The 142143-nt window shown below is 39.0% G+C and overlaps 3 protein-coding genes and 1 pseudogene across 4 annotated transcripts; 2 read left to right on the top strand and 2 right to left on the bottom strand.

Annotated features, from left to right (window-relative positions):
• Positions 1 to 22665: 22665 nt before the first annotated feature.
• On the bottom strand, positions 22666 to 29710 carry LOC148881014 (protein NLP6-like). The gene is made up of 5 exons (XM_088963204.1): positions 28934 to 29710; positions 27395 to 27966; positions 25109 to 25156; positions 24076 to 25006; positions 22666 to 23966 (listed from the first exon to the last, which is right to left on the bottom strand). The coding sequence occupies exons 1-5, from the start codon at positions 29274 to 29276 to the stop codon at positions 22819 to 22821; spliced, it is 3042 nt and encodes a 1013-aa protein (XP_088819330.1). The 5' UTR covers positions 29277 to 29710; the 3' UTR covers positions 22666 to 22818.
• Positions 29711 to 36576: 6866 nt separating this feature from the next.
• On the bottom strand, positions 36577 to 50375 carry LOC148881013 (uncharacterized). Its single transcript, XM_088963207.1, has 5 exons — positions 50201 to 50375; positions 50060 to 50106; positions 49828 to 49934; positions 42317 to 42351; positions 36577 to 36860 (listed from the first exon to the last, which is right to left on the bottom strand). Exons 2-5 carry the CDS (start codon positions 50060 to 50062, stop codon positions 36793 to 36795), a joined length of 213 nt encoding a protein of 70 aa, XP_088819333.1. The 5' UTR covers positions 50063 to 50106; positions 50201 to 50375; the 3' UTR covers positions 36577 to 36792.
• A 124-nt stretch (positions 50376 to 50499) lies between these two features.
• On the top strand, positions 50500 to 136565 carry LOC148881011 (transducin family protein / WD-40 repeat family protein). Of its 2 annotated transcripts, XM_088963205.1 has the most exons (18): positions 50500 to 50979; positions 57911 to 60613; positions 61186 to 61648; positions 66365 to 66593; positions 69515 to 69679; positions 71897 to 72169; positions 72259 to 72504; positions 96827 to 97219; positions 97319 to 98722; positions 98870 to 98926; positions 102693 to 103121; positions 132823 to 133046; positions 133481 to 133614; positions 134266 to 134535; positions 134621 to 134799; positions 134969 to 135207; positions 135324 to 135431; positions 136150 to 136565. In XM_088963205.1, the coding sequence occupies exons 1-16, from the start codon at positions 50553 to 50555 to the stop codon at positions 135062 to 135064; spliced, it is 7692 nt and encodes a 2563-aa protein (XP_088819331.1). In that variant the 5' UTR covers positions 50500 to 50552; the 3' UTR covers positions 135065 to 135207; positions 135324 to 135431; positions 136150 to 136565. The 2 variants fall into 2 exon arrangements, with proteins under 2 accessions (XP_088819331.1, XP_088819332.1); XM_088963206.1 differs by lacking the exon at positions 135324 to 135431.
• LOC148881012 (NADH dehydrogenase [ubiquinone] flavoprotein 1, mitochondrial pseudogene) lies at positions 86668 to 88294 on the top strand (annotated as a pseudogene).
• Positions 136566 to 142143: the final 5578 nt, after the last annotated feature.

Below are 142143 nucleotides of genomic sequence, written 5' to 3'. Positions count from 1 at the left end.
CCATCCTCTCTTCCGTTTCCTCATGCTCGATAACGAATGCATGCATTAGTCACTACTTTAATTTGGGGTCTGTTTGGTTTGTGTGATATGGACAGGGCTTGGAATTGTTTACGTGAGCTGACACCACTTTAATTTGGGGTCTGTTTGGTTTGCAGTCGAAATTGGAATCGGGATGATTTACTCTCATAGTCTGTTTGGTTCAAATAGAAATGATAATAAAAATCAGAATCAGCAGAAATGAAATTTCACTCCTAAGGGAGAGGATAGAAAATGTCCCTCAAATGAGAGAATACCGTTCGAGAGAATACCGTTCTAGTAAAATTGAGAATGGGATTACAACTCCACCTAATCAAATAGTTGAAATCAAACTCCAGATCCCTATTTCTGCGAATTAAACGGGGCTTTGATTTGTTATCTGTAATGCCAACTCTAAAATTTATTCTTAGCTTCATTGATAGGCGGGCATCATGCATGTAAGTAAATAGGATAGCAACAAGAGAAGGCTTTGACATTTAATTTATCTTTGTGGAATGCAATTAAACATAAACTTTATAATTATATTTACAAATTACAATAGCAAGAGAGTTTGGAGCCATGGAGATGTACAGCTACAGAAGTCCATGAAAGCTCTCTCTCTCTCTCTTTCTAGAGATCTCTACAACATTATTTCACAGCAACATACACCTAGACTCATTTTTATGCATTTTCAATAATTGGGTTCACCATAACTAGAAGTTATTGTTCTCTTTAACCAAAACTATTACCACCATCCCCAGCTGATGAGTTTAAAGTTAATTAGGTTAGATTTAGATTTTAGATACAGGTCGTTATGTAGTGAGTAGTGAAGAGAGCTTTCTCCAATACTCATCCATCCTCTTGTAGCGGTCTCTAAGTAAATAGGATATGGTTGAGGAAATTGGAGATAATGGAGTCCAAGTAAGAGTTGTAGGTGAACGGCACACTGATATATTTCAAAGTCCATCAACGACAACGTGTCAAAGGAATAATAAAAGAAAACAAAATATCAACCTTCTTTCTTTTCATTTCTAGCTTGTAATATTAAGGGGACCACACCTACTCGGAACTGCGGATGAGCCCTGCCTAATGTGCTGCTTGCTATTACTCCTTTGAATTCTAATTTGGACTTTTAACGTTTGGCTTTCAAATTCACATGTTCAATTAATTTGCAACACCGACACCTTTGCCTTCAAGGTACGTGGGCTTTTTGATTCGGCTGTGTATACCCTAGACATCGTTATAGGCTCATAGCTTAATTAGAAGCTATTCGGGTCTAGCTGTTACATTTGCCCAAGTGATGAACTGAATTTCTTGTTACTGGTTTGTCTTTTAATGGAATAAAATAATTATATAATGTAAAACCATCATCCATGCCCTAAGCTAAAATGGTCACCCCGCCTGTTGAATTTCTGATCAGTCACATGAAGGATAAACTGATAAACAAATTATTCCACTCAATTCAACTGTTACCAAACGGCCCTCAAGAAATGTCCAAGAGGCAAATTATCTCTCTCCTTTACACAAAGTTAAAAATAAATTACCACAAAACAGACTCCTTTCTACATCTAAGAGCAAGCTTTTCTCCTAGCACAGATTCCATTTTCTTAATTTCTTTCTATCAGTAATGCATCATTTTCTTGATTTTTGATAAAATGATGATAATTGGAATTTTCTAATTCCTTTCTACATCTGTTGCTATCCCTGTTGCTATCCCTCTTGGATTGTAATTTTCTAATTACAAAGTCAGTTTCTATTCAACATTTGTCTTGTCAATGCATTTGCTATGACGTTGGAACTTGGAAGGCCCATTTGCCCATGCAACTAACCCCCAGTTCCTTGCACTTTTTTTTTTTCCTTTCCCTTATTGGTAGAGGTGTCAATTGGAGACCCAATCCAGTCCAAATCTAATACAAACCAAATCCAATCCAATCCATTAAAATATAAATGGACTGAATTGAATCCAGTCCAAACTGAATGAAATATCAAAAATTATATATATAAAACATAGAACATATAAAAATATCAAAAATATATTAAAATGAAGAAATCTAAAAATTACAAAAATATACCCTTTTGGCATTGAAAAAGCACTTTTGTAAAAGTACTTTCGTATAAATGCTTTTGTAAAAATGCTTTTATAAAAGTACTTTTGTATAAGTTCTTTTATAAAAGTACTTTCGTAAAAGTTCTTTCATAAAAGTGCTTTTATAAAAGTACTTTCATAAAAGTGTTTTTGAAAAAATGCTTTTACAAAAGTACTTCCATAAAAGTGATTTCATAAAAGTACTTTTCATAAAAGTGCTTTTATAGAAGTACTTTCATTAAAGTGCTTTCGTATAAAAGTACTTTTGTAAAAGTGCTTTCATAAAAGCACTTTTGTGAAAGTGCTTTTGTAAAGTACTTTTCATAAAATTACTTTTATCAAAGTGCTTTCATAAAAGTGATTTTATATCGGTTTTAATTTTGATAAATTTCAAATTGGACAAGGGTTTGGCCTTATGATCAGATTAGTGAAAATTTGGTTTAAATCCAATTCAGACCAATAAGAATATAGACCAATTTATTTTGGATTGGCCCAATCCAATAATTATATGGACCCGTCCAAATCCAATTTGAGAAGGTTTGGATCAGATTGGATCCAACCCAAAACCAGCCAATTGACACCCCTACTTATTGCATGTCTATGGATCCAAGGACTACAACAACTATTTTGCTTGAACCACATTTTTGTAATCTCCTTCTTCCACCTCAACATTGTTGTACATATTAGGGTTTCCCAGTCTTATGGTCTGTTCGGTTCATGAGAATAGGGGTCTGGAATTAGGGCTGCAAATGGATCATACTAGATCTGGGAAGGGCATATCCGATTCGTTAAGAAAATCTGACGGATCCGAATCTGGTAAGGATTCGTCGAATTTTCAAAAGTATAATTCGAATTCGAATTCAAATATATTATTGGATATCCGATTCAATTAGAATTATATTTATAATATAATATAATATAATATATTGTTTATATAATATAACAATATATTAAAATATAAAATATAAAATATAAAATATAGTATATATAATTATATAAATAATATATAGAATATACATATATAATATGTAAATAATATATAATATATAATAGGGTAAATTACGAAGACCCCTTTTGTTAATGTTCTATCAGTTAACTTTGAAAAAATTTTCATCCGATTGTTTAAAATTTTTTAAATGTCCAAAATACCCTTTTTATACTATTCATTGTCCTTTCCACTGAAGTTAGGTGAAATGGCTACAATAAAAACAATGGTTTTGAAACATTCAGTGGAGAACACTAACGGAATAAAGGGGACCCCTTTTATGACGAAGATGGGAAAAAGGATGAATTAGAAGACTTAACCAGAGACAACATCAAGGCCATAATCATGGTTTGTGAAGTGAAACTCAAAAAGAAGGAAAACAATTACTGACTCACCAAACCAGATTTATATATTTTACCGTTTCTTCTCCTCACATCGGTCGAGACTCTGCATTCTTCGAAACACCAGTCATTCAAGGGACATTAAGTCGTCAAACGTGCTCGTCGGCGGAAACTAGAATGCTAGGCTGGGGGATTTCGGGTTGGCCTTGAGGGGACACGTTGAGGATGTAAAGATCAGATGTACACCTCCCGCCAACACTTTGGGCTACCTCGACCTCGGCTACGTTTTGTCGGAGAATCTCAGTACCAAGAGCGACGTCTTCAATTTTGGGATTCTGTTGTTGGAGATTATCAGTGGCCAAAACGCCATTGATGGTGAACTACAACCTGCCCTTGGTGGTTGATTGGGTCTTGCCACTTATCAAGAAATTTGAATTTGCTCTGCTGTTCGATCCCTAGATCGGGCCACTCAAGGACCCGTTTGTGATGAGACAATTGGCGGTCCTGGCAGAACGACATGTCACGTCGACAGCCGAAAAGAGGCCGTCTATGGCGGAGGTGGTTGAGTGTCTACAAACTATTAGTAAGAAAGTACCTTCGGAAATTGGAAACAATCTCAGGAAGCGGGTAAAGAAGACATCTCTAGCAATTGACCAAGAGATGTTTGATGATGGGAAGGAAAGAAGAGGTTGTTGTCAAGACCTCCAAATTTGGGAGTAGAGCTTCGTTGTTGAGGAATACAAAAGTATCTAGTGTTCCGCCCGCTATGGATTCAATGAAAGAAGCAATGGGTTTTGATGAGGGGTAATTTGGCCCAACCTAACGATCGAGGTACACGTGGATGCGATCAACCAATAGGGCGACAACTCAGCAAGGGAGCCTCGCCAGTAGATCGGGAGCTCAGGAACTTGAGCACCTCGACACCTAATTCAGTTCGGGGCCAAAGGATCGAAGTGCCAGTTGGGAGCCAAAGAACCGAGGTTCCAATTCGGGACTAAAGAACCGAAGCACCATGTAAGCAACTCCAAAAGCTTTCCAACAGACTCTGAATCTCCTGGGATCACGACGTCTAGTAACAGGGCTCACACCCCATCTGAATCGGAGGAAAGTGATAAACCTTATCAACTGGTGCATGGCTCTCCTTCGGAAATGGAACGAATCTTATTTATGTAGTCCGGGGATCCCAGAGCCTTTTCGTAAGGTTCATGGCTACTCAACTATATAAGGGCATTGATCCTCAAGGCGAAGGTACATGTGATTACTCACATTCAAGCTCTCTAGCATTTATACTTAGCTCGCAAAAACATAGAAAACTGACTTAAGCATCGGAGCGACCTCACCAGGTCTTCCACACCGGTCCCTTTGAGCACCGTTTTGCAGATTGATCCAGCTCGCCATGTGAGTACGTCCAGCCAGCTCTCCAGCTAGGAGCTTCCAAATCGCGCTTCATCAGGTTGATTGGTGTTGTTGCTGAGGAATTTAGGCAAGAAGTAGTTAGTTTTGTTAGTATTGTAAGTGAGAATTTCGGGCGAGAAGCAATTAGCTCCGTCGGTGTTGTTCCTATTGGTGACGATGAGTATTAAGGGCAAGAAGTAGCAAGTACTTCAAGTGTTGCTGTTAGTGAGGATTTTGGGTGAGAAGCAAGTACTTGGGTTGATACTAGTGATAGTTGCATGCAACCTAAATCAATTGGTCCAATTGATACAAGGAAAATGGGCTCTTTAGGAAATCAGGTTGCAAGGGCACCGGAACTCACCCTTGTAAATCTTCTTTTACAAGGCCATGATGTTTTGATCATGGAAGGGAAGATAACTAGCAATTAAAACAAACAAAATCACTCTATAGGACCAGATATCCATTTCCTAGGTTAAATAGGTTTTAAGAGAAAAATGGCAAGAAAAAGAAAATAGAAAAAGTTTAGTGGGGCATTTTGGTAATTTAATGCTTTCTATCATCTGACGTAACGGCTAAGGGGGTCTTTTTCTAATGGATAAAGTTTAGGGGGTCTTTGTTGCAAAAAAAAGTACAGGGGGACTTTATCACTGACCCTATAGTACGAGGGGGGTCTTTGTAATTTAAATATATAGTATTTCATAATTAACGGATTGAATCAGGTCAAACTGGATCAGATTGGCGATCCAATTTGTTAGGATCAGGAGGGATATCCAAATCCGCCTCTCACTTATCAGTATCGGATTCAGATTGGATCTGGTCTGACTTATTTGCCGCCCTATCTAGAATCAAAATCGTAATGAACTATTCCAATTTTAGTCGTTTGATTGAGTAGAAGCAGAATCTAATTCTCATTCGTGCTATAGTGGCATTTCACCTTTTGAGGAATTTCCCTCCCCTACCTTGGGGATGAAAAACCCATTCCAGCTAATTCTGATTACTGTTGAACCAAAAAGGCTGAAAAAATAGACCATTCCGATTCCACTACAAACTAAAGGGACTGCTATTCTTTGAAATGTAGCCATCATTTTCACAATTCACAATCGATACAACAATTATGGTGCCAAAAAAATAAAACTAAAACATCATAAATTATTATCTCATATCACGAATAGGCCCGAGCCCAAGCCTGGCCCGACCAACGGGCCTATAACTTGGGCCCGAGCCCGGCCCTGGTAAAAAGCCCAAAACCTGAGCCCGAGCCCAAAGCCTGACCTAATTGAAAAAAAAAATAATTTTCCCTATTCAAATTAGAATTAAAAATTCAGATAGTATTTTTTTTTCTATTTAAATGAACAATGGGCCTACAAGATGGTATTTTTCCCTTTCTTTTATATTTTAAAACACAATTTTACATTCTTAAATCAAAAAATTTATTCAAATGGACATAATCACATAACTAATTTTAAGTTTAATATTAGGTCGGGCCGGGCCGAGCTCGGGCTGGGCTATTTTGTCAAAACCCGAGCCTGTCTCGAATTTATTGCGGCTCGGGCTTTTTGGCCCAAATTTAAGCCTACGAGCCTATAAGCATGTTCAAGCCCATCCGGGGGTCGGGTCGGGCCAAGCCGGCCCATCGGGCCACCGGCCCATGAACAGGTCTAATCATGAACTCCTGGAAACCCCCGATTGCTCAAGCTAGAGCCATAAAAATTTATAATTGGTGGAATCCAATTATTATTTTACCGTTCTTATCAAGGATGAGCTTGCTATTACTTTGCCAATTTTGAACGATATCATCTAAGCGAAAAGGATTAAACACTTACACACTTCAAAGTTAATCGAGAGACTTGTTTAAATTTAAGAAGGTAAAATGGAACAATATCATCTATTTAAATGAACAATGGGCCTACAAGATGGTATTTTTCCCTTTCTTTTATATTTTAAAACACAATTTTACATTCTTAAATCAAAAAATTTATTCAAATGGACATAATCACATAACTAATTTTAAGTTTAATATTAGGTCGGGTCGGGCCGAGCTCGAGCTGGGATATTTTGACAAAACCCAACCCCGACTCGAATTTATTGTGGCTCGGGCTTTTTGGCCCAAATTTAAGCCTGCGAGCCTATAAGCATGTTCAAGCCCGTCCGAGGGTCAGGCCGTGCCAAGCCGGCCCATCGGGCCACCGGCCCATGGGCCACCGGCCCATGAACAGGTCTAATCACGAACTCCTGGAAACCCCTGGTTGCTCAAGCTAGAGCCATAAAAATTTATAATTGCTGGAATCCAATTATTATTTTTGACCGTTCTTATCAAGGATGAGCTTGCTATTACTTTGCCAATTTTGAACGATATCATCTAAGCGAAAAGGATTAAACACTTACACACTCCAAAGTTAATCGAGAGACTTGTTTAAATTTAAGAAGGCAGAATGAAATGATATCATCTATTGTTGCAGATGTAGAATTGAGAGATTGAGAAAAATATGTCAGAACGGATTGAGTTGTGCCATTTGGTCATTCTCCTTAAAACTACATTTGTCCCTTACGGTGTAACCGGGTGAGTGTAAATTGGTTATCAAGATAAAATAGCCCACATATTACTAGTGTGCTTATACATGTACATGTGCACGTGCACCCATGCCCATGTCCACACCCCCGCCCAGCTCGGCTCGGTGTGTGCGCATGTGAAAAGTACCCCCAACCCCTCTGACATGCATGTAGAGATAAATATATATTGTTCTCCTCCTATGGATCCCTACCCATGGGGAGAGCAATCCTAGTAATAAACTCCAAGCCAACTCTTTTCCCAAGCAATGTGGTACGAGAGTCTTTTACCTACATGCAAGATGAGGGAAAGATAACAGAAAGACCAAAGCAAAAAGGGAAAGAGGAAAAATTCTTGAAATTTTGAATCTCCCTCCAACTAGGGATGGCAATTTTATGGAAATTTTCGAGTATTTGACCTGTCTCGACCTTAATAGGACCCGTTTATCAAAACCTTATAGGGTTTGGGATTTTATATTAAAATTCTATAGGGTTTAGGGCGGGTTTGGGTTTTGACTTCAAGGTATCCGATACCCGATACCTGGTTTTATTTGTACAGGCACCCGTTCCCGATACCCGATTATAAACCTGGCTAATATATAATATGTGGTATGGTATAATATATATTATAAAATAATTTATAATATATAATGTATTAAGAGATTTCTTTTTAAAGTCAACTTCCAATCCTTCAACCTTCATGTTTATTTGTTTGCCCATTTACCTTAAGGCTTAACAGTTAAGAATAAGAGCCTAAGACCTATTGACAGGTAACTTTTGGATTTAGGTTTTTTTTTTCAGATTTTTGTCCTTTCAAATTAAAAACATATTTGTTTACCCATTCTCTTATGTCACTTAGTTTTATTTATTTTTTGACATACTATATTATTTTGCTTTTTTATATGGAAGGGCTCTATGTAATGTTAGTTGATAATGAACTTTTAACAACATTTTTTATTTACTTAATAATGAACTTGTATACGAATACGAATCTCAAACAATAAAACAATTAAGGGTCCAAGACACATAACATTTGAAGCTATTATATTTATCCTAATTATTATATCAATTATTTTCTATTTTATTATTTTTACCTTTTAACATTAACTAAAGGCAAATCAAATATTGGATTCTCAAATATAGATTAAATTATCATTTAGAAATTTATAAAAACATATAATTTTTACTCAAAATATATCAAATCTGTTAAATTTTCTAAGATGTATATCATATGCAAATTCATAATTTTAAATTACTAAAATAATTATGTCATTATTAAAACTGGAATGATACACCTGGCCCCTAGTCTTGATTATGATACTATACTAGGTGTCGGATTGGGTTGTTTTTGATATGCCAATCAGTGATATCCTTAGAGGAGGTCAAAACCTATGTATGTTGAGACAGTCTGAGAATTCATCTGAGTGGATGATTATAGTGACAGGATCAACTCCTTTATCGGACAAAGGTAATGATCGGGGATGCACTCTTTCTAATGGAAACCAAAGTTGTCGGTAGCCGATTTCAATCGTTGAAATTTGTTTTTGCAAAATATATTTATAAAGTATATATATATATATATTGTGGTTTCAAAATGTTTGCAAAATGTTTTAATTCTCGGGATCCATGTGAATAGAGAGTGCAGCACTGTTCCTTGCAGCCGAGGGAGATGTCCTCTTTTGTCGGGCAGTGTTTGATCATTATGGGCTGAGAGATAAAGTGTAAGACCATTGAGGGTAATACCTGATGGGCTAAACTTGCATCTGCCCACAGTCCTTGGGTTTTTATAAGGTGGCTTGACCCAGGGACCACTTAGTGTAAGTGTTGGGCCCATTAAGAGCCCATGGTGATGGGCTCAGGGGTTCACTGCCCATAACAGTGATTTGGCCAGGCCTTGTAACAGAGGCTAGGTTGGACCCGTGTGGCTAATGTGTAGATCAATGTTTGGGTCCCACGCCATACAAGGAAACCCAATTGGGTAGCAGATTGCAAGGTAAGTGAGACATGGACTTAATGGGCCTACAACCAAATTTGAACTGGTCTAATTTGATTAGTTAAAAAGAGGGGTGATTCTAGGATTGAGACCAATAGATATGATAGGGAGTTATCCCTATCCACTCAGAGAGTCCAGATCCAAATACAGATTTGGATCTGGAAACTCCTAATAAGATTAGGAGGGCTGATCTAATCTGTAGATAAGATAAGGTTTTATCCTTATTTCTTGAAGAGAACCCATGATCCAAATACAGATTTGGATTAGGAAACTCCTAATGAGTTAGGAGCTCTCTTTAAGGTTATAAAAGGAGGAGGGGGTGAACCATTCTACACAAAAAACATCATATAAGATTTCAGATCATAGAAAGAGAGAAGACAACTACAGTAAGACTACGCCATCTTCTGCTCTTGCGCCCTCTTCCTACTGCCGCCATTGCTAGTTTGATCTCCACGGTAGGAGCGATCAAGAAGTGTTCTTGATATCAATCTTTGGAGAAATGCTGATATGAAGTCATGCTCACACTCCATCCATCGAATTCTTGCTGAATGATTTGGTTCTTGTGAAGAACCTGTTGATTCTGTTCCACCCTATGCTGTATCATCTTCAATGGGAGTAGTGTTTGGAGTTTTCCTTGGGTTTGAACACCTTCATTGGGAGATATTGTTTATTCATATTAGGTACCTCCCTTTCCTACCATTTGGTTTCAGATCTGGTTCGGTTCTTGGTTCAAGATTGATCATTGAAATTGTAGATTTTCTAAAACAGGGACTGTGATTCCCAGATGGGAGAGATAATTTTTTTGAAATTTTACCCTACCTACCTGCAGGGTTCGGCTATCCATATTATGGATCTCTCATCCCTTCAGTAGTATCAGAGCCATTGTTAAAATCTTGAACTGAAATAAATCAGATTTGAACCTGCGCAAATGGGCAGAAGGCATTCTACCCGATTTGCGCAGATTATGGTTTTTCTGGGAAATTGTTTCCTAGATCAAGGTTGAATGATCTGAAATTAATTCTTTATAAATCTGAATTTTATTTAGAATTGTTCTTTATAATTTTCTTGATTTATGGGTTGTTCTTACAAAGGAGATCGAATTCTTTACGGGCACAGGATATCTGTGATTTGCAGTTCTATTATTTTTTGTCTATAATTAATTTTTTTTTTAATTTATAGACTGAATGTATAGGAATTCAATATGATGTAATATTAAAAGAAAATTAGGGTTTTTCTATTTATTTTGTTTCAAGATCGAAGCTGCATGCGCAGGAGAAGGAGATTTCGTAAATAGAGAAATCGCTATCTGCGATTTGTAGTTTATGAAACTGCAAACTATGATCTAACATCTGTTTTGCAGGTTTGATATGTGCGAACAACCCTATTACTGATTTCTGATTGTTTTTTATCAGTAATTAATTTCAGATCGTTTTCTTGAATTAATTATTGAATTAAAAATCAAACCCTAGACCCATTCGAACTAGATTGGACCAAACTGGTTGGACCAAATCTGTAGTTCGATGGGGGTTGTTCTCAGCCCTAATTTCCCACTTTTGGGTCAAGGGATTGTTGTTTAATTGTGACACTTAACTTGGCCCACACCTGTAAGGCCTAGTTTTAAGGAGTTAAAATTGCTAAAGCCCACTAATTGTAGAAAAGCTATATGGGCCGAACTGTTAACTGCTATTCAGCCCATATACCTAGATAATATTAATCAGTAATATTATGGATTAAATTGGGCTTTAACAATGGACTTTACAGATATTAATTGATTGGATCAATTCTATCATTGCATGTGATGTATGGATGTGTGATGTGCAACGTACATGGGCCATAAGTACTTGGCTCATACAGATACGATAGTGGCTCTTGCGCACACCATGGCTAAATGCACATCATTGCCATGGTGTCCTAAAGATCATTAGATGATCTCCCTTCATGGTGGGCCCCACACCTCCCTAAAGAGGAACCGTGCGGAACCCTATCCATTCAGAGCCCACCTAAATCTGGCTTTATGAAAGTCAGTGGGAGCCACTTTGGTTTGACCTAAATTAAATTAGGGCATAACTTTTGTTCCCTCCTGAAATATGAGTGCATGTGATAGGGAGGTTCATATGATGAACTCTGTGATAGGGAGATTCATATGATGAACTCTCTAAAGGCCTTCCATCATTAGCATGAAGATGGATACTTCAGTAATGAGGAAATACACCATAAAATTGGGTTATCCATTTGCTGTTGGATTTGTCGGAATGTTTCATAAGATGATAGGGGCGTTACAGACCGATGTGGGAGGGGTCTATCCTAAAATGGAAGACTCTCTCACGGTACCTTGGCATTCACGAATATGATGGGTGAGCACTCATTGGACAGAAATGTTTAACCTAAAATGGCAATGAACCTTGTCTGATAGAAGCCAAAGGGAAAGCTTATATGATGAGTGGATATGATCCTTCACAGAAAGGTGGTGGGGTTATGCAGCTGAAACAGTTGGCTCCATGCACCCTATGTGATTTCTCACATTTTCGGAGACAGGAGACAAGTTGCTGAGATAGGAGGGAAATCTCAGAGATGAACAAATGGAAATGGAACATAGATTAAAAGCCATATCTATGTAGATAACATGAATCAAATTAGGTTGTTGACTAATGTTTGCTTTTTACCAGAAATGGCAAACGGACAATTTGCAAAGCTGTTGGATGACAACAAACTTAAAGGCCCAAACTATGATGACTGGTACCGTAACCTTATGTTGGTCATAACTTTTGAGAAGTTGGACAAGGTGGCTAAAAACCCTGTCCTGGAGCGTCTGGGAGATAGGGCTTCTAAGGCTCGTAGGAGGGAATATCTTGAGTGGGAAGAGAAAAATTCCCTGGCCCGGTGCTATATCATCGCCTCCATGGACAATCCAATACAGAGGCAGTTCGATCAGATCGATCTTGCCAATGACATATTGGACAGTCTAAAGACAATGTATGAAGAGCATAATCGTTCTACTCGGCAAAAGGTTCTGAAACAGTTCATGACCGCATAGATGTCCAAGGGCTAGCAGGTTCATGACCATTGTTTTTGGATGATGGGCCACACCAATGAACTTGAGGCTCTTGGATTCGGGCTTGACCATGTCACTAAGGTGGATGCCATCCTAAATTCTTTGCCTCATTCCTTCAATCCGTTCATCATGAATTACAATATGAATAAGCTGAATGTTAGCATTCAGGAACTCAACAATATGTTGCAGATGGCTAAAGAACTAATTAAGAAGGATGGGCCTCTTGCTATGCTTGTTGAAGCTAGCAAGTCGGGCAAGAAAAAGAGGAAGGCAAAGAAGAAGCCCCAAAACAAAGCCACCAAGTCCAAGAAGCAAAAGAATGACAGAGCATCGGATGCTTGTCACTTCTGCAAATAGACCAACCACTGGAAGAGGAACTGTCCTCAGTACCTGGAATCCAAGAAAGGTAATTTCGAATCCTGTGTCATAGAAACCAATTTGTTGGTTACTTCTGCCTCCTGGTGTATTGACTCCGGGGCATCGACTCATGTGTGTAACTTACTACAGGGGTTCAGGATAAGCAGAAGACTGAGTGACGGAGAAGTAACTCTTTATTTGGAGACTTCTGCAAGTGTTGCAGCTACGACTATAGGAACCATAGAGTTCTTTTTCAGAAAATGATCAATTATACTGAAAGATTGTCTTTATGTACAAAATTTGAGAAGAAATTTGATTTTTGTTTCAAAATTGTGTGCGGATGGATATTCTATTCTTTTTGGTAATATGGTTACCTGGTGGAAGTTATGACTTCTGAGGAGGATCTTGTGATTTATACGGAAGCTATGTTGGACATAGATTCCTTAAAGTGGGTAGATGCCATGAGAGCTAGGATGGACTCAATGGAGACCAATGGAGTCTGGACTCTAGTAGATTCGCCCCCTAGGGTAAAAGCAATTGGTTGCAAATGGATCTATAAGAGGAAGAAGGGCCCCAATGGTAAGGTTGGGACCTATAAAACTCGTCTTGTGGCGAAAGGGTATATTCAGAAAGATGGCATTCGATTATGAGAAAACCTTTTCGCCGGTGGCCATGCTTAAATCCATTAGGATCCTACTAGCTGTAGTAGCATACCATGACTACGAGATTTGGCAAATGGATGTCAAAACTGTGTTCCTTAATGGAGATCTTACTGAAGATATCTATATGTAGCAACCGCAATGTTTCATAGCTGCGGGTCAAGAACACATGGTATGCAAATTAAATAGATCCATATATGGAATTAAGCAAGCTTTTAGGAGTTTGAACATCCAGCTTGACTCTACAATCAAAAAGTTTGACTTTGAGCAGAATCCGGATGAACCCTATGTTTACAGGAAATCTAATGGGGATAAGGTTACGTTCTTGGTTCTATATGTAGATGACATTCTACTCATTGAGAATGATGTAGGAATGTTGACTACGGTGAAAGTATGGCTTTCACAGCAATTATCTATGAAAGATCTTGGAGAAGTCTCCTATGTACTGGGTTTTCGACTCTATAGAGATAAATCAAAGAGGATAATAGGATTATCCCAATCTGCTTACATTGACAAAATAGTCAAGAGATACAGAATAAGGAACTCCAAGAAAGGAAATGTTCATTTCAGGCATGGAGTCACTCTCTCCAAGGGCATGTCTCCCAAGACTCCCGAGGAGATTGAGGGCATGAAGAACGTTCCATATGCCTCAGCCATGGGGAGTATTATGTATTCCATGCTGTGCACTCATCCTGACATTGATCAGGTAGTGAGTGTGGTAAGAAGATTCCAGGCCAACCCAGGGTAGGAGCACTGGACTGTTGTGAAAAACATACTTAAGTACATTCGAAAGACAAAAGAATTTTGTCTGGCATTCGATGGTAACTCACTATAAATCCATAGGTATACTAATGCTGACTTTCAGTCAGATCCAGATGATAGAAAGTCTACATCTAGGTATGTTTTCACGATAGGATCGTGTGTTGTTTCCTAAAAGTTAGTAAATAGGGGTCATAAGTAGTGAAAATAACAGTCCAAAACCCAAGCCGAACACATTGCCGTAAGTGGCGCTACCTAATGAATGAAGGTGTTCATTCTTGAATTAGGAATTCAACACATCACCCATTCCACTTTTGTGTGACCACTGGACCTACGGGAGATAGTTGGAAGATGGGACGTCCTGATTCAAAAGGTAGCATCAGCGGAGAATGTAGCAGACCCATTGACTAAGCTACTACCACAGAAAGTGTTTGTGAAACACATGGAAAGTCTGAGAATCAGGCTTGTATCAGATTGGACCCAAGTGCAACTAGGAGCTGTTAGACAGTGTATGCCCGTAGCTCCAATCAGAATGATGTACCTTAAATGAATAAAGTACATATTTTATTCATGCTATTATGGTGTGTTTATGTGTAATACCATTAAATTGGACACATATGAGACTCGTGTTAGTTTAGAATCTTCACAGCCATTGGGTAAGTGTAGGGAGATTTATCCTGCTAAGGCTGACACTGATGTGCTGCCAAGTTGGTTGGAGTGGCTTGTCTAAGCTGCCAGGGTGAGAGCTGAGGTGCATGCAGTGTGGGTTTACTTGAAACCCTGAATCGGACAAGAATTCCAGTATTGCCCTGGACCTTGGTGATTAGTGGGCAAAACTGGAATGTTACACCTGACCCCTAGACTCGATTATGATACTGCACTAGGTGCCAGATTTGATTATCTTTGATATACCAATCAGTGAAATCTTTAGAGGGGGTCAAAACCTGGGTATGTTGGGACAATCTGAGAATTCATCTGAGTGGGTGATCATAGTGACAGAATCAACCCCTTTGTCGGACAAAGGTAATGATCGGGGATGCACTCTCTCTAATGAAAACCAAAGCTGCCGACAGTCGATTTTAATCGTTGAAATTTGTTTTTGCAAATATATATATATATATATATTGTGATTTCAAAATGTTTGCAAAATGTTTTAATTCCCAGGATCCATGTGAATAGAGAGTGCAACACTGTTCCTTGCAGCCGAGGGAGAGGTTTTCTCTTGTCAGACAGTGTTTGATCATTATGGGCTGAGAGGTAAAGTGTAAGACCATTGAGGATAATACCTGATGGGCTAAACTTGCATTTTCCCACAGTCCCTGGGTTTTTATAAAGTGGCTTGGCCCATGGACGATTTAGTGTAAGTGTTGGGCCCATTAAGAGTCCATGGTGATGGGCTCAGGGGTTCACTGCCCATAACAGTGAATTCGGTTAGGCTTTGTAACAAAGGCTAGGCTAAACCCATGTGGCTGATGTGTAGATCAACGTTTGGGTCCCACGCCATACAAGGAAATCCAACTGGGCAATAGATTGGAAGGTAAGTGAGCACATAGACTTAATGGGCCTAAAGCCCAATTCGAACTAGGGAATGTGATAATTGAAAATGTAAATTTTCTAAAACAGGGAATGTGATTCCAAGATAGGAGAGAGAAATTTTTTGAAATTTCTCCTTACCTACCTGCAGGGTTTGGCTATCCATATGATGGATCTCTCATCTATTCATTATCATTTAGAAATTTATAAAATTATATAATTTTTACTCAAAATATATCAAATTTGTTAAATTTTCTAGGATGTATATCATATGCAAATTCATAATTTTAAATTACTAAAATAATTATGTCATTATTAAAATTTGAACTTCTATAATTTTTTTGAAACTAAAACTCATTTTTTTCATATAAATGTATATTAGTGTATTTGATAGATTCAATTTAATTTTATATTCTTAAATATTTTGTAAACAATTTTTTTGTTTTTTTTTTTGTAAATGATAAATATAATGTTATTTAATATAAATTAAAATATTAACTAATAATTATAAAAATATATAAAAATTGTAAGATATATGTCATGCACAAATTTATAAAGTTTAAGTACTAAGATAATTATTTTCTTGGGATTAAAATCATCTTTTGATGTAAATTTGGATTTTATAGATTATTTATTCTATTTATTTATAAAATGGTAATTTTAAATATTATTTCTTTTAATTTTTAGTTGGAATTTCTAATCATAAATATGTATCGTTTGTTTGGATGAACAAAAAGTTAATAAAAATTATTTTATTTCATTAAATGTCAAAAAAAGGCGATATGGCTTAGTGGCCTAAAGGCGATGGGTTTGGGGTGAAGGGTACATAGGCGGATTCTGGAATGGATATGGCAATTTGCACAGTACCCTACCCATTGCCACTCATACCTCCAATTCCCTACAAGATTCAAAATTACAAGAAGATCGAACATCCTGAGTATCGTAATGAAAAAAACATTTATGGTGATGTCTTTTGGACTTCAATCAATACTTAGGTATGACAGATTATGTTACAGATTACGAGAGGAGTCGGACTCCTTTAACATTTTCGCTTTTCGTAACTAATTAATCTACCAACCAAACTCAATTCACCAATTCCTTAAAGGTTCTTTAGTTTTGAAACATTTCGACCTTGTTCCTCTCTTTGAATCATGAGTGTTTTAGAGAATCGCCCTTTAAAGCTCTCATAGAAACAACCACACTTCACACTCAATTAGGTAAGTTATTTATTGTGCACCGCACACACTATTGTTAACCGATTAAAAGTCTTATACTTACCTTCCTCACTTTGCAATGAGCACTATCTTACTTCAGTATTTGTATTGGGGCACAAACTCATAGTGTTTTTCCAAGTCATACAGTGACTTGTTCTTACTCATTCAACCTAATTCCAAGTATCTCCTTTCACATAGGTTGGGTGTCCATCACCAATAACTTATGTAACAAGCTTCAACCCTATTCCTACCAATGCCTCATAAACCACCTTAGAAATCTATGATTTGATTAATGAATCTGTAATGTTTTTTAAAGACCTTACAAAATCTAAAGCAATTGTACCTTAGGTATTATCTTACCAAGTTGTGTCTTAGTCGGATGTGCCTTTTCTTACCATTGTAAGTTTTATTCTTCTCTGCTTATCGTTACTTGACCAATTTCCACGATATTACTTCACCTCTTAGGATAAAGACATTCACTGGTGGAAGTGTTATCCTTTAAATCTGAAATCCAATTCGCATCAATAAAGTCCTCTAAAACAAGAAAAAAACCCAAGTAATGAAAATCATAGTTTATGATTCCCCTTAAATTTAGTGGAAGTGCTTCCTAATGTTCATTTCTAGGATTAAGAGTATGCCGACTTAATTTTCCAACAACTATTGTTATATTCGATCTTATGCAATTTATTAAGTAAGACACAAATCCAATTATGCTTGCATACTCCTTTTATAAAGCAAATTCTCCCACATATAAGTGAATACAACAGTCAAGCGATGTTTAACAAGTTTACAATCATAGTGTCCAAATTTTTTAAGTATACTCTCTACATAGTGTGATTGGAAAAGAATAAAATTTCCTTGTTGAGCCATATAAAAACTTGTTTAGTTTACACACTTTATTTTCCTGTCCTGATACTATGAAGCTTTCAAGTTGCTTAATATATATTTCTTCCTCTTATTCCCCATTTAAGAAAATTATTTTTACATCCATTTAGTGAATCACAAATTTGTAAATGGATGCTATAGCAAACAAGACTCTAATTGTAGTTAACCTAACAATCGAAGAATATGTGTTAAAAAAATCTATACATTTCTTTTGTCTAAAGCCTTTAGGCTTTTAGCAACTAATTTGGCCTTAAACTTGTCTATTGTGTCATCCGACTCTAATTTCTTCTTAAATATCCACATATAGTCTTCTACCTTAGTTCCAAGTGAGAGATCCACTTACTCCCAAGTGTGATTAGTAATCAAAGAGTTTATTTTATTTTTTATGCTTTTTTTTTCTAGAATACTGCATTAGGGGAGGTTATTACTTCTTGATATGTTATTAGGTCCTTATCCACTAGAAATGTGAACATTTTGCCACCCAAGTTTGTTTCTTTTCTTTGTTTTTTTATTTCTCCTTAAGTTTGGTTCTTGATTACTAAAATCAATGTTTTCTTAATTAACTGAAGTACTGGTTTCTTGAACATTTCACTATTGTTCTTGGTTTCTATTATAGACTTGCGATGATAACCTATCTATTGCTTCCTTTTTCAAAGGGAAGATATGTTCAAAGAATTTTGCATCTCAGGACTCAATAATTGTGTTGTATTCTATAACATTTTCTGTTGTTTTTATCACAAGAAATCTGTGTGCTACACTATTTTGTGCATATCCAATAGATATACAGTTACAAGTTTTAGGTCTTAGTTTCTTTCTTTTAGGTTCATGTATTCCAATCTTTGTAAAGCAATTCCAAACTTTTAAGTAGTTTAAATTGATTTCCTATTATGCCAAAGTTCAAATGATATTTGACAAACCATTAAGATTGTTTTCCCTTACAGGTTCAGTAGCATTCATCATTTCTTTTAATGTACTATTAATTTTTTCTACAACTCCATTAGATTCAGGTTAAGGAGTTATAGTTTCATGTATAATTCTATTATCTTCAAATAATTTTTTTTGATTGTTTTTCCATCATATTCAATCTCTCTATCAATTCTAAATCTTTTGATTTTATTTTCTAACCAATTTTCTACTTCAGTCTTATAAGTTATAAAATCTTGTTCGGCCTCATCTTTTGATGTAAGTAACACAACTTTGGCATATCTAGAGTAGCCATCTATACAAATTACATAATATCTTTTTACTCTTCTAGCTTTATGAAACTTAAGATCCCTTAAATCACTGTGTATAAGTTGCAATAATTTAGATTCTCTTTCTATACTTTTATAAGGCTTTTTAGTAAATTTTGCTTCTACACATGCTTGGTGGCATTTTTCACTTGTAAAATTTATAAAAACATTCAGAACTCCTAACTCGCAGACATTTTAAATAAGGAGCACTATGATGTCTTAATCTAGCATGTTAAATATCAAATGATTCAACAATATAAGTAGAAGGAGAAGAAGAATAAGCATTATTCATAATAATATTAGAAATATTAAGTACAAATAATCCACCAACATTATATCATTTTTCAATAAATACATTATTTTTAATTAACATGGTTTTGTTTGCTTCAAATGTGAGTTTTAGTCTTACTTTATTGAGAAGTACACCCGATACCAAGTTTCTCTTGATTTCTAACACATACAATACATCATTCGGCAATAGGATCTTTTCTAAAGTCAATTTCAAGAGCAACTTTCCTTTACTAATGACATTCGAAATTTATGAGTTTCCCATAAAGATTTGTTGTCTTTCGGTCTGAGTTGTATATTCATAGAATGAGCCATGGTCTCCACATATGTGTTTGGTAGCACTAGTATTCAATACCCACCCATTCGGTTTATCAACCAAGTTTGCCTTGGTAACCATTACTGCAATAACATATTCGGTTAAGTTGACCTTTGGTTTCCCAAAGTTTTTTGTTTCGGTAACGACAATCCTTCTTGTAATGCATATGTTTGCCAAATACATAACATTTTCCTTTCTTTTGTTTCTTCTTAAATTTCTTGTTATTTTTATATTCAAATTCTTTTTGAATTTTGTAGTCATTTCTTTCATCGAATTGGTTTTGGAAATCTAATTTTTCTCACATTCATCTTTCTTTCTATTGTTTTCTTCTATTTTGATTCGGACCACTAATTGGTCCAAAATAGTATCATTTCCCTTGTGTTTCATACTTGTTCTAAAATCATTCTATGCATGTGGCAATTTTTTTATGAGAAAATTGGTAATAAATTCATCTGCCAGTATCATACCTTCCTTTGCTAATTCCCCCACAAGTACCTGAAATTCATCTTTTTGGATGGACACATCCATGTCTTTTTTCATGATAAAATATAGAAAATTGACAATGACATACTTTTTATTTCTCATATTTTCCAAAGCATATTTGTTGTCCAAAGCAATTCATATTTCATAGGCAAAGTTGTAGGAGCAATAAACATTGTAAAGTTCATTAGACAAGCAATTCAATATATGATTCTTGCAAAGGTGGTCAGTAGTGATTTAGTGTTTTGTAATAACAAAACAGGCTGGTTCCTCCATGTTCAGTGGGTTTGTTTCTGTTAAAGAAAATGCTTCCCCTAACTATTCTAAGGAAAAAAGAATGCATTATCTCCAACACTTGTAATTAGTTTTATTGGAATGTTTAATTTTAGAGAAATCAGGAAATGTTGATAGTATCCAACTCCTTATGATGAGGCTAGTAAAGATAGGTTCCATAAATACAGTTTTAAAATTGTTGTAAAATTAATACAAGGTAGAATGAAACTTATCAATCAACCCACTTTCCAAACCCGAAGAGCATTGTTGTTGCAAATGCAAAACTGGGAGATTGAGAAAGATGTGTCAGAATGGGTTGAGTTATGCAACTTGGTCACTCTCCTTAAAACTACATTTGCCCCTATGAGTGCAAATTTGCCACCAAGATAAAACAGCCCATAGGCTGCTAGTAGGCGTGCACTCGCTACTCAAATCCCCACGAATCACCAAAGAGAGGAAAATAAGACAGACAAACAAAGGACTATGATTTTTTTTTGTTCTAAATCACTCAAATGGACATAGATGTACCCTTTTAGAGAAAAGTCTCTCTAGAACGACACCCACTCAAAGAGACAGAGAGCTACAAAACAAACAAGTAGAAGAAGAAACATTTAAAATAAACTTCAAAATACAAAGGTCAAATCGGTTTAAACCAATCAAAGGCAAAAAAAAAAAAAAACATTTCAGTGTGGTGCATGCATACATGTACACGTATATGTACACGTGCACCCGCAACCCTTACCCTCGCTCATGCCTTGACCCGACTCGGCTCAGCGTACGCACGTGTGTGAAAAGCACCCTCAACCCCCCCTCACATACATGTAAAGATATATATTGCTCTCCTCCTATGGGTCCTTATGCATAGGGAGAGCAATCCTAGTAATAAACTCCAAGCCAATTCTTTTCCCAAGCAATATGGAAGAAGAGTCTTCTACCTACATGCAAGAGGAGAGAAAGAGAGAAAAAGACAAAAAGCCAAAACAAAAAAAAGAGAGAGAGGAGATATTCTTAAAATTTTGAATCTCCCTCTAACAAAATTGAACACAAAGGACAAAAGATTAGTAAATAGCAAATACACAGCTTGCTCAAACCATATAAAGGGAGATGAGCAACACCAAAATGGCTCTCTTTGAAGAGCCTTACAAGTGTTTGTCTTCAACTGAATGATGGATTTTTAGGGTAAATTATAAATACGTACCCCAAAATTTGGAGGTAATGGAACTTAAGGGCCTGAACTTTTAAGTGTGACATTTTAGTGCCCTAAACTTTTAGAAATATATGCTTGATTCCAATTATGTTAAAACTAATGTTGTGGTTGGGATAAAATTACAAAAAAATGCCCATATTCAGTTTTTATTTTTTTCCCAGTTTGTCCTTCCACTTAAATGTTTTTATTCTTTATTGAAAAGAAGTATAGAGATGGATTCACATGGAAAAAAAGAGTAAAATAAAAGTTCAGTGAGCAAAAGAGAATCTAAACATGGGCATTTATTTGATTTTGCCCTCAATGTAATGTCAGCTTTAAGAAAATTGGACTCAAGTGTACACCTAAAAGTTCAAGGTACTAAAGTGTCCCACTTCAAGGTTTAGGCCCTTAAGTGTCACAACCCCCAAGTACAAGACACCTATTTGTAATTTACCCTTCTTTAATAAAAACTATGAATCCAAAGGAAATTCCCTAGGTTTCATAGCAAACAACAACCATCTTTCACTAGAAATTGTCTATAATCTTTATAGAAAATGTATAAACTTCATTTAAAACATAGAAAATCAACATATTCATGAAAAAAAAATGAAAGAAAGAAAATAAACTTCACAAAATAGAAGAGCTGAATCCCTATTTTTGTCATAGGAATCAATGTGTTGATTGTACAAAATTTGTGTTCTTCCTTGCTTATCAGTTCAGGTTTTGAATTCTTCGAGAGTTCAAGACAGCATACATGTTGGTTGAACCCTAATAAACAGGAAACTGGTATTTTAACTCATAAACTGAACACTTTGGTTAAAAAATGTATGTTTTATTAAAAAATAAAAATATAAAAGTATCAAGAGCACCATGTACAAAATACCATGGTAATTAAGTGAGGTTACCCTCCATGAACACCTTTTCACCTTGATAACAATGTCCAATAGGTGCAACTTATACGGCTATAACTGATTTAAGCCCAAACGAATTGGATTGCCCAGTGGATGGAGGAATCTAGCAAAAGGACAGTTATAACTTGCAAGAAAGAACGTAGTCAACGACTAAAAACTAGCACAAGGAGCATAGTTTTATTTCTCTAATCCAAATATGATAATATTTTACAACAATAAGGCAGGTTTCCAAAACAAATTTACCATTTGGCCTGCCTAGTACACTATAATTTACAAGAATTGTATGACAATTTTACCTACTTTGTGATTACTTACCCTCCTGAGCTTTCACAAGAGCTCCCAAAGTTGGCAGTTATATCCTGCACTGAAAGTCTGATCATGTGCCCACCTGACAATTTTGAGATGTCCATGCACTCATGCAAATCCGCATCACAAGCTAGTAAAACCCGCTCATGATCATCATCCAGATACTTGATCTCGAATGTACCCACTTCCAACTTCAGCCTCTTGGCCACTTCCTCCTTCAATTCAGCCACACCAGAAGTCAAAGAGAGCCTAAACCTTATTATATCTTCTTTATAAGCAGCTTTAATAGTCACATTCCTCACATCTTGGGTATGTGGCATTGTGTGACTCAGGGGAGGTGCAACCTGCTGAGGGGCTTGATTAGGACATAGAGGATTTGTCCGACTAGATTCTGGGATCCGCTCATCTAGACAAGTCTCAGGTGCTGTAGTACAGAGGTTTCTCAAATCTTTTGAACTTCCTGCATCCTCAATTAACATTCCACCAAAAGGTGTTTGTGGCAGTGTAGTTATATGAGCAGAAGGGATAGAATATGCAGCTGATAGATTTAGTTCTCCATTGGGTTGAGACACCAACACAAAGGAACCACATGTATTTATCCCTAGTTCCTGGTTAGATGTAGTGCATGGATCATTTAAAGGGGATGCTTCAGTTGCAGGGCTACTTTGGCATGATCCATGAGAAGTAGGGTTTCCAGTGCTCTCTTCCCCTGAACCACTTTTTGTTCTTGATCCATTAGGAACCTTAGGAAAGCCCAAATGAGGCATGCTTTGCTGGTTGACGAGTTCTTGATGAGCTAATAATCTGCCTCCTCCAGGTATTTGATCCTCTTTATCTCCATTCCCATCACCCTCTGCTGTCTTATTTACTGGTGATTCTCCATCCTTTGCCCGATGAAATATCAAGGGCTTAGAACTTGGTGAATGTGGTTGATTGGATCCTTTCAAGCTAACAGGCCAAGAACTAGAACCAACAGCAATAGGAAGTGGACTTGTTGCAAGAGAAGTTAGTGAAAATGTTCCATCAGCACCTTGGACAGACTCAATGACACGTTTCAACTTCGAAAGAGAACGATTAACCTTGTTGATCTTGCGAGATGGCCACCTAGAGATACCATGCTGCCTACAGATGCGTTTCATGGTAGTCGGACAAACTGCAAAATGAAGGACATCAACAAATCCATCTTTATGAAAGAGTTCAATACATTTGAAACACACAAAATTTGAGTAAAATTGCAGCAATTAGCAAGTGTATAGTCTTACTGCCCAGGCTCTTTGCAGCATCTTTCAGACTCCCAGCAAAATATTGTTGGAGAACCTCTAGACTAATTGATTTCTCTGTCTTACCATACCTTCTTTCCAATGGTTTCTTCATGCCTTTATCAGGTACAGAAAGTGTGGAGTGGGTTCCATCTGTTTTAAGAACATTCTCTCCATCCTTCTGACCATCAATTTCCACTATGCTCTGCTGTTCTTGTGAATCTTGATCCAATTTCTCCACCCCATTTGGCAAGTCATTGTTTCCCACAGGAGTTTCCATTGCAGAGGATATTTTAACACCTTCAAGTTCCAGATTATCATCTGCAGATATTTTAATAATTTCAACAGATCTTTCTTCTTCCAGTCCTTTCCCAGAGGCCACTTTCAGGCTTCGGAAATGCTGCTTCATACTTCCCAAAAGAGAATCCAGTAAGGCATCTTGTTCTCGACTGTCTGTGATGCTAGGGGGCAGGAAAAACTCGAGAATGTAATCATCACTCCCTGTGTGAGTACTCCGTAAGCAAACAGCAAAGCAGCTGGTTAACCCAAACATGCGTGCATAGTGTACCAGGGGGTATTCGGTTTTGCTGAATTTGATGATATCTCGAGAAAAACATGACCCATGAGATAAAAATGCTCTCCCAGCTACTCCTTGTCCCTTCTGCAAGTGGTGCTCTGTACATGCCTCATGAAATCCCCACATGTGTGCATCCACAACATAAAATGCTGCATCAGTTGTAGACATGCAAACTTGCCCCATGCAACTTCCATAAAAACTTGTGCAACTCTTCTTCATACCACCACCATAGGCTAGAATATTGTGATGCTTGCATGGAACCCAAGTTTGAGCCAGAGGCAATTTATGGGTCTCACACACTACAGTTAATATCTCTAGGATTTCAGCCAGGGCATTTTGGTGACCTTCATTACAAATCTGGTTAAGAAATGCAGCCAAGTACACAAGTGTGAGGAAAAAGAAGATAGAAAATAGAAAAAAAAAAAAAGTAAAAACATGCATTCATGAAGTTGCATGTACCTGTATATTTTGATGATCCAGTACTTCAGAACTCTTTAGATTTACTGCCTGCAAAAAAGCTGAAGTTGCATTACATACATGGAAATGAAAGACAAAGAAAAATACACATCCACCAAAAATGGGACAAAACCAGAAGGAAATATTAGGTATGATTCTTTAGTACTGAGTGTACGCCTTTTCCTTCATTTCTATAAATTAAAATAATTATTTTTTTGAAAGTATAAATTAAAATAATTATAGTTATACTTCAGCTCTTTCCCCCAGAATGAAGACTGTGCTGAAGAAACAGGAAAAACGGTAATGTATGCCAAGTGGCTCAGGCCCAAGATCATGTGAATCCCAAGGATACTAAAAGAAAATGGTGTAAATGGTAAACTACCATGAAAAGCAAGTAAATCCTAGGAAAAAAAATACTTACAAAAGAAAATGGCAAATGCCAGAAACTAGAAACAAGTAGCATTCAACTATCCTGGAGGTTAGAATGAAATGACCCACAATCACAGCTAAGCCTTTTTGACCTAGCAGGAAGTAGCATTCAAAGATCCTGGAGGAACACCTCAACTCAATTCAACTAAGCCTTGTTCCAACTATATGAGATCAGCTACACAAATTCTGTTCTGCCACTCCACACTGTTTAGTACCACATCCATTGTTAAATCATGGGCCTTCAAGTCATTTCTAATTACATCAACCCATGTCCTTTTAGGCCTTCCCCTAACTCTTCTGGACCCTTGAACTGCAACAGCACTTCTTTTCACCAGTGCCATGGATGGTCTTCTCTGCACATGACTAAACCATCTTAACCTACTTTCACTCATTTTATCACCTACTGAGGTTACTACTCCAATCCTATGCACATATTTCTGGTCTCATCTTTTCAGTTTTTCTACACATCCATTAATAAATCATAACCCTCAACCAAGAAATACAGATCTTTGAATTACGATCACTTGTTCACATAGAGGACTTACCAATTTTGTTAAAAAAATTACCTAGTTTTGTTGTATGATAGTACACAACTTTGAATTACAATCACTTCTACACCCAGGCAAGGCAAGCTAATACATTTTATGCTGCTCTAAACTTTATATTACATTCTCGCTCTTGGCTGACTGGAAACTGGGAACCAACCTATTTATAAACATCTCTTATTTCTCAATGAGTCCATTGTTCACCTTTTAAAAGTGTAGAGAGACTGGGCCAAGTGGGCCCTAGTATTTGTTTTATGTTTAAGTAGTGTTTTATTTATTTTATGTGTTAATGGGCCTTTTCTTTATGGGCCTGTAACTCCTTTTTAATTTCTTTTAAGTTATTGCTTAGTTGGCCGCCCACTTAAGGGCAGACATGTAATTAGCCTAATTAATTCAGATTAATAAAAGATTAGTGAAGGGAGGGAGGAATCCATTGAACTCTCTTCTCCTTTCTCTTCTTCTTCTATTCTGCTGTAATCTTCTTTTCTCTTTCTTTTCTGCTACAACCAGTATTTTTCTATCAGATTTGAAGGACAGGTTTACATCTAAAAGTTAACAGTCATCAAAATGAATTCTTGATTGCAAGGGGGTTACAATTATGCAGTCAACCAACCATATAGCATACAGGTGATTAATCTTCAATATCTGAAATCAAGAATCCCCAAAAATTACTGATTCTATAGACATACAAACTCAAATGGAAAGATTCAAATGGGGGCAAAGGTGTCCTGTTTAAAACTGAATTTTGATGGGAGAGTAGTTTAAGAAACCCAGGGCCTTTTGGGATTGGGGGTGTGTTCAGGAATTATTCTAGCTTTGTTTTCAAGCCCAATTGGAGAAGGTAACTCTCTCAGAGCTGAGATCTTTGCGGCTTTGGAAGGAATTCAAAAAGCTAGAGATTTGGACATCAGAAGATTGGTCCTTGAAGGTGATTTGGAGGTGGTGGTTGGACGGCTAAAGGAAGACAATAGTAGCATGTGGAGCTATAGCAATGAAAGGAAAAAATTTAAATGGCTTGCTAGGGACATTGAGGTGAACTACAGCTGGGTGAAAAGAAATGGCAAGTTGCCAACTCACTTGCAGATGGGTTAGCAAAGCAAGGGGTGAATAGGGTGTCTTTGTTTGGGGCTAATTTCTAATTCCTCTTTCTTTGTAATTTGATGGTGGAGAGTTAAGACATTTTACCATCCCCCTCTCTGGTAATTAATTCTTCTATCTTTAATAAAGCTTATTGCTATTGATAAAAAAAAAAAGAGGGAAAAAACGAAAGAGAAAACTACAGAACATCACATAAGGAAACTAAAGAGAGACCAACCTCAAGAGCTTTGCAGACTTTATCAACTTCAGGAGCGTAATTAATCTTTTGTGATGTCATTATAAGCTCAAGAACACCAACACAAGACTGCCTAGAAGGTTCAAATACTGGCAGAGCCAGGGTTCCCTGAACATTGTAATGAAGTGCATGACTAAGACGTGGGTACTCCTTGCTGCTATAATACTGAACATTTGGAGTCCATTCAGGCAACTTTTTCCTGAAAACACGGCCAGGAAGCCCCAAGTCTCCATCATTCTCTCCATCCACAGAAAACTTGTACATCAAAGAAACCGTTCTGTACTGAAGAAGTCCATTGCTATTTGGATCAAGAACAAAAGGTTGTCCAGAAGTCGTGAGCACATACTGGCCACCATTCTTTACAGGTGCCCAAACCTGAGCTAGAACATGTTGTTCCGTCAATTCTTTGAAGTACCGAAGTGCCTGCATCATCCTCTCTTTGATCACAGAATATCCATCTAGATTCTCTTGTAGTGGAATCAGAACAGGTGTAGGAACATGTCTTCTTTTATCATCATTCCCCGTGATATTTCCAGTTAAGGAATCAGGATTAACTGGAATTCATCAAAAAAAAACCAGGATTAACTGGATAATGTGAAATTCTCAAATGAGAAGCAAATAATTGAAGTAAAAGGTTGTAATTGAGTGAAAACATATATTGCATTTTGAAAATGTACAAAGTATAACAAGTAAAGTAAATAACAAATTGATGGAATGTTAAAACTTATCAATCAGAACGGAAAAAATGAATGATTTTTTATTTTGTGAGAGGGAAAAAATAAATTTCTGAACATTATTGGCAAGGAAAGTTACCAAATGGAAATGCATTTTACTCAGAACTGAATAAGAAAGAAAGAAAGGTGGAAAAGGAAAAGAAAAAAGTTCATAGAATGAAAAAGACTTCCGATGAAGTCCTTCGCAGTTGCAGTGCAGAAGTTATTTTCTGAAAAGACAATAAAGAAAATTCTCCATTTCTAACCCAACATAAAGAAAATTTGGGGTGAGGAATTAACAGAAAAAGGACATTTTCTCTTAAAAAACAACACTAGCCACGTGAGAGAGGCCAGAAACAAAACTGTATGAGCTTTCAAGAAATAATCAAATGGATATCTTCCAAAAAGACTTTTAGTGGTCGAAACTCATGAAAATTGTAAATTAAGCAAAATAAAGTGGCATTTCATTCACAGAGTCACGGTTACTATTGTAATATGAAAATTCCCATTTTTTTGGAAATAAAAGTTACAGCAAATAGATAAATTGAGTCCATTAAAACATCTTTGGCTAAGTTATTCTTCAACCCCTACCAAAGAAAAAAGAATTCTTAGCAAAACCAGATGACATACAAATATACAACCACAAGATATGTAACAAAAATTCTTAGCAAGGCATCCTGACTTACAAAAACCCAACAAAACCAGCCGTGAAATCTAACACCATGGAACAGATTTTTCACATAAACGTTGCAGAATTGGGACGAAATAACGAGTCACCTAAATGAACAGAAAATCTAGATAAACTTACATGATGAAATAGGTTTAGAGTGATCGACAAGCCGAGGACCTCCGGGAAGAGAGGAGTTGGGATGATTGACGCCGGATTTGTCGTCATCAGTATCCAACAAGGCCCACGAAGGAGAATAGAGCTGCTCAGAAGACGAGAACAGAAGTGGGTTATGAGACGGCGAAACCAAAGGGAGGAGAAACGGTGACCCCGGGTTGGAGGCAAAAGGATTCTGATCAAACGGCCAGGGGGAGTCGAGATCGAGATAGAGATCGAGGTCCATGATGGAATCCCGCTCGACCGTTGGAGGGAGCTCCGTCGACTTGGGAGGCAAGGATGGATTTTCTTCCTCTGATTCAGACATTACGTTTTCTGTCAGAACTCTGAAAATTTTCACTTTCTACTTCGAAATTCGACTCATCGAAAACCGAAGAGGGACGATAGGAGCAGCATTTGATTCTTGGAAACTGCCACTTTTAATAATTGATAGGGTTTGTAGCCTTGTTTATTTCCACTTGCAATAATTAATAAACAATGCAAGGAAAAAAAAACGAGCAACACTCCAATGCTGCGGAGAACAGAAATTGTAGTGATTTTGCACAAACGTCGAGCCTACCAACGAGCCTATTTACAACACACAACAACCATACACCAGGAATATCTGTTGTAATTGATAAGGAGATGTTCACGATGTACGGTTATAGTATAATTTTGTGAGATGTGCGTGCGCTTCAGGTTTCATGCTCTGTGGTCTTACTGGTGGTGGTAATAAACTGATAACTAATAGCTCAGCAGCAACTATTCCAGGGGAGGTTTAAATGTATCTCCCACAGATAGACCGATAGACATAGAATTAGCAGCTTACATAAACTTAATCTAATTTTATCAGCTTCACTAGCCAGCGCACGTTGAAACTGTTTGACAACTACCAAAGAATCTAGGAAATTATATGAAGGTAAAGAAAAAAGAAGCTTCACTATTTTTACAATTACTGTGGTATATATCCAATTTAAAAAGATCCCTAAACCTAAACAATTCATTCTAGCTCAATACAAGCTAACTTCCAATAGCTTAGGTAGGCTTTGGGATGGTAAATTTGGTCATTGACTTTCATCTATGTTTACGCCCACTGTTCATGTTCAATTCATCCAATTTATACCTTTAATTATGTAAAGGGATTTAAGAGGAGAGAATGAGGGATTAATGGGAGGAGGGGTTACAAACATTAACCATTGAAGAGAGAGAGAGAGAGAGAGGGGGGGGGGGGATGTTAAAGAAAATTAAGGGTTCATTTGTTTCATAGGATAAGAGGTCTGGAATCAGAATCAGCTGAACCGAATCAGAATCTGATGAGGACTTTATTATGATTATTTATATTTTTAATTTTAAAAATAAATAAACCCTATGTGTAAAAAAGGAAATGAAAAAGATGTTTGTAAGTGCAATGAGAAAACTCCTAACTTCCTCTTTCCACTATATCTATTCTACTAGTAAGGACATATGCCATGCAGAAGCTTTGTTAAGTAAAATTGATCCAGAAATAGATCTATGACATTTTCATTTGGGTAGTGCTACAATTTGGGATTGGCCCGAGTTAACATTTTACATTGTTTCAAGATCAAGCCAATTCAGGGTTCGTTTGATTCGTAGTCGGAATCGGAATCAAAATCTTTCAGAATCAGAATTGGAATGGTCCATTCCTATAGTCTGTTTGGTTCAGACAGGAATAGAAATGAGAATTAAAATCAGTAGGAATAGGATTTCATTCCCAAGGGAGGGGCAAGGAATGACCATTCCCTCAAATGGAAAAATGCCATTCTAGTAGGAATGGGAATGGGATTCCGATTCTGCCCACTCAAACAATTGGAATCGGAATAGCCCATTTTGACAAAAGTCCAACCTAGACTCACCTGTACCGATTATTAATTTAATTTCACCCACAATTAATAATCACTTTCCAATCAAAACATGGGCATCTTCTAACACTAGCTCGTCATATGGGCCTATATATTCTAGCATAATGTACATAAAGATAATGAGTTATAGGATGAGACAATGGCGGGATACACATACGAACATCCTCATTTGCGGATCTTCTCACATGTGTTTCAACTTGGTTTTGGTTTTATTAACTTATATTTAGAGACATTGACGTTTTAATTAAATTATGCAATTTTAAATTATCTAGCAAAATTGGGGGGAAAATCTGAACAAAGCTTACTTATAAAAGTATAGAACTCAAATGAGTCCTGATCAGGTAGACACATCTACCCTTAAAATATATTAAAGACCACTTTTAAATATTATCGGAATATTCATAAAGTAATCACCGAATGTACTTATATTGTGCCTACTGGATCGAGATTCGAGACTCTCAATTCAAATTCCTATTCCTACACAGACACCTGACCCACACATTCTGTTGTCTTTGAAAGTTTTGTCACTCAATGATGAACGGTGTGGCCTGTGTAGGGAATAATCGGCATCAACAGATTCGCATACATTCCATGGTACAAAAGGACTAGCATGTACATTAATGTGCGTTCAACTCAAGTGTGACAACAGTTGCCACAGATACAACTGGCAGGCCCAACAACGGCGAACTTTTCACTTTTGAGAACCAAAGAATTAAAAGTTAAAAACAGCATGCATATGAGAGAATTGGATGAATTAAATTGACGATTCCATTAGCTAGTTGCTTTGTTGCTTTTTGTGGCATATCATCATAATTCATTCATTAATATGCCTACAACTCTCTATTCGTAGTGTATTCACCATCTCAATATGCTTATCACAACTTTTTCAATTTGACTTTTTTTAGTAGATGTCGGCATGTCTATTGATGACGTCGACAACATTGATGTTTGGATCACAGCAACGCAAGATAATACTGGACAGGCTTTGACCCTGTAGAATTGTAGGTTTTAAAACAGAGAATTGATCACGATCAGGAGAAATTAAGGGTGGCAAATGGGTGGATTTGGTTGGATTGGGTATAAGTTGAGTATAATACATTCATATTCACCCTCCAACTCATTTGCCACCCATATATTGATTGACGTTAGTGGATCACAATCCACCCTGACCCTAATCCACCTCATATGACCCACTTATAGGACCCATTCACCCTGATCCAAATTGTGACATTTTAATTTTTTTTTTTCTATTTCAAATGCATTAAACATAGAAATATCAACTAAAAAAATATAAAAATGATAAGAAAAGTTAAAAAAATATTTTGAAAAATGCACAAAACACTGAAAATAATAAAAATATTTCATGTAAAACATAAAAATTTATAGAAAAATAAAAAAATTAAATTAAAGTTATCATTTCACATAAAAACACAAAATTGTAGAAAATGCAAAAAAAAATATAAAATGCAGAAATTTTAAAAATATAAAATACGAAAAATAAAAATTGTAGAAAAACCAAAAAATATAAAAAATTATAGAAAAAACACAAAAATTTGAAATAAACAACAAGAATATATAGGAAAATGTTTAAACCACAAAAAAAAAAAAACAACAGAAAATATGAAACATTTAGAAAAACTATAAAATGCAAAGAAAATACAAAAATTATGGGAAACACAGAAAATTGGGAAATATAAAAAATAGGAAAAACAAAAAATTATAATAAAGCAAAAAATGAAAATAAATAACAAAAATATAAGAAAACCAAACATAAAAATGTAGAAAATTACAAAAAATGATATATATATATATATATTAGAATTTTTGAATACAAGCAAATAAAACTTAAAAACGTATGGAACTTTCTTTTATAGAAGTTTCCATCATTTTTCTTAAATTAATAGAAAATTTCAAAAAATCTAGAAAAAATATAAGAAATTTTGAGAAAATATATTACATGTGGATTTGTTTTGCAAACCCAGATCTATTTAAGAGGAAGACAATGAACACAAATCTAGGTTTAAACCAGATCTAGTTTAACCTTTTCGATCTATGTCTACAAAACCATGTCGCTTCGATCTGTGTCTACGGACCCAGATCTCTTTGATCTATGTCTACAAACCCATGCCGCTTTGATCAGTGTCTACGGACCCAGATCTCTTCTATTTGTATTTGCGAGCCCATATCTCTTTGATCTGTATTTGCGAACCCATATCTCTTTGATCTGTGTCTACAAAACTATGCCTATTCAATCTGCCAGGATGAAAAGAATTAGAGAAATTTGCCATGTGAAACTAGATCTAGAAGAAGAAGAAGAAGAAGAAGAAGAGAGAAGCAGAGTGAAAATCATTGGTGATTTCAATCATCGGCTGAGAACAACGACCTCCTCCCCTCGACCTAGCAAGTGGCAGACTTAACCCACAACGACCTAACCCTTTACAACCCAATGGGTACCCTCGACCCAACCCACCCCAACCCTCTTTCCTTGACCCAAATGGATGACTTAACCCATAATGACCCACATCTTAAATGGGTGGGTTAGGTGGGTGAGATGGGTTGGGGTCAACATTGCCATCCCTAGGACAAAAAAAAAAAAAAAAAAAAAAGCAGCTACTCCTTCCAAATCACTTTGATAAGTTTTTGATTGGTGCCGATCTCAAAAAAAGACTAAAACTTATCTAGAAAAAGTTGGTTGCCACTTCCAATCCTCAGTCTAAAACCCTAATCTTAAATTTCTTTCTCTTTCTCCGATTCTTCCTGATCATCGAACTCTTTCCAAGGCTCTATAATCTCTTAAAAAGCCATTGCGCTCTACCAATAATCTCCAAGAACCAGATGATTGCCATATCAGTCCTACTCTAATGAGAATTCAATAAGAAAAATCAAAGAATATAAGAGGAAGAAGGGAGAGAGAGAGAGAGAGAGAGAGAGAGAGAGAGAGAGAGAGAGAAATTGATGAGAAAATCATTCAGAGAATGTATGGGTTGACTTTTACATTGCCGCCTCACTCAACTATTTATATTGAAGATTTAAAACATAGCAAATTTACAATATTGCCCCTACTAACATAACTTATCAACAACTAAAGAATAATAGAAATAACTTACTAACACTATTAACATGCTAACAACTACATAAATGGTATGCTAACAGCAACATAAATAAAGATAGATATTATTGCCTGAGCTACCCTAATTCAATTTGAAACTGAGTTGGAACTTCAGCACCCTCATCTCAGTCATTGGATACATCTACTACTCCCACTTCCACATTTGCTCATTCAGGTACAAGGGCTTCGGTATATCATGTTTCAACTCCAAGTAACAATGAACCTTATTGAGTTATAGATTCAGGTGCATTTGATCATATAACTACTTTATCTTCATTATTTAATACTTCCTTTTTATACTCTAGTAGAGACAAAGTGTCCATTGCTAATGGCTCCCTTGTTCCCATTTTTGGTAAGGGAGACATTAGATTGTCTAATGCCATCTCTTCGTCCTCAGTTTTGCATGTTCCTAAATTTAGTACTACCCTACTCTTAATTAGTAATATTACTAAAAATCAAAATTGTTTAGTGACTTTCTTTCCTGATCGATGCGTTTTTCAGGATCTAGAGACAAGGAAGGTGATAGCTTGGAGGGCATTCACATGGGGACGATAGAGAATGGGGGGGGGGGGTTATCAGTTTCTCAATCTGTAAGCCAAGTTATGCTTTGGCATAATTGGGTAGGTCATTTGTCTTTTAGGTATTTGAAGAGTTTGTTTCCTAGTTTGTTTAAGTTAGTTCAAATATCTAGTTTAAAATGTAAAAGTTGTGAACTTGCAAAGCACTGTAGAACAACCTATTATTTGAGTAATAAAAATAGTACTATTTCTTTTGAAATTGTGTATATTGATGTTTGAGACCATATCATATCACTACTATGGGGGGATATAGATATTTTTTGTTGTTTATTGATGATTACATTTGTTTCTCATGGGTTTATTTTATGCATTTTCGAAATGAGGTCCCTACCCTAATTCGGATTTTTCACCAGATGGTTTTGACCCAATTTGGGGTCAAAATCAAAGCTTTCAAATCCGATAATGCTTTGCAAAACCATTGGCTTCATATCTCATTCACTATGGGGTTATCCCATCAGAACACTTGTCCCCATACACCTCAACAAAATAGGGTTGTTGAGAGGAAAAATAGTCATATTGGAAGTGGCCAGAAGCATCATGCTGACTTCTAATTTTCCCATAAATTTCTAGGGAGATGCTATCCACGCTACCATGTACCTCATCAACCGAGTTCCTTCACGAGTCATTGACATGGGAACTCCATTTAACCTACTATATCCCGATAAGGACTTGTTTACCATTCCTCTTAAGACTTTTTGGATACATATACTTTGTTTAGATTCTTGGACCTCATCGATAGAGATAATAAATTATTAACTTCTTCTATTTTGTTTCCAATTTCAATATTCATATTTTCTTAATATGATTCAAGTAAAATTTCTAAACCATTTTTCTTAATCCTATGGTCTAATATTATAGCTAAGCAATTAAGGGGAGAAATTTAGTTTTGTCTTGAATCAACACACTTCAACCAACATAAATCCAAATCAACGTGGTCTAACCCGATCTAGCATATACCGATCCGGGCCGACCTAAATCTGAAATAGACCTCGGGTAGGATGGTTTGATACCACTTTCTCTGCCCGATTTGGGTCATCCAGTCCGACTAGTATTCACATAGCTCGACCCCAACCTGGTACAAGTTGATCTAGGTCGACCCGTATCCAAAATATACCTCAGGCGGGATGGTTTGGTACCGTTTTCTCTGTTCAATTTGAGTCGTCCGGTCCAAACAACATTCACATAGCCCGACCCGACCCAGTACAAGCCTATTCGGGTCAACTCAAGTCCGAAACTTTTCGTGCAGGATGGTTCAATGTCCGTGTGCTTTGCTCGATTTGGTTCGTCCGACCTAACCAATATCCAAACAGTCCGACCCGAATTTGGTCCAACACCTGATTTACTTACGTTGACTCACTTCGGATCAATCAGTTCGGTCCCAAACCCATGCACAAACCTGATATGGTCCGGTCCAAGTCAAACCACCATTGACTAGACCGATCTAGTCTGACTGGACTGATCCAGATCTAAACGGTTCGACCACCCTTGATTTGATTAACTCAAAAATAATCCAATTAGATAGTTCAAGTTGGTTTGACCGGTTTGAACCTAAGTGGTTTGGTCAAACCCAAAATCCGAACATAGTCAAATGGCTTCGCCGCTTGGGTAAAAATAACATGCATGTAATGTGATTTGAACCTTCACCACTTGTGTAAATAATAACTACAATTACCACCAAGCTATGACCAACTTATTTGTTAAGAGAGGTTTGTTTTTAAATCCATAAATATAAGATTAATGGGTTTGGGCAGATAGGATTAGGTTAAAGCGGGTTTGGGTTGAACCCAACCCATTTAATTTTATATAAGTGAGTCATTAATGGGTTGGCGGGTTAGATGGATTAGGTTGAAGCTCAATCTAAACCAAACCAAACCAACCCGCCCCGCCCAATTGCCACCGCTACCTTGTGGATCGATAGTTTTTGTATATGTCATCTGATGGTAGAAAAGAAGGTTGCTGCATCTCTAGCCGGGCAATTACCGAGGGAAACCCAGAAAACCACAGATCCACCCCTGAAAAATCAACGACCAACATCTTTGTGGAAATAGAGTCACCACCAACAACAAGCAAATTTCCCATCGCTTTTATTTTTTTTTTCCTTTTTAATTTGCAAAAGCACACAATATCACTCAACAGACACTGCCAAGAGCATTTCTAAATAGTACTTATCATTAGCTTCTTTATCAAAACAATCGGATAACATCAAAGGGTGTGGCATCTGCTGCTCCCGCGGGATTGATGAAGCTAGTCAAAAATAGAAATTAATAACCTCAATGCTCAGGAAAATATTATTGAGATACCCATCGTAAAGCAGCCCACAGCTACCCAAGGGCTCAAACGCTCACCTGTTCACAAACACCAAAAGTATCAATTGATTTATAATTCTCTCAAGCGCATGCAATTTAGAATTGTGTGTGTGTGTGTTAATGCTTTTGGTTTGTGTCCATGTAAGCATTGATGACTGCTTTGGGAGGTGGGATGGTGGTCATGGTGATATTCAGTGTTTAATCAGCATGCCTTTAACTTGATAGTAAAATAAAAAATTATTTCGTTGAAAAGCAAAAAAAAATACAAGACAGGTGATCAGAACTCACCCGAGAGAAGAAAGAGAAGCAGGAAGAAACAAATCTACACCCAACGACAACTCCAAACCAACAACTCAACCATATAAGAAAACAACCCAAACACCAAACTCTCCAACCAAAAGGACAACAAACTTTCACCCTAAACCAAATAAAACCAAAAAAACCAAACAAATCAACTTCCACCCATCAAAGCTCCAACAAATAGAAAACAAACCCATCCCCAAAGCTAGTGATACCATTTTCTGAACAGCTACCAAAAACCTGCAACTCGGGCTTTGAGCATTAACCTCACTACTACTTAAAGACTTCATCTGTTTTCTTCACTTTCTTGTTTGGCCTGAGCCTGAAATACTTCTGTAGTCATCACCTCTTCAATGGCTATCAATAATCACTTCTTCTTGTTGGTCTTCCCAAGATAAAAGGCTTTGTCCTTTCAAAAACTTTAACCACCCCTACCTAAACAATGCCAACTACATCTCCTTTCTCTCTCCCCTTATCCCCTTCAAAAACACCACCCTCACCATAATTCATCTGCCTGTTTTTGGTAGTAAATAAAAAAGAAAGAGGTACAACTGAGGGTGATGAGAAACCACCACAATCAAAAGACAAAAGAAAGTACAACCAAACCAGTAGAAAAAACAAAGCCAATAGAGAGAGCAAAGCTTCTAAACCAGCATAATACCCTTCCACGCACAGAAGAGTGATGTGGTCCCTAGATCGGGAATCATCATCAAATATTCTCCCATTTCTTTCTTTCCAAATTTCCTAGCATACAACAAAAGGAATGCAGCTCCAAGCAATCTTTGCCTTGATATTTCCCTAACACCTGGTCACCAAGAGAATAGCTCCTCTATTGAACAGGGGACCATCCAACTCGCTTGAAGAGTTCAAAGAAGAATCCCCATATGAACCTAGAGTAAGGGCAATCAATAAACAAATGGAAGACATTCTCCTCTGCATTATCACATAAACAACACCTTGTCTTGATATTTCCCCTAACACCTGGCCACCTAGAGAATAGCTCCTCTACTGAACAGGGGACCATCCAACTCGCCTTGATGAGTTCAAAGAAGAATCCCCATATGAACTTAGAGTAGGGGCAATCAATAAACAAATGTAAGACATCCTCTTCTGCATTATCACATAAATAAGACCTGCTAGCTAAGTGGAAACCTCTGCTTCTTGGCAGGATAGGGTTTCCCCAAATCCCTTTTAACTCTGAACTTTCTTCACCACTCCTTGATAGGGCTTTGTAGAAGGATTTAACCAAAAACAGCCCATTTCAGAATTCTTTCTATCACCTTGAATCCTTACTGTCTGCCTGTGTTTCAGTTGACTGTAGCCTTACAAGTAATTCTCCAAATTATTGGATTTCCCAGTCAAAAAGTGATCTTCTAAATCTTGGACACTACACTGCTCTACCTTGACTGATCTCAAAATTCTCCGCAACAGAACTATTCTTTTTACCCAACCTATACAATCGTGGGCAAAGGTCACACAACTTTCCAATGACTAACCAATCATCTTCTCAAAATTTGATTGTTGAGCCATCTCCAACTTTGAACAACATGCAGTTAAGGAAAGACGACTGGAAGCACATTTTACCCTTCCATACACTCACTCCATAAGATGTCTTCACTTCTCGAGTCCCATCCAAACCAATCACCCCATATTTGCAAGCCACCACACTCCTCCAAAGAGCCTTCCTCTCAGTACCAAATCTCCATAGCTATTTCCCCAGAAGAGCTTTATTGAAATGCTTCAATTTTCTAATTCCTAAACCTCCATCTTTCTTCTCCCTACAGATCCTATCCCACTTCTCTTGAGTCCCTTTGCATTTTTTCTATTGAACTTATCATAGAAGTGGGAGCTTTTAATAATGAGAGGTAATACATCGGTAGGTTAGACAGTATTCTCTTAATAAGAGTAATCCTACCACCAAGAGAAAGGTATATTCTCTTCCATCCTACCAATCTTTGGTCAGTTCTATCAAGAACCGGTTGCCAAGTTAATGAGACCAAAGCCTTTGCTCCAATTGGGAGGCACGAATAAGTAAAGGGAATTCCCCCACCAAGCAATGCCAGGCAGCTATACAAATTTTCCATCAGACTCTTGAACAATCTTCATTTGCCTTCAATCACCCTTGAACAAATTTCCCCATCAGACTGCAAGGCACCTGACTTGGACAGCCCCTGTTTATCCAAACCAATCTCAATGTCATCCTTAGTCCTACCTCTCCTTAAAGCTTCCTTAAATGAAGCCTGTAGGGATTCCCTGAATAAATACCATGTTTCTAAGTTAAGAATTGAAGCATCTTTTAAGCAGTAATTAAGCAGTTATATCCAATGTTCTAAGCCAAAGCATTCCCCAAAAGCTCATTAATATGTCTAGAAAAATGTGGCAATTAATATGACAGTACAAAAAGAAAGCACACATAATGATATGATAACTGAAGCATGCCTTTTCCTTCTCTTGGTTGAGACTGTTAAGAGAGCAAACCCAACTCATTTCTATGGTTGCTGGGGAAGATGAAGGAGAAGAAGTTTGTGGAAGCCAACCGATGGAGGAAGTATCTCAAGGTGGAGGCGAAGAACTTTCTACTGGAGGAACTAAAAATCAGAGGGCAGACTAACTTGAAAATCAGGGAAGCTAAGCTGGCTACGGTGTTGTTGGTAGGACTAAACATGGTAGAATGGTTCCTAAACTTTGTAGATGCAGCAAGTGCAAAGGGAAAGGAGAGAGGTTGAAAAGAATTCATAACAGAGATGGGACGGAGGTATGAGGTGGAATGCAGGAAAAATCATAAGGGTTGTTTCATAGCACTTACAAAGTATTTTGGTAGCAATAGGAAGCAAATGGTCTGTGTACCAGAAGGAAGAAAGAGCCAAGGGTGGACTGAAATCGTCAAAGTCTTGAGAGAACGAAAATGGAAAAGGAGAAAGGTTTGGATCAGGTGGAAAAAAAGGTTCACTCGAAAACAGTAGTGCATCCTGAACCCCCTAACTGAATGGTTCCTACCTCGGTGCAGGATGGAAATAGAGCGGCCATACTGGTATCGGAGGAAAAAGGAGATTGGGCGAACAAACTGATTGTTGAAGTTGACAGACAGGGGAGAAGCTGGGAGGAGATTGCTGATTTGGTGACAAAACAGCAGAAGATGAAGACTACATATGTATTAACCCTGTTTAATGAGCGCAAAGCGGTACTTGATTCTTTGGATAACAAGCCAAATCTTGAGGCTGTATGTCTGCAAGATAAACTGGGGTCTGTGAATACATTCAGATGGTCTCCCTCGTCAAACTCGAAGGAATCCATGATAATGGATGGAGTAACAGTGCGTGTGGTTGGGCTACCTTTCCATCTTTGGAAGGTTGAAGTTGCAGAAGCTATTGCAGTACTGTGCAGAGTAAGACTGTGGGAGCCTAGGGAGGAAAAGAAAGATCATCTAATCAATTGGGAAATAGTTTGTAGGAGTAAAGAGGAGAGTGGACTGGGAGTAGGAAGGTTAGCTCAAAGGAATAAAGCTCTCTTAGGGAAGTGGTTGTGGAGGTGGCCTAGTGAAAGGGAGAGATTGTGGCATGAAGTGATAGCTAGTATTCATGGCAGATGGGAAAATGGTTGGGATGCGGGTGTATCACGTCAACCTACGTTGGCATCTCCTTGGAAAGCAATTCAGAGTGTCCTCCCTCAGTTTCTCAACTTGGTCAGGTATGATGTCAACTCTGGTGACTCTGTTTTATTTTGGGAAGATACTTGGGTGGGTACCGTTGCCCTTAAGGACAAATTCCCGGCTCTCTATTCTCTTTCCCTTTACAAGGAAAAAACTGTTTCTCATTTTCTTCCTTCTATTACTTCTCCCTCTTCCTTAAGCTGGGACTTTGGTTTCAGGAGAGGTTTGAGGGATGTTGAACTTAGTAGTGTTTTAGAATTGTTGTCTCTTCTTGGCAGTGTCTTTCTGGACCCTCTTCGCTCGGATGTGAGACTTTGGTCCCCTCATCCAAAAGGTTTTTTCACTTGTGCTTCCTTTTTTAAGTCCCTTTGCCCTTCCATGGGACAGTTGGGTTTCCCTACCAAGGAGATTTGGTTCAGACCTGTTCCTCCTAAAATTATAATATTCTGCTAGGAGGTGTTTTATAGAAAGATCAATACTCTGGATTGCTTGCAGAAGAAAAGGCCTTTCATGTGCTTGTCCCCTAACTGGTGTGTACTTTGCAGGGCTAGTGGTGAGGATTGCTCCCACTTATTTGTATCTTGTTCCTTTTCTAGTGCTATTTGGAGTTGGATCTTTTCTTTGTTTGGATGCAGGTGGAATCTGTCCTCAGAATTAAGTCAGTTGTTCGATCCTTCTTGTTTTGTGTCGCCTACAAAAAAAAAAGGAAAAACGATGTGGAGATGTATTAGAGCAGCAGCCTTGTGGACAATTTGGGAAGAAAGGAATGCTAGGGTGTTCAAAGAAAAGGAAAGAAGCTTACAAACTGTTGAGTATTGTATATCGACCAGAGCCATTCATTGGCTAAGAACTTTGGACTTCTTTCATATGTTTTCCCTTGATGACATTTGGAGTAATTGGAAGGCGGTAGCCACTAGTCATACGAGGAGGGACAAGGCAGCTGCAGTGTGGAAGCCTCCGCCTGAAGGTTGGGCAAACCTGAATTTTGATGGTAGTAGCCAAGGAAACCCAGGCCCTTCGGGGATAGGAGGGGTTCTGAGAGATAGAGAGAGCAACATCCTAGCTTTGTTTTCAGGCCCCGAGGGAATAGGAGACTCAAATAGAGCAGAGATCTTAGCAGCTGTACAAGGCATCCAGGTTGCTAAACAGTTAGGAGTTCAACACTTGATAGTTGAAGGAGACTCTAAAATTGTTGTGGGATGGCTGACAAAGCCAGCTTTAGCTATGTGGCGATATAGAGATTTATTGAGGAAAGTCAATTGGCTCACAAGAAATATGACAGTTACCTCTCTTTGGGTAGAAAGATCAGCAAATTCCTTAGTGGATGGACTAGCTAAGCAAGGGGTTTCAAGGGACCATTTGTTTTGGGCTGCTATGTAGTTTTATTTCTGTTTATTTCTTCTTATCTAGTTCTTAATTTATGTAATACTTTGTTAGAAGAGGTAACAACTCATGCCTCTTCATGGGTTTCCTGTATTGCCTTATATTCTGATTTAATAAATTATTTTCATTCATCAAAAGAAAAAATAATAATATGATAACTTACCTATTCTTGCTGCTTTCCAGAAGAAACCTCGAAACCTGCCAAATTCACACTTTACCAAATTAGAACATAAAAATGAGAGGAGAAACACATTATTATTTTTTTTTTTGAAAAGGTAAGATAATTTATTAAATCAAACTAATAAAAGTACAAAGTAGAACCTGCCAACAACAAGGCAGACCTGAGAACCCCCCATTACAAGCACCAAATTGACTGATTTCTCAGTAATTGAGTTACATTTATGTGTCTGAATTCTGGGGCGACTGAAATTCAAGAGATCAGTTTACCAACAGCCATTTGAACTATTTCCTCGGCCTCTCTCACTCTTTGTTTAAAAATTCTGTTATTTCTCTTAGACCAAATAGCCCAAATCACTGCTGCTGGAATGGAAATCCAGACCAGTTTCCCTCTTTTCTTCAAATTACTGAGCTTCCAACTACAGAGCAACTCCTTAACCGATTTAGGCATGACCCAACATATCCCCGCAGCCTTCAAGAAGTGATACCACACATGAGCAGCAAACGGGCAATGAATGTAGAGATGATTTGTAGACTCCAGATGATCATCACAAAAGACACAAGACTTATCCGGGATCTGCAATCCTCTTCTTTCAAGATTGGTTCTGGATAGACATTTGTTTAAGGCCATTGTCCAGTCAAGGAAATTAACATTTGATGGGCAAACTGAACTCCAAACCTGCTCAACAGGGAAGTCCCCCATTGCCACTCTACTACAGAGTCTATTGGCCATAGATTTAACTAAGAAAATTCCCTCTTTGGATCAGACCCAATTCCATTGATCATCCTGATTGTAGTCAATGTTTTTAACCTGTAAATTTTCCAATAGCCTCGTAGCTTCTTGAACTTCCCAATCAAAAAGATCTCTTCTGAACTGGGGAACCCATGTCACCTCATTGCCCAAAATTGTGTATACTTCAGCCACCGAAGCATTCTGGTTGGAGGCACATTGGTAGATAAGAGGAAACTCTTTAGCCAAGGTATGGTTCAGACACCAATGATCTTTCCAGAATTTGATCCTATACCCTTTACCAGCTTTGAGACTGATTCCCCCTTCAAACAAGAGAAAAACCTTCATGATACTTTTCCATAAAGAATAGCCCTAGTTAGGAGGGGGGGGGGGGTTCTAGTTCTCCAGTTACCCCATTCAACCACAAATTTAGAAGCTATTAGGCTTCTCCACCAAGCTCCCCTTTCAGTGGCAAATCTCTAGATCCATTTACAAAGCAGTGCCGAATTAGTTACCTTAATCCTTCTCAAGCCTAAGCCCCCTTGCTCCTTAGGGAGATAGATTTGGTTCCAGTTCACAAGGTGGATTTTCTTTTCCTCATCCCAACCTCTCCACAAGAAGTTTTTTTTGGAGAGCCTCTATTTTCCTAGCCACTTTATCTGGGATAGGAAAAAGGGACAAAAAATAGGTAGGAAGGTTGGAGAGGGTACTTTTGAGAAGGGTCACTCTACCTCCAAAGGAAAGGTACTTTGCCTTCCATGAGGACAATTTCTTTTCCAATCTTTCAATTATTGGATCCCAAATGTCAGAAGATGAGCATTTAACCCCCAATGGAAGGCCCAGATACTTCATTGGAAGCTGATCCACCTGACTAGCCATAATAGTAGCACATTCTTCCAGGTTAAGGACCTCACCCACTGGGATAATTTGACTTTTATTAAGGTTGACTTTCAAACCAATTACTACTTCAAACCAATTGAAGATCCCAAGAAGATTTTCCAGTTGTTCATGAGAGGCATCAATAAAGCATATGGTATCATCTGCAAACTAAAGGATATTCACTTTTTTACCCCCTGGGGAGATTGCAAACCCATCCCACAACCCTGAGTCTACTGCCTTCTAACTAAAGAGAGTTACAATTTCAGCAATACAAATAAAAAGAAGGGGAGATAGGGGGTCTCCCTATCTTAACCCTCTTGAACTCTTAAAGAAACCAGCTAATTGGCCGTTGATCAGAATGAAGAATTTGGGGGAGGATACACAAACTTTCATCCAGTTTCTCCACTTTTGCCCAAAATTCATTTTTTTCCAGAACTCTATCTAAACAACTCTAATTGACATGATCGTAAGCTTTTTCTATATCCAGCTTATACACCAGACCTAGAATATCCCCTCTCTTTTCCTAGAGTCTAACAATTCATTTGCAATAAACATCGAATTAATCATTTGCCTACTCGGCGAAAAGGCACTTTGGTTTTTTGAGATCACACTATTCAACACCCCCTTCATCCTCTCAGCTAAGACTTTGGCCAAAATCTTATAAAACCTGTTCAGAAGGCTTATTGGTCTAAAGTCTTTTACATGCACAACCCCTTCAATCTTAGGAATGAGAGTGATAAATACATTATTCAGACTCTTTTGAAGAGAGGCATTTGAATGGAAGGTCTGAAAAGCATTAAGAATGTCTTGCTTCACAAAATCCCAACACTTAACATAAAACAAGTTGGATAACCCATCAGAACTAGGGGATTTCTCATTGTCCAAGTTGCTGATTGCCATCTTAATCTCATCCTTAGAAAAAGGTTTTTCAAGGAGACTTCTTTGATCTTCACTTAATTTTTTAAAAGGAAGGCTTATGGGGAAGGGTCTGCATTTCTAATTTTTCTTATAAAGATTTTTATAAAAAGAAGTTGCAAATACCTTGATTTCTGCAACCAATTTACCCAACTTATCATCCCAAATAAGCTTGCTAATTGTGGAAATTCTGTTTTTTGCATTTGCCAACTTATGGAAGTAGTGAGTGTCCCTATCCCCAGCTTTCAGCCATTCTGATTTTGCTCTCTGTCTCCATTTTTGTTCCTCCTTGACTGCCAATTTGTCAAAAACTGCCTTTGCTTGAATTATTTTCAACTTTAACTCTTTTGAAATTGGGCCTGCTTCCTCTGCTCTATCAATTTCAACAATAAGACTAAGACAAGCCCTCTTCTCTTTTCTGCGTTCAAATTATTTTCCATTTTCCAGATTTTCAACTTTTCTTTAACTACCCCCAACTTTTTAGCTAAAACAAAAGAGCTGGACCCTTCCACTTGCACTTCACACCAAAAAGATCTTAATAACAACAAGAAATCAGCCTCTTCACACCAAAAAGATCTTAATAACAACTTTTCAAGGAGACTTCTTTGATCTTCACTTAATTTTTTAAAAGGAAGGCTTATGGGGAAGGGTCTGCATTTCTAATTTTTCTTATAAAGATTTTTATAAAAAGAAGTTGCAAATACCTTGATTTCTGCAACCAATTTACCCAACTTATCATCCCAAATAAGCTTGCTAATTGTGGAAATTCTGTTTTTTGCATTTGCCAACTTATGGAAGTAGTGAGTGTCCCTATCCCCAGCTTTCAGCCATTCTGATTTTGCTCTCTGTCTCCATTTTTGTTCCTCCTTGACTGCCAATTTGTCAAAAACTGCCTTTGCTTGAATTATTTTCAACTTTAACTCTTTTGAAATTGGGCCTGCTTCCTCTGCTCTATCAATTTCATCAATAAGACTAAGACAAGCCCTCTTCTCTTTTCTGCGTTCAAATTATTTTCCATTTTCCAGATTTTCAACTTTTCTTTAACTACCCCCAACTTTTTAGCTAAAACAAAAGAGCTGGACCCTTCCACTTGCACTTCACACCAAAAAGATCTTAATAACAACAAGAAATCAGCCTCTTCAAACCATGCATTCTCAAGCTTGAAAGGAGTTTTGATTTTGTTCCTATTTCCACATATCAGCTGGATTGGAGCGTGGTTTGAGACAGGTCTTGACAGAATCACTTGCTTGAAATCAGGAAAGAGCTCATCCTAGTTTTCAGAAACCAAGAATCTATCAAGCCTGACAAGAGTTGGATACACATTATTATCATCTGGTGTTTCAACAGCACATTTGTTTGTGGTGCAAGTGTAAATCCTAGTGTCAAACATGTGTTTGCAAATCCAAACTGGATGCAAATTTTGCACTCATGAGTATCATGTCTAATAATGCTCCCTACAGTGTAATGTAAAGGTGTTAGTTTGAAAACATTGCGTACAGAGTTGCTCCTAAATTCTCCAAGTTTTCATATTTTTATTCTACTACCTTTTATCAGGAATGGAAAAATCTATGCTGCCAGAAAGATATTATACCTGAAGAGTTTTGATAAATACCACCTCATCGGTTACCACTTTATGATACTGGTTCATTGGTTACAAGTTTTTCCAGTATCATGTCTTTTTGGTATCATACTCTTAACTCATCAGGTTTAAAATTAATTTCATTATCACCATCATCTAAGCCTTGTCCCAACCATATGGAGTTGGCTATTTGAGTTCTGTTATGCCATCCATTCTGTTCAGTGCCACATCCATCGTTAAAATATGGGCACTTAAATAATTTTTTATTACTTCCACCAAGTCCTTTTCAGTCTGCCCTTGGCTCTTCTAGCCCCTTCAACTTGCAATCACTTTTTCTAACAAGTGCTGTAAATGATCTTCTATGCACATGGCCAAACCATCTCAATCTACTTTTTCTCATTTTATCACCTATTGGAGCTCCTACGTTACTTTGTATGACTTCATTTCTAGCCATGTCCTTTCTAGTTTTACCACTCATGACTCATCCATCCATGCATTCACAGTTATGCCACACTCATTTCATTTTTTGGACTTACTGGTTCTTTACTGCCCAACACTCTGCTCCATACAACATATCTGGCCTTACAACTGTTTATAGAAATTTCCTTTTATCCGAAGTGGTATTTGCCTATCACATAAGATTCCAGATGCACCCCTTGCTTTGCCCATCCCGCTCTAATTCTATGGATGACATCATCCTCAATCTCTCCTTTGTTATGAATTATTGAACCAAGATAATGGAAAAGGTCACATTGAGTTGTCTTTTGGTCTCCATTCCAAAAGTGTACTCTGGTTTGCACTCCTATTTTAAAATTAATTTGCAATACAAAACAAAAAATGGAAAAGATCTTTACCAATTGGATTCACAACAAAGTTCCTATCTGTATGAAGAGAAAAACACATTTTAGAATTATAAAAAAACATATTTTAGCTTCTGTGAGCCTTATAGAAGCTAATACAACTCCACACTAATATACTAAAGTTTATTAAACACGGGATGGCATTGCCAAACCTAAATCAGCAGAAAGAGAGGGAATACAAGCTATTGGCCTCAAAGTTCATCTCAGAAAAAGATTCCAAATATATATATATATATATATCTTTTGAAGGGCTACACAACGGGGGGTGGCCCATCCTCCAACACATAACCCCCCAATCCAGGTGCAGGTGGGATTCGATCCCAAGTCTCCGCTGCGACCAGCAGGAGACCTTACCAACCCGCTAGTTGGCACCTTTGCCAAAGATTCCAAATATTTTGTCCTCAAAGAAACTTCCAGACAATAGATTCCAAATATTTTGGTAGGCTAATGCCGATAACCTGCCACCATGTCACCTCCAACAAAATCTCTCCTCAAAGGCAACATAAGAGTTTTAAGTATTATTACCACTTTGATCTTATGTGAAGATCTTAAACATACCATCTTTGAGGCATCCACATAAAAATGTATTTGTAGAACTAAAAGAAAACTAGAATTGATTTTCTTTTTATCAATTGCAAAAATTTCATAAGGGAAAAGAAGGCTAATACTAAACAAAAAGGGCAAACCAGGGGGGCTGACATCCAACAAATTACCAAACTATTTGAGGTCATTAGCCATGATGTCCGGTTATGAAAAGGGGACAATATATCACAGTTATGAAAAATGACACTAGTATGCATACAAGTATCCTGTCTATTTCCTGGAATACAACTCTTAACCCTTCCTTTCTTGTAGTCTTTCCTACTAAACATTTTATTATCATGTTTCATTGCATGATTTTTTTTTTCAATTTATTCCGATCTCATTATACTATTTCATTATAACTGTATTTAAACTATTGTATTTTTTTCATTGCTATATGGAAGGTTGCAGAGAGATCAATAAGATAAAACTGCTTTTTTTCTATTTATAAATGATGAAAACTGAAAACATATCCTTGGCATGTCTTGACTTATCCTTATATCCATGAATACTATTACTCTGGTCATCTACAGGCATCTGGTTACCATAGGTTAACAAAATATCCAGCATATGTGACTCATCAGCCAATTGAGCAACCATGAGGAATAGATGCTGACAATAAACTACGGCCTCTGGTTTCTTCAATAACACTGAAAAATATCTACGAGGCTTTCATGTTTAGATACTCTATCGTAATTGTTATCCTAAGACACATCTATAACAACTTTGAATATGATTTATCCTCAAAAAATTTTTAAGCCTTGAATATGAGTTGCATTCTGAATCTGGATAAGAACAATTAAATAATTTATTATCAACAACAGTAATTAACGTTTAATCATAAAATAAAACCCCAACATTCTATGATGCTTGGAATGTAGGGAAGCAGTACATAAAGCAATAGGCAGACAAAGATATTCAATCAATGGTCCTAAAAATTAGCCACCTGTGCCTCAAATCCCCAGACATGCTCCTCTCTACTTACCCCTTGTCTAGCTAGAGAATCACCTTTATTATTTATCCCTCTTGGATTCCATCTGAATGAGCTGTTCAGATTAACCAACAATGTTAAAGCCTCTGTAATTGAAGAATCAGAGAGTTCAGGGAACTTATGAATGTATAGCAAGCCATCAAATTACTACTTGACAGTTCCCTTTTACTACCAGTGTATTCCAGCCCAATTTTCAATTGTTGAAGCAGAGCAATTAATTCAGCACATAGGCATATTCCTTCTTCATCTGGATCCAAACTGTACATGAACAATTTCAGAGAGTGCTGAATTGTCTAAGTAATATTTACCAAATTTTAGCTTCAGTTTGATCTCTGGACAGGACCCAATCTTCACCATTTGGCCCAAAATGCTTCTAAAACATGAACAATTTCCAGAGGGTGCTGGATTGCCAAAGGACCAATTGTTGAAGTTAAGCTTCGGTTTAACCTTGTAGGACCAAATCTTCACCATGAGGACATAAAAAGGTGAATGCCCACTTATCTCCTTCAGGGAACAAATGATAGTAATTCACTTGATACGGGAGCATAGTTATTAAAATATATAGTCCCACATTTTCAATTCACAGTGACCACTCCCCTGCACCTAGTGCATAAATGATTATGCCTCAATCTTTGATAACTACACTAAACTCTCAACTTGAATATCATGCTAAATATTAGCAGTTTAGCACAAAATCGTCTACATGCCGATGATCATTCACATTCCACGGTTGGTTATGTTTGGGCTATTAGCGATAACACTACTCAAACGTACATTATTTCAACAACATTACGCATATTTACTACAAAGGACTCGTTTATCTGTTGAACGCTCTGTTAACATCTTAGAATTCAAGAATTTATTCAGAAGGCCTTCTACTAGTACCGAACAATATATCAATCACCAACGGCAAGCTAAACCCTAGAAATTCTAACATGTTAAAGTAATAGAAGGATCGTACCCAGTTTTCTGCTCGAGGATGGTTGGGAACTGCATCTTCACGTAAGTGCATGTGCATATTACTAACAACACCACTGTCAGAAACGAATGGAAATTGAAGAGTGCCGACTGTAAAATCCAGCAAAAACAGAACTCCCATTTCAGATCTTATGTTTTTTACATATTTTATAAAGCCAAAAAGGTTCTTCCAAAAAAAAAAAAAAACAGTTTTCCTTTTATAAACTTTCCTATACCATATTTCAAATCCTTATTCAGGTGACTAGTCCTTCTTTCCTTGGATCTGCAGAGATATAGTACGAGCATTTCTCTTAGAATTACGAAAAAGAAATCAGAAAAAATATACTAAAACAAATAGGACAAAGGAAAATGCCTACCTTATTGGAAAGAAAGAGATGTTAAACTAGGGCTTCTGAGAGCTCTCTCTTTAGTGTTCTTTCTATAAATACCTTCTCAAATGAGTGCGAGAAGAGAAACAGGAAAGTGACCTTCCGAGTTCCAGCCTGAAAAACCAGGCACTTTTGTCGACGGCTCCATGCTAAATTGCACATCAGCACATACGTAAATTATAAGCATTATGAGGTGTATGTGGTTATCTATGTAATTTTAGTTAAAAAGCAAGGACAATTTAGTAATTCAATTTCATTATATTTCTCAATACGGTGCGGTATACATTTACAATGCTTCTGCTGCTGCTTCAATGGCTTGGTCTCTCTTTAACCAAAAACAATGCAAGGGAAAACTGGCAGTTGTAGTACTGAAAGTGTCACCGCAAATAAAACAAATGACGAGGAGCGAAACGATACTATAGAGATTTCGGATCTATTACCTCTCGAACTCATCAAATCTGAGACAATTCCTCCATCGCCAAATCGTTCGGTCTCTACTATCGATTGGTTGCCGGATTTCGCAGGTTACTCATGGATCGCATACGGAGCTTCGTCACTACTAGTTATCTCCCACTTTCCTTCTCCTCTCTCTCAGGAAGAAACCTCGATTGGTCCTTTTTTCCGGCAAGTTATCGAGCTTTCCAGCGACGAGTCTGCAGTTGTAAAGGCTGCTGCCTGGTCTCCCATGTTTCCTTCGAAAGGCGAACTTGCAGCGGTATTGGAGAACTGCATCTGTTTGTATTCGGCGAATTCTGGAGATAATAACGGTAAGCGGAAGTTCAATTGTTTGCGGTTTTTCTCTTGTCTTAGTTGAATTATCCCGTGTGTGAATTGCAGAACCGCTTGAAGGAAATGCACATTTTAACTCGGTACCTGAAGCTAATCTCTTATACCCGTTTAAACAAGATTCTATATAATTAAGGATCCGCGCAGGAAAGGGCTCAGCTAAACCTAATATTTTACATTTTAGTAGTAAAAAAAATAAATTTGCAAGGTAATTGCATATTTATTACATACCAATGAATATGGCATTAAAAACAACAGAATGGTGAAACATGATTCATGTAGCCGACCCCATATATTTGGGAAAATCTCATCCCTGTGTCCATAATTTCTACATGCTTCTTGTTCTAGTGGTAGTACATGTTGTTACTATTGAAGTATGCTGTGCTCTCTTCCGTTTACAAAATGTTGGGAAACATAGGTAAAGATGCCTTCCACTTTACCAAATAATAAAAGATGATTGTACAAAGGTGGTGGCAAAGGGGAAGGATTGTAGATTTGCATCTATGGCTCAGTTTGGAAGGAATACAAATATAAATATGTACTGTACAAATACATATAAAATAACACAAAATACAAGGTTTTGCACTCTACATATTTGTATTTGTACTCCTTCCAAATGGAATCTAAGGCTCAGTTTGGAAGGAGTACAAATACAAATATGTAGAGTACAAAACCTTGTATTTTTTTGAAGATAAATAAAAGAAATTTTATTGCTAAAAGGAAAAACATTATAACATAACTAGGTGACAAGATGTCACCCCCTCCGGATTACAGCAATGAAAGCCACAAAACAAAAAGAAACACCATTTCAGAAACAATACACATCTCAGTACACCAATCAAGAATTTAGAGTAGACCAAAATTTAGCTCGAAAGTCTTTATTCCACAGTCCTTGAAACTCTGGAAGCAGTAGCACCCAGCCAATAACTGTTGAACTAATAACAGCTTCCAACTCATCCATTCTTTTTCCTTTCCCCTCAAAGTTCCTTCTATTTCTTTCCTTCCATATTTCCCAGCAAACAGCAAAAGAAATACATGTCCATAGGATCTTGACTTTAATTCCACCTTGAATTCTTGGCCAGCTGCTGAAGATCTCAGTCAGATCAGCCAAAGGACTCCTGACCACCTTGAATAACTTGAAAAAGTAGGACCAAGTTGGGTATGAAAAGTTACAATGGACTGATAAAAAAATGAAAAGTTACAATGGAGCAAAATGAGACACATCTTCCTCAGCAGCACAACATAACACACATCTACTTGGAAACTGCAGCCCTCTGAGTTTCAAGTTATCCTGTGTTAGAATGCATCCTCTTACAATCAACCAAGAAAAAGCTTCAGCCCTTGGTGGTACAGGCTTCCCCCAAATACCTCTAACTGGATCAGCCACCACCTGATTTCTGACCAGTGCCATGTACAAGGACTTGACAGAAAACTTCCCATCCTTACACACTTTCCATAATCTAACATCTGTATTTTGTATTATGTTGTATGCATTTGTACCATAGTTGTCAAGGCGGGCACCTAGGCGACGCCCGCCTAGGCGACAAGGCACCCTTTGAGGCTTGCCTCACCTAATCGCCAAACAGTTTTGTACTATGTATTATAAAATACTTTTTATTCTTTATTATTTTCTTATTTGTTAGGGTTTAATCAATATAAACATTGCTAATGCTGTATTGAACCCCCAAAGACTTTAAAACCTGAACCAATAAGTAAGGAAGAACTTAAAATTTTGTCTAATTAACACATTTTCTACTACTACTACTACTACTACTACTATTACACATTTTCTAATCAACACATTTTCTTTTCTTCTTTTCCTATAACAGAAATAAGGGTTCAGCTCCTATATTTTTTGAATTTTCTTTTCCTTCTTCTTTTTCTTCTCATGAATATGTTGATTTTCTATACTTTAACATGAACTCTATACTTATGAAAATTATGAATAGTTCTTAAGAAAATATGCTTATGGTACCTAGGGAACTACCCTAGGATCTATGTTTTCTACATAAAAGAATCCATCGCCTAGGCGGCAAGGCGCCCCCCTGTCCCCTAGCCTCGCCTTGGCACCTTGAAAACTATGATTTGTACTGTACATATTTGTTTTTGTACTCTTTCCAAACCGAGAAGAGTACAAATGCAAATATGTATAGTGCAAAACCTTCTATTTTCTATTATTTTGTATTCTTAAACCTTGTATTTGCGTTGCATATATTTGTATATGTACTCTTCCCAAACTGAGCATAAGGAAAATGAGGATCTAAGTTTGAAATTGAAACTTAGTGGTCTCTATCCATGAAGAGCTGGGGAAACTTTGTAGCAATCCTGGTAATAGGTCATCTTTCCCTCTCCCTAAAATTCAAGAATGTGGATGATGGGTTCATTTGGGTGTTGAAAAATATCTATGGACCCAATAGGTATAGACTTTAATGTGGTCAGATTCACGGAGACAAATAATCCCAACCAATTAGTCACCACTAGTATGAGAAAGTTTAATGATTTCATAGAGGAGTGTGAACTAAAGGAACTTCCCACCCAACAAAGTTTATTCACTCGGTCCAATTTACAAATCCCCCCTAGTTGCTCAAAGCTGGACAAATTTATTTTCACTCTAGATTGGGAAGAACATTGGAATGGATTGGTGTCAAGAGCTTTACTGCGAGTCACTTCTAACCATTGCCCAAATAGCATTGGAACCAAAAACTTTTTGAGTGGCCCCAAACCCTTTAGGTTTGAGAATATGTGGCTTACACACCCTAACTTTATCCATAAGGTAGAGGAATGTTGGGGAGCAGAAGTGCAAGGAGTTTGGGGGAAAGGTGCACTTTTTCATAGGAAGCTAAAAAGGCTTAAATACGAAATCAAAGAGTGGAACAAAGACCATTTTGGAAGAGTAGAGGAGAGGAAATTATTGGTAACTTCTCAAATTGAGCTTTTGGATGCTAAAGAAAGCCAATGATCAATAAATGAGGAAGATAAGGTTGAGATGGTTGTTAAAAAAAGATTTGGAAGAAATTTTGTTGAGGGAAGAAATCAGTTGGAGGCAGAAATCTAGGCACATTTGGATCAAAGAGGGGGATGGGAATACCAAATTTTTCTATGCACTTGCTAATGGAAGAAGAAGAAAAAAAATTTGTGGGGAAATTAGAAGTAAACAGAGAAACTTTGGTTAATCAAGAAGAAATTGCTAACTTTTTTGTGGCTCATTTCAAATCCGTTTTTAAAAGACAAGAGGATGTGGGTGCTACTTTGGAAGGACTAGATTGGCCAAGATTGAGTCTGGACTTGGAAAGAGTGTTGGAAAGGGATTTTGACTTGGAGGAGATAAGGGGAGCTATATTTTCAATGGCCAGATCTAAAGCTCTAGGACCGGATGGTTTCACTATGGCCCTTTATCAAAAGTGTTGGGAGATAGTTAAAGTGGACCGTTTGGCTATCTTTGAGGAGTTTGTTGGGGAACACTTTATTAGTCCGGGAATAAATTCAACTTTCCAAGCCTTGATTCCTAAGAAGGGAGGAGCCAATCAGCCGAGAGATTTCAAACCAATCAGCCGGGTAACAAGCATCTATAAAATCTTGACCAAGGTGTTGTCTTTAAGATTAAAGCAAATCCTTCCTGGTTTGATAAGCCACTCCCAAAGCGCGTTCATTCAAGGTAGACAGATCACATATCAAGTTTTGATAGATAATGAATGCGTAGAGGATTTTAAGAAAAGGGAAAAAAAGGTTGTGTGTGTAAATTGGACTTGGAGAAAGCTTATAATATGGTTGATTGGTCCTTCCTCTTGGACACCTTGAAAAATTTTGGGTTTGGGGAGAGACAGTATGGTTGGATTGAGGGTTGCTTGAAGACATGTCATTATTCAGTCCTTGTTAATGGAGTAGTTAGAGACTTTTTCCTAGCAACAAGAGGTTTGAGGCAATGGGATCACCTTTCTCCTTTCCTATTTACCTTGGTAGCTTAGGTGTTTAATAGTCTTGTTGTAAGAGATGATTACTCGGGACTGGTTAAAGGTTGGAGGGTTGGGAGAGAGAGCACAATTGTTACACACTTGAAGTTTGCTGATGATACAATCATATTTTGTGAAAGTGTTGATCCTCAAAGGGCAAGTAATTTGAAGCAGGTGATCAAACTGTTTGAATTTGTCCCTAAGTTGAAGATTAACTTTGAAAAGAGTTGCATAGTGGGACTGAACTGGTAGAGGAGGAGATGACTGGTCTAGCAGAAGCCTTAGGTTGTCCTACCGCTAGGTGGCCTTTGAAATATCTAGCTATGCCCTAGGAGCCAACCCACGGGAAGGAAGCTTTCGGAGTCCAATTCTTGAAAGATGCACTAGGAAATTGTCAGCTTGGAAAAGGAATTATGTGTATCTAGGGGGTCGTATCACTCTGATTAAATCTACTTTAGCTAACCTTCCACTGTTCTTTCTCTCAGTATTCAAAATGCCACAAAGGGAGGTAATGAAAGTAGAGAAGATCATGAGGGACTTCTTATGGGAACCTGGTGAAGGAAGGAACGGTCACGTGGTGAGATGGGATCTAGTTTGTAGAAGGAGCAAGGGGGTTTAGGTTTAGGCAATATAGGGAAGCATGAAGCTTTATTGGGCAAATGGCTTTGGAGTAGGGGTGATCATTTCAGCCCAGCCTGGCCTGGAAATTCCGGGCTTGGGCCTGGGTTTTGTGTTCAGGCCTGGCCTGGACCCGGGCCCAACTCAGGCCCACAAATTTTAGGGCCGGTTTTGGGCTTAAAACTTCAAGCCCGCATATATTTAAACTTACACATTTTATGTATAATGTATACATATGTATACTAGTTATTTTACATTATATTATATATTTTATATATAAATATATACCATGACATGTATAATTTATATATAAATTATAGATATATAAATAAGTTTATATGCATGTTATGTCATTTAATATAAAATGTTATAGATATGTAATGTTTTGCATATGAAAGACATTGGCCCAGAATCAGGCTCGACTTGGCCCGGGCCCATGTAGACCAGGGCTAGGGCTTATGTTTCAGGCTTGGAACCCTGGGCCGGGCCGGGCCCGGGCCTAAGCTATAACCCTTATCATAAGTGCAGCCATTCGAGAGAGATAGGCTTTGGCATAAGGTGGTGGGAAGTATTCATGGTTATGCAGAAATGGTTGGGATGCTGGAGTGTCTCAGCAGGCTACTCTATACTTTCCGTGGAAGGCTATTCATAGTATTCTTCCCCAATTCCTCATCCTTATCAGGTATTATGTGTGTACTGGTGATAAGATTCTCTTTTGGGAAAACACCTGGATTGGTAATTCCACCCTTAAGGATCTCTATCCATGTTTGTTTTCCCTTTCCCTTTTTAAAAGTGAACCCATTCATAGATTTGTTTCTTTCTCCCAATCCTCTGGATTCAGCTGGAATTTGGGTTTCAGAAGAGATCTAAGAGATTCTGAAATTGATCAAGCTGCTTCTTTGATCAAGACCCTAACAATGTTTGCTTGGACCCTTCTAAACCTGATGTTAGAATCTGGACTCCCAACCCTCTGGGTCTTTTTTCTTGTGCCTCTTTTTTCTCTCAGTTGTGCTCAATCCCTAACCCTCAGCCTTTCTTTTGGAAAGAAGTTTGTCCTAAATCCATTTCCCCTAAAGTTGGAGCCCTCTGTTGGGAAGCCTCTCTTGGGAAATTAAACACACTGGATACCTTGCAAAAGAAAAGACCTAACTTCTGTGTCTCCCCAAGCTGGTGTTTCCTTTGCAAAGCAAATGGAGAGAGCTGTTACCATCTTTTAATTTCTTGCCCATTTGTTGTAAATCTTTGGGAAAAAAATTTTGATATTTTTGGTGGTAGGTGGGTGATGCCTCTACAAACTGGGGGGCTTTTTGACCCTACAACTTTTAGGTGGCCTAAGAGAAGAGGTAGAATTTTATGGAGATGTGTTAGGGCTGCTTTAGTATGGACAGTTTGGGAGGAAAGAAATAACAGAATTTTTAATGATAAAGAAAGGGATATGGATACTGTTTGGGCATGTCTGCTAATGAGGGCTATAAGCTGGGCCAAATCTTTAGATTTATTCTCACTTAACTCCTTTGATGTCATACGGATAAACTGGGTATCTGTTGCAAATTCTTCTTCGGTTAAGGATAAACCTGTTGTAGATTGGAAGCCGCCAGAAGAAGGTTTCATAAAGTTCAATTTTGATGGCAGCAGCATTGGCAATCCTGACCCTCTGGCATTGGGGGTGTCTTTAGGAATGAAGAGGGACAGGTTATGGCCTTATTCTTGGGCTCAATTGGTGTGGGGGATGCAGCTAGTGCAGAGGTGCAAGCTGCTCTACAGGGAGCACAGATTGCTAAAGAACTGAACTTTAGGAGGTTGATCTTTGAAGGTGATTCTAGAGTCGTAACTGGGTGGCTGAAAGAACCAGAGACAGTAGCATGGTCTTTTAGGGGAGAAATGAAAAGATTCAAATGGCTTACCACTAATCTCATGGTTAGATTTCAGTGGGAGAGGAGGTCGGCAAACGGGATGAATTTGTCTGGGATCATTTGTAATTTTACTTTGTTTTTGAGGCAGCAAGTTGCGCCTCCTGAGAGATATCAGCTTGGTATGGATTTGTCTGCTTACTTTTATTACTATTAATAAAATACTTAATTATCCATAAAAAAATCCTGGAAATGCTGCACCAGGAGACTTTTTTTTCCCTCTTAGGTTGTCGTTTCTTTTATTTTTAGAAGGATTATTATATATGATTTCTTCTTTGTATAACATATTGGTATCCCTAATTTTTTTGAATGATCTCAGCAACTTGACTTAATCTCCTTTAATGGTAAACTCTCTATCTCTTTACTTGTACTTTGGCATGCTTTATCTTCTTTCAAATGTTCTTAAATCTGAACATTGATATTTTTATCTTCAGGTTCTTCTCATTGGAGGAAAGATGCTGTCCTTGTACAATCTTATACAGTGGAGGCCATCAAATGGACAGGTTCTGGTGATGGGATTATTGCGGCTGGAATTGAGGTGGTAATGTGGAAAAGGAAGAACCAGACCTGGGAAATAGCTTGGAAGTTCAGAACAGAACAACCTCAAAATCTGGTTTCTGCAACCTGGACTGTTGAAGGACCTGCAGCAACTGCAGCATGTTTATGTGCATTGGATGTTGAAGGATCACCTTCTCTGTTTAAAGGGGTAAATAAATGTGTGTTAGTGTGTCAGAATGATGGGAAAACTGGATTTTGGAAAGCAGAGTTAAACCATCCTCTGCCAGTTTCAATGATTCAGTGGAGGCCATTGATTAAAACAGGATCAAATAGAGATACATTGCATCCACAAAAGGATGTTCTCTTAACATGCTGCTTAGATGGAACTGTAAGGTTGTGGAGTGAAATTGACAGTGGGAGGGGTAGAAAGTTTAGTAAGGACATCAATGATCAAAAAACCATGAGGCAATCTTTCCATGTTACTGCTGTAATTGAAATAAACCAATCCTTGAGGGCAACCTTGGGCAAAGATGCATTTATAACATGGGCAATGGAACTCACAGGTACAGTAAATGCATGTATACATGAAACACCAGGCAGGTGCGAGTGGTTAATTGGGTTTGGACCAGGAATGTCACTTACTTTCTGGGCTGTCCACTGCCTTGATGATACTTCCCCATTAAGGTTCCCACGGGTGACTTTATGGAAGAGACAAGAGTTACCAAGTCCAGAAGGTGTTTATCATTATGGAATTGCTAACCCAAGTTCTGAAGGCCTATCCCTTTTTTATAAAGCTGTTACATTGAGGAGTAAACTCTTTGGACCACCAACCACATGCTCTTTGATACAGTTATTACCTTGCAATTCCATGAGTTGGTTACAGTTATATACCCCTCCATCTAGTAACACAGAGGATGCATCTTTAAAGCAATTATGGAAGAACTGTTTATCATGTTGTGCAGGTGGGGTTGTGAGTCTAGACGGTCACAATGGAAAAATCTTACAAGTAGCAGTGCATCCCTATAGTTGTGAAGTTGAACTTGCTGTTTCATTAGATTCTAATGGTTTGCTGCTTTTCTGGTCTCTTTCTGCCACTTCCAATTGCATGTTTGATATGCCAATGGTGGTTCCCCATACATGGAAACTATTGGGCAGAACTGTGACTAAAGACTTGTCGTGTTTTGAATATTCAAGCGTGAGGTGGGCACCTTCAGTTTTGGATGGGAGCTGTATTCTTCTTATGGGACATGCTGGAGGAATTGATTGCTTCATCATTCAATTCTCCAAAAATGAAGAAAAGAGTGTATTGCCTCAAAAATTATGTACAATTCCTTTCAGTGGTCATAGTCAGAAAGAAGCACCCACCAACATCTTTGCAGTCCCTCTGCCTTCAGCCTGTAGTAAGAGGTTTATTTCTAATGATTTTATGTTGCTAGGAGTATGGATGAAAGAATTCCAGGCTCTATCATGGAAAATTACCTTGCATGCTGATGATTTACCCGGAAGCAGCTGCAGTTGCAGTTTTGAGAGTGCACAGAGATATGAAAGTACCTTTGCTGGGAAAAAATGTTATGTTGTTGTTCAAGTGTGCTCAGAAAAGTTTCCAGATTTCCACAGCACTGCTCAAGTTACAAGTGTAGGTGTGGTCTGTTCAGATGTTTTGACACCATCCATACAACGGAAGTGGGCTTTGTCTAATGGTTTCTGCCTGAACTCTTCTGCATATCACATGGCCACAGGATATGCTGATGGTACTCTGAAACTATGGAGAAGTATTCCTGTAAAATCATCAGCTCAACATCCTGAACCAGTTCCCTTGTCCTGGGAGCTTGTGGGTAAGCTAACCACCCATGAAGGTCCAGTCAGTGCAATAGCTTTGTCTGGGTGTGGTCAGAAGCTTGCAACTGTTTGCGCTGCAGGTCATGTGGATGGTGTGAGCACTCTTCATATATGGGAATCTGTACGTCTCATAGGTTCAGGAAGTTTTTTTCTAGAAGATAAGATATCCCTGGATGGGGTTGTTATTTCTTTAAACTGGTTATCCATAGGGAATGGCCATTTACTACTTGGTGTTTGCATGCAAAATGAATTGCGTGTGTACGCTAAAAGAAGGTGTGGCACTGAGATTCTAGAAAATCCAGGAAACTCTTTGGAGATGCATGTTTGGCTTTGTATTGCAGTTGGTCACACTTTGCAAGTAGCTCAAGACTTCCTTTGGGGACCAAAGGCTAATCCTGTGCTTGTTCATGAGAGGTACTTTTCTGTTTTCAGTCAGTGGTCATTCCATATGGATAAGAATGACCAGGCCAAGCAGTATCAAGAATGTGAGGAAGATAATCCTCACCATTGTATGGCTAGAACAGATAGAGACATGCTTCCTGCTATTTTTGTAGGTTGCATTAGTTATGATGATAAAATCTTAACAAGTGATGAGAGCAGTGAAGGATGCAAGTCCATACTGCCATTAAAGATGAATATGAAAAATGATCATCTGTTCTACAACTTTTTAACACTTCCTCAACAGCAATATGATTCAGATACCACATTCGGCCCATGGACCATGCTTGAAGTAGAAGAGAAATTACATGGAGTTTTGCCTGTTTATCATCCAGAATCACTCCTTCTGAATATATGTTCAGGTATTTTAGTACTTTATTCATTTATTTTTATAAATTTTCAAGATTTAGAACTTGGAAAAATGCATAGTTTTTTTCCTCCTGCTAAGTGCAGAAGCACTGGCAATGCAAAGTTGGTTATAATTTTCAGGTATCAGATTCTCTGGAAGAGGACATATGTTACTAATTAAGACTACATGCTTTTGGTTCTGGGTTGTCCATCTTATTTTTTAGACTTGCTTAAAATCTGCATTCTGTAGGCTGAATTTTGTGACCTCTATGTCTATTGTATTGAAGTTCTTATGGGTAATATTCTACTAACTATCAGGGACTGTTTGATAATGGATGAAGTTGCAGACCTGAATGAATTGTTGCTTTGTCTTGTAGTGCATAAATCATTAAGTAGGTTGTGATCTCCTTATGGCTGAATGGAATGTTTGGTTGATTATTTTAACCTTAAATATTTTATTATATAACTATTCTATCCACTAAAAGACAAATAAGTTGTTTAGACCAGCCACTTCAGCTGTTATCAAACGGCTCTTTTGGTATTCACTCATATCAAACTTGACATATGCAGAAACAACTGTTTGTAGGGAATTGGAAACGTGCATATATTGCTGTTCAGCATCTTGTGGGATATCTTACCTCTGATAATTCCTCTGCCTGCGAGGAGGCATTTAACTTGGCAAAACGCAGCCATATCATTCCACAGATATACTTGGCAAATTATCTTGAAGAACTTTTCTCCACAAACTTAAGTGATACAATATTACAATGGGGTGGAGTTCCTGCTTCAATGACATCAGCTTCACAGTTTGAGAGAAGCTCCTCCCAGTTTTCTGGATATAAATCAGAGACCAATGCTACCAATAATATGTTCACTTCCACTTTAAGGAATTCTGAAATTGACCACTTTATTGAAACTCTAAACAAGGTCCATCCAGCTACAAAAAACATGGAAAGACTCAAAATTCTTGCAGTTTTAGATCTTTTGGGAGAAATCAGTGGTCCGTGCTCTTCTTCTGCCTATGGAAGTCTAGATGAACCTGGACGAAGGTATGTCTCAGATTGATTATGTTGAACTCTATGATTTTAACCTGGATATTTTTGTTCATTTTGTATTCGTTTGTTTACGTACTGTCTTATCTGGTTTCTTGGTTTCACTTTGAGATCCTAGGTCCAAAATATCAGAAACACAAGGTGCATCAGAAAGGCAATTTTAAGATACATATTGGGATACACTTTGGATATACATGGATACACTATGGAAACTCAAATAAATCATAAAAGTACATTAATACCACTAAATATAAGTCTTAAATAAGGTATATACATAAGAATCACATGCTTTAATTGTTCCTATGAAGAAATATATCATAATCAACATACAAGAATATATAAAATTGTGTCATTGGTCAATTTCTAGTGAACAAGTTATAAATTGATACATATTACAAAAGACTTAAAACTTAGTTCACATAAGTTATATTCTTGACCACTAATTACAAAAGACAAAGTTTAAGTGGTTACTCCTTATTAAAAAATAATCACTTAAATTACATTCAGTTTAACCACCAATCTTAATGTTTAAGTTTAACCACAAAAACTATGCAAAATTACATGCAAGTATAAAATTAGTATTTTTTATATTGAAATTATTATTTTGAATATATTTTTATTTCTAAAATTACCCAAAAATCAAGAAAATTAATTTTTTTTACGTAAAGTTTTGATGTATCTATGGATATGATAGGTCATCCATAGATCCACATTAAAGTTATTCTCTATCATCACATCATGTAAAACATATCAAATTTTCTTTTTTATGTAATGTTTATTATTTTAAACTTTTTTAGGAAAATATACGTACCTACTTATAAGGGCAAAGAATCCAATTATCCAATCATCCAAGACACATATCACAAATCTGAAATTGGTAATTTTTTCTTATTAAAATAATTAATTTGTATTCTTATTAAAATAATTAATTCAAAAAATTTAATTTTTAACATTAAGTTTTATGGATTTATGGATATGATAGCTCATCTATAGATCCACATTATAATTATTCCTTATCATCAGATAATGCAAAATATACAAATTTTTCTTTTTTTCTGCTATTTTATATTTTCCCTTTATCTGTGATAAAACTCCATAGATCTAATTATAACAATGAATAGTCTTAGAATTTCAACCAGATAAGAGTAGATCTATCCATTTCAATCATTCAAATACAAAAATCATTTGAAGCTATGAAGATTTAATGAAGAAATACAAGAAAACTTGTTGTTTGCTCAAGTTGTGTCCAAACCACTGTTGGCTTAAAAAATTTTGATTCTTGATTGTTTTCTTTCATTCTTTTTTGTAGATTTGGAGATTTTGGGTCATATAGAAGATTCTTACATGGTTTCAGAGTGAAAGAAGGATTCTAGAGGGTGCTAGAAGCCTTCTTAGACATTTTTTTTTGTTTGCTGCTGTAGCATATCGATTGATACGCATGCAATATGATAGGTATCTGATATGCTACAGTATTGACGAAAAAGCTTCAAACTCCTATTTTTATGTGTTCACTGTATCAGTGATTCACTAGAACGTTACACATTTTATGATACACTCTGATATGTTGCGATATTATGAACTGTGTTAAGATCAAAATGGGCCTATGCTGCAGTGTTTTAAAGTATTTTAAAAGCGCAAGGTGCAAGGGCCATTTTGTGCATGAGGTGCACACCTTTTTGAAGCAAGGCCAAAAAAAAAAAAGAAATGCAAAAAACATATTTAAAATGAAAATTTAAAAATCAAATCAATCATAACATATAAAACATATTCAAGCATGTAAAGTCTTAATCTCTTTATTTTTTTCCTGATTGCATTACTTCAAATAGCTAATGTGATGTAAACATTATGCGTTCCTGATTCTATGAGCTGCCTTTGTACCAAGCCCCTCGAGGCAAGCCCAAACAAGTCCGTATCAATGTCTTAATTTCTTAATCCCCATAAAAAAGGTTTTATAACTTAAAGTGTCTTTTAAAAATATCTTTTATTAGGATGAATGAATGAGCAACATTAGCAAATATGGGGTTTTTGGAGCTTCAGTGAGCAAGCGAATAAAAAAACAAAACAATTGCACAAATTTTCAAAAGGCGTGCACCTGGGTTGAAGTGTAAGACACACCAGGTGTGCACCTTTTGAAAGTGCTGTGCCTGGGACCTAGGCAAGGAAATTACCCTAAAATGCGCCTCGCTTGTGCGCTTAGGTGTGCCTTTTAGATCACTTCTATGCTGTCATTAAAGGCATAAGAAATTTGATACTGGTTGGCATAGTTGTCAAGGCATCTAGGTGATAGTAGATCACCTAGTGACCTAGTTTCCTAGGCGGGTGCCTAGGTGATAAGATTTTTATAAAACATAAAACTAAATTTTAGGTTAGTTCCCTGGTTTTTATACCAATCAGCGTGCATATGAATTTTAAAAATAGCAATTCTCCTTATTAAGAACATTAAGTTTCTTTTCAAGACATGAGACAATAGTATCTTAAATATATTAGTTTTAATACTTTCAATAATAGAGCAATTTCATATTAAATTAGCAACTAAAGAAGGCTAAATTTTTATACAGTAAAAATTTTAGATAGAAGTATGTAAATGAGAAAAAGAATAAGGAGTGGAATCGCTATTTTAGTTAATGTAAGATAAAGAGAGAGTAGCAAAAAGAAAAGAAGCCTCTTTTTCCTACTGTTCTTTCCTTCTTTTTCTCTTGTCAAACCCCTTGGATCTTTGCAAGTCTCAATAGTAAAACCTTAAAAAAAGTGCAAGTGATGTGCTAGCATACATACTAATTAAATTCAGATATAGTACTGATGTTATAACAAGGCACCACCTTGTGATTTTTGTCGCCTAGGTGGGTGCCTTGTTGCTCTAAGTCAAGGCATTCAGGAAAGGCACCCAACCAAGGGCACCTAGTTGCCTAGGCAGCAGCTGCAGGAATTTTTTGTCAGAAGATCCTAGATAGCTGGATACCTGTACATGCCTAGTGTACTGGTGTTGGACGCAATACTTACCCAATATGACACCACATACTGCATGATCACTTATAGATATACTCAATAGAATTAACACTTAAGAGATCTATAAAATCATTCTACCGTTCAGGTATAGGGGGTGTGGTCAAAGATCATAATGGTTGTGTCTTGCTAAGCTTTTCTGGGCCTATTGGTTTTGGCAATTCCCAAAGAGCTGAACTGCACACCTTACTTCAGGGTTTTGAATAACGAATTTAAAAAATGTGGAGGTGGAAAGTGGTTGTCAAACTTAAATTGGTTTGCTGAAGAAGCAGGATTTGGTCCCTGGAGAGGCAGACATCTAGTGAGACAAGCACAACACTTGGGATCCTTTATTGAATAGCTCCTTCAAGTGGATACCTAGAAGTGCTAATGGTCTGGCTGATTCCTTAGCTAAGGCTGGGGTGCAGAAGAGTCAACTTGATTGGGGTTGTCCAGGAATGGGGGCAAACTTGTAACACTTGATTTCCTTTTTGGGCTGTTTTCCTTTTTCCTTCTTTTTGGTTGTCTTTGTTAGAGCTTTCTCTTTTGGAGCTGGTTTGGCTGTTCTTTTTCCTCTTGTACTTCCCTGTTTGCACTGTGTTTTTGCAGGGGTTCTTAATGAAATTATCTGTTGCTTATCAAAAAAAAAATTAAATTTTGGAAAGACATGAGTCTTGAGAAATGACATGTAGATTCAAAAACTAAAAATATAAAATGAGCATATTATACGGGATATCCATTTCCATATCCGTGTCTAGGATTTTAGGAAATGGGGAGTAGTATCTTGTTTCTTGAGTCCATGTCCATGTTGGTATTCATGTTTAGGTATCATGGGTCAGAACACAATTCCTCATTTTCCCTGTAGTTATTATTAAACAGCAATTATCTGGATTTACTTGAACATTGTTTTCATTTTATTAGTAAACAATGAGCATATATTAATGATGAAGTACTTTTATGGTTATAAGGCCAGAAATGTTGTACAGAGTAGAGTGCTGGACAATCAATAAATATGTCCAAAAAATGAGTTTGGCGGAAATACAAATGTTGAGATGGATGAGTAGGAAAACTAGAATGGATAGGATCAGAAATGAACTTATTGTGAAAGAACCTATGGAGTGGCAGTGTAGTACTGATAGGTTATAAAACAAGGGAAAGTAGATTAGGATGGTTTGGGCATGTGTGGGGAAGATCATCTACAGCACCAATAAGAAGTTATCCATTACAAGTTTAAGGAACCAGAAGAGGTAGAGACAGGCCGACATGGGTTGGGTTAGCTAAAATGATTTAAGGATCTACAATTTAACAATGGATATGCTACTGAAAAATAGGAATGGTGAAACTGGATTAATAACTGACCTCATATAGTTGGGACAAAGTTTAGATGATGAGGATGATGACAACAATGACAATGATGATAGCATAATTGTTAGTGTTGTGTATTTCCAAGTATTATTTTTTTTTTTTATGTTGATTTCCTCTTGAGGTCCAGTTGTATTTTATCCCAAAAGTATTTTTCTGTAGTGTGCTTCTTCTTTCACGTAATACAATGTTAGAGCAGAAATCGTCATATGCATTTGTGCTGAACTTAATTCTTGATCATTATTGGTTGGCCTACTTACACCTTTTTCCTTCTTTTGTTATTGATGCATTTACTGAAAGTAATTCTGCGTATCAATGCAAAACATTCTTTATTTTCTGAGTAGATTCTCTTTACTTGCATGTGTCAAGGTTTTGGGTTGCAGTCAGATTTCAGAAACTTTATTTGCTCCGAAGATTTGGAAGAATGGAAGCCAAGGAAGAGTTGCCTGTTGAATCTAGGTTCATAGGTTGGGCCTTCCACTCTGATTGTCAGGAAACTCTGTTCAACTCTATCCTGTCCAATGAGCCATCTTGGCCAGAAATGCGGAGTTTGGGTGTTGGATTTTGGTTTAGTAATGCTGCAGAATTATGCATCAAGGTAGTACTAGAGTCTGACTTCCTTATCATCTTGCTTGTGCTGCTTAAATCTTTACATCTAATTTGTTGTCTTCTAAACCCACAAGTAGAACCTCTATTATACAAGTAATTAAAAGGTTTGATAACTAACAGACATAGGTTGGTTAGGATTATTGTTGTAGAAATAGAAACCTCCTCAGTTATAAACTACTTGAAATTCTAAATACATTATACATCACAAATATAAGCGTTTCTAATCAAAGATCAAATGGTTGATGGATATATATATATATATATATATATATATATATATATATATATATATATATATATATCCATCAACCATTTGATCTTTGATTAGAAACGCTTATATTCGTGAAACCATAGGAATGATTCCTAGAAACTATCAGAATGAAATTTATTGCTATTCTATTCTCTTGTGTTCTTTGTTGCTATTATTGGTTTTATTGCTATTCTATTCTTAAATTCATCAAACTTCGAAAGTTGGCTTGGTTTTCATCTCAGAACAAGTACTAAAACCCCTATTTAGAAAGTTGGAACTTGGCAACCTAGCTGTTCTTTTGACCTAAAGAAAAACCTTGGTAGAAATCTTCCCCTATACAAAACACCCTAACTATAGAAGAATCATCCTCACTACTCTGAATGGCTTAGGAATAGACCAGCAGTGAACTCCTGAGATTTGTGTTACTGGTTTGACCAGCTCAAATGTGTATCTGACTGTTTAACTGTGATGTCAGTGTCATCATCTTCATTTAAGTCTTGTCTCAACTATACAGGGTTGGCTAAATGAATCCTGTACTGGCATTCTGTTCTGTTCAGCAGCATATCCATTGTTAAATTATGGGCCCTTAAATCATATTTCGCTACTTCAACCCATGTTCTTCTTGATCTGCCCATAGCTCTTCTAGCCCTTTCAACTTGTAATAGATCTATTCTTACTGATCAAACCAGTAAGAATAGGAGAAATGTAAAGTAGAGAAGAATAGGATGGATGATGGGGAAGATATGTTAAGATTACTGCATAATTTTAAATTAAATTGTTTATTTTAGTAATTTTAAAATTAAAAGTAAAAAAAAATAAAGTTAAATGATTGCTCATTTTGTAGAACTATTGTTAGTTTGAATGGTTTGACAGATCAACGAGCAATTCAAATGATTTTTTTTTACCAAAACTCAAAAGTTTACAAAGGATAGACACAGAAAATCCCCTCCCTGATTCCTGGTTAGAATAGATCACCTTCTGTTTTGTCATGATTTCAAAACAGAGAAAGTTGGTGGGGGGGACCTCAACTTGATTCCTTCAAATTTCTTCTCTCTTGTCTTCTACAAAACCAAACATAACCCGACTGATTTGAAATAAAATTTTCTTATATTATAGTTTTATCAAATTCTCTCTTACTTGTAGAAAATTTATATGGCTTGCTCCAAGCCCGAGAATTAGCAGAACCATCTTTACTTCACTCCCTTATTTTCTTGACACACTTTCCTCTTCATCCCAAATCTTATTTTAATCTAATTCCTACTATTCCCTAAGCTGTCCTATGTAGGGAACTCCATCAAACTTCTGAAGCCTAAACCAACTCAAACAAAGGGTTAAGCCCTCATGCTCAGGCTACCAGATATGTTTTTCTTTTAGTCATAGTTTTTCTTAATATGTTTTCTTGATTTATACTGTAAAAATTAAAATTTAATTATTATACAGGAATAGTATAGGTGTTTGCTTCTAATTTGTTTTGGTTGATCCATGAGACATGAACAAGACTAAAACTTTGCCACAAAATTCATGAGTTGCTAATGCTGGATATCATATATGTCCAGTGCTAACGATGCAATAGCATGTGCATGTTAGATCAATTTGAAATAAAGAAAAGGCCTGGAAATGATTTCTGGTAACATTCCCAGCTGAGGGGAAGAATTTTGAAAACCCGAAAAGCCCAGTCTCTGATAGGGCCAGCTATTCCAAGTTTCCAACTGCCACATGGAGTATGCATAGATGATGGAGTGAAGCAATCAAATTGGCATTTTATGTAATGATCCCTTTTCCAGATATTGGTAATTTTTTTTTAGATTCTTTTTTTCTTCTTGGATTGACCTTTCTTTTCTTTCTTTTCTAATGGGCACATTTTCTCCTAGTTTTCATGTGGACTATGTGATTCTTCTTTATTTATTTATTTATTTATTTTGATCAATAACAGAAATTGTATTCATTGAAACCATTGAGAAAGATGGAATGGTACATAGCAGAGTATGCAGAGATAAACTCTCTTATCTCTCCCAAAAGATGAAAAAGTTACAAACAAGCCCAAAATAATTGATTTCTTCCCGCCCCTTGTTTTGCCAAAGAATCAGCAAAAAAGAATTAGCATCTCTTTTCTCCCAATGTAAAGTGACCTCCATCCCTTGGAGCAGCCTTCTAATCCTCCTCTCATGAATATATTCCCACCATCCCTCATCCTCTTCCTTTTGCAGCCATCTAATCACCAACTTTGAATCACCCTCAATTGAAAACTTGTGAATATTCAAGTCCTTTGCTTTTTCTATTCCTTCTATGACAGCAAGTATTTCATCTCTTAGAGCATCGCCTATCCCTATTGGACTGGAGGATAGAGCAATAATTTTTCCTTCCTCAGTTCTGAACATACCTCCAATACCAGATGGGGACCATTGAATATGTGATTCCTCTTTATTTCAATGACAGAGTAGTGCTTATGTGAAAATTCTTAATGCTCTTTCCAGTTTATCACTTAATTTGAAATCTGGCATGCCCATCTTTTGTTATGTTTAACTTTGTAACTGGAAATGATCAAATGATTAGTTGTACTAACTATTATTGGTATCATTTATGAAGGATAAAAGATTGCAGAGTTTTGTTTTATACAGGAATACCTTTTCTCTTCTGACACAATGAACATGACAATGTAGATGGAGAAGCTGGCGAGATTGCAATATTTGAAGAACAAAGATCCAAAGGATTGTGCACTTTTATATATAGCATTGAATAGACTTAAGGTTTTGGCTGGTCTTTTTAAAATCAGCAAAGATGAAAAAGACAAGCCCCTGGTTGGATTTCTTTCACGCAATTTTGAGGTAACGTTCTTTATGGTTCTTTTTCTATGGTCTTTTGTTTTCTACCAACTTTATGTTTGAGAATTGAGTTTCACACATGATGGTAGATAAGGAAGGAGAGGTGAATTTCATGATCTGGTGTCATGTGATGACTTGTTAAGTTCACAACTTTCATACACCTGGTGTAATGCTAAGTCTTCCTGCAGTTTAAACTTTAAACCTTTCACTGCATCTGTTGCAATGTCAAGTCATTGAAACCAATATAAACCTGCAGTTTACACTTTGTTTCTCTTAATTTTAGACTTTTATGTTGTTTTAATTATTACTCTCAACCTGGTAAAAATCTGAGGCCAAAAAAATTGCAGGTCTATCCATTGTCATATAGATGAAAATCATTTGGGAGAAGAAACTCCTGGAGCTAGTGGATTAAAATATAATTACCTTCTGTTGATTAAGTTGAATGGATCTCCAAGTGTATTTTGACCTCATTCCATAACCAAAGATCTTGGCATGATTGAATGAAGCTGGAAAAGTGTCTAACCTTATCAGGTCACTTGGCTTCTACTGTGAAAGTTGGTCATCCAAATTACAGGACTGCAATTTGTCCAAATAGGTCATGAGACTGCTATTAGGAAGGGGGGGGGGGGATATTAGCTTTGCTGCAAGGAATGAGATTGATGTGCTCTTTGGGTTTAGAGGCTGGAAGTGGAAGGAGATTCACATACAGTTATCAGCTGGATGAAAAATGAGGAAGATGGACCTTACCTGCTGTGGCATCACATTAGCAAAGATAGAACTCGTCTCTAGGGCGAATATCTCATTCACCTGGATCAGTAGATCAGCAAATGCATTAGTTGATAGTTTATCCTGGTCAGAAGCAGATACAATGGAATTATATTGGGGTGTGCTGCTCCAGAAACACTGATTATTTGACGTATTTTATCTTTGATCTGGAGTGTAGGGGTGGTCTTATTGGATGACTGGTATTGTGATAATTGGTTGGGCCATATTTTGTTTTCCTTTACTTGTATGCTTTCTAATTGATTAATAAACTTGTCCTTACTGATCACCAAACAACACTAGCTTCAATACCTCTATTCAGTATTCTTGAATGATATCAAGCGGAACATCAATATCGTCATAAATCTAGTGACCATCAAAGTTTCTCACTGGGTATTAAAGTGAAACTTCAGAGGGGTTTCATGATCTCTGTCATGAAGAATGGTATTTGTTAGTGAATTTTCCTTCATGGACAGCCTTTGTATTGTAGGAGCCCCTTGAATTAGTTAGGGTTAAAATAGGAAATCTGGGGCTGGTATTGGAGGGGCCTTTAGGGGTGATTCAGGTGAGAAGATATTGGTTTATTCTGAGCCAATTAGAGAGTACTCTCTAATAGCATAAATGCCATAGAAGACCAAACTTTTTCTTTCATATTGGGTTGGTGACTTTCATGTAGTTATTATGGTTTAAAATGTCCCTAATTTCCCTAATATTTCCACGACATATTTCCATTTCCATGGGTAGCAACACGAAATTTTACTGGAATCGACATTTCCCCAATGAACACTACCAACACTGTGGAGTACAAGAGATAGTTTCCATGACATACTTCCATTTCCACTTCCATGGGTAGCAACATGAAATTTTACTGGAATTGACCCCCCATTGAACACTATCAATACTATGTGGAGTACAAGAGATAGTATTATAACATAATTTGGTAACAATATCGTAGGCATGTGAAGTAGCAAGTTATTGCCTACCTAACTTTATATGATTACCACTTTGAGCATCAAAGGTTCATTCAGATGGAATTCTGTATCATTCCTCTTGAAAACAGCCTAGCAAGACAGGAGGTTGGGAGAGTTGATTTTTATTGAGGGGCTGCTAGCCTGGGGAGTAATTTTGCTCCCCTGGCTATATTGGAAGAACCTTTTGCACCACAGCGAATGACATCAAAACACCAATAGTTTGTGTTCTGATGGTTAGAAAGGGTATGTTGTTAACAATGTGTATAAAAAAATAGTATACAAATACTTGTTACTTTATTATTGTTTGTAGCTTGGTGATGTTTCTTGTCTCTTTTCTTTTAGGTTTGGGTTGACTTGTGTACAAGCATTCTGGCTCATATGACACTGGCACAGTGGCATGATAATTAAGTCAGATTTGATGTAAATCTCAACCCTCTTACCAGTGGTCATCTGTATTGATCTCTGAGGTCTTAACTCATTGTTTCAGGAGGAGAAAAATAAAGCAGCTGCTTTGAAGAATGCATATGTTTTAATGGGAAGACATCAGTTGGAACTTGCTATTGCTTTCTTTTTGCTGGGAGGTGACCATTCTTCTGCAATCACTGTCTGTGCTAAAAATCTTGGAGATGAACAGCTTGCTCTTGTAATTTGTCGGCTTGTTGAAGGTAATGGTGGGCCATTAGAGCAGCAGCTTATATCGAAGTTTCTGCTCCCAGCTGCTATAGAGAAAGGGGATTATTGGCTTGCTAGCCATCTTGAGGTGTGTTGGGGAGCTTGCTTATATTGATCTTCATGTTTGACATTTTAAAGTTCTTTGGTTTGTTAATAGTGATTCTTTTTTATTTGCAGTGGGTTCTAGGCAATTATTGTCAATCTTTTCTGAACTTGCTTGGTTTCCAAATGGATTCAGTGTTAGATAAGTCAGACTTTGCATCCAATCCTGCTGCTCTATCAGATCCATATCTTGGTCATTACTGTCTAATGTTAGCAACCAAAAATAGCATGAGGAATTCTTTAGGGGAGACTGCTTCTGCACTGCTGGCTAGGTGGGCAACATGGATAACTGTTACTGCCTTAAACAGATGTGCTCTTCCTGTAAGTTTTTTTCCCTTGTAGTCATGACATCAAAATGATAAAAAAAAGGCTTTGGATAGCTATTGGATCCTGAGTTTTTACTTTGACTTCTTTATGTGAATATGTAGAAAATGTATTTTGATATTCTTAAAGGTTTTGTCCAACTCTCAAAAATGCCTTAAAGGGACCAATTTATAAATTCAGACTTGAAGTTCATTTCAATTCTAATTGTCATGCATGGTTCACCTTTCTCCTCTATTTTTGTTTTTAGATAGTTTATATAGATTATCATTGTACAAGGAGACCTAACAACTCCTTCAAACAAAGCTCAAATATGTAAATCCTTTCAATATGATTTTGGATAATTGTTAGGTTCTGTCAATATTTCAATTCATGCTGTTTCGAATGCAGCTACAGTAACCCGAACCAGGAGAGAAGGAAGAAGAAGATGAAGAAGAAGAAAAGAGAAAGAGAGAACAGGAGGGTTTAGTCAAAACTGATTCGTACACTGTTCATTCGACCCCCTAATGTTTATTAAGTTCTAATAACCTTTACAAAGACTAAACTGCCCTTAAGTGTGGGCAGAGTATCTCTAATAAAACTGCCACATAAGCAAGGTACTTAACAAACATGAGATGACTAAACTACCCCTATTCGGCTCACTTTAACACTCCCCCTCAAGCTGGAGAATATATGTCATATAATCCCAACTTGTTACATAGATAGTTCATTTTCCCTGAGCTTAGAGCTTTTGTAAACAAATCTGCCCATTGATCATTCGAGCCCACATGTTCTGTGTTTATCTCTCCAGCAAGGACCTTCTCCCTCACAAAGTGGCAATCAACCTCTATGTGCTTTGTTCTCTCATGAAATACAGGATTGGATGAGATATGGAGTGCAGCTTGGTTGTCACAATACAGTCCCATAGGTTTATCCATGTGAAACCCAATTTCTTGTAGAAGATTCCTCGACCACACTAACTCACAGGTAGTATGTGCCATGGCCCTATACTTAGCTTCAGCACTACTTCTGGCCACAACTGTCTGCTTTTTACTCTTCCACGTCACAAGATTTTCTCCAAGGAATGTGCAATAGCCTGTAGTAGATCTTCTATCATTCACCGAGCCTGCCCAGTCTGCATCTGTATACCCCACTACTTCAAGTTTTCCTCCTGGTTTATACAATAGTCCATGGCCTGGAGCTCCTTTCAGATACCTTACAATTCTAAGAACTGCATCCTAGTGAGATATACGAGGGTTTTGCATGAATTGGCTCACCACACTGACTGCAAAGGATATGTTAGGTCTCGTGATAGTTAGATAGTTCAGTTTCCCCACTAGTCGTCTATACCTTCCAAGATTTTCAAATACTTCTCTTGTATCACTGCTCAACTTAACATTTGGTTCCATAGGGTTCTCAGCCGGTTTTGCACCTAACAATTTTGTTTCTTCCAATAGATCAAGAACATATTTTCTTTGGCACAGATTTACACCTTGTTTTGACCTGGCAACTTCTATTCCCAAGAAATACTTTAATGTTCCAAGATCTTTTGTTTGGAAATGATTTTGCAAAAATACCTTTAGTTTGCCAATCCCCAATTTATCACTGCCAGTAATGACAATATCATCCACATAGACTACTAATAGGATCTTCCCAGCTTCTGAGTCATAGCTGAACACTAAGTGATCAACCTGGCATTGCTTCATTCCAAAACTCTTCACCACTTCATTGAACTTCCCGAACCAAGCACGCGGCGATTGTTTCAACCCATAAATTGCCTTCTTCAATCTACATACCTTACCATCCCCCCCCCCCCTGAGCAACAAACCCAGGTGGTTGCTCCATATATACCTCCTCCACAAGATCACCATGGAAGAAGGCATTCTTTATATCAAGCTGAAACAAAGGCCAATCATACATAACTGCCAGGGAAATTAGTACACGAACAAAACCAAGCTTAGCCACCGGAGAGAATGTCTCCATGTAGTCCACTCCATACAACTGTGAGAACCTTTAGCAACAAGTCTGGCCTTTAGACGCTCCACACTATCATCTGGCAAGTATTTCACAGTATACACCCATTTACAACCCACAACATGCTTACCAGGTAGGAGAGTAGTAAGTTCACACGTTTGAGTATGTTGAAGAGCAGAAAGTTTCTCCTCCATTGCCCGCCACCACCCATGTGAACTAAGAGCTTCTTGAACATTGTTAGGTATGGAAATAGAGGATAAAAGTGAAACAAACTGGCGATGTGAGGTAGAAAGACGAGATAATGAAACAAAATTGGAAATGGGATGGAGGGTAGAACTGCGTTTACCTTTCCGTAAGGCAATGGGTAGGTCAAGGTCTGAAGGTTCAACAATAGGAGCCATGAGAGGATCCGCAGATGAGGTAGAAGCTGGAGGAGGGTCCGGTGTCGTTCGACGTGTATACACTTGCTGGATTGGTGGTCGTTTGGTGGTGATCTACACTGGATGGGTGATGAGTCTACTCCAACAACAGCATCTGGAACTAGATCACTAACAGGAAGAGGAAGAGGAAGTACGGGTGGAGACGAAGGTGCTTCAAGACTTGAGAAGAAGGGGACAAACTCAAAAAATGTGACATCAGGGTAGACATAGCACTTCCGGGTAATGGGATTATAACACTTGTACCCTTTTTGAGTCCATGAGTAGCCAAAGAAGACACATTTAATTGAGCATGCATCTAACTTGTCTATTCTAGGACTCAGATTGTGGACAAAGCACACACAACCAAAGACACAAGGAGTTAATGGGAATGGAGATAAAGTGAGAAACAAGATAGAGAAGGGGGACCGACCATGAAGGATGAAAGAGGGCATCTGATTAATGAGAAAACATGCAGTGAGTACAGCATCACTCCAAAACCGTTTAGGAACATTTATGTGATGAAGAATAGACCGGGCAGTTTCAAGAAACTGACGGTTCTTCCGTTCATCTATCCCATTCTGTTGAGGGGTGAATGCACATGAGGTCTGATGAATAATGCCATGCTGTTCTAATTTCTGTTTAAATGAAGTAAGAAAGTATTCACGACCATTATCTGAATGGAGAATTTTGATTGGAAAACCAAATTGTGTGCGTATTTCAGCATGGAATTTTTGAAAAATGGAAAACAATTCACTTTTTTCTTTCATTAAGTAAATCCATATCATTCTTGAATAATCATCAATAAAGGAGACATAATACTTGTACCCATTATAAGACTCTATTTCGATTGGACCCCAAACATCTGAATGAACCAAAGAAAAAGGACTCAACATACGACTCTCAACTCTTGGACTGAAGGACACACGACGATGTTTCCCAAATTGACATGACTCACATTGCAAAACTGACAAATGACTCAATGACGGGACCAAAATCTTGAAAGCCTTGAGAGATGGATGTCCTAGTCGGCAATGCCATTGTAGAGGAGTAAGTGAAGTCTGAAGAGCAATTGAAGATCCACCACCGTCAAGATAATACAATCCACCAACTTCATGCCCCCCACCAATCTTCTTCCCCGTCTTGAGATCCTGAAAAACACAAGTGGAAGGAAAGAAGGTAACAGAACAGTTAAGAGCTTTGGTTATTTTATTAACAGATATAAGATTGAATGAAAACTTAGGTACATATAAAACAGATGATAAGGGCACAAAAGCCATGTCAACATTACCAACACCACAGATGGGAGATGAGGACCCATTGGCAAGTGTAACAGTTTGTGATGTGGAGGTTTCAGAAAGAGAAGAGAGCACACCTGGAGTCCCGGTCATATGATCTAAGGCTCCAGAGTCAATAATTCAGGGAGGGGTTTTAGATGACATGCAAGCAATACCTGATTGGGCAAGTGTGGTAGTGGTATGCTGTGAAATAGTTTGAAGGAACCGTTCATATTCATCACGCGGTACACTCACCATCTCCCTCCCAGAAGTAGATGTAGATGTGGGAGGAGTTCGGTTTGCCTATTTATTGTCACTGATATCAACCTCACCTGCTACAGCATGATTAGCCCATTTAGAGGGAGGGCCATGTAGGTCATAACAGAAATTCACTGTGTGTCTTTCCCTACCACAATGAGTACACTTCCTTGTAGAGTTATTCTTCCCTATGCCATGGCCTCCCCCTGAGTCACAACCACCCCGACCAATCATGGAACTGCCACGGCCTCCTCGAGGAGCATGACCTCCCCTCTTGTACTATGTCCACCTCCTCTAGCTGTTACAAGTGCTGATCTATCAGACTGTGTGGAGTTCTCTATCTTTTACATGCTTCACTTTCTTCTTTGCCTTGAGAAAAACTTCCACAGATTTAGCCCATGGAATGTAGTTTTCCCCATTCAGTTTAATTGAGGTCATCTATACCCCTAGGTAGTCGGGGGAAACCACCACACTAGGTTTCTGATCATTGTACCCATCTCCTATTGCTGCCATTGTACTCTTTCACAGTTGCCTCTAACCTGACTTCTCAGCTACAAGCTGACTAATGTTATTTACAGTTTGATATTTCAGCACCTATTGCAGCCCCTAAACACAACAGTGAGAGCCCATGCCTTGTTCTTATTCACACTACTACTGTCTTCACAAACCCACGAACCACATAAGCATCAATTTAGCACTCACTAGTCACATGTAGGCCCTCTTACAACCACTCAATAAAAGTTGTGCACCACAAGCTCCATAATACAGTCAAATCTGCTACACCCAGTTCAGACTTGTTTAACACATTTAAGAGGGCATTACACAACCACAAAGAACTCGGCTAGGTCACTGCATTACACCTTACACCACTCAGCCACCTGCAGTAGCCCTAACCCACTCAACCACTTACAGCAGCCCCTACACCATTCGGCTACTGTACACAGCCCGTTCTAGGGCAACAATGAACCTAGTTCTCTAGGTTCTAATCAGTACTAACTGATTCTTGGAGGGTTTCTACCTAGAAATACCAGCAACACAAAAGGACTAGATAACCAACCTTCCTTTGAGAGTATCAACCAACCATTCACTGCTGAAATCACTTTCCTTGATGAAGAAGACTACGCAGCAGAGAGAAACGAGATGTGATGTCTCAAACCTAGGGCGAACTAGTTCTCTCCATTAACTAACCAGAAATGAAGAAGAAGGTGTCACGAACACAGCTGAGATGCTTTACAAACTGAAGCAGATCAAGAACCTCGCTCTGATACCATGTTTCAAATGCAGCTACAGTAACCCGAACCAGGAGAGAAGGAAGAAGAAGATGAAGAAGAAGAAAAGAGAATGAGAGAACATGAGGGTTTAGTCAAAACTGATTCGTACACTGTTCATTCGACCCCCTAATGTTTATTAAGTTCTAATAACCTTTACAAAGACTAAACTGCCCTTGCTTAAGTGTGGACAGAGTATCTCTAATAAAACTGCCACATAAGCAAGGTACTTAACAAACATGAGATGACTAAACTACCCCTATTCGGCTCATTTTAACACATGCAATCTAGGATGAGGGCTCTTTTATGTTGGTCAAGCCTAATCACTTAAGGGCCTAAATGTGGAGTACTGGTAGCATTTGCTTTGTAGTAGCAGTTTTTGAAGGGTATTTTCTTTTTGGTGGTAAAACAAACTTCTCTACTTTGGCTTTTCAAAGTGTATAATATGCTTTTATTTGACTCTTCTAGTCCTCTATCGCCCCATTTGGCCCAGGGTTGCTTAATAGACCACCCTTTTTTTTTTTTGATGAATGAATATAATTTATTAATTCAGAAATATGAGGCAATACAGTAGACCCAAGAGGAGGCACGAGTTGTTACCTCTTCTAACAAGTATTACATCAAATTAAAACAGAATTGACCAGAATTAACCAGAACTAAAACTACATAGCAGCCCAAAATAAATGTTCCCTTGAAGCCCTTTGCTTAGCTAACCCATCCGCTAAGGAATTTGCTGATCTTCCCACCCAAAGAAAGGTAACAGTCATGTTTCTTGTGATCCAGATGACTTTCCTTAACATATCTCTATGTCGCCACATAGCTGAAGCTGGTTCTGTCAGCCAACCCACAACAATCTCAGAGTCCCCTTCAATTACCAAGTGCTGGACTCCTAATTGTTCTGCAATCTGAATACCTTGTACCGCTGCTAATGTCTCAGCTCTATTGGAGTCTCCTATTCCCACGGGGCCTGAAAACAATGCTAATATTTTGCTTCCATTATCTCTCAACACCCCTCCTATCCCTGACGGGCCTGAGTTTCCTTGGCTGCTTCCATCAAAATTCAGCTTAACTCATCCTTCAGGTGGGGGCATCCACACTACAGATTTCCTGTCCTTCCTTGTATGGCTGTTAGCCACTGCTATCCAGTTTCTCCAAAAATCATCAAAGGAGAATGTATGAAATAAGTCCATAGTTCTTAACCAATGAATGGCCCTAGTTAAGATACAGTCATCAACAGCTTGAGTACTTATTCCTCCTCCTTAAATACCCTTGCATTCCTTTCTTCCCATATTGTCCATAAGGCGGCTGCTCTAATAGATCTCCACATTATTTCTGGGGTAGAGGGGACAAACCCTGCTTTATTGGTGTCTATGAGAAGGATACACACACACACATAGATACATACATACATACGTACATGCATACATACGTACGTACATACATACAGAGAGAGAGAGAGAGGAGAGAGAGAGAGAGAGAGAGAGAGAGAGAGGGTGGTAGGTGGTGGCCTACAGTATATAGTGATTTTATTAAAAATAGGAAAAACTCTTTACATTCCTTCTGTTGAAATGGAGAGATAGATACAACAGTCTTTTGTTGACTATCATTCACCCCCCCTCTAAGTACTCGACTCCATTGACATAATCCAGTGAACTACTTCGGTTGTCACTAGATCAGCAGTAGTTTTTACTCCCAGCTCTTATTGATATTTTCAGAATATTATGTTATGAATAATGTGATAACATGTTCAAGAATACCTACAAGAGAATGTCCTGTAGAGTTCGTTGGGAGGTTTTTGAGTAGGAGTAAGAAATTCGATGGTCTAGGTTTAGGGAATATTCAGAAAAGGAATATGGCTCTATAGGGTAAGTGGTTATGGAGATTGCTAGCAGAAAAAAAGGATAAATCGTGGGCAAAGGTGATTATAAGCATTCATGGGCTTGCAACAAGAGCTTCACCCTAGAAATCCATCCATGATATTCTACCTATGTTCTTACCCTTCATCAGATATAACCTGTGCTTTGGAAATGCTTTCCCAAATAAGCTCGAGCCCGACTTGATAATAGTATATACATAATAAAAAATGTTATATAATATTCTGTAATAATAATATTAGTATAAAATGTATTATATAATATTCTATATATTATATAATATATAAAATATCATATAATATATAAATAATATATTATAATATATCTATCCAGATCGGGCTTCAGGCTTGAGCCTAGTCATTTTCTATTTATAAAGAGGCAAAGCCTGACCCAACCCATGAACATGTCTACTCACCACTGGAGAAACAATTTCCATCTCTATTTAGCTTGTTTGACCTTAAGAATAAGCCTACTTCTTCCTTGGTGCCTTCTAGCTCAAATTCTGGCTTTGCCTAGAATTTGGGGTTTAGGAGGGGTCTTAAAGATTCTAAACTAAGTAATGTTTTTGACTTCATCTTTTGGATGGGGTGTTCTTGATCCCCTTAGAGTTAGATAACTAGATATGGACTCTAGATTCCTCTGGTTCTTTCTCTTGTGCCTCTTTCTTCTCGGATTTGATCCAACACCTAGATAGCTCTATGATAGGCCCCCATTTAAACCTTACGTATGCTAGGAAAAGGGAAAGGGCAGCAATCGGTTAAGGGGGGAAATAATTGAACAATTAATCACATGGGGGCAATTATAGCTGTAGGGAATAAGGAGAGTCTTGAGGCATTTATAGCTATGTCAGTTAGGAATAGGAAGAGTGTTGGGCATTTATAACTTGGCCAGCTGGGCATTTATTGAGGGAGTCAGTTATGCTGTGAGAAGAGTATAAGAAGGGGCTTTGGGGGATGGGGGAGGAATGCTTTTTGTTGAGTGAAGAATACTGTGAGTGATTGGGAGAGCCGGTGATCTCTCGAAAAACCGACCAACTGTTACTGTTCTTCCTTTCTTCTGAATGAATACCAGTTTCTTGTTGATATTTGAGTCGTGAGAATTCTGTTGTGTCTGAGATTTGTGTGTCAAGTTTCTGGGTCTTATCAGTGGTATCAGAGTGCGTCTTTCCTCGGCCATGGTGACAGCTAAGGAAGTAGCATCGCAGGTGGAGGGTTTCGAAGAACGCTTGACTTCTCTGCGTTCTGAAGTGAATGGCTTACATGATGAGATAGCAGCTGGACTTTCGAAGATCACATCCCTGGAAGGATGCGTTCAAGACTTGGTAAGACGTTTTGATCTGTTGCTTCAGCAACAGACCTTGTCAGCTCCTTTGTCTACAACTAACAATGCCCCTCTTGTATCCGCATCAAGTCGTGCGACTGACAAAGGGAAGAGTGCAGCTTTCCCGACGTCTCCTTCAATGTCAGCCCCAGAACATACTTCTGATTCACTTCCTCAGAAGTTGGAGTTACCTATTTTTGATGGGGAAAATCCAGACGGCTGGATTTTTCGCGTGGAGCGCTATTTTGAGATTAATGGCTTGCTTCCGGCGGAGCGTCTACGTGCGGCCATGGTCTGTTTAGAGGGTGATGCATTGGCGTGGTATTATTGGGAAGATGGTCGGCGACCTTTTCGTAGTTGGGCAGAATTCAAGGAGCTCCTCCTTGAACGTTTTCGATCGACTCAGGAGGGAAATTTGCAGGAGCAGCTTCTATCGTTGCATCAGTCCACTACTGTTAAGAAATATTGTCGCCAATTCGAGGTGCTCGCCGCTCCCTTACGTGACCTGCCGGAATCGGTCTGTTATGGGCCCGGGCGTAGGATCTCGTCACGGGGAGGTCCACGGGGAAAACTCCTAGCCTTCCCTTGCCCTTCCCTTTGCGTGCTGACCCTATTGTGGCGGACTAGGGGGTGATTTGTCCAAGAGATCACCCTAACTCTCCTAAGCTCTTTCCTTGATCGAAAATTCAATGCCTTTACTTCAATTCGTAGCTCCTTAAATAGGAGATTACAGAAGGAAATTCCTTGTTGGATTCGGCTAGGCTAGGGTAATCAAACTTAAACTCAAACTCCTAATTACCTACTTCTAATGGTAAAACAACTCTTACTTAAGATAAGATAAGATAAGGATAAGGATAAGGGATGAGTGGTTTAGCTGGCGGTGAGTTGGCGAGCAGAGCTGATGTGGTAAGATAAGTGTGGACCCACCCTAATGAGCTGTCGTGTGGGCCCCGCCCTATTGCTACTGCCTTGAGGTGCGTGCTACTGCCGTGAGGTGCGTGCTGCTGCCTAGTGCTGCTGCCGTGCGGTGCATGCTGCTGTGCGGCGCTGCCGGGCGGTCGTGCTGCTGTGCGTGCTGCTGCCTATGACTGCGCCGCAGTGCGCTGCCGGGCGATGTGTCCATAACATCACATCCCTCCTGGACAACGAGCTTGTCCTCAAGCTCGAGAGCTGGGTAGGCGTTGTGAAGGTCGGTCCAAGGGATCCAGGTGGCCACAGCTGAGGGTAGTCCTTCCCATTCTACGAGAACCTTGAAGGTACCCTGATTGATGCATCACCGGACAAGAGGTCGAGGGTGGAGGATGGGTCTGTCGTCCTTTAGAGGAGGTAGAGAAGGCACGTGATTAGGGAGAGTCCCTGTAAAAGGCTTCAGTAGGGATACATGGAAGATGTCATGGATTCTGCTGTGCTTCGGTAGCTCGAGTTGATAGGCAACCTTCCCGATTTGCCGTAGAACCTTGAAGGGCTCGTAATAGCTTGGGGGGGCCTCGACGCCTGATGGAGAGCTGTCGGTAGGGTTGGAGCTTCAGCCAAACGAACTGACCTGGCTCGAAGGTGACTCCGTGGTGGTGTTGATCGTAGGCTTGCTTCATGCACGCCTGTGCCTGCTGTAAGCGTAGGGACACTTCGGTCAGGAGGGCGTCGCAGTCTTGGAGGCTGCAATCCACTTCTTCCAACCGTGTGGAACCTGGTTCGTAAGATAAAAGACAGGGAGGGTCTTGGCCATACACAACCCTTAGGGAGTCATGCCCAGGGAGGAGGAGGACGTGTTATAACAGTATTCGGCCCATGAAAGGCAATCTACCAAGCGTCGTGGTTGGTCTCCCACGAAACAGCGGAGGTACATCTCTATGGTACGGTTGACAACCTCCGTTTGCCCATCTGTTTGTGGATGGTAGGCGGAGGAAAAAGCTAGGGTCGTGCCCTGTAATCGGAACAGCTCCTTCCAGAAGGTGCTGGTGAAGACTGCGTCCCTGTCGCTGACGATGGACTCGGCCAGCCCATGCAGGCGGAAAATGTGTGTGAAGAAGGCGTGGGCCACAGAGACTGCGCTGTATGGGTGGGACAACGGAATGAAATGGGCATACTTTGAGAAGCGGTCCACCACTACGAATAAGACTGATTTCCCTCCGACTTTAGGCAAGCCTTCAATGAAATCCATGGAGATATCGACCCAGATCTGTGTTGGGAGTGAGAGGGGCTGTAGGAGGCCTGTCGGGTGTAAATTCTCCCATTTTTGTTGCTGACATGTGGAGCAGTTCTGGATGAAATCCCTAACTGAGCCGCGCATACCATGCCAATGAAAATCAGTGCGGACGCGGTGTAACGTCTTCTGAACCCCTTCGTGGGTGGAGTTATGGATGCTGGCGATGATGGCTGGGATCAATGGACAATCTGTCGGGAGATATACCCTCCCTTTGTACAGCACAAGTCCCTCGTGGATGGACCAGTTCAGGTTGGTTGTTCCTGACTGTAATTCTTGCACCCGATCCTTCCATGTTGGTGATTGGGGCAATATGCTCCTTAGGTTCTCCAATAGGGTAACGCGGGGTCGGGAGATCGCGCAAAGGTGTATCGCGTCTTCATCATGCCTAGATAGTGCATTTGCGGCCCGGTTTGAAGCCCCTGTCTTGTGGTCTACGCGGAAGTCAAACCCTAGTAGTTTACTTGCCCAGTGTTGTTGGGGTGGAGTAGTAAGCCGCTGCTCCAGAAGGTACTTGAGGTTGTAATGGTCTGTCTTGACGACGAAGGGTCTGCCCCACAAATATGGCCTCCAGTGTTGGACGGCCTTGGCAAGCCTGATCAATTCACGCTCGTAGGCACCTTTAGGTGCCGGTCCGCCAGCTTGCGGCTGAAGAAGGCTATCGGGTGCTCTTGCTGTTGCAGCACTACGCCGATGCCTATGCCAGAAGCATCACACTCAACCGTAAACTCCTGGTTAAAGTTTGGTAACTGCAGCATGGGGGTAGAGGAGAGTGCATCTCTTAAGTTTGTGAAGGTGGCGTCCGTTGCTTCATCCCACTAAAATGCATTCTTCTTTAGCATCTTGGTTAATGGGGCAGCTAGGAGTTTGTAATCCCTTACAAACTTGCGGTAGTATCCGGTGAGTCCTAAGAACCCGCGGAGAGCCCTAGTGGACTGAGGCTTGGGCCATTCCCGAATGGCCTAAATCTTGGAGTCATCTACCGAGACTCCTTCCCTGCTGATTATATGTCCTAGATAAAGGACCTGTTGCTCTCCGAAAGAACACTTGGTTCGTTTTAGGGAGAGCTTATGTTGGCATAGCAGCTCCAGGACCATCCGTAGGTGACGAACGTGCTCCACCCACGATGTACTATAAATCAGGATGTCATCAAAAAATACTAGGACGAACCTACGGAGGTGGGGTCGAAATACCTCGTTCATCAAGGCCTGAAATGTGGATGGAGCGTTGGTGAACCAAAAGGCATGACCAGGAATTCAAAGTGGTCGTGATGCGTTCGGAAGGTTGTTTTCTTCACATCCTCGGGGGCCATTCGAACCTGGAAGTAGCCTGACCTGAGATCCAATTTAGAGAAATATTGACACTTGTGGAGCTCATCTAGCAATTCATCCACCACAGGAATCGAAAACTTGTCCTTGACAGTCCTGTTGTTGAGCTCCCTGTAGTCCACACAAAACTTCCAGGTGCTGTCCTGTTTTGGTACTAGCAAGACTGGCGAAGAGAATGGGGAGCGGTTGGGGCGGATAATACCTTGTTTCAGCATGTCCGTGCACTGGTTCTCTATCTCGTCCTTCTGAAGGTGTGGGTAGCAATACGGCCGAACGACCACGGGTCCTGTCCCTGGCATTAAGGGGATCCGGTGGTCACACGATCGGACAGGTGGAAGGCCCTTGGGTTCTGAGAACACGTCTGGAAAATCGGCAAGAAGTCTCCATCTCTGCAGCGTGCAAGGCGTCGCCATGGAGAGTATGTACCTGTGGTCTTTTTGCACTCATCTTGGTCCCTTTCTAGGTGACCTGTTTCCCATGTAGGTTAAACGTCATGGTCAAGGCATTGAAATCCCATAGGATAGGGCCGAGGGTGATGAGCCACTTAATTCCCAACACTATATCGAACTCGTCTAGGGGCAATACAAACAGATCAGCGAGGAATGGTTCAGAATTCACCTGTATTTGGATGTTTCGGCAGATCCCCGGACTGTGAACTCTCTCCCCATTTGCTATGGCTACTTGAAGCCACGGTCTGTCTTCCACCGGTAGTTTCAGTTGGAGCGCAGCTTGCTTGCTGATAAAATTATGTGTGCTCTCTGAGTCCACCAGAACCCGTACTTGTTTCCCTGCCACTTGGGCCTGCAGCTGCATGGTTTGGGAGTTTTGTATTTTGGTGATGGCGTGGAGGGAGATCTCGGGTTCTAGTGTTGTCTGCTCCTCTTCTTCCTCCTCCAGTTCGTCTAAAAGGAGCCAGAATAACCGCTTGCAACGGTGGCTGGTGGAGTACAACTCGTCACAGTTGAAGCATTGGCCCTTGGCCCGGCGTTCCGCCATCTCGGCTCTGGATAGGCGTCTGATGGGAGGTGCCGTCGTGCTGCTCCCTATGCTGGTTGCAGATCGGCAAGTGTTACTGGTGAAAGGCCGTGGTTCCCTGTTGGCTGCCAGCGAAGACCCTCCTCCAGTAGGCTTCGGGTTTGTCCAAGCCGTTGCTAGGCGTCCCATGCTGGACAGCCCTCGGCTAATCTGCAGTTTGCGCTCGAAGGCTCGGGCTAAATTCATTGCCGTGACCAGGTTAGGCGGGCTCTGCATCTCTACGTCAACTCGCAGAGGTTCAGGTAGGCCAGCTGTGAACATATCCACCTGCTGGTCTGGGCGTACTGAAGAGGCTCTGGCGAGAAGGGTTTGAAACTGCCGCTGATACTCTGCTACGGTCCCGGTTTGCTTGAGGTTAATGAGTTCCCCCAAGGGGTTGCTTGTTAATGGGGGTCCAAACCGAAGGAGGCAGTACGACTTGAACTGCTCCCAACTAAGACCTGGTTCTTCCTGCTCCACTCGGTAGAACCAGAGCTACGCTTCTTCGGTCAGGTGGAACGCGGCCAGGCTGACCTTGTCCTTCTCCTCCGTGCACTGATTACGGAAGAATTGCTCACAACGGTACAGCCATCCCAGCGGGTCACCGCTGCCGCTGTATGACGGAAACTCCAAGCGACTATATTTGGGTACAACCGCTGCAGCTGGGGTGGTGTCCTGTCGTTCATCGGAGCCCTCGGCCCGATTTGGACGGCGGCTGTGGTTGGTGGCCGCCTCTTCAGGACTCCTTTCTCTAGTGGAGAAGTATAACTCCAGTAGGCGCCGAAGCTCCCTGACATCCTCCTTGACTTCTCTTACTTCTGCGTGATTTTCCACGAGTCGCTGTTCCAGTTTGTGGACCTTGGATGATAGCTGCTCCATGTCGCCCATGACGCTAGGCTCTGATACCAAAATGTTATGGGCCCGGGTGTAGGATCTCGTCACGGGGCGGTCCACGGGGAAAACTCCTAGCCTTCCCTTGCCCTTCCCTTTGTGTGCTGACCCTATTGTGGCAGACTAGGGGGTGATTTGTCCAAGAGATCACCCTAACTCCCCTAAGCTCTTTCCTTGATCGAAAATTCAATGCCTTTACTTCAATTCGTAGCTCCTTAAATAGGAGATTACAGAAGGAAGTTCCTTGTTGGATTTGGCTAGGCTAGGGTAATCTAACTTAAACTCAAACTCCTAATTACCTACTCTTAATGGTAACACAACTCTTACTTAAGATAAGATAAGATAAGCATAAGGATAAGGGATGAGGAATGGTTTAGCTGGCGGTGAGTTGGCGAGCAGAGCTGATGTGGTAAGACAAGTGTGAACCCACCCTGATGAGCTGTCATGTGGGCCCCGCCCTACTGCTGCTGCCGGGCGGTGTGCGCGTCTTGCAGTGCTGCTGCCGTGAGGTGCGTGCTGCTGCCGTGCGGTGCGTGCTGTGTGCTGCCGGGCGGTGCATGCTGCGCGCTATCGGGCGGTGCGTGCTGCGCGCTGCCGGGTGGTGCGTGCTGCTGTGCGGTGCTGCCGGGCGATGTGTGCTGCTGTGTGGCCTGCTGTGCGTGCTGCTGCCTTTGACTGCGCCACAGTGCGCTGCCGGGCGGTGTGTCCATAACACGGTCCTTGAAGCAGCATTTGTTAATGGGTTGCACGACCCTTTCCTGAACGGTGCCATGAAGCGGGGTGACTGGTATAGAACTAAAGACTTGGTACTTAAGGGCTCTAATTGGATTGTCATTGAAATGAAGAAATCTGGTCTTCGAGGCCGTGGTGGAGCTGGTTTTCCATCTGGCCTGAAGTGGTCTTTCATGCCAAAAGTATTTGATGGCCGTCCTTCTTATCTTGTTGTCAATGCTGATGAGAGTGAGCCAGGAACGTGTAAGGACAGAGAAATCATGCGCCATGACCCACATAAACTACTAGAGGGTTACCTGATTGCAGGGGTTGGTATGCGGGCCACTGCTGCTTATATCTACATAAGGGGAGAGCATGTAAATGAGCGGAAAAACGTTGAGAAGGCAAGGAGGGAAGCTTATCAAGCTGAACTTTTGGGAAAAAATGCATGTGGATCTGGATATGATTTTGATGTTCATATCCACTATGTAACTGATGCTTACATTTGTGGAGAAGAGACGACGTTGTTGGAAAGCCTTGAAGGAAAACAAGGAAAACCAAGGTTGAAGCCTCCTTTTCCAGCTAATGCAGGGCTATATGGATGTCCAACAACTGTTACAAATGTTGAAACTGTGGTTGTTTCCCCCACCATTTTAAGGCGTGGTCCTGAATGGTTTGCTAGTTTTGGCAGGAAGAACAATTCTGGGACAAAGCTATTCTGTGTCTCAAGCCACGTGAATAAGCCTTGTACAGTTGAAGGGGAGATGAGTATTCCATTGAAGGAGCTGATAGAGAGGCACTGTGGAGGAGTTAGAGGTGGATGGGATAATTCGCTTACAGTGATACTAGGGGGTTCTTCTGTTCCACTGATTCCAAAGCACATATGTGATGATGTGTTGATGGATTATGATGCACTCAAGTTGTCCAAACGGGTTTAGGGACAGCTGCTGTAATTGTGATGGACAAGTCAACTGATATTGTGGATGCAATTGCTAGGCTCTCTTACTTCTGTAAGCATGAAAGTTGTGGGCAGTGCACACCATGCAGGGAGGGGACAGGATGGCTGTGGATGAACATGGAGAGGCTGAAGGTTGGAAACACGAAGCTGGAGGAAATAGACATGCTTCAAGAGGTGACAAAGCAGACACACCATCTGTGCATTGGGCGATGCTGCTGCTTGGCCTGTGCAGGGACATATCAATGCGCGATGTGCGTCCACCCACTATGCCTGGAGTTACTGGTTTGGAAGTACATATTCATTGGCAAGGCTTACTTGATTTTGAAGACTCTTGGGAGCCTTTTGACTTGCTTCGAGACCAATTTCCTCATTTTAACCTTGAGGACGAGGTTAGACTTTGGGTGGCGGGTAATGATAGGCCCCCAATTAAACCTTACATATGCTAGGAAAAGGGAAAGGGCAGCAATCGGTTAAGGGGGGAAATAATTGAACAATTAATCACATGGGGGCAATTATAGCTGCAGGGAATAAGGAGAGTCTTGAGGCATTTATAGCTATGTCAGTTAGGAATAGGAAGAGCGTGGGGCATTTATAACTTGGCCAGTTGGGCATTTATTGAGGGAGTCAGTTATGCTGTGAGAAGAGTATAAGAAGGGGCTTTGGGGGATGGGGGAGGTATGCTTTTTGTTGAGTGAAGAATACTGTAAGTGATTGGGAGAGCCAACGGTCTCTCGAAGAACCGACCAACTGTTACTGTTCTTCCTTTCTTCTGAATGAATACCAGTTTCTTTGCTGATTTTTTAGTCGTGAGAATTCTGCTGTCTGTCTGAGATTTGTGTGTCAAGTTTCTGGGTCTTATCACTCTGGTTTGCCTTTTCTTGTTAAGGAGGTTTGGAGTAAGTGAGCCATCCAACACCTCTAGTTCTTTTCTAAAGTCAATCTTGCAAACCACAACCCAACTCCCCTTTCCGGAGTCTTGAATCAATGCACTCGTTTGCAATAAGTGGGCCATCCAAAAATTGTCTCCTGTCCATGAATGCATCCTGTCATGGAAGAACCAACATCCCCATTACTTTCCTTCAGCTATTCGCCGATAATTTAGAGATGACCTTGTAGAAATTGTTGATCAAGCTGATAGGTTTGTAATCCCTCAACTCAGTTGTGTCGAACACCTTTGGTATTAGAGAAATGAAGTTTGACCTTGCACCTTGAGAAAGCTTTGCATTTTGCTAGAATTCCTCGATTGTGGCTAGCAAATCCACCTTTATGATATCCCAACACCTGTATAAAAGCCTGTGGGGAAACCATCCAGGCTCAGGGCTTTGTCCCCTTGCAAGTCCTATAAAATCTACCAAACTTCATCTATTATTGTTTGTAAATAAAATAGAAAAAGAAAGGGAAAAAGGAAGAAAAGTGTTAGGAAAGTTGTGTTGCACAGTAGAAAGCAAGGAAAAAGTAGGAGGTAAAAGAAAAGTGGGTTTCAAGGAAGGAATACGAACTGTATATCCTTTCCTCTGGACCTGCACCTTAGCATTGTTAATTAAACATGCAAAAATTACAAAAATGCCCCTGTTAAGTGATTCTTAATAGGGGAATGCCATATTACATCAAATGACTAAAATGCCCTTGTGGGCAAACATTTCAACATTCCCTCTCAAGCTAGAGAAAATATTTCATAGAGTCCCAACTTGTTACAAATATAATCCATCCTAGTACGACACAAGCTCTTTACAAACAAGTCTACAAGCCGTTCTTCTGACTTGACATAAGGAGTCACAATATCACCATTTGTCACCTTTTCTCTTGCAAAATGACAGTCAACTTCTATGTGTTTGGGCCTCATGGAAAACTGGGTTGGAAGCAATATGAGTAGTAGCTTGGTTGTCACTAAACAACTTGATGGGCTTCCCTATAAGAGTACCCATTTCTTGAAGGAGATGTTTCAACCATATCAACTCACACATGGTGTGGGCCATTGCTCTATACTCATTTTGAACACTACTTCTTGCAACTACACTATGCTTCTTACTTTTCCAAGTGATGAGATTGTGACACAACAAGGCACAATATCCTGTAGTAGACCTTCTGTCCATTGAGGAACCTGCCCAATCTGCACAGAAATATCCCTTTAAGGTTAGTTCTCTCCCTTTCTTGTATAGTAATCCCCGGCTTGGAGCACCTTTCGGGTATCCAAATACTCTTACAACACCTTCCTAGTGAATGGTTGTGGGATTCTGAACTGACTCAGAACCCCTACACTAAAGGAGGTACCAAGACGAGTGATGGTGAGAGAAATCAACTTGCCAACTAATCTCCTATACTTTCCAGGATCATTGAATGGCTCTCCCTAGTTATCAGTCATTTTCACCTTAGGATCCATAACTAGTTTAACCCCTAGTAGACCAGTCTCATCCAACAAATCCAAGACATACTTGCATTGTGACGGGGAGATTCCCCACTTCGATCGGGCTACTTCAATACCAAAGAAATACTTCAAGGATCCTCAATCCTTGATTTTAAAGTGTTGTTGCAAAAATTGTTTCAAATCATCAATCCCGCTAGCATTACTACCAATAATGACTATGTCATCAGCATACACTGCCAAGATGATCTTCCCAGATGGGGTATCTCGACTAAAGACTGAATAATCAACTCCACATTGCTTGAGACCAAACTCCTGTACAACATTGCTAAACCTACCAAACCAAGCCTGTGGTGACTACTAGAGTCCATAGATTGCCTTGCACAATTTACATACCAACCCAGCCTCCCCCTGAGCAACATACCCAGGAGGTTGCTCCATGTATACCTCCTCTTGAAGATCACTATTAAGAAAAGCATTCTTTACATCAAGCTAGTACAAGGGCCAGTAAAAAGTGGACAGCAAGAGAAATTATCAACACCATATGTCTGTGTATAGCCTTTTGCCATCAGCCGGGCTTTGAGCCTCTCAATGCTACCTTCTTGTCTATGTCTGATTGTATACACCCACCTACAACCAATTGCTCGTTTCCCAGGGGGCAAGGGGATAAGGTTCCAGTTGTGGTTAGACTAAAAGCTTGAAATCCATCATCCATTGCTTTCTTCTAATCAGGTAAGGCAAGAGCTTCCTAAACAGACTTAGGGACAGAAACAGGAGATAGAAGAGACAAATTTCTGATTGGCAGTAGATAAATGAACTGGAAAACAATAATGAGAGATGGGATGGTCAGTACAAGTGTGTTTGCCCTTGCATATAGCAATGGGAAGATCAAGATCTGATAATGGAGGATCAATCGATGGTTTCGATGCTGGTGGAGGAGTAGAAGATAGAGTCTGAGCCAGTGTAGAGGTTGGTGCAAGCTCTCGAGTATGTCTGATGTACACACTGTGAATTGATGGTCGAATGGGATCCTCAGTAGTGGGAAGAGGGATAAACACATCACCTGAAGTAGATGGGAGTGGAATAGAGGGAGATGGTTCCCGTCCAAAAAGAATAAGGAAGACTCTCAAAGAAGATGACATCAAGAACAACAAACGACTTATATAGGATAGGATCATAACATTATACCCTTATTGTGTGCGAGAGTAGTCCAAAAAGATACACCGGTTTGCTTGGGACTCAAGTTTATCATGTCTAGGGCCCAAGCAGTGGACAAAACAAACTCAACTGAAAACATGCAGAGGAAGAGAAAAAGGGGGCTTTGTAGGAAATAGAAGAGAACGATGAATCCCCAACAAGGACTGATGTAGGCATGCAGTTGATCAAGAAACATGAAGTGAGAACAGCGTCACTCCAATAGGTTTTAGGAACAGACATTTGTAGTAATAAGGCACGAGGTGTCTCAATAATGTGTTGATTCTTCCATTCTTCCACACCATTTTGTTGTGGGGTGTGGGAACAAGAAGATTGTTATATAATGTCGTGAGTGCAAAATAAGATTATGAAAATACTCCTTTGCATTATTAGAACAAAATACTTTAATACAAACAGTAATCTAATTTTGAATTTCAGCACGGAAAGAAAGGAAAATTGAAAACAATTTTGAACGTTCTTTCATTAAATATATCCATGTCATTTCTTGAATGATCATCAATGAAAGTTACAAGATATCGAAATCCATTGTAAGAGGACACACAACTAGGACCCCAAACATCTAAGTGGACAAGATCAATGACTTTGGACTCTATTATCTTCCCTAGGAACAAAAGTGACTATGATGCTTTCTAAGTTGACATGTTTCACAATCCAACTGAGACACTGATGACAGATTAGGATGAAGTGCCACTGGAGAGGAGTAAGAGATGAGTGAAGTGCTTTCGGTGGACCATCAACATCCAGGTAGTACAATCCTCCAGCTTCTTGACCTCTGCCAATCATCTTCCCTGTCGTAAGATCCTGAAAAGCACAATATGATGGAAAGAAGGTGATTGAACAATTTAATGACTTAGTAAGTTTACTTACAGACAAGAGACTAAAAGGAAACTTAGAAATCTAAAAGACAGAGTTAAGACTAAGATCAGAGCCAATGGAAACGTTACCAGTACCATTAATAGGAGAGGAAGTGCCATCAGCTAATGTAACAGTCTGTGCAGTGGAGGGAGGAGACAAGGACTCAAAAAGATCTGAAGATCCAGTCATATGATTTGAAGCTCCAAAGTCAATTGCCCATGGTGAATGGTTAGAACTGGAAACTAAACAAGTTGTACCTGACTTAACAAGGTAGCAATGGACTTGGAAAGCAAAGAAGAGTTTTGTTGAAGTCTCTCATATTCCTAACAAGTGATGGAAACTAGTTCATTGTTCTTACTAACCCCTGTGGCAGGTAGCTTATCAATAGCATCATTAATACTAGTGCCATCCTCAATTATGGCATGATTAGCCCAGGAAGATGGAGGGCCATGCAAGTCATAACAGAAAGCAACTATGTGTTCCTCAAAGCCACAATGTGTGCACTCTCTCACAGTACCACGACCTCCATAGTTTTTTCTCACCACCTCTTCCTTCTTTGCTTCCACCACGACCACCTTTAACACCATAACTTGCACCTCTAAATGTACCTCTCCCCCTAACACCCCTTCTACCACTATCTCTAGCTACCACTAAGGCAGACTTCTTTGAAGAAGTAGAAGGATCATTGTGAGGTTGGCATGTCCTATGGATACGAGAAAACACCTCAGAAAAGGAAAGATCACTACTTCCCAAAATCTGAGCTCTCACAGGTTCAAACTCCGATCTCAGTCCCAACAAGAATCTTCCGACATCTAAATGCTCCCTTTGAGTCTGTTGTACCTTCAGATCAGGGGGAGAGGTTCATAAACATTCAGCTCATTCCGTAAACTTTTCAGAGTTGCATAATACTCCTCTACACTCTTGTCACCCTGTTGGAGAGAAATAATCCTAATACAGTTGATAAATCCTTGTCACATTATCCTGTCCCGAGTATAACTGTCAGGTATGCTCCCAAATCTCCTTGGCAATGTCCATAAACATTAGATTAATACTAATGTTGTTTTCCATACTATTCCATAAGGCAGTCATAATCTGAGCATTTTCCTACACCCATTCACTATACCTCTTTGACCCACTCTTGGGTGGATCTTCCTTGACATATTTCAACTTCCCTCTAGCAATTAGTGCCATTAAGCTTAACAGTGGTTAGCTGGGTATTCATAAGGTCCGATTGCAGTACTACAGAGGGCTTGGAGCTACTACTAAAGGCAGCCATAGGAAGAGTAAAACACCAAACAGCAACGATTAATAGCACTAATCACCAACCACAAAATGGAAAGCAAACTACAACAACTTTAAGCTCAAACACTAATCACCACCATAGGAAGTGAGTTCCCACACCACAACACACCAAACTAATCACCACACAGTCACAAACCTGCCGAACTCAACACACATATCTGTACTCACGTCTAGGGCTGCGGCAAAGAGGAACTTAATACACCATCACACCTTAAACTGACCAACTCAAGGCACTAAAGCCTCTTTTCCTAAGGGACGACCAGTCCTTTTCAGTCCCTTTAGCAACTTGTCTCAAAAAGGAGTTCTCAATTCCTAGGGCGCAAAACAGTGGCGTGAAAGGTAATCCACAAGGTCACAGCTCTGATACCATGTTATTGTTTGTAAGTAAAGTAGAAAAATAAAGGGAAATAGGAAGAAAAAGGTTAGGAAAGCTGTATTGCACAAAAGAAAGCAAGGAGAAAGTAGGAGGAAGAAAGTGGGTTTCAAGGAAGGAATACGAACTGTATATCCCTTCTTCTCAACCTGCATTGTAGCATTGTTCATTAAACATGCGAAAATTACAAAAATTCCCCTGTTAAGTGATTCTAAACAGGGGAATACCAGATTACATCAAATGACTAAAATGCCCTTGTGGGCAAACATTTCAACATCATCCTCTTCAAAATCTCTCTCCAGCCAAGCACAATCCCTTTCCTCTAGCTGAGCAAACTCGATGTCATGATTAGAAATCTATACATATATACTATTCTGGTCATCTGGGGAAAGTGATTTTTCTCTCTTTTGAGAACAGTCGAACCATCTCTTCATCTTCTCTCTTTCTCTTCTCTTCCTCTCCTTCTTTCTCTCTGTTTTCCCTCTCTATTTTCCCTTTATTTCAGGAAGGAAATCAGGTCTGATCGAATATCTGACAGTTCCCTCACCTTTCTAACGTAATAGCCTTGTGATTTGTTGCCTAGGCTGAGACCTGGTGACACCAAAGCCAATGTTGTGAGGAGTAGATATTTTTGTGGCCACAAATAGCATCCATTGATTAGATGAGGACTGAAATCCCACAACTTGACCAGGGAGATGCATTCTGAAAGGCATCAACCATATCAGCCCAACTAGTAGCCAAAGCACCATTGGATGGTGCTATGCCACCAGCACTGAAATTGCAGAAGTTCTTGAAACATTCGAAGACAAAGCAGAAAGAGAGAGAGAGAGAGAGATGGTCGATAGTGAATAAATCTAAGGAAGAAGGGGGGCTTGGGGATAGGAAACTTAGTGCAAAAGAATGAAGCCCTCCTAGGGAAGTGGTTATGGAGATGGCCTCGGGGGAGAGAGAGAGAGAGAGAGACTCTGGCATGAGGTGGTATCAAGTATTCATGGCTACTCAAGAAATGGTTGGGATGTCAGGATATCTTGTTGGGCGGTTGCTCTAGTGATTCCTCAGGTTTGTCAGGTATGATGGTTGCTCTAATGATTCTATTCGGATCGGGGAGGATATTTGGGTGGGTAATCAACCCCTAAAGGATCGGTTCCCTTTACAAAAATGAGCCAATTTCAAAGTGTCTTCCGGATCTGTTGCTTCCCTTGTCTTTAAACTGAGACTTTGGCTTTCGAATGGGGGGTTTAAGGGATGGTGAGTTTACTTGTGTTACTGAGTTGCTTCTTTACTTCAGTCAATTTGTTTGGACCCCACAAAACCTGATCAAAGAGTCTGGACTCTCCTACCTAAATGTACCTTCACATATGCTTCATTTCTAAAATCCCTTAGTTTCAACCCCAACCCCCAAGCTTTCCTATGAAAGAAGTTAGGGTAAGACCTATTCCCCCCAAAATTGTTGTGTTCTGCTGAGAAGTTTATTATGGGAAAATCAATACTTTGGAAAACTTGCAAAAAAAGAGACCTTTTCTTTGTCTTTCCCCGAACTGGTGTTCCCTGTGTAAATCTATTTTTGGGTGGCATTCAAGAAGAGGTAAAATCAGGTGGAAATGTGTTTGGGCAGCTACCTTATGGACTATTTGGGAGGAAAGGAATGCTAGAATACATTGGTCAAAGAAAAAAAAAAAGGAATGCTAGAATATTCCTAGAGAAGGAAAGAAGCTTGGCAGAAGTGAAGGATTGTGTTTTGGCAAGAACAATCCATTGGTTGAAGACGTTGGATATGTTTGCTGATTTTTCTTTTGATGACCTTTGGAGGAATTGGTCAGTAGTGACTAATACCTCTACTAAGAATAATAGAAGTGTGATAGAATGGAAACCTCCTCCAGAAGGTGTCATCAAGTTAAACTTTGATGGGAGCAGCCAAGGTAACTCCAGGGCTTCAGGCATAGGGGGTGTGCTGAGGAATAAGGAAAGCTACATTATTTCCTTATTCTCATGACTGGTGGGAGTGGGAGATTCTACAAGGGAAAAAGTGAAGTGGCTGATTAGTAATAGGCTGGCTCTCAAACCCGGATGCTGTCATTTGAGGATACAGAGACCTCAAAAAAGTGAAGTGGCTAACTAGTAATATGAGAGTGGATGTTAAATGGGTGAGCAGGTTGGTGAATACTATGGCTGATTCTTTGGCCAAACTTAGGGTTTCCAGGGAAGATCTTTTTTGTGCTACCTTGTAACTTGTTTTAGTGATTTGGAAAGCCATTCTTAACTAGTATGGAGAGGTCGCATCTCGTGCCTCTCCTTGGGGAGCTTGTACTTTCTTATCCTTTGTGATTAATACAATTCTTACAATTATAAAAAAAAAAAACAAAAAACCGGTTGGGGCAGTGGAACCTTTCTTCTGCATTGTTTATAGGGTTTCTCCTTGATCCCCATTATTGGTTGTGTTTTTCTGTCTTTTATATACTTGTATACTATATCTTGTTACTTGTCTCTTCCTGCCCTCAAAAGAAGAAAGCAAATAATTAGAATACAACAGAAAAGACAGTTTAAATGTGGATAAGAAGATGGAAGCCTTAAAATTTACTATTTCTCACATGTTTCTGTGCTGTCTTACAATCAAATGATTATGCATGAATTATAATTTCCTGCATTCCTGTCTGAAAAGCAAGTTTAAAGCATAGTTACCCTTAGTGTGTAATGTATATACTTTTGTTGTATGCTTGTATTAATCATTTTCATATTGTTTCAAGCTTGAAGCCTTGGAGTGCCTTTCATCTTCTCTGAGCATTATTGAGAATAAAGATCAAGGAAGCTTGTTACACATTGAGAATGATGGGATTCTACGTGTAATATTCAAGTTATTCCAAAGTGATGACTCTAACTGGGTGTCAGGTGATGTGGCTTTTCATTTAGAGTACCATGCTAAATTGGATTTAGCAATGCAGTACATTTCAAAATTGATAATGGAACACCCAAGCTGGTCATGCATTAATTCGGAATCTAGTGGAGCCATTGGCCACATCAAGGAATATGAAACTCAGCAATACAAACTGTTACTTAAAGAATTGCAAAATAAGCTAAATACAGGACTTGCAACTTTTCAGCAGAAGTATTCTCTCAATTCTGCTGATTTGATCAATTTGGTAATGCAATAATCCATACATTCATTTAATCTAATCCAATCTGATGTATTTCTTCAACTTGAATTTCTTTGAGGTACTTATTTGTTTCTGTATATGCAGACTGTAGTCTTCTCAAGCAACAACGGGTTGTTTCTCAGTTACAATATATTACATGGCTATGCTTATCAAGGACATCCACCAGATGAAAACTGTGCAGTTGACGATTTCCTTTTGCATCCTTCTCTTTTGAAAGCTACCCAAGATTTCTCCTATGCATTGGCACGCTATATTGTGGCCTGTACCTGCATGCAGCTGAAGCCATTTTTCACCAAGAGTAATGTGCTTGGTGGCACTAGATCTGGCCAGTTACATGTTCTGGATGCTTGTATGCAGAGTGTACAGTCAGCAAGAAGTTTGAATTCCACTCTGAAAGCCTATTTATATGGATTGCATGCAGAACACCTCTCCATCAAAGTCTCTACTGTGTTTGATCTTCTTGAATATTATGCATATTTTGCATCGGCATGGCTTAAAGGGAATTTGAAAGGTCTCATTCTGGTGATACAGCCCATTTTGAGTGCATTATCTGCTCCTTCAGAATTTGATATCGCAAGTATGAAAAAACTACTCTACCAAAGATCCAAGTCAATGGCACATGATTTGTCAAGTGATGATGTGGCTGGCCTTCCATTTGCTATGCAATGTCAACTTGAGCAAAGTAGAGATATAATGCATTCAATACCAGAAGAAGAAAGATGGCAACTTATAGGTACCTGCCTATGGTGGCATCTGTCCAAATTCATGAAGGCTCAGCTACAGTCAATGTCTGACATCCTCTTCGAAGATTGTTATCCATCCAGTGTCCTGCCAGGCACACTTTGTTGCTTGGGATCTACTTTAAGTTTTGAATCTGATGGAAACAGTGCACTGAAACAGATAAAGATGGTCTCAGTGTTGATGTCTAAGTTGCTGATGAGCTCGGTTGCAATTGTCTCTTCTTCACATTCTAAACGGCTTGCATCATTCCTTAGGCAGAAAGTAGAGAAAGGTTTGCCTTCGCCTACTCTTGCATGGTTGGAAGAGTATAGAAGGTCTCAATCCAGAGCCATGCCTAAAAATTTAAATAAATCTGACAGCTTGAGCATAATTACTGATCAAAATCCGGCATCATTGTTTAAAGCAATATGGGAAAATTCTGTTGATCCTAAGGAATTATATGAAAGTTTTGCAGAGGAAAAAATAAACTGGATGCAATTTATTAACCAGAAGTCCTGTAAAGGCTGGAGTGATATGCATAAAAGCATCATGGGTGAATATGAAAATGGTGATGCTTCAAATAATGATAAGGACTGCAGTATTAGCCATGGTCCTGATGGACGAATAGCTGAATCATCTTCTAAGAATTGGTCTCTGGATGCCTATGGTTTTTTTGGCTCTGGACGGAGGGATTCAACCCCTATCAAGGAGGTGATGTATTTCCAGCCTCCAAAGGACATATACAAGAAAAATGGAGAACTTCTTGAGGTAATTATTTCTTGTGTTTCACAGTTTTCCACACATCTTGTTTTGTGTAATCGTCCAAGAATAAGGTGTTAAATGGAACTCTAAAGTTTCCTTTTCATATTTTCATTGCTTTATGCTTATTATTTACCCTTTTCCCCCTTTATGCAGGCAATGTGTATTAACTCCATTGATCAACGACAAATTGCACTTGCCAGCAACCACAAGGTCAGTCTTGTTTAGAGTTTCAAGTCTTTCTTTGAAGCAACTGGTAAAAATGGATGTTTGACAGGTGCCCCTTTGGCCTTTTGCTTTCTGATAACATTCATTGTCACTTCTCCATGTTCTAGGAAGGGGAATGGTTCCTGAGCCATCTTCTTCGCATGGTTTAAAAATTTGTCACATTATCTTAGTATACCTTATGAAATGCTTCTATTTTCTTTGGGTATCACGAGGGAATATGCCTGAAAATATAATCTTTTGATAGGTGTTTGGAAATGATAACCCTGTAACAACCTTTTACAATCATGTATATATGTGCTCATTATTTTCTCAAGTTTTGTGGTTACGAATAACCACTTCCTTTGATACTAGCATAAATATATTCATAATGCATTAGTTATCACTTCATTTCTCATTCCAGGAGATTCTTTTATAAACAAATACAGTAGCATAAAAGTACATCTGTATCTAAATGCTTGATTTGATGTTAATGGAAAAATAAATTAACATAGTATCAACACCCAAAATTTGACATGTTTCTTTACTTGTGCTATTTTTATTGTTCTATGAAATATGAAATGGATTTTGCAATGATTTAGTTTTATATCAAACACTTTTTCACTAGTTTTTAGTTTCTAACCATCACAAACTTTTCTAAATAGTATTGCACAATGGTTGAGATGCTCTATTGCAACCTGGGTGACCAAGGTTCAAATCTTGGAAACAGCCTCTCTGTATGTAAAGGGGTAAGGCTCCATACATCTATGCCTCCCCAAACCCTGCATTAGCAGGAGCCTCGTGTACTGGACTGCCTTTTTATTTAACCACTAGTGAGGCCCCATGCGATGCACGGGAAAAATCAGAAAGTTGATTAATTTTATTAATTGATAATCTTAATGATATTAGGGGAGGTTTTCTTTGGCTACATAACCAGGGGATCATCCACCAAACCCATAAAGCCTCCCAACCCTAGTGAAAGCGGGATTCAATCCTAAGTCTCTGCTACAACTAGCAGGAGACCTTGCCAACCAGCCAGTTGACACTTTGGCAGATGTTTAAAACTGAATTAATAAAAAATCTCTATTCATTGTTGTTTGCATAACAGAATTTTTTTTTTTAAATAGAAAGAAAAACTTGAGAATCTTAAAAATCCTTCATACAAATATTCATATGAATAAATTACTTTTTGAAAATTTATGAATAAATTTCTTAATTGGTATGAATAAATATTCCAAAATTTGTTGATATGAATAAACTAATTTTCAAAAATTTCTGATTTTATGAATAATTAATTACTGAAAATATAAAAAAAAATCAGTAAATTAGAATTTTTAAAATTAATTTTCACAAAATTAAATTACCAAAAATTATCAAATGTTAAGGGGTAAGTCTGTGTACATCTATCCCTCCCCAGACCCTGCATTGGTGGGAGCCTCATGTACTGGGCTGCCATTTTATTTAACCTCATGTGCTGAGCGGGAGCCTCGCTGACCGATTTAACAGTTTTTGGTAAAATAACATCTTGGGGCTGGAACAGAATCGGTACCCTGACCAGTTTCTAGACCAAAATTCCAACCATCTGGATCAATGACAATTTTAAAACCTTGCATAATATCCTAAATAGATGACACTAGTATTAAAGAGTAACTTCCAATCATCTATAACAGTATAACTAATCTAGTGAGCATGGCATAACTAACTGTTTATTCTCATTTAATATGAATTTCTGTAAGAGTAGAGACCAGATGGGCTGCACATTTTGTTGTTACAACGCGAGCTGAACTTCCATCCACCTTGTAACACTTTGGTCTTTTGGGGAGACATGTAAAAGTAACGGGAGGTGGGTTAACACTCCCATTTTTTCTTTTTTTTTTTCTTTTTCTTCAAACAAAAATTAAAAAAAAAAAAGATATTTATCTTTTAACCCCTACCCTAAAAAGTCTATGAGATTTTACCTTGTCCAAAACCTTCCACCCACATCCAAAAGCTCAAAGAGAAAACACATGTCTTCCATCTGATGAACAGAGAGAACATAGAACCTATTGAAACGCTTCTCTTGTATTTGTTTCTCCAATTATTTATATACCCATTGAGAAGTTGGTCCCTCTCTATTGTTCAAAGTCTTCCTCCCAGCAACACGAACAAAAAAAGACAATTAGAGAGTATTCCTAGTTCCCACAAACAATGGTTATTATGGCTCACTCAAAATAAGCTCATATACCTTAATAATTGAGCATGGAGGCTTTGGATGCCTTTGTCGTCTCTAAACTCACATAGATTTCTTATACGGTATTAATTAGACCATATTAAACAATATGACACCTACTTCATAAATTTTGATGGTTTATTATGCCTCTTTCTCGAAACAAGCCCCTATACCTTAATAATTGAGCATAGAAGCTTCGAATGTCTTTGAAGATCTCTAAAATTGCATAGAGGCTTCAAATTTCTTACACTGTACTAATCAGACTATATTAAACAATATCAGGCCAATTCCATAATCCCTGATAGTTTGTTGTCTTTCTTGCTTGAAACAAACCCCTATACTCCAATAAATTATACATGAAGGCTTTGATTGTCTTTGAAGATCTCTGAAATCTCATAGAAGTTTCTTGCTCAAGCAACTATTTATGAAATTTTACCCTGTTCGAAACCTTCTACCCTAAAAGTCTAAGACCCATTCAAAAAATAAGTTTCACCCTATTTCAATCCATTCACCCAAGAACTTAGAGAGAGAGAGAGAGAGAGAGAGAGAGTAATCAGTCTATGTCTTCCATCTGAAGAATAAAGGATATAGGACTTGCCAAAAACCTTCTTTTCTACCATCGTCCAAGTTTTCTTCCATTGCCCACTCCAAATTCCATTTAGCTTTCTACCCATTGAGATGCTCTCTTCATTGTTCTTCATCCCCAAAACACAGAGAGAAAGGACAAAAAATAGAGAGGAGTTGTCAAAAAATGCTTTTTTTCAGTTTTTTTGTTTGAATAAAAAAATGAGTAACAGGAGTACTAACCCACCTCTTGTTGCCTTTACACATTTCCCCAAAAGAGCAACGTGTTACAATGCGGATGGAAGTTCAGCTCACATTGTAACAACAAAATGTGTAGCCCATCGGGTCTCGTAAGAGTAACTCTTGTTGAGCATGTAGCTTAACTGGATGACTTTCTGCCTTGCATCTTTGATGTGGTCAATTCAGACTTAAAACTCTTCACTCCCCAAAGTTTCTAGTTCATAGAATATTACTTGAGGGGGAAAAGTTAAAAACTGAAAATCAAAATCATGTAGTGTAATCTTACATGTGGGCCAGGAAACAATTTTGGAGTTTCGTTTCTGTTACATTAGGAATATTAGCATCTATTATGAATTTATGTCTACAGAAATACTTCACATGTACATTGCTATTTTAGATTCCATGGTTACCAGGAGAGCTTATTTAACAACAGTTCAATTCATCTTGTTTGAACATCTCTTTGAGAATATTGTATCCAGTAATATGCAGTGTGTCATTGGAATGCTATATTTATATGGAGCTCTCATGATATGCTGCAAGTTTATTAATAGGTTTTATTATGAGTAGGAGATTTGATGTTTACAATAGGAGATGTGCTGCAAGCTTAGAACCAAACTATTAACTTTTCAGATCTTTTTTGGAAGCTAAGTTGTTAACCTTGGAATGACAGTGATTTGTATGCTTAATGTGATAACAAGGATTTAAGATGCAAATGGAGATTACTTTTGCCGTACTTTTAAGTGTTGTTTATATTTGATTCAGGGGATATCCTTTTTTAATTGGAAAGATGAAGAACCTCTGGATGTTCAGACAGATTATATCTGGTCAGAGGCTGATTGGCCAAAGAATGGGTGGGCTGGTTCTGAATCTACGCCTATTCATACTTTTGTTTCTCCAGGCGTTGGACTTGGCAGAAAGAAGGGGGCGCACCTTGGATTGGGTGGGGCAGTGGTTGGCCCAAGTTCTTTGTCCAAACCAGGGAGGGACATGACAGGCGGTGGAGCATTTGGAATTCCAGGTTATGCTGGCATTGGTGCTTCTGGCTTTGGTTGGGGTATACAAGAAGATTTTGAGGATTTTGTTGATCCACCAGCAACAGTTGAAAATATAAGCACAAGGGCTTTATCCGGTCATCCTTTGAAGCCTTTCTTTTTGGTTGGATCTAGAAATACTCATGTTTACCTATGGGAGGTATGGAAGTCTGATGGCAAAGTACAACATTTCCTTTTTCATTAGTATTAATTTCATGTTTGTCCTAAGAGGTATGAGGTATCTATTGGCATCTGTCTAAAATTTGTCATGTTTTTCCTTGTAAAATCTTGTTGCTCCACTATTGACTTTTCATTTTCTTTTTGATAAATGAGTAAGATTTTATTAAATAAGAGTTACATGCAACTCATGGAAAGGCACAAGATGCGACCTTTCCTTTAAAGCTAGTTACAGAATTATAAGTACAAAAGAAATTACACAGAAGCCCAAAATAAAGTATCCCGGAGAACCCCTTGTTCTACAAGTGAATCAGCCATTGAGTTTGCTGATCTGCCTACCCACTGAACTCTGATTGTCATATTCCTTGTTAACCATTTAACATTTTTTAGAAGATCTCTGAAACCCCAAATCACTGTGTCCGGATCCTTCAGCCAACCCACTATCACCTGGGAATCCCCTTCAATAATCAGATGCTCCATGCCTAGCTGATTTGCAAGCTGGATTACTTGTACAGCAGCAAGTAATTCGGCCCTTAAAGAGTCTCCCTCACCCGCAGGACCTGAGTACAAAGATATAATGCTACTATCTTCGTTTCTCAGCACTCTTCCTATGCCTGAAGGTCCTGGATTTCCTCAGTTACTTCCATCAAAGTTCAGCTTGATAAACTCCTCCCCTAGTGGCATCCATTCAACCCCATGTCTGTCCTTCCTGGTAGAAGTATTAGCAACTGCTAACCAGCTTCTCCATAGGTCATCAAAAGAGTATGCATCAAAGAGCTTTAGAGTTTTCAGCCACTGAATTGCCCTTGTCAGAATATTTTCTTTAACTTCCAAGAAGCTCCTTTCTTTTTAACAAAAGATTCTGGTGTTCCTTTCTTCCCAAACTGTCCACAACAAAGCTTCTCTTATGCACTTCCACATAATTCTCCCTCTCTTTGTGTGTCATTCAAAGGTAGATGGACTAAACAGCAAGCTAGTATCAGATGGCAAGTTCCACCTACACTCAAATAACATAAGACTCCAATTCCATAAAGTTGTAGCAAAGGAGCAAGAGATCAGTAATTGGTGACAGTCCTCATTCTGAGATTTACAAAGAACACACCAATTAAGGGATAAGCACCATTTTGGTCTCCTCTTTTATAGGTTTTCAAAGGTATTAATCTTACCATAATAAACTTCCCAACAAAAAACAACAATCTTTGGGGGATTGGGCCTAGTCCAGAATTCTTTAACTGGGAAGTTCTGAGGTGCAGAAGTGGAGCAAAGGGACTTGAAAGAGGAGCAAGTGAAAAAACCTTTCGGGTTAGGGGTCCAAATTCTTGTGCCAGGTTTGAGGGGATCTAAACAAATAGACTCAAGATGAAAAATAAAAAACAAGAATCACACACAACAAGAGAAGAGGAGATGCCATCACAATGGCATAGTGGATGGTTAAAATTATGCATCTATACCATTCTTTGTTTCTCTTTTCTTCATCTTACCACCTGAAATTGTTCTGGTTAGTGAGAAGTCAATGTCCTGTGTTAGAATTCAAGTTACAATTGATATCCATTGTCAGAACCTTTAGGTGTTAAATGTTAGTGAAGGCAAAATGTTATTTTGTTCTAAGATATAAAAGATGTTTAAGAGCCTGTGCAAGACAAAGTAAGCAGATTTTCTTTAAAAAGTAATTCAATATCTATGATCATATATAAAAAAGAGAGAATGTTTATTTCCTTTTATTGAAATACTTTGATCTTTATTGCCAAATTCAATGCTCATTCTTTTTTCTTTGGTCTAATAATGGATACTTTGTCTTATCTAATACTAGTGTTATATTAAATAGGCAAAATAAAAGGCTGTACATGAGTTATATATAAAGTTGCAAACTATATGAACATACAACTCATCCCTTACAAATTTGGTGAGCCTATTTTATTATTGAACTCATTTCCTTTGTAATCCATCAAACTGCATTCGTCTACTCATCATTTTTTCTCTCATGTCATCTCATTTGTGTTGTATCACCATTGACTGGTTGTTCCAAAATATAAAAGTGAAAAGAATATTAGTGATCAAATTTTATTTCCTTCACTAAAAGAAAAATCTAATCCATATGCATATTAAATTGTGGCACTTTGTCATCTCATCTTGCTAATTTGAGCCTCAATAGGCACTTGCTAATGTAGGACCAATAGCTTTAATACTAAATTGCTTAGAGGAAACATAAGGTAGGCAAACTTCTCTTGCTGTCACCCTTTCTCTTATGAAGTGTTTGTCAACTTCAATGTGGTTTGTCCTGCCATGCTGAACTGGATTGTGGACAATATTGATTGCAGCTTGATTGTCACAATATAACATCATGGACTCCTTTGCATCTAACCTAATCTCACTCAGCAAGGATCTAACCCACAATAATTTTGAGGCACTGTGGGCCATAGATTTATATTCGGCTTCTGCACTTGACCTTGCCACCACTAACTATTTTTTACTTTTCCATGAAACTTGATTCCTCCCACAAAGGTGCATACCCCTGATGTGGATCTCCCGTTATCTAGACACCCTGTCCAATCTACATCCATATAGGATTCCAACTTCAAATTTCCATGATTTGAGAATAAAATTCCTCTGCCTGGATGTTTCTTCAAGTATACAAGTATCTTATCAATGGCTTCCTAGTGTTGCACCCGAGGAACATGCATATACTGACTCACAACACTCATAGGGAATGTTTGGGTGTGTCATGCATAGATATAGTAGTCGGGCCACCATCCTCTAATATCTCCCCACATACTTCCTTTGAGAGATGAATATCCCATGCTTGGGTGCATATACTGATTCACCTAGATCCTTAATCTCAAATTCTTATTGCAATAACTTCTTGAGTGCATCAATCTCCTTCTGATCATTTCTTGTAACAACTATGTCATCCATATATACAATCAATACTGGCACTAGTGATTCTCTCCTCTTCACAAAGAGTGTGATTTGACTGGGTCTACGTGTATCCAAAACAAATCAATGCTCCCCTAAACCTATTAAACCATGCCCTAGGTAACTATTTCAAACCATATAATGATTTCTTCATCCTACAGGCTTTTTCTTCAGCAACATCCTCATAGAAACTGGTCGGAAGGTCCATATATACCTCCTCCTGCAAATCACCATGAAGGAAAGCATTTTTTTTTACATCAAGCTGGAAGAGTGACCATAAGTAGCTACTAGAATTGAGCTCATCTTAGCCACTGGTACAAAGGTCTCCAAATAATCTATACCATAGGTTTGAGTTATACCCTTTTGTAACCAACCTTGTACCTCTCAATGCTACCACCGGCCCTGTGCTTTACAATGAACACCCATCTACATCCAATTGTCTCCTTTTTTGTAGGAATATCAATTATCTTTCATGTTTGATTCTTAATCAAAGCCTCCATCTCTTCTTGCATAGTTGTTCTCCACTCAAGTTTGGAGAGTGCATCACTGGCACTCTTGGGTATAGACACAGAATCTAGAGAGGAAAGGAAAGCCTGATAGGAAGGTGATAGGGCATTGTAAGAAAGATGGTGTGAAATGCAATGGGTTGTACACATTCTCTTTCCCTTGCAGAGTGCAATGAAATGATCAAGATCAGTTGCAACATCAGTGTTAGGTATAGAAACATCACCAATGGGATCAAAGGAAATAACAGGCTCAAGAGAAATACATGGAACTGTATCAGTTGAACTTGGAATCTTGGATGGATCAATGAGTGGTGCAAGTTCTCTTGCTAGAGCATGTGTGGAGTCAACCCTCTTGCATTGATGCTAAAAACACTGTGAGGAAAATCATAGTGGATCAGGAAGTAGAACTAGAGGAGCCAATGGTGGAGTTGTTGGTCCAGGTGAAGGAATAGGAAGAGGAACATATTGTGAGGTATCCTCCTCAAAAGACTCCCCCTAAGGAGAACTACCAAAGAAAAAGAATGCAGACTCAAAAAAAGGTAACATCCATAGTGACAAACCTGCTCCCTGGCACTTGATCATAACAACAATACCCCTTTTGGTTTGAGCATATCTGAGAAAAACACATTTCTTGGCCTTAGGATCCAACTTCCTACAATGAGGACCAAGAATGTGAACAAAACAAATATACCCAAAAACTCTCAGAGGTATATGAAATATCTCCCCATCTGGAAATAAGAGGCTGAATGGCACCTTGAACCCTAGGATGTGAGAAGGAACATGGTTGATCAAATACATAGCTATGAGAACTACATCTCCCCAAAAATGAACATGAATTGAAGCATGCACCATAAGACTTCTTTTCACCTCCACAATGTGTTTATTTTTCCTCTCTACTACTCCATTCGGTTGTGGTGTATAAGCACAATTACTTTGATGAATCTCCCCAATCTCCAAAAAATACATAGCCAAATCCTTCTTAAAATATTCTCTAGCATTGTTTGATCTGAAAATCTCAATCCTCACTCCAAACTGTGTGAGAACCATCTAGTAGAACTGTCGTACCAAAATGGGTATCACATCATGAGATATCATCAGATGTATCCAAGAATACCAAGTGTAAACATCTACATGTTGGACAGTTTTGTATGCCCTTAGCTTCAATCAAAATGATGTACCTTATGAGTTTATTGTAAATGAATAAAAGTGCATATTTGATTCATGTTCCCTTGGTATGTTTCTGTGTAATACCCTTAAAATGGACACTTAATGAGACTCGTGTTAGTTTAGAATGTTCACAGCCAGTGGGTCGGTCTGGGGAGACCTATCCTAACAAGGCTGACACTGTGGTGCCTCCAAGTCGGTTGGGGTGGCTTGTCTCAGCTGTCGGGGTGAGACCCTAGGCACATACAGTGTAGGATTAATTGAATCTTTGAATTGGACCAGATTTCCAGTATTGCCCTGGACCTTAGAGATTGATGGGCAAAACTGGAAAGTTACACCCGACCCCTAGACTCGATTATGATATTGCACTAGGTGTTGGATTGGGCTGTCTTTGATGTACCAATCAGTGAGATCCTTAGCGGGGGTCAAAACCTGGGTATGTTGGGACAGTCTAAGAATTCATCTGAGTGGGTGATCATAGTGACAGGATCAGCTCCTTTGTCGGACAAAGGTAATGATCGGGGATGCACTCTCACTGATGGAAACCAAGATTGCTGGCAGCCGATTTCAATCGTTGAGATTTGTTTTGAAAAATATATTTTATGTGAGATATAAAAGTATATATATTATGGTTTCTAAAAGGTTTGCAAAAGGAGACTTGTGTGTTTCGGCAATGAGGGTTCTGAGAAGAGTTTTCGAACTGTCTCTATCTCAGCCCTCTAACATTGTTTTATTAGATATATTTGAGTAATTACAAGGAAGCCCTTAGTTGGGCAAGAATTTACAAAGAACTTAAAAAATAACTTAATATTGACAGGATGGGCCCAAAATAACAAGAAGAATAAACAACCTATGGGCCATTCGGCCCATCTTCTCTACACTCCCCCTCAAGCTGAGCATAGATGTCAATCATGCCAAGCTTGCTGGTATCATGCTGAAGTTTTGCCTTGGGAATGCCTTTGGTAAGAAAATCTGCCAACTGTCCTTCAGATGTGATGAAAGGAAGACACACTTCACCCGAAGAGACCCTTTCCCTAATGAAGTGTCGATCAACTTCAATATGCTTGGTTCTATCATGTTGCACTGGGTTGTGAGCAATGTTGATGGCAGCCTGATTATCACAGTACAACATCATTGGCTTGTCATGTTCAACCCCAAGTTCCCCCATCAATGATTTTAGCCATAATAATTCAGATACCCCATGTGCCATGGCCCTGTATTCTGCAGAAGACCGAGCAACAACCGATTGTTTCTTACTTCTCCAAGAAACAACATTACCAGCTACCAAGCTACAATACCCAGAGGTAGATCTTCTGTCATCAATGTTCCCGGCCCAGTCAGCATCGGTGTAAGTTTCAAGTTTCATATGACCATGCTTGGTAAACAGAATACCCTTTCCTGGGGAGCCCTTCAAATAACTTAGGATTCTCTCTGCTGCTGCCAAATGAGTGTCTCGAGGAGCATGTATGAATTGGCTAATGCAACTGACTGCATATGCAATATCTGGCCGAGTCATGCATAGATACAAAAGCTTCCCAAGAAGTCTCTGAAAGATTCCTTTGTCTTCTAACAATGTCCCTTCTGAGGCTGAGAGTTTATGACTCATATCAATAGGAGTAGCAGTTGGTCTAGCACCCATCTTTCCAATTTCAGAGAGCAAGTCAAGAACATACTTTCTTTGGGAGATAAGAATCCCATCCTTGGATCGAGCCACTTCTATGCCAAGAAAGTATCTCAATTCCCCCAAATCTTTAATCTCAAACTCTGTATGGAGAAAAGATTTTAGATCTTGAATTCCTGAGGCATCATTACCCGTCACTACAATATCATCTACGTACACAATGAGGTATACTGCCAGAGGTCCACTCCTCTTCACAAAAAGAGTATGATCGGACTGTGTCTGCACATAACCAAAGTTAACAAGTGTTGTTCTAAATCTCTCAAATCATGCTCTAGGGGACTGTTTTAGTCCATAAAGAGATTTCTTCAGCCTGCATACCTTTCCTTTTATATCAGTTCCATACATTCCTGGAGGAAGAGATATGTAAACCTCCTCATGTAATTCACCATTTAGAAATGCATTCTTCACATCCAATTGATAAAGGGGCCAGTCAAAGTGAGCAGTTAAAGATAGAAGAACCCTCACAGATGTCATCTTGGCAACAGGTGCAAAAGTCTCTAAATAATCAATCCCATATGTCTGTGTATAGCCTTTTGCAACCAGTCTAGCCTTGTACCTTTCAATGGTGCCATCAGCTCTGTATTTGATAGTAAAGACCCACTTGCAACCAACAGGATCCTTCCCTTCAGGAAAATCCACCACTTCCCATGTGTCATTCTTGTGTAGGGCATCTATTTCAGATTTCATAGCATCCCTCCATTCTGGAATCTTAAGAGCTTCTGACACAGACCGGGGAATAGGATGAGGAGCAACAGAAGAGAGATAGGCAAAATATGAAGGTGAAAGCAAACTGTAAGAAAGGTGCTTGGAAATGCAGTGTGCAGTGCACTTTCGTTTTCCTTTTCTAACAGCAATGGGAATATCAAGGTCAGGGAAGAATGAATCCAAAGGTGATGAACCAGTACCTGTTGTCTCTTCTGTGACTGGAAGTGTAGGAGGCTCATGTGTTGTAGGAGAAACAACCTGCACATTTCTGGATCTTTGCCTTTGATACACCTTGGGATTGAGGATAGGACGAGGAGGTAGGGTACTGGGACAAGGAGAATGGAGCGACTGATCCAACCTTGATTCATTTGAGGGAGAGGCAGACACATCAAGGGACTCAACAGGGACAGGAAGAGTAAAAGCAAACACCTGTGTCAAATCCTCCCCTTGTGGACAATGTCCTTCTGGAGAGGAACCATAAAAAGGGGAAGACTCATCAAAGGTGACATCCATTAAGACATACCGATTGCCAGACTTTGGATCAAAACAGCAATAACCCTTCTGTTTGGGGGAATAACCAAGGAAGATACACTTTTGGGCTTTGGGTTCAAACTTATGCCTTTGGACACTTGGAACATGTACATAACAGGTGCAGCCAAAGACACGAATAGGAACAGGAAAAAGGTCTTTGTCCGGATGAAGAAGAGTGAAGGGAGACTTGTACCCCAAAACCCTGGATGGCATGCGGTTTATAAGATAGGTAGCAGTAAGTACAACATCACCCCAAAACCTGGTAGGAACATGTGAGGCAAATAAGATACTTCTTGCAACCTCAACAATATCCCTGTTTTTCCTCTCAACAACCCCATTCTGTTCTAGGGTCCTAGCACATGAGCTTTGATGAATAACCCCCATGTTAGAAAGATAGCAGGATAGGTTTTTCTCAATGTATTCTTTTGCATTGTCCGATCTGAAGATTTTAATCCTGGTATCAAATTGGGTTAGAACAAATTCATGGAATTATTTTTACAAGTCTTGGAACTTCATCACGGGATTTCATCAAGAATATCCAAGTGAATCGTGAAAAGTCATCAATAAACAGGATAAAATATTTGTAGCCACCCATGGAGGGTAAGTGGTAAGGCCCCCACACATTAGAATGCACAATATTAAAAGGAACAGAAGATCTTTTATTTCTCAAAGGATACTTGCTTCTACAATGCTTTGACAATTCACAAGACTCACAATGAAGACTGGACAGACTAATTCCCTTAAACAGTTCAGGGAATAGATGACTCAAAGCCGAAAAAGACAGATGACCAAAACGACAATGACACAACATAATCCGACTAACAGATTCTGAAGAGACAGATCCAAGAGCAACATTCTCAAGATGATCAGTGCATTGTCCCGGAGTATCAAGCAAGTATATTCCGTTCGCCTCATGGCCACTCCCAATCACCTTCTGAGACTCCAGATCCTGAAAAACACAGTAGGAAGGAAAAAAGGTTACACAACAGTTTAGTGACTTGGTTAAACTGCTCACAGACAACAAATTTGTATTTAGTTTAGGTACATGAAGGGCAGAAGAGAGGTATAAGGAATCCGTAGCCTTGATGGTTCCCTTACCAGAGATAGGGGCAAGTGAACCATCAGCTAAAGTGATTTTATCACGTCCAGGAAATAAGACATATGAAACAAACAAGGTAGACAGATTGGTTATATGGTCAGAAGCACCTGAGTCAATAATCCATGGGATCTTGAGATTACTTGAAGAGGTAGCATGATTAGCAGAAACCCTTATACCTGAATGAGCAAATGCTGAAGTAGTAGAATTTCCTGAAGGGTCGGTAGCAGAGATCACATCACTCAGCTGACTGATCATCTTCCCAAACTTTTCATATTATGCTCTCATGGCTGCCAACTGTGCAGAAGCAGACATCTCTTCACTATCTGGCCCGGCAGCTACATTTGCACTTCCTGATCTTTTACTATCATATTTTTTCTGAAACCTGATGGGAACAAGATTAGGATGTAACTTTCAGCACTTGTCTTTGGTGTGCTTCGGCCTCTTGCAGTACTCACAACTTCTTTCTTTCCTGTGCCACTAGAAGTTCCAACATTCCCTTTAGGTTTAATCCCCATATTGGCAAAGTGATCATTAATATCAGCCCCTTGAACATGAACAGCCCTTCTGCTCTCTTCACTACTCGCCAATGCATAAGCTTGTGACAAAGATACACACTCCTTGGAAAGAATATTCTGTTTGTGATATCATATTCCGGGTTTAGTCCAGTTAAGAACTCAAAAACCCTGTTCCTTTCAACCAATTTTCTGTAGGTCTCTACATCATTAGTGGTGTCCCAAGTTACAGCTTCTATTAGGTCAATCTCTTGCCATAAGGATTTCAGGGTTGAGAAATATATAGCAAGAGGTTTCTCTCCTTGCCTTAAATTCTTTACATCACTTCTCAATTTATATGCCCAGGCCACATTGAGTTTTTGGGAATAGGTTTTTGCAACACTGTCCCAAATTTCTTTTGCTGAATTCATCCATAGGTAGTGTTGACTGATTTGTGGCTGCATTGAGTTCACAAGCCACCCAATGACAGTGTAATTTTCTTGCATCCACTTCTCGTAGGATGGATCATCTTCTGGGGGAGCCTTCTTACTCCCGGAAATGAACCCCCACTTTCCTCTACTACAAACATGAATCTTTACTGATTGTGACCATGCCAGATAATTAGTTCCATCTAGTTTAACTGTGGTCACAGTCAATAAGGAATCACTTGGAGTCCTTTGACCCAGTCCATATTCAGAACCACTTTTGTTTTCAAACTCTGAGGAGTACATCATGTAAACACTCCAAATATGATTTCAGATGACTTCTACAAATATGTTGGATAAGAACAAGCAATAACTAAGTTCAGCCGACCACAAGGAGACAACACACTGAGTTCAGCCGACCACAAGGAGGCAACACACTGAGTTAAGGCTTCAAGAAGTAATCAGAAACTCCTAGGCACTGTGCACTCAGCCGAAGTACCTTTTCAAGGTTGTACACTCAGCCAAGAAGAGTAAGTACCAATCGGTATTGCTGAATAGGCCTTTTCACAAACACAGTGTGGGCAATAGAGACAACCCCACTGTCAAGGAAGAGAAAAGACCCCAAAAACAGTTTGTACAACCCCCTAAAACAGCCAAACAAGAGTAACAATACACAGCCTTGTTACAAGGATGTTTCGGCAGGTTTTAACAGTCCAAGAAGAAGAGAAAAACAGCCCAGAAATTTCTGGGTTAAACCAGATTTAATGCAGTTGAAGGTAGTACAGAACAGCTAGGATTTTTGGACACTTCAACAGTCCAAACACAGTCGAAGGTAATACAAAACAGAACCAGAAAACTGAGCACAACTTACAGTTCGAGCTTCAACAGTCCAAACACAGTCGAGCTTCAAAAACAGAACCGAGTTGTTCCCCTTCCCTTTTTTTCTTCTTCTCTGATTCTTCCTGGTCACCGAACCCCTTCTCCAAGAGATTCTAGTCTTGGACTGGTCCAATGACCTCCAAGAATCAGGCAGTACGTGACTAAGCCTCCAGCCCTAGGGCGTTCAAGTTCAGATATGCTCTGATACCATGTTGAAACTGAAGAGAGGAGAGGAGACTTGTGTGTTTCGGCAATGAGGGTTCTGAGAAGAGTTTTCGAACTGTCTCTATCTCAGCCCTCTAACACTGTTTTATTAGATATATTTGAGTAATTAAAGGAGGCCCTTAGTTGGGCAAGAATTTACAAAGAACTTAAAAAATAACTTAATATTGACAGGATGGGCCCAAAATAACAAGAAGAATAAACAACCTGTGGGCCATTCGGCCCATCTTCTCTATAGTTTTAATTCCCGGGATCCATATAAGTAGAGAGTGCAACACTGTTCCTTGCAGCCGAGGGAGAGGTCCTCTCTTGTCAGGCAGTGTATGATCATTATGGGCTGAGAGGTTAAGTGTAAGACCATTGAGGATAATACCTGATGGGCTAATCTTGCATCTGCCCACAGTCCCTGGGTGTTACAAGGTGGCTTGGCCCAGGGACCACTTAGGGTAAGTGTTGAGCCCATAGAGCCCATCTGATGGGTTTCAGGGGGTGCACTATCCATAACAGTGTATTCGGCCAAGCCTTGTAACAAATGCTGGGCCGAACCCATGTGGTTGATGTGTAGATCAATGTTTGGGTCCCACGCCATACAAGGAAGCCCAACTAGGCAGCAGTTTGGAAGGCTAAATGAATACATAACCTTAAATGGGCCTTAAGCCCATTTCGAACTGGGCTAATTTGATTAGTCACTTAAGGGGCGAATTCTGAGATGGATCAACTGATAGGATTGGGCCCAGACCCTATCCACTTAGAGAGTCCAAGATCTAAATGAGATTTAGATCTGGAAACCTCCTAATTAGATTAGGAGATGGCTGATTTGATCTGTAGATAAGATAAGGGTTATCCCTTATCACTTAAAGGGACTTCTAATCCAAATATGATTTGGATCTCCAACTCCTAATGGGATTAGGAGCTGATCCCTTTAAGTCTATAAAAGGAAGAGGGGGCGGCAGCCTTTAGACATGCAATCCAGAGATCCTTGTCTTCGAAGCTAAGATTACTAGAAGAGAGAATTCTGCACCCTGCAAATACTCTCTTGCCGCCTCTTTCCTGCAGCCGCCGCCTACAGCAGTTCGATCTCCAGTTCTTGGGAGAAATCAAGATTTGATCTTGATACCAATCTTTTGATCTTGGAAGAACACTGTTGATTCTGCTCCACCCTGCACTGCGCCATCTTCAGTGGGAGCAGATTTTGGATCCTTCCTTGGGCGTGAACACCTCCGTTGGGAGATACTGCTTCTCCGTATCAGGTATAATCCCTCCCTACTCCTTTTGGTTCAGATCTGGTTCAGTTTGTGGTTCAAGAATGATCCTTGAAAATATGATTTTCTAAATAGGGAATTCGATTCCCAGTTGAAGGGAGAGAAAAAATTTTGAAATTCACCCCCTTATTCCGCAATCTTTGGGCATCCATGTGATGGATATCCTATCCCTTCACTACAAACAAAAGAAAGTACTGGCAACCACCCATGGAAGAAATATGATAAGGTCCCCATACATCAGTTTGAACAATATCAAAAGCAGAAAAACTTCTTTTATTACTTGATTTAAAAGAATGTCTCTAATGCTTTCCCAGCTAAACAACTCTCACACTCTAGACTAGATGACTGAACAGATTCAAACAGTTTTGGAAACAAACATCTCAAAGAACTGAAAGAAAGATGACCTAAACGATTATGCCAGAGCATAATCTGACTCACTGACTCTAACCCACTATTGTTGCTACTAGAATGGTGGCTCTAATGTCTCGGAAGTTCATCTAGAAGGTAGATTTTGTTCACCTCACAACCACTCCTAATTGTCCTTTTTTACTTTAGATCGTACAAAACACAATTACCAGGAAGAAAAGTCATTGAGAAATTCAAATTCTTTGTCAGAGACTCAGGATACCTCATCTCGGGATCTCATCAAGTAAATCCAAGAATAGAAGGAACATGATAAGGTCCCCACACATCAGAATGAATAACATCAAAAGAAGATGAACATCTTATATCACTAGATTTAAAGGAATGTGTACAATGCTTTCCAAGTTAGCAACCTTCACACTCCAAACTTGACAAACTAATAGACTCAAATAGCTTTGGAAACAAAAGATTCAAAGAAGAAAAAGGCAAATGACCTAAACAATTATGCCAAAGCATAACCTGACTCACAGACCCTGACTCACTATCCCTGCTGACATGATGACTCTGATGAGGAGGAAGCACATCCAAGAGGTAGATTCCATTCACTTCACGACCACTCCCAATCGTCCTCTTTGAATCCAGATCCTACAAGATACAATGACTAGGAGAAAAATTACTAAACAGTTAAGGTTTTTAATCAAACTACTAACAAATAACAGATTAGTACTCAATCTGGGAACATGAAGGATAGAGGGAAGGGAAATGGAATCACTAATCTTGACAGACCCCTTCCTAGCAATGGGAACATGAGATCCATTAGCTGTGGAGACCCTGTCTCTGCCAGAACAGAGCTGGTAAGAAGAAAAAATAGTGGAACTATGGGTCATGTGCTCTGAGGCTCCATAATCTATAATCCAAGGAGGTCCCTCCTTTCCTGAAGTAGAAACATAATTTGCAGTGGCATGTGAACTATCTGTGTGAGCAAAGGAAGTAGAGTGTGCTCCACCAGAACTGTGTGAGCCAAGGAGGTCCCTCCTATACCTAGCTGTCCACTTGTTGTTGAACTAGAACTGGTTGTATCCCGCTGTTTCAAAAACTGCCCATACCTCTCAAATTCGACCCTTACTGCAGCAGCTGCAACAGACTCCAGAGTAGCTGTAGTAGGAGTGGTCGGAATGTCACCAGTGACTGCCATGTGAGCATTTCCCTTCTTATTTTTGAGTCTACTTGGCACAAGATGGGGGTGAAGCTTCCAACAAGTATCTCTTGTGTGTTTAGGTTTCTTACAGTAGTCACAAATCAAATTCTTTTTGTCTTCCTTCTTGATTTCACTGCCACCCCGGTCTCCACCTTGTTTAAGTCTCGCAGTGCTAACCATGGCTGATTGATCAAACCCAGAATTTTTCATCATCACATTTGTCTTGCTCTCTTCCCCTGACACAAAGGCATATGCCTAGGAGAGAGTAACACTATCCCTAAAAAGAATGTGTTGTCTTGCAATATCATATTCGGGGTTAAGGCCAGCAAGAAATTCAAACACCCTATACTTCTCTAGGAGCTTCTGGTAGGCAGTTGCATCCTTAGTGGTTTCCCAAACAACTGTCTCCAAATGGTCAATCTCCTGCCACAGGGTTTTAAGGGCTGAGAAGTAAACAGCAATAGGTCTATCTCCCTGCCTTGTAGCAATAATATAATTTCTCAACTGGTAAGTCCTAGCAACATTCTCCCTCTGTGAATAAGTTTCTGCAACCCCATCCCATATTTCCTTAGTTGTATTTGCCCACAAAAAGTTTTTACTTATATGGGGCAGCATAGAATTACACAGCCAAGTCATCACCATATAGTTCTCCTGTACCCACCAGGAGCTGTTAGTCTCTTGTACCCTAAGTAATTCGAACCATCCAACTTGTTAGGTGCTGCCTAACTCAGGGTTCGTAGAGTGAACCAAGCTTGTGAGGAAGAGGAAACTGACGGGAAACAGAGAGGGGAAGAAAAAGGGATTCAGAGGGAGAGAGAGAAAGAGAGAGGGAGATTTGTTCGGATGGAATTGCCCTCTTTATTTCTTCTTCGGGTTTTTATAGACAGGTAAGTTATTTACAGTTGCAGTCTGTTACAAGATGGTTACAGCTTGTTGTAGGACTGTTATTCTGTTCTAACAGTCAGCCACTTGGGCTACATTCTTGCTGATGTGGCTTCTCCCTTTTCTTGTAAACTTGGTATGCATGCTGGCTATTCCTGTGCACAGGCCTTGGTTTGCCACAGCTCTTGGTCTTATCAATACCCCCCTGGTTAAGCTGGACCTTGCCCTCAAGGTCAATATGGGGGAACTGGTGTTGCAATTGTAGATAGGGTTCCCATGTTGCATCCTCTTCTGGTAGTTGTGACCACACAACTAAGGCTTCTGGAACAATGTGGGAGCCTTTCTTGACCCATCTGAAATCAGTGATACGCACCGGCTCTGTTTCTAGGTTCATATCACTTGAGAATTTTGGAAGATGTGGTTGAGTTATAGCCTCCGGGTTCAAGCATTTTTTGAGAACTGAGACATGGAAGACTGGGTGCACTCTTGAATCTGGTGGGAAATCCAATCTGTATGCAAGAGGTCCAATTTTCTCCAAGATCTTGAAGGGTCCAAAGTAGCGAGGTGCCAGTTTGTTCCATCTCTGTTTTTGTACAGAAAGCAACTTGTAGGGAAGCAATTTCAAGTAAACCATATCACCAACTTGATAGTGTGCTTCCCTATGGTGTTTATCATATGATTGTTTCATCCATTGTTGGGCCCGGAGTAGGTTCTGTTTAAGTTCCTGTAGAATGTTGTCTCGATTTAGCAGGTGTTCTTCTAGTGAAGCTACTGCTGTGGAGCCCTTTTCATAGGGAATCAGTGTGGGTGGAACACGACCATATAATGCCCTAAAAGGGGTCATCCCAGCCGATATTTGATAGGTAGTGTTGTACCACCATTCAGCCCAATGCAGCCAGCTGAACCATTGTCTCGGCTTTGTTCTGGTGAAATTGCTGAGTCCGCTGGTAACACCATTCTACCTTTATAGTACAGCACTGACCCTTGGATAGCATACCCCTGTTTGTCCCCTGTTTGCTGCAACAACCGTGTCTTTATTGCTTGGAGTTCCTTATCACTGTGGGCTGCCTCCCTTAATTGGTCCCATAGTGCTGTCATGGGTTGTTGGAATACCTGCAATTGGAGTATGTTTTCCACTCCATGTTTGGGTTGACGTGACAGTGCATCCGCAACCCTATTTGTTGCTCCCGGTTTGTATTCAAAAGTGTAATCAAAGCCCATTAACTTTGAGACCCACCGCTGCTGATCTAGAGAAAGGATCCGTTGTTCCAATAGGAATTTCAAACTTTGGTGATCAGTCTTAATTACAAACTTACGGCCTAGCAGGTAGGAGCGTCAATGCTGAACTGCTAATACAACTGCCATCAATTCCCGGTTGTAGACTGAAGAGTGGTTTTGTGTGGTCGACGATATTGTGAATGCTTTTATTGGAAAGAAACACAGCCGCAGACAGCAGCAGTAATGGGCGTTAAATTCAGTGTTCCTATCTTATCTCTTAGCTAGATTCAGTGTTCCTATTTAGTAGCATTATTATCTCCTATTTAGAGAAAATGTTTGTTAGGAAGTTTTCCTAAAGAAGGACTCTTGTAATTTCCTATTTAAAGGAGCAGATGATATTCAATAAAATTATCGATATTTTCAGTCAAGAAAGAGCAGGGGAGAGTTGGTGATCTCTTTAACAAATCACCATTAAGGCGCTAAAGATAGGTTCCTCGAGAAAAAGGAGAAACAAGTGAAAACAGCAAAGAGGTGCGCGAGATCCTATTCGCGGGCCCTTAACAATTTGGTATCAGAGCAAGGCGTCATGGGTGACTTTGAGCAATTGAAGACTAGGGTTCATGATCTGGAGGACAAACTCGTGGAAAACAGCAAGGAGGTGCGCGAGATCAAGGACGATGTCCGAGAATTGAGGCGCTTGATGAGTTATATTTTTCCAGCAAGGAAAAGAGTTCAGAAGGGGCTACAACCACAGACGGCCGCCGACCAGACATGGCAGAATCGTCTGGCGAGCAACAGGTCATAGCCCAGGGAACCGCGATCATTCCCAAATATAGCAGGCTGGATTTTCCTTCCTACAATGGAGCTGGAAATCCTTTGGGATGGCTGTACAGATGTGAGCAGCTTTTCCGCAACCAACGGACAGAGGACAGGGACAAGGTCATATTAGCCGCATTCCACATGACAAAGGAGACGCAGCTCTAGTTTTATAAATTGGAGCAGGAGGAACCTGGGCTCAGTTGAACCCAATTCAAATCCTATTGCCTTCTCAGATTTGGGCCCCCATTAACAAGCAATCCATTAGGCGAACTAATCAACCTCAAACAGACTGGAACTATGGCTGAGTATCAGCATCAGTTTCAGACCCTCCTTGCAAGAGCATCTTCGGTACGACTAGATCAACAAGTTGACATGTTAACCACGGGATTAGTGGAAACTTTGAGGGTGGATGTGGAGATGCAAAATCCCCCCAATCTGGTTACTGCTATGAATTTGGCTCGAGCTTTTGAACGAAAATTGCAACTCAACCACGGAAGTATCAGTATAGGGCGGCCTCAAACAACATGGGCAGCTCCGAAACCACTCAGAATGGCTCCATCTTCAGCAGCCAGCCGAGAACAGAAACCACAAACGAGCAACAATTCCAGATCGGCATCCAGTGTGGGCAGCAGCGTTGTTGCACCCCCTATTAAGCGCTTGTCCAGGGCTGAGATGGCGAAATGCAGGGCGAGGGGACAGTGTTTTAATTGTGATGAACTTTACTCAGCAAGGCACAAGTGCAAGAGACTTTTCTGCCTCCTGGTGGATGAACAAGAGGAAGATGAGGATGAACCCTCTTCATTGGAACCCGAGATTTCTCTCCACGCAATTACTAGAATAAAAACCTCTCAAACTATGCAGTTGCAAGCGCGGGTAGCAGGGAAACCAATACTGATCCTTGTTGATTCAAGAAGCACACACAATTTTGTAAGTGAACAAGCTGCCCTCCAATCCAATGGAAATCAAACCGAGACTGCAGGTAGCTGTAGCAAACGATGAAAGAGTACACAGCCTAGGCATCTGTAAGGGAGTCCAAATACAGGTCAATTTTGAATCCTTCTTTGCTGATTTGTTTGTGCTATCCTTGGATGGATTTGATGTAGTTCTTGGGGTGAAATGGTTGATCACTCTAGGCCCAATCCTATGGGATTTCAATGCCCTAACGATGATCTTCCACTTGAATGGAAAGTAAGTCACTTGGTAGGGTAAAGTGGTGAAGGCCAAATACCCACAGGTTCATGTGCTCCAAGATGAAATGACACACGTAGCAACCATGGAAAGGCTCCTCGCTGATTTTTAAGAAGTATTCTAAGAACCCAAAGGACTTCCTCCTTCCCGAGCTTGCGATCACCGGATCACTCTGGTGACGGGTTCAAAACCAGTGGTAGTAAGGCCATATCGCTACCCACACCTACAGAAAGATGAGATAGAAAGGCAATGTGATGAAATGCTGGAGCAGGGGATCATCTGCCTTAGCCGTTCCCCTTTTTCTTCCCCGGTCCTGTTGGTGGCAAAGTGGGATGGTACTTGGAGATTTTGTGTTGACTACAGGTAACTTAATAACCAGACTGTCAAGGATAAATTTCCTATTCCCATTGTGGATGAGTTGTTGGATGAACTTCATGGTGCCCAGTATTTCACAAAACTAGATCTAAGATCGGGGTACTTTCAGGTTCGAATGGCTTCCGAAGACATTGAGAAGACTGCCTTCCGAACTCATTATGGCTACTTTGAGTTTTTAGTTATGCCGTTCGGTCTCACAAATGCCCCATCCACATTTCAGTCCTTAATGAATGAGGTATTTCAGTCTCACCTTCGCAAATTTGTTTTAGTATTCTTTGACGACATTTTGGTTTACAATAAAACATGGATAGAACACGTGCATCATCTAAGGATTATTTTTGAGCTACTGCGCCAACACAAGCTCTTCCTTAAACAATCCAAGTGCTCCTTTGGAGAGCGCCAGGTCCTTTACTTGGGTCATGTCATTAACGGCAAGGGTGTAACAGTGGACAATTCCAAAATTCAAGCGATCAAAGAATGGCCCAAGCCCAAATCCGCCAAGGCTCTACGCGGGTTCCTCGGTTTGGCAGGATATTACCGCAAATTTGTACAGAATTATGGCGTGATGGCTGCCCCATTAACCAACCTGCTGAGGAAGAATGCCTTTCATTGGGACAATGCAGCTGACACGGCTTTTGCAAATTTAAAGAATGCCCTCTCCACCACTCCAGTTTTGCAATTACCGAACTTTGATCTTGAGTTTATAGTTGAGTGTGATGCATCCGGAATAGGGATTGGCGTCGTATTACAGCAACAAGGGCACCCGATTGCTTTCTTCAACTGTAAACTAGCTGATCGTCATTTGAAATTGCCAGCCTATGAACGCAAATTGATTGGGTTAGCTAGAGCAGTCCAACACTGGAGACCATACTTGTGGGGAAGATCATTTGTTGTCAAAACTGATCACTATAGCCTCAAGTACTTGTTGGAGCAGCGACTTGTTACTTCTCCCCAACAACATTGGGTTAACAAGCTACTTGGGTTTGATTTCCGGGTGGATTACAAGGCGGGATCTTTAAATCGCGCCACAGATGCATTGTCTAGGCATGAAGAGGACATTATGCTCCTTCGTGGGATTTCACGTCCTCGAGTCACCTTATTGGATGACATCAAGAAAGAGATGCCACAATCAACAGAGTGGACGACTCTTGTTCAGAAAATTCAGTCTAGAACTACAAACTCCAATTGGGCCCTTACAGATGGGCTTGTGATGTATAAGGGTCGAACATATCTCCCGGCTGATTCCTCTTTGATTCCCTCCATCATCTCCAGTATTCATAACTACACCCATGAAGGCATTCAGAAAACACTGTATTGCGTCCAAGCTGATTTCCATTGGCAAGGTATGAAGGCCTCTATTAGGGACTTTATACAAAACTGCTCTATTTGTCAACAACACAAATGGGAAAATCTGCATCCAGTTGGTCTTCTTTAGCCCCTTTCGATCCCAACGCAGATATGGGCTGATATTTCAATGGATTTCATAGAGGGACTGCCCAAGGTTGGGGGAAAATCAGTTCTTTATGTAGTGGTGGATTGCTTCTCTAAGTATGCCCATTTCATCCCTCTTTCTCATCCGTACAGCGCTACTTCTGTCGCCCATGTCTTTTTACTCACATTTTTCGTTTACACGGGTTACCGGAATCTATTGTCAGCGACAGGGACCCAGTTTTTACTAGTACCTTTTGGAGGGAATTGTTTCGGTTAAGTGGTACCACCTTAGCCTTTTCTTCCGCTTATCATCCTCAATTAGATGGTCAAACTGAGGTGGTGAATCGAACGATTGAGATGTATCTTCATTGCTTTGTTGGGGATCAACCGAGACGGTGGGTTGATTGGCTTCCTTGGCCCGAGTATTGTTATAACACTGCTTATCATTCTTCTTTAGGAATGACACCCTTCCGAGTTGTCTATGGCCGTGAACCTCCTCGTTTGTTGTCCTATGAACCTGGTTCTACTCGTTTGGAGGAGATTGATCGTTACTTACAAGAGTGAGATGCTCTTTTGGCTGAAATTTCTCTTCATTTACAACAGGCACAACTCCGCATGAAGCAAGCCTATGACCAGCATCATCGGGAATTGTCGTTTGAACCTGGGCAGGTTGTTTGGTTGAAACTTCAGCCTTATCGTCAGCGCTCTTTGAGTCACAGGGCTGTTCCTAAATTAGCTCCCAAGCTCTATGGGCCTTTCAAGGTTTTGCAGTGAATTGGTGAGGTTGCATATAAGCTGGAACTTCCAGAGCACAATAGGATTCATGATGTTTTCCACATTTCCTTGCTCAAGCCATTTAAGGGTGTTCCTCCTATCAGTGTTCCCTCCTTACCACCTTTGAAGGAGGGCAAAATCATTCCCCAACCTCAGTCTATTGTTCGTTCCAGAATTAACCGAGGTGTTGTTGAAGTTCTGGTGGAATGGGCCAGCTTACCATTGGCTGAAGCTACCTGGATTCCTTTGATTGTGTTCCAAGACACCTATCCTGAATTCGAGCTTGAGGACAAGCTCTTAGTCCAGGAGGGGAGTAATATTGCGGATGCTCTTATCTCTTAGCTAGATTCAATGTTCCTATCTTATCTCTTAGCTAGATTCAGTGTTCCTATTTAGTAGCATTATTATCTCCTATTTAGAGAAATGTTTGTTAGGAAGTTTTCCTAAAGAAGGACTCTTGTAATTTCCTATTTAAAGGAGCAGATGATATTCAATAAAATTATCGATATTTTCAGTCAAGAAAGAGCAAAGGAGAGTTGGTGATCTCTTTAACAAATCACCATTAAGGTGCTAAAGATAGGTTCCTCGAGAAAAGGGAGAAACAAGGGAAAACAGGAAGTTTTCCCCGTTAACCGACCTGTAACGAGATCCTATTCGCAGTCCCTTAACAGATGATGCCTTACTGAAGAAGGCAAGGAGCTGACCATCTTGCATCAGCACTGCTCCCACGCCCAGTCCCGATGCATCGCACTCAACCACAAATGGTTTGTTGAAATCCGGTAAGACTAGAGCTGGTGGGGATGACACCGCTACTCTTAAGGCTTCAAATGCTACTTGGGCTTTGTTGTCCCAGCTGAAGGAGTCCTTTAGAAGGGTTGTCAGTGGTGCTGCAATTATCCCATAGCTTTTAATGAAGCGTCAGTAGTACCCTATGAGTCCTAGGAATGCCCGGAGTTCCTTGGTGTTACGTGGCGTTGGCCACTGTTGGACGGAAGCTATCTTGTCTGGATCTGCTGAGACCCTTCTGTCTTCCACCACATGGCCCAAATAGTGTACACGGCCCTGCCCAAAGGCGCACTTCGATTCTTTGGCATACAGTTGATTTTGTAACAGAATGTCTAGGGTGATCTGCAAATCCACTAAATGTTGGGCCCATGTGGGGCCGTACACCAAAATGTCGTCAAAAAAGACTAATATGAAACGACGTAAATGTGGCCTGAACAAGTCGTTCATTAAGGCTTGGAAGGTAGCTGGGGCATTTGTGAGGCCAAATGGCATAACCCGGAACTCATAGTGGCCATCATGAGTCCGGAAGGCTGTTTTTGGAATGTCACTTTCATGGACTCTAATCTGATGATATCCAGCCCGTAAATCCAACTTTGAAAAAATTCTTGCAGTCTTGAGTTCATCCAATAGCTCATCTATTATTGAAATTGGAAAGCGGTCCTTAACCGTAATATTATTAAGTGCCCTATAATCCACACAAAATCGCCACGTCCTGTCTTTCTTTTTGACAAGAAGAATGGGTGAAGAAAATGGGCTGTGGCTGGGTTGAATAAAGTTTTTATCCAACAGTTCTTGAACTTGCCTTTCAATTTCTTGTTTTTGAAAATAAGGGTAACGGTAGGGTCTTACATTGGTAGGAGGCGCATCCAGCAAGAGTGGAATTCTGTGGTCATGATTCCTTGTTGGAGGTAGGTCCATTGGCTCCTTGAAAACTGCAGCATATTGCTGGGGGATGTTGCGGAGCTGCTGTTTGTATTCAGCTTGAGTTGCTGTATCCTGGGTCTGAGATAGCATTGGGCTTGTATGATTTGATCCCCAGATGATGAGCTGATTCAGGTCTCGTGCTTCTTTCAACATGGATGCCAAGCTTACTGGGCTGGCTCGGCTAGCTGAGTGGCCTTGCAAAATGTACTCTTGTACCTTCTATCGTGAAATCCATGGACAAACAGGCCCAGTCGCATAGAACAGGCCCAAGTTGCTGCAACCATTGAATTCCCAGTACAATGTCAGCCCCACTTAACTCCAATGGGTACAGATCAACCCGAAATTGTTGATCTTGGATGTGTAACCCAATGTCTGTGCAAATTCCATCGCATTGGAGTGAGGTCCCATTTGCCACATGGACCTTAAATGAGGTTGTGGGCTGAATTGGCAATCCTAATTGTCTAACTAGCACAGTGGTTACAAAGTTTAGAGTGCTACCACTGTCGATTAGGATAGACACTTGGCGACCTCGAACTAAACCCACCACCCTCATGGTTTGGGGTGATGAGAACCCTGCTAAGGCCTGTAGCAATATTTCTGGTTGTATGGTCTCAACCCAATGTTCTTCAGTTGACGATCCTTCTTCCGGTTGCTGATCCTCCTCTTCCTCCTAGGTTTATAACAGGAAGGCTTGTTGAGTTTTGCATCTATGACCGGGGACAAACTTTTCTTCACAGTTGTAGCAGAGACCTTTGTCTCAGCGGTTTTGCATTTCTGCCCACGTTAATTTCTTGAATGGAATAATAGGACTCGGGCCTAAGTTACCTGGTGGTTTGCTTAATATGCTGTTGTCTTTACTGGACCCCGTCCCTTCCGGTCTTGGTGCAGTAAATGATTTGTTCGTTTGCTGCCAGAGCCTGTTTAGACGTCGGGCTTTAGCTATCTTTTCTTCTTGGGTGCGGGCTAGGGTTGTCGCGACCATTATCGTTGCTGGGTGCATCGCCTTGACCTCTAACCGGATTTCTTCCTTGAGTCCTCCCACAAAAGCTCCGACCAAAGCCTTCTCCGGCCACCCTTGGACTCTTAATGATGACGTTCAAACTCCAATTAGTAGTCACAAACACTTCCTACTTGTTTTATCTTTGCAAGACTCTCGTTAAAATCTTCATAACCAGAAGCCCCGAATCGGACGCACAGAGCATCCGTGAAGTCGAGCCATGGAATACGGGGATTCCCTCGGCGGTACCATTGATACTAGAGGATGGCATCTCCGTCCAGATGCTTTGCTGCCAATGCCAACCTGTCTGGTCCGAATGTTACATTGTATTCAAAAAATCTTATCGCCCTGTATATCCATGGGATGGGGTCTTCGCCTGAGAAAACTGGGAAGCTCAGTTTGGTGTTTCTTTCCAGGGTGGAGCTACTTCTTCGGTTGCTTCCTTGGCTAACTCGATCTTGGTCGTTTTCCCTGTCTTCAGTCGGCGGGCTCTGCTCCAATCTTTGCAAGATTTCTGTTAAAGTATCCTTGATACCTCGCATCTCGCCTGAAACTTGATGGAGCTCGACTTCCACCTGATCAACTCAGGCCTCCATGGTTGTAGATCGCGTATTGGTCATGCTCTGATACCAATCTGTTAGGTGCTGCCTAACTCAAGCTTCGTAGAGTGAACCAAGCTCGTGAGGGAAGAGGAAACTGATGGGAAACAGAGAGAGAGAGAGAGAGAGAGAGAGAGAGAGAGAGAGAGAGAGGTTTGTTCGGATGGAATTGCCCTCTTTATTTCTTCTTCGGGTTTTTATGGTAAGCCGTTTACAGTTGCAATATGTTACAAGATGGTTACAGCTTGTTGTAGGACTGTTATTCTGTTCTAACAGTCAGCCACTTGGACTACATTCTTGATGACGTGGCTTCTCCCTTTTCTTGTAAACTTGGTACGCAGGCTGGCTATTCCCGTGCGCAAGACTTGGTTTGCCGCAGCTCTTGGTCTTATCACAACTTAACTGTAGTAATGGTCCCAGCCCCGAAAAGGTCTCCAGCACCTCCTCCAACTGGTCCCGTTTCCCTCCCAGGCTTGTTTTCAACTCTGCTACCTAGATTACTGTAATATGCAAGAATATCAAAGAAATCACTTTTGGTACCAACGGCACCCTTCTAGTGCCCTAGATGGACCTCCCACAAAAGATTCCTTTTTTATGGGACGGGAGAAAAGAGAAGAGGCAGCCGCTCTCTCCAGAAACCTCCAAATCAGGCAGGACTTGAACCGCCCCCTACAGAAAACTCAAGGAACCCTAAAAAATTAGGGCGCCACTTCCTAGGTCAAAACTGAAGAGTCCAATAGAAACAGGACTCTCCCCCTTTCTCTAGTTTTTCCTGATTTTGATCGGAAACCCTAGACCAGCTACAGGGCAAAACAGATCCACCAAAAAATCCAAAAACTAGGCTTACCTGAGATCTATGATCAGCCTCTTGAATCACCATGCAGTCGGCCGATCTAGGGTTGCATGAGAAAACAGCTCAAGGGACCTTCGGCCTGCTCTGATACCAAGTAGAAATCACTGTTTGGAAATCTAGATGAATTCTTTGTGAAGAAAAAGAAGAAGATGAAGTGTTTCAGCAGTAGAGAAGAAAAGAGAAGAAAGAGTAGGATGTCAACCAGAATTGAATTAGGTATGGCTGCCAACCCCTCATTATATTTTATACTTAAAAGAATAAGAGATTACAAGAATGCCCTTAGCAAGGTGGCTACTAAAGTAGCTGAACAGTCACAATTTAAAAACATAAGCTAATGGGCCTAAAGCCCAACAACATCCTAACTTAACAACTTAAAAAATAAGAGCTAAATAACTGAGCCCAATAACTAGAAATTGGCCCAACTCAACATATCCTTAAAGTAAAAATTACAAGTATGCCCTTATATGGCGGTTGAACACAAAAAACTCAATGGGACTTAAAAAAGGCACTCCAAAGGGTCCCAACAAGTGTGTTGTGGTCCCCACTACCTATCTAAACAATAAATAAACAAAATTAAAACTTGTTTGGGTCAATACTCAATAATCCTTTAAGAATGTTGATGAGGAACTTTGATGAAGAATTTATGGGTGGATAAAAGAGCAAGAGACTGCAGCCTGGTTCCATAGAGGAGCTTTGAGAAGACTCAGATAGCTAACATCAAACATATCAGTCATAGCTCAATGGGAAAGAAGATCAGCAAATTGATTGGCAAATTCTTTAGCTAAACAAGGGGTGCATAGGAATCAGATTTTTTGGGCTCAATTGTAAGCTTGTTGATACAGTTTAGAGGCGGCACCTCACACCCCTTTGTGGGATCTTGTAATATGTATCCTTTGTGATATTTTTAATAAAATCTTTATTATCTATCAAAAAATAATTGTTACTTGCAAAATCAAAGAGAAAAATCACTCGTGAAGTGCCTAGAATCAAGGATCAAAGTATCGGTATCGAGTATTGTATCGAACAACTTGGATACGGATATGGAAATGGATATGCTTGGAAAATGCTTGGATATGGTAGGAAAATGTATACAAATTCCATAATTATATATATTATTAACAATAAGTTTAATGTCAAAATAAATATAAATAATGTATAAAGACATAGGAATTGTATATTTTAATGGTATATATGAAAAATATATTACAATTAATATAGTGTGATGCATAGATATTATACAATTTTATTGATAATGCATCAATCAAGAGTCTAAGACAAATTATATGGAGTTTTACAAATTAGTACATGTACAAAGCCATTATTGCTTAATTTTTCTATTAAAGTACAAGGCACAAAACATATGCAACTATTACATTTGAATTATTATATCATTTTTTTTCTATTTTACTTTTAATTTTTAACATTAAGAAAACAAATCAACTAAAAAATTAATTCTCAAATGTTTGGTAAACAATATTTCAATTTTGTAAACAAAAATATTATTATAAAATGTAAATTAAAATATCAATTAATAATTTATAAAAACAAATAATCTTAACTTAAAATATATCAAACCTATTAAAATTTTGAAAATTCATAAACTTTAATTACTAAAATATATCAAACTATTTTTATAGATTTTTTAGAATACAAATTATTTTTCTATATAAATGTAGATTAGTGGATTTGATGGATTCAATTTATATTATATTCTCAAATATTTTGTAAATAATATTTTTATTTTTGTAAATAATAAATATAATGTTATATAATGCAAATTAAAACATTAATAAAAATTATAAGATACATATCATGTGCAAATTTATAAATATTAAGTATTAAAATAATTTTTTTATTATTAACATTTCAATATTTTTTATTTGTATAAATTCTTTAAAATAAAAATCATTTTTGATATATATGTTGATTTGATAAATTATTTATTCCATCAATTTATAAAATGCTAATTGTAAATATATTTTTTTTAATTTGTAGTTGGAGTTGTTGACTATAAGTGTATGTTGCATGTTTATATTGCATATTTGCATTTAGACATTAATGTTAATAAATATTAATTTATTTCATTTGTTGACATGAAGTAAAAGATGTTTTAGTGGTAAAGTTGCATGCCCACGATGCCACATTGGACAACTAGGGTTCAAGTCGCGCCAAATTCTTATTTTTTATAATGAATCACCATCACCTTTGTTGTCAAAGTCGGGTTCAATACGCTTCCATATCAATGTGTATTGGACCATACCAGTCGATACTATATGATACGTGCCAATGCAGTAGCATATCGGACTAATACGCATGACTGGAAGGATATGCCTCCAATCATAGCGTATCTCTTATCGGTTTGGTCCGATACGAGATGTATCGTGTCAATATTTTAATCCTTGCCTAAAATCACTATAGGGCAGGGGAATCATTCACTACTCTTAGCATAGGCCGTAAGTTCTCAAATAAAACTCAATTACTCAATTCATCGTTCCTCCATGTTTTTGGACTTTATACACACAAGCAGACTATAGGGGTGTGAAAGGATGACAGATCCATCATATGGATGGTCGAACCCTACAGGTAGGTTGGGCAAATTTTCAAAATTTTCTCTCTCCCGTGTGGGAATCACATTCCCTATTTTAGAAAATTGCATTTTCAAGGATCAATCTTGAACCTAAATCATACCAGATCTGAAACCAAAAGGTAGGAGAGGGATATACTTGATACGGAGTAGTAGTAACCCCCAACAAAGGTGTTCACGCCCAAGGAGATTACCAAAGACTGCTCCCACTGAAGATGGCACAGCGTAGGGTGGAGCATAATAAGCAGGATGGCTCTTCAGCAAGAACCTTATTCTTCACCAAGAATCTGATGGAGGCCGAGTGAGCACGACTTCATATCACCTTTTCTGCCAAAAGGTGATATCAAGAACCCTTTCTTGATCGCTCGTACAGGTGGAGATCGAACTGGTAATGGCGGCAATAGCAGGAGAAGGCAAGAGCAGAGGATGGCGTTAGTCCAACTGTATGCTATCTTCTCTCTTGTATCAGTAAAACTGAAGGATGATCTGGAGGTTCGCCCTGCTCCTCTATTTATAGCCTTAAAGAGAGCATCTCCTAATCCCATTAGGAGTTTCCTAATCCAAATCTTGTATTTGGATCTGGACTCTCTTTAAGAGATAAGGATAATCCCTTATCTTATCTGCAGATAAAGATCAGCCCTCCTAATCTAATTAGGAGTTTCCTGATCCAAATCTTTATTTGGATCTGGACTCTCTGAGTGGATAGGGACAATTCCTTATCCTATCTGCTGATCTAAATCCCAGAACCGCCCCTCTTTAATTAATCTAATTAAGCCAGTTTGAATTGGGCTTTAGGCCCATTAAGTCCATGTGCTCACTTATCCTCCAAACTGCTACCTAGTTGGATATCCTTGTATGGTGTGGGACCCAAACATTGATCTACACATCAGCCACATGGGTTCAGCCCAGCCTCTATTACAAGGCCTGGCCGAATTCACTGTAGGAGACAGTGAACCCTTGAGTCCATCACCATGGGCTCTTAATGGGCCCAACATTTACACTAAATGGTCCTTGGGTCAAGCCACCTTATAAAAACCCAAGGACTGTGGGCAGATGCAAGATTAGCCCATCAGGTATTACCCTCAATGGTCTTACACTTAACCTCTCAGCCCATAATGATCAAGCATTGCCCGACAAGAGAGGACCTCTCCCTCGGCTACAAGGTACAGTGTTGCACTCTCTACTCACATGGATCCCGAGAATTAAAACATTTTGCAAACATTTTGAAACCATGATATATATATATATATATATATATATATATATATATATATATATATATGTATATCTCTATATAAATATATTTCGCAAAACAAATTTCAACGGTTGAAATCAACAGCCGGCAATTTTGGTTTCCATCAGAGAGAGTGCATCCCCGATCATTCACTTTGTCCGACAAAGGGGTTGATCCTGTCACTATGATCACCCTCTCAGATGAATTCTCGAACTGTCCCAACATACCCAGGTTTTGACCCCCTCTAAGGATCTTACTGATTGGCATATCAAAGACAGCCCAATCCGACACCTAGTGTAGTATCATAATCAAGTCTAGGGGTCAGGTGTAACATTTCAGTTTTGCCCATCTATCTCCAAGGTCCAGGGCAATACTGGAATTCTGGTCCAGTTCAGGGTTTCAAGAAAACCTACACTGCATGTACCTCAGTTCTCACCCTAGCAGTTGAGACAAGCCACCCCAACCAACTTGGCGGCACATCAGTGTTAGCCTTGGCAGGATAAATCTCCCCAGATCTATCCAACGGCTGTGAATATTCTAAACTAACATGAGTCTCATATGTGTCCAGTTTAAGGGTATTACACAGAAACACACCATAATAACATGAATCACATATGTACTTTATTCATTTACATTAAATGTCATAATGTACATCATTTTGATTGGAGCTAAGGGCATACACTGTCTAACAGGGTGACCTATCCTGCTAGAACTAGGACAAATAGAAGTTATAGAATTGCTACTATCATAAGAAAACAAAGTTCCTAAATGATTAAATCAACTCCAAAAATTCTAAACTCAAATTAACTATAACTAGACAAATCAAACTACTAGGCCAGCTCTACACACAATATGTAAAGTGATCAAAATACTCCCATGGTCCTACCATCAAATTACAAAAAAAAAAATAGAAAATCCCAATTTGGCTCTTTGGCTCCTACATCACATACACTGTAGGAGTTTCAAGCCTGGGCAGGGTTTCAGTTTCATATAAAATTCAGGAAGAGTATAGAATATAAAATAATTTTCATCTTATTGTGCATTTGAATCACTGTAGCATCATTCAAAGATCCTCATATCACTTGCATATGGCTGCACAAATGTTTTGCTATTCTACTCTATCTAGGGCAATATCTCCTACCAAAGAACAGAACCGAATAGTTAGTTAAATAGCAGACAAACTTTGTTCTGTAGGTACAACAAGTTCTATGTCCTGTCTAGATGTGGCTATATTTGGATAACAGCCAAAATTAATTTCTTATGATTCTGGAGAGCATTCCCACCCTGTATCCTTCCACTGTGTGACAGGAAAGCTAACTGTTCATTGTGACTAATTAAGAATCTCCCTCATGAGATGGATATTATGGGTACCTGTATATTGCTTTTATGTCTCCAATAATCAAATGGGAATATATATATATGCTATTTTATGAAATCATATATAAAGCAAATCATTAGCCATGTTACTATACTTTGTTCAATATGTCATTCATATTTTCCTAAAATCTGCTTGAGTTCCTTATTGTTCTCACTACACAATAGATGCCCTTGTTTCATCGTTTTGAGATTTAATATGTACAGTTTGGCAAGGACAGAGCTACTGCAACCTATGGTGTGCTGCCTGCTGCAAATATTCCTCCACCCTATGCACTCGCATCAATATCAGCATTGAAGTTTGACCATTGTGGACATAGATTTGCTACTGCTGCATTAGATGGTACTGTATGCACATGGCAACTTGAGGTTGGGGGAAGAAGCAATGTCTGCCCAACAGAATCAGCTCTCTGCTTTAACAGTCATGCATCGTATGTATCTACTTAGTAAATGTCCGGAGGGTGATTCAAGTTAAATTTATAATTATCTTGTCCCTTTCTAATAAGTATTAAGTATAACTACATATACCATCATTCTATCCAATCACTTAATAAGCCATTAGGTTCAAAGTCACAGTATCCAGGTGGTAACTACCATCTGTTCAGGATTGTTATCAAATGCTAATCTGGTGATTTTCATCATCTTACTTTGTTTTTTTTATTATTATTATTTTTTAGATGTTGTCAATCTAAGGGATGCTCCATTTACTATATAGTCTGAATTGATACAAGTTTAGTGCTACCAAATGCCCCCTTAATCCCAACTATTTAGGGTCAGCTTCCCTATTGTCCATCTGTCAATCATTTTTCAGATTATGCTCTAAAGTAGCTTTTAAGATGAACATTATATTGCTTGCAATTTGCAGGGATGCTTCTTATGTGGCTCCAAGTGGGTCAATAATTGCTGCAGCTGGATATAGTTCTAATGGTGTTAATGTAGTCATATGGGACACGTTGGCTCCATCTTCTACATCGCAGGCTTCTCTAATATGCCATGAAGGTTTTTCCCTCTTTGAAAGATCATAAAATGAATATATGAATATATGAATTGGGTGCACGTTGTTTTTACCTTTACAGAAAAAAAAAATAGCTGAAATAAACCCAAAGGTAGAGAGGATTGTGTAATACTAAGTTTTACAAAGGAAAAGACAACAAGTAATGTACTTTGTCTACATAGGAGTTTCAGACTTGAAAGTCTTTAAATGTAAGACAAAATTTTGCCAAATTACAGTGTTTTCTCTAGTTAACCACATAAAAGTTACAAAAAAATGAAATGAGAATGCATGGTGTTTTTTACAGCTTCCATTTTTGAAAAATTGGCACACCCTAAGTATAGGGTAAGAGTACCTTTAGAAGACAAAAGAAACCCTGTATTAATTATCTGTCACAATAAACTAGAGCTATATTTTTGCCTCATCATTTGGGATGTGCAAGCTTGTAAAAAAGAAATGTGATGTGTCTAACTCAGCACCAAGAGAAAATTAGGATATGCATCAAAAGGTGAGATTATAGAAACTAAACATATTATTTCTCTAGTTAACCATATGATTCAATGGTTACAACTATCAGTCCGTATTACCATCATTTTTTGGATTTATTCTTTTATTTTAATTTATGTAATTGTGCTTATGTTTTACTTGTTCATGTGAAGGTGGTGCACGTTCTCTTTCCGTGTTTGATAATCACATTGGAAGTGGTTCTATTTCTCCCCTTATTGTCACTGGGGGAAAGGGTGGCGATGTTGGAGTTCATGACTTCCGTTTTATTGCCACTGGAAGGACCAAGAGGCACAGACTTTCTAATACTAATGAGCAAAATATCAAGTGGTCTTCACCACATGATACAGACTCGGGCATTTCCAGCAAATCTGGGGAACAAAACCTGAATGGGATGCTTTGGTACATACCAAAAGCTCACCTAGGTACTTCTTTTTATGTGATTATTAGTAATAACTAAACTGCATGAAAATTTTATTTGATTTGGGATTTAATTTGATGTGAGTGAAGGGAGTGTAACAAGGATATCTACCATTCCAAATACAAGTTTATTCTTAACGGGGAGTAAAGATGGAGATGTCAAACTTTGGGATGCTAAAAGAGCCAAGTTGATATTCCATTGGCCAAAATTGCATGGAAGGCACACCTTTCTGCAGCCGAGCTCCCGTGGCTTTGGTGGAATTGGTCAGGTAACCTCTTTGGTTGTCATTTCATCTTTCATATTTATATTTAATGTGGAATAGAAAATCTATACATGTATGAAGCTTGTTGGAAAAAATGGAATCATAATTTTTACTAAAGCAGTTAGTTATGTATCTTTATGACTGCATTAAGTCATATTTCTTGCTCATGATGCAGGCAGCAATTACAGATATCCTCGTCCTTTCTCATGGTTTTCTTACGTGCGGTGGAGATGGAATTGTTAAGTTCGTTCAGTTTAAAAGTTTTCAGTAAAGAACCCCACCAAGAAAAGGAAAACTAAAAGGAAAAGTGAGAAAGTCTTGCAGAGCATTCTGAAAAACATCATGGTGGAGAACCAAGCACAAAGTGCTTTAAACGCTGAAGGATGTGTAGCTACTTAAGTGGCATGAAATTTGGTATCACTTTCCAGTACTGTCTCATTTAACTTTTCTACGTTCAGCTAATTAAGTATTTGATATTTATTTGTTTATTTGGTTTTGGGTCTTCTTTGATGATGATAATTTGGTTTTAGGTCTTAGGGAATTCAGACCCCAAGGTTGCCACATTGAACCACCAAGTCTGTGTCATTACTTCTTTTCCACCACTCACTGGAGCTTCAACTATATCATCTGCTCAGCTGGTACAGTAAGACTGTTCTTGTTATCATGCATCAGGCAGAGTAAACTGCAACACTAGGGACACATTTTTCATTAAATTGTTGATCATGTGGCAGGACCTTGTCAGCATAATATACTTGGAAGTCGAACTGGTTACAGTTTTTCCCCACTTCTGTTCATTCTTAAAAAAGTTGCAAGATAACCTTGAAAATATGCAACCTTACCATTCTTGTCATAGGACCAAGAAATGAAGTCGTATTCAGCTAATGTGAACTTCATTGGCACCTTCTCCATGTGTATTTCCCATGTAAACAAATCTGCCATACATTAAATATCTAACCAAGCCTTATTTGACATCAGAGGGTTTGTCCAATGGCCTGTTGCTTCTGTGATTGGTGTACCTCCTACTAGGTCTCCACAGGTTCAAACCCATAGAATCCTAAGTTTGTCATGTGCCATGGTACAGGGATTGAAGTCCCCTATCAACACTCTTGCAATTTCATTGTGGATATTTTCACCTGAACGTAAGCCCTTAGTTACAAAGGAAATTCCAACCACTAAACTTAATGCTGAGTTAGAATTCTTTGGGAGGTCAAAGTTTGTGTTCCATGTTTAATGGCGTACTCTACCATCATTCTTTGTATTTATTGTAAACACAGCATGACTTTAGCCTTTGAGTATTCGTTGGATGATGCATGTTTCAGTTGCCTTTATAATTGTCTGGATTTCCTGTCCATGCAGGCTCTATAATGTGCTATCATTGTCATCATCACCATTATGATTATGATCATAATTATCTCCGCTGAGAAGTACTTGCTCCATAATATGTAAATTACAGTAGCATGCAATGGTGACGTGGCGGTATAACTGTTGGGGCAGCAAATGTGAAGGAAAGGAGATTTGGCATGGCATTTCTCATTTAAACTTATTTTTTTTTTCAATTGGTTTTGGTTTCTTACTTAATACAATAGTATGAAGCTTTTTTTATCACAGAATATAAAACAATATTGTTTGAACGTGTATATACAGAAATACCTTGTACAATAGATAATCCTGAAAATGTATTTCAGATTACTTCCCCAAAGATTTTATGACTGTTCCACTGGATGGTCTTTGAATTATGTCAAAAAGGAAATAGCATATTGTTTTATGCCTTACCAATGTGTCATCCTTTTGGATTCAATATGGTGCCTAATACAATTTCTTGAGATTCTTTTTCTATTAAACCTTTTTGTTTATTTGACTATTTCATCTTATGAATTTCTACTTAACTTTAATTGGCTTCAGTCTGACAACTCTGATCAATTCATTCTAATGGATTCCTTCCAGTTATTTGATGATTTTGTTGGGAATCATGCAAAGACAATTTCTATTTGACCAAGCTAATTGTGCAAGTATTTTCCAATTAAGAAGCACTGGCCTCTTGTACAAATTACGTATTAATAATACTATAACTATAGTTTACCCTATCCTCTATTCTCGCTTATTACTTCACTTGTTTGGATGACCACGCAGCAAAAATTTCTCTTTTTATTGACCCTAAGTCCTGATACGGCCTTGTATCGGCTCCAGCACTCTTTTTATTGACCCTAAGTCCTGATACGGCCTTACTCCTACGTGAAGGTAGAGGAAAGAAGAATGGGGAAGAAACAGAATGAGAGAAGGCAGCTAGGAAGATTGGGCAGAAAGTTTGGATATTATTTCCCTCTCCCTCCATAATACAACAAGGGACAATATATAGAGTCATGCAAAATAATTAACCAAAACAACTTAACAAATAAGAAGCAAATCTCCTTGATTATAGGAAATCATCGTGACACAATTCTCTCCATCTGTTCTCCTTGATTAGAGGTCCATCATCTCCACAAATCTGTCTTGACAGATTTCCTTTATTTGTAGATGTAATTATCATCCATCCAATGTGTTGCTTTCCTTACTCGGGTGGAACGTCCAACTTTGTGCTCATCTTGATTGATATTTTCCGGAATTGTTGGTGTATCAAGTCCCCAATCATATGAGCCAAAATCAAAGCTTTCATTTCTAGTAATACCCATCTTCAATGGGCACTTGAAAGGTCGATGCAAATAAACCAAATTTTCTTGATATTTGAGCTCTTGGTAGAGTGGTGTGTGTATATATATATATTATATATATATATTTGGGCGGGACGTCCAAGTAAAAACATGGAAGGAAAAATAGAACTTCAACAAAAAAAAGACATAATCGGACCGACCCAGGACCAGAATCGCTTTGGCCGCTGGTTTTCGGGTTTGTGGTTCGACTGTCCTGTTTGAATGGATGGCCTGTTCTTATGAAAAATAAAAAATGGTCAAAAACCACTGTTCGGATCAATGGTTTGACCACCTGGGTCAGTGGGGCACTAATCAAGTCAACGGTTTTTGCCCTAAAATAATTTTATGATGAAACAGAACCGATTGCCTAGAGGGTTTCTGGGTCAACCGGTCCAACCATTTGGTCTGGCTTGGTTTTCTAAACCTTTGGTTTTTCTTCTAATACCATAACCAGTACCAAGGGTAAGGAAGACTTTAGAAGAACGAGCTCATGGAAAACCTGCAGGATCATCCTAATACCATTGGCAAACTGAAACAATGAGTCATTCAAAATCTTTGAATCTAGAGAAACTAAGGAAGACCTTGACCTCGAAGATGGATGCCTCAAAAATGGGTGGAGCCATCTATGGCACCTTGGGGGAGCTAAGCCTCATTATCACCATCTAGGCAATAGTTTTATTTTCTATTGTCTCTCTAGGGATATTTTTTTACCCTATTTTCACCATATGTATGGACCATGGAGTAGGATAAGGGTTTTCCCATGATCTGCTAGAAGATAGAATACTTGCAAATGTGGGGGAACTTACCTACCTCGACAAGTACAAGATAAATTAGGCAAAGGAGGAGGCGAGGAGCGGATCTGTTTTAGGGCTGCAAGTCAGATCAAGTTAGGTCAGGTTGAGTCCAACCCTAGCCTAACCCTAAGTTCTAAACCCCTAACCCAACCTATCCAACCCTAACCCTAACTAAACTCCTTCAACCCTAACCCAACCCAACCCAAGCTAGGCTCGGGTTTGGCTCGACCCAACCTTTTTTCCTTCCCTTAAAATCTCGTAGAACTTCTTAATCCTAGATCTTAACTCAACTTTGACTACATATATTAATCTTATGTTTTATTAGTATTTGTTTGTCAATGTTTTTATTGGTTCTTTAAGTACAAAATATTCAAAAAAACATAAAATATGTTATTAAGGTTTTAGCATTTCCAATTAGGATTAAGTGAAGTAGTTACCTTAAATGATAGTATATGGTGGTACAATTGATTCAAAGAGGGGCTGTTATGGTTTTGTTTGTTTTTTTAACTCTGATGGGAATTTTTTTTGCTGCTACAGGGGGAGGTGCTTGATTAGAGATGGATCGATTGAAGTGGAACTGTGGTCACTTTGGAAGGCTTTATGTTTTGTGAAGGAAAGGAATTAATATTTTGGCTATCATTGTTGTTTTGGATTGTTCAATCCTTGTTAAGGGCCTAAGTTCTACTTCTTGTGAGGATATCCCCTTTTTTTGTTTGCCTTTGATGGTTAGTTTGTTTAGGTTTTACTTTTTTCAAAATTTAAACATGTTGCTTGCTCATTCTATGGCAAGCATGGCTAAATGTTGTGAGAATGATCGGTTGTGGGTAGATGACTCACCTCCTTGGATGAAATGTGCAATGGATGTAAATAGGTTTTTATAATTCTATCGATCAAAACCAACATTGGGAATATTTATTGTACTTATATATAAATTATTAGGAAAATATTCTCCATGTATGGCTGGATGTTTTCTATTACTTGGAGATTAATTTGATTAATTAATCACATAATTGAGTACACTTACACATGCAATCTCAAGTTAGATGTCATTGATAAAATTAAAGTTTCTCATCTCAAATAAGTTTGCCCTTGCAAATCACAAGTCACAAATCGCAATTTGCAAATTACAAGTTGCAAACTGCATCTGACTTGAGTGGTGGAACGCATATACTTATGAGGGTGTGTCTTAACACTTTTGAGAAACTGAAATATAGCGGTTGAATTTTAAGTTAAATCTAAAGGTCATGACTTCATCAATTTAAATATAAAGGTAACAATCATTAATTATTACTAACTGTGAATAGTCATATAATTTAAATATGTAATTGTACAAAAAGCTTCTCCAAACAAATATGTTTCTCTTCATTTTGACTCTCCAAAATCTATGATGTATGCTAAGCCATTTTATATACAAGTTTTTCACACAAGTTCACAAAACATTCTTGTCTCTCTCAATTTGAATTGCTACTATCTCTTATAAGGTATTTTAAGAGGGTTTTCAACTTTGTTGGTTGTAGTTTCTTATTCGAAACTCTGTTGTATTTTATGAATGAATTTGTTGTCTATAACCCATAACAAATTCAATCACTTAAATTGGGGCAAATAATGTTCTAAATATAGTATCTTTAAATACGCCTTAAAGTTTTTCCTCCAAATTTCTATAACTATATTTTGAACTTTGTACACAATGTTTGCTTTCAAGAGATCCCATCTCCACTTTGAAGTGTGGGGATTGTGGCACAAATTCATAACATACCTAGCATTGAATTGTTGTAAATTCCATGTAATAAAAAACTTATAATGGAATGCTCATTGCTTTGGAATATAAATCATGATTGTAATGTTGATGGTGCCCAATTGTCACTTGGTATGATGAAATCCATGGAATTGTAGGCCAATGGATTTCATGTGCACCTTGCTCTACCCCAACCCCTACTCCCATGTACTTGTGCAGTTGTGCCAAGTAAGGATTACAATGAGTTAAGCTAAAATTAGAAATTTAATTTGTGCAATTGAAAATGAAAAATCAGTAAATGAAAACTATATCACAAGACTTTTATGTTTCATAGCAATTTTAGTAGAGCCATTAGCACAACCTCTGGTTAGGGATGGCAAGTTCCACTTTGGTAGGTATTCATCTAGTTGGGGTGGATTTCTTTGTTTGGAAAAAAAAATGTTGGGGCAGGGATGGATCTTAGTATTTTTACAATCGGTTAACAGTACCCCACGTGCTTATATTATAGTTTATTATTGTAAGGCATAGGAACTTATGTATTATATGTTGAATTCAATAATGTTTTGATATTATGTAAAAAATAATTAATAATTTATGTATTTTATACATTTCAGTTAAATAATTGAAATTTTTTATATTTATTCATGTTATTTTGCTTATTTATCACTTGAATATAATAAAAAATAGATACGCATTTTAGATTGATGCATCAACACAACGTCTTGACCTGCCCCTAGGGGTGCTCACGGCTTGGTTAACTGAATCGTGTGTAGAGATAAAGAGAGTTAGCCGATGAGGCTATTTTTGTATTTTTACCTCTTGTTCTATTTTATTTTATCTTGTACACTATTTATTCTATTGTACACTAAGGACAATTTGGTCCTTTTATAATTTAATATAAATATCTTTTTTAGGGTGTTGATCTCTCCATTGGACACATCCACAAATCTGTTGTTGTCTCTCCTTTTTCCTGGGTTTACAGACTTAGATCAGACTCTGACATAGTATCAGAGCAGGTCACGATTTGATCTATTGAGCTCACTTCTTTGTCTTTTGAATCTTTTGGCATCTAGGGGTCTTCCTAACAATACTTGGGAACCCTTTAGTGCCCTAAAATATTCTCTCCCAAGGTTGTTTCAACCAAACCTTGATAGATCTGAAATTTGGAAGTCTACGCCACCATATTTACTTCTTTTCTTTGATCTGCACTTGGAGACATCAGATATGCTTGAAACTCAAGATATAGTGTCTCCCAATGGAGTTCTTGTGATCTTCTTCAGCCTGGTTGAAATCGGTTTGGTTTAAGAAGAGTTTTATTCTTGTCTTGGTTCAACATACTGTGATAGTTTCCTTTTCTGGACATTTGAGTGAAAGGTACCTTCCCATCATCATATCTTCTTCAATTTCCAATATCAGTCTTGGAAATCATCAAATTTTTTTATGCTAATGGCTTCGAAAAGAATGGATGTCCTTCCTGTTAAATTTAATGGATCAAACTACGCATTGTGGAAGTTTAACTTCTAGTTTCACATTGAGGCAAATGGTATTTGGGGCTATTTAGATGGAACTACACCTAAACCTGATGACTCGGACATTAAGGCTTTAAATTAGTGGAAATTTGATAATGCAAAGATTGCATCATGGATTCTTGGATCGGTTGAGGTTGACATCGCCATTCCTATGAAAGGTTATAGAATAGCTTATGAGATGTATGAGTATCTCGAGAAGGTATCTCAATAGTTGAACACCTTTAGACAGTACCAAATAAAAGTTGATATTTTCTCATACTATCAGGGAGAGAGAAAAGTCCAGGAATACTATGTAAGGTTTATTATCTTCTGGACAAAATATGAATTAGTACACATGGGAAAGGATCTGTCGGATCGTTGCGTGAAGTATATGAAGGAACACTTTGATAGAAAGAAGGTTATGCATTTCCTGATGCATATCAGACCTGGCTTTGAAATTATCAGATCTAATATCCTGAGCTGAGGACTTCCTGATTTAGATACTATTCTTTGAGAAACTTTGAGAGCTGAAACCAGATTTACTACACAGACCACACTCGATGGGAGGAAAGACTCCAACATTGATGTTGTTTTCCTAGCAACTAAATCAAAAGGGAATAAGGATT

Source organism: Nelumbo lutea, chromosome 1 (genome assembly GCF_056320005.1).
Source record: "Nelumbo lutea isolate HS-2025 chromosome 1, American lotus-T2T, whole genome shotgun sequence".
NCBI lineage: Eukaryota > Viridiplantae > Streptophyta > Magnoliopsida > Proteales > Nelumbonaceae > Nelumbo > Nelumbo lutea.
The sequence above is the reverse complement of the archived record's forward strand: the minus strand, read 5'-3'. Positions and strand labels throughout refer to the sequence as shown.

What these genes read in the sequence shown, in the direction of transcription:
- LOC148881011 (XM_088963206.1), top strand. Translation starts at nt 50,553, where the DNA reads ATGCAAGGGAAAACTGGCAGTTGTAGTACTGAAAGTGTCACCGCAAAT. An exon ending in CACTTGCCAGCAACCACAAG is followed by an intron (nt 98,927 to 102,692) that starts GTCAGTCTTGTT and finishes TATTTGATTCAG; the next exon opens with GGGATATCCTTTTTTAATTG. An exon ending in TTCTCTAATATGCCATGAAG is followed by an intron (nt 133,615 to 134,265) that starts GTTTTTCCCTCT and finishes GTTCATGTGAAG; the next exon opens with GTGGTGCACGTTCTCTTTCC.
- LOC148881014 (XM_088963204.1), bottom strand. Translation starts at nt 29,276, where the DNA reads ATGTCTGAATCAGAGGAAGAAAATCCATCCTTGCCTCCCAAGTCGACG. An exon ending in CTCTAAACCTATTTCATCAT is followed by an intron (nt 27,967 to 28,933) that starts GTAAGTTTATCT and finishes GATGAATTCCAG; the next exon opens with TTAATCCTGATTCCTTAACT. An exon ending in AAGTCTGCAAAGCTCTTGAG is followed by an intron (nt 25,157 to 27,394) that starts GTTGGTCTCTCT and finishes GCTTTTTTGCAG; the next exon opens with GCAGTAAATCTAAAGAGTTC.
- LOC148881013 (XM_088963207.1), bottom strand. An exon ending in ATCCTCGAGCAGAAAACTGG is followed by an intron (nt 42,352 to 49,827) that starts GTACGATCCTTC and finishes TGAATTTGGCAG; the next exon opens with GTTTCGAGGTTTCTTCTGGA. An exon ending in CTGGAAAGCAGCAAGAATAG is followed by an intron (nt 36,861 to 42,316) that starts GTAAGTTATCAT and finishes GTTTGTGAACAG; the next exon opens with GTGAGCGTTTGAGCCCTTGG.